The following is a 144,179-nucleotide window of genomic DNA, read 5'->3' as shown; positions in this document are numbered from 1 at the left end:
TCTAAACATTAGAGTACAAAGCACCAAAATCCATTACACATTGGGAAGATACTATTTTGTGAAACTTCTTTGTAGAAGTTTATATATCCATGTGTGTTTGTATTGGACTTTGATGTAAAAATTATTAACGTAGATTCTATCAGAAAACATAAAAGCCGCTTTAGGATTTGAATACAAGACACATTTTGAAGAGAAAACAGATTTTAAGTGATTCTGTTAGTGTTGATAGCTCATCCTTGGCAAACATAGCAAGGGCAAAGATAGAATGAGAAAACATGGAGAATCAAGTGGGTTATGGGAGTTTAATTTAGGGCCACTGAAATAGGGTAAGATGTATGGGGCAGCTTCCAAGGGGATGAAGAAAGTCATAAAATTGAAGAGGCAGGGACTCTTTAACATTTGACAGCTATATTTTGAACCCTGAGAGTATGTTGGGCCCTTGTGTTTATGTAAGCAAATTATTATGAGTTAGGTATTGAATGAGTGTTCCCATGGTTTTACGTTTCTCCTTTGTAAGGTTTATTTAATCCAGATTGGCTTTGTGTGATGCCTTTTTACTCAGCTCTAATACCTGTCTATTTGAATTTGAGATTTCTAAAAATAGGCATTATGGTTCTCTTGAGAGCAATTAGTCCTTATTTAACGTTCTTTTAAAATAGATGAAGCCAGTATCACAACTGTTGAAGGAATACAGACAATTGTAGTTAAATTTCTGTTCCAATGATTTCTTCTTAGTCTTTATGTTTTTAAATATCAGCTGGTATTTTTCTATTTAAGTATTTCTGACGCTTTTCTGAATCAGAACTATAGGGTGTTCAGAGGAGTCGCTGAGCGGATAGGTGAAACAGTTGCCTTAGGAGTTTTCACAATTTAATGATCTTAAGTAATCTCTGCAGGGTTGTTAAAACATTTTGAATAGGAATAAGACTACGTGATCTTCACCCTTGGAAAGATAATTTGCAGGCTTAGTTACTACAGTATTTTTCTTTTTTAAATTTAGCAATTCATGATGGCCAATAAACTGGACACGGCGATGTGGCTTTCTCGCTTGTTCACAGTTTACTGCTCTGCTCTGTTTGTCCTGCCTGTTCTTGGGTATGTATCACACAGATTTTCTGCCTTTGATACTCAGTTGTTTGGTGGGTTTTCCCGGACTGCCTTTTATGTGCCGGGCTTGTTAAATTGCAAGAGGTTCTAGAGTAGATGAAACACAGGTCTCATGCTTTAGGTGCTAATACCTCAGTAATAGCACCAACTGGAGGGATGTCTTAGGTCCCGTGCTTTGTGAAAGCACATATTTTTTTTCATTTTTGATTTTTGCACTTAAAGAAGATGACTGCTTTATAAAATTCAGTTGGGCAGATCTATGAAGGGATGCTTCTAGGAAGTATAATAGATTCAAGTAGTTCTTTTCTATTGACAAGTAAGAGATTTAGGGGTTGTGCAATTATGATGCAATCCACAGAGGAGGAAGAGAGCTGCTAGTTGTTATGTCTCAGGATAACCTCTCCTCTGGTAATTTGCAGGTTGCATGAAGCTGCAAGCTTTTATCAACGTGCTTTACTGGCAAATGCTCTTACCAGTGCTCTGAGGCTGCACCAAAGATTACCACATTTCCAGTTAAGCAGAGCATTCCTCGCCCAGGCTTTACTAGAAGACAGCTGCCACTACCTGCTGTACTCACTCATCTTTGTCAATTCCTACCCTGTTACAAGTATCCTTTTTGTGCCTTTTGACAAGAAGTCACTTACCAAGTGTATAGGAGATTTTTTCTGATTATTTTTGGCAATAGGAGGGGTTCAGCGGTGAGGGCTTCCATGAACCTAGGTTAGTTGGTTTGTTGACAATTTGAATGAAGATACATTTAGTGTAAGAGTTTCTGATTCTGACATGTGAAATCTAAATTTGAAAAGCAGACTGGGAATTTTAAATTTTTTATCTTTGTTCTTGCCTCTTGTAAGCTTCTGTATTAGCAATGGGTATTTCAAACTTCAGATTCAAAGCACAGGACTATGGAGGGCTTATTTTGTATTTACACTTTTTTTTTTTTTTTCCATTTAATTCACATCTTTGGGAAATTGTCCGTATGTCTTGCTTTAAAAAAAGAGAAATCCTCAGCTCTTTCAACTCCTAGTGAACTAGAAACAAATGGAAATTCAAGAAATAAATTATTTAAGCAGAAAACTAGATAATAAATACAATAAAAATTTAGTATTTACTGTGGATAGAGTAGAAAATAAGGACACGTATAATCTTTGGAGCTAATGAGAATGAAATAACTCATTTGAAATGGTATGTTTACACATTTTGAAAGTGTGTTGGGTGAGAATAGCTTTACTCAAAAGGCTGGGGAGGGTTGGGAAGGAGGGGAAGCTCTAAATTAAACAGTTTTAAGTAGATTTCTTTACTACAGGACTTTTGATCTGCTAATGTGCATTGTGAGGCAAAGGGTGACTGGAGTTTCTCAATCATTTTTAATAGTCTGTCCCCAGTATGGTTCCTTTGTCTCTCCAGAAAGTATTTTGTGCTTTAAGTGCTGCTCTTAAGAGTTTTTAAATGGTTGATATATATTCTGATAAATTCATAAGCTATACATGTGTCTACATAACTATACCTAATGGAAAACACAATAAAATCTGTCTCCAGGGCTAAATATTACCTATTTAGATAATACTTTCTATGATTGTGAAGTACCAAATTTTAAATAGATTTTTTAAAAGTCTTAAGGGAAAGAGAGTAGGTAACTGAAATATTTTGAGTACCTGTTTTGTCAGTGCATATGAACTTTGCATACTTAGTCCTTGCAACACTGAAAAAAATCATAGTGAGCATCATATATATATATATTTTTAAGATTTTATATTTTAGAGCACCAGTGGAAGTAGAGAGGGAGGGGGAGAAACAGATTTGATGCTAAGCAGGGAGCCAGATGTGGGGCTCCTTGATCCCAGGACCCTGAGATCATGACCTGAGCAGAAGACAAAGGCTTAACTGACTGAGCAGACCCAGATGTCCTGAGCATCATATTGATAAGGACACTGAGGCTCAAGGGGTTTCAAATAACTTGCCTGACATCACACTGGCAAGTACATAGTAATGCTGACAAGGTCTTTCTGACTTAAAAGATCTACCTAATTTACAGTTAATGTATGTGTAACATTTTTTTTTTTTTTAAGATTTTATTTTTTTGACAGAAGGAGAGATCACAAAGAGGCAGAGAGGCAGGCAGAGAGAGAGGGAAGCAGGCTCCCCGCTGAGCAGAGAGCTGGATGCTGGGCTTAATCCCAGGACCCTGAGACCATGACCTAAGCCGAAGGCAGAGGCTTTAACCCACTGAACCACCCAGGAGTCCCTGCATAACACTTTAATATAATTTTGAAATCTTTCTGTCTGCCTGGACAAAGCCAGTCTACACAGCAGGTGGTCGCCAAGTTTTGTTGAGTGAATCCTGAGTTGATGTCCAGTGGGGCTCATGACCAGTTAAGATAACCTCTCTGTCTTCTCTGCAGTTGGTTATTTACTAGCCCCTCCCTTTGGGAGTGTTGAAGAGTAAGGATTTCGTGTTCCTTTAATTCTTACATTAGAGGTTGGGGAGTGGTGAGCAATAGGAAGAGCCTAAAGTAGTAACTGGCAAGAAATACTAATTTGATTCTTAAAGTATTTGAGTATTAGGTTAGTGAATAAAGGTGAGCCCCAAGTCATATTACAAAGTTGTGTTCTGATCTTTGGTCTTAAAAAGGTGATGCCGTCCTTGCTCTAATGATGATAGGTACTTAGAGTTTAACTTTGTAGATTTTTCACTCTTTACATTTTCTAGATAGTTTAAAAGTGACAATGAAAGCTAAGATTATGAATCTCTCTCTTTTCTAAAAAGATTTTATTTATTTATTTATTTGACAGATCACATGTAGGCAGAGAGAGAGGGGGAAGCAGGCTCCCTGCTGAGCAGAGAGCCTGATGTGGGGCTTGATGCGGGGTTCTATGCAGGGCTCGATCCCGGGACCCTGAGATCATGACCTGAGCTGAAGGCAGAGGTTTAACCCAGTGAGCCACCCAGCTGCCCCAAAATTATGAATCTTTGATCAAGGATTTGTGAACTAGAGAATGTTAGTGATAAAAAACTCATTAGAAATCTGTAGCTTTTTTTGGTAATATTTGTTTGAGAGAGAGCACACTAGCTGGATTGGAGGGGCGGGAGGAGGGAGAGAGAAATCTCCAGCAGACTCCCTGCTGAGCTTGGAGGCCTGCTGTGCACAGAGACAGACCCAGGTCGGGGCTCCGTCCCATGACCCAAACTCATGACTTGAGCTGAAATCAAGACTTGGATGCTTCTCTCACTGAGCTACCCAGGCATTGCCCACCCCGCCCTTTTAAAAAAATTTATTTCTTTGAGAGGGAGAGAAATCTGTAGCTTTGATGAAACTTAGCCTAGGATATGTAGTTAGTGTCAGAGCCATGATTGGAACCCAGATATCTTGACTGTCCTTTCAGGGTTCTGTTTTCATTACCTGCATTGCTTCTACTGAATCAAGGCTTCCAGTTAGGATATGTGTCAAGGTTTAAATTTAACTATTTAAGAAGCAACACAATTTTACAGTAGCCTTGGAGAGGAGAGGCTTGTAGCTTTCATCAGTTTCAGAGGGATCTTGATTGATTAAAAAGTGTGAAACTATATATACATGGTCTCCACATGGTCTTCACTGAGGAAATTGGCATTTTATTTAATTCGTGTTAGTGTCAGGGAAGAATTGGTCAAGATATCAACTTGGAGAACTATATTAGGTAGGATTTTTTTTTTTTTTTAAAGATTTTATTTATTTTTGAGAGAGAGACAGGGAGAGAGAGCATGAGCGAGGAGAAGGTCAGAGAGCGAAGCAGACTCCCCATGGAGCTGGGAGCCCGATGCGGGACTCGATCCTGGTACTCCGGGATCATGACCTGAGCCGAAGAAAGTCGTCCAACCAACTGAGCCACCCAGGCGTCCCTAGGTAGGATTTTTCTAATCCTTGTGTATAATAGGTCACTGTCTTGCTTGCCAGTTGGAATTAGGCATTTTTGGATCCTAATGAGTTATGGTGGTAATGGATTTAGAACTCCTTGTGTTACAATAATCACCATTTCCCATCACACCTAAGCTTTCATTTAGTGTAGAAAAATATAATGGTTCATTTCTTAGAAACTGCATGTACTTTTTTTTTTCCCCAAATGAGGGTAATGTAAACATTTTTTTAAAAATGTAAACATTTTTTGATTTTTTTTTTTTTTTTTTAAATAACTAAACTCTACACCCAACATTAGGCTTGCAGTTATAACCTTGAGATCAGGTCGCATGCTCTGTTCAGTGAGCCATGCAGACACCCAGAAACTCAAAAACTTTTTGTTTAATTAAGATTTTATTTATATATTTGACAGACAGAGATCACAAGTGGGCAGAGAGAGAGAGAGGGAAGGAGGCTCCCCGCTGAGCGGAGAGCCCAATGTGGAGCTCAATCCCAGGACCCTGAGATCACGACCTGAGCCAAAGGCAGAGGCTTTAACACACTGAGCCACCCAGGTGCCCCTGCAAATACTTTTAGGACATGTATTTTTGCCATTCATAATGAACTAATAGTTTGTATCATTTTATGAAAATACTTGACAAGTTTTGTTGTTCTTAGTAGCAGCCTGGCAGAAATTGGGGTAAATAGGGTCTTTTGAGCAATTTTCGTTATTCAAAAAGCTGAATGAGAATTGCATATTTATCCATGACATAAAGCCAAACAGTTGAACTCAAATCGTGTGTGTAATTATTATTATTATTATTATTTTTTTTTAAGATTTTATTTATTTATTTGACAGAAAGAGAGAGAGAGAGAGCGCACAAGCAGGGGGAGAGGCAGAGGGAGAGGAAGAACCAGGCTCCCTGCAAAGCAGGAGAAGCCCGATATGGGACTCGATCCCAGGTCTCCGGGATCATGGCCTGAGCCGAAGGCAGTGGCTTAACCAACTGAGCCACCCAGGCGCCCCTCGTGTCTGTAATTAAACTGATGAGACTCTCCATTAACTGTACTACACAAGCCCAAATATATATATATATATATATATATATATATATATACACACACACACACACACACACGTATATGCTTTTTATTTGTACAGATTGAGAACACATGAATTGTACAAGCAAGGTAGGTACAGTATCTTGAAATAATGGGGATCTTGTAGGAGAGAAATAATGAAAGATCTTTAGTTGAGGAAAATTGGGGAAGTACTATTTACAAGCTTTTTTTTTTTTTTAATTTTTTTTTTTTTTTTTAAAGATTTTATTTATTTATTTGACAGACAGAGATCACAAGTAGGCAGAGAGGCAGGCAGAGAGAGGAGGAAGCAGGCTCCCACCGAGCAGAGAGCCCGATGCGGGGCTCGATCCCAGGACCCTGAGATCATGACCCGAGCCAAAGGCAGCGGCTTAACCCACTGCTAATTTTTTATTTTTTTACATAAACTCAACTTCCAGTGTGGGGCTTGACCTTATCATCTGGAGATCCAGTACCACCCCAAGATGGAGTCCTGTGCTCTACTGACTATGCCAGCCGAGGTACCCCTGAGGAAGTACTTTCTAAACCATTATCCCAGACTCTTTACTGAGCAGTTTCGATGAGGAAAGCAGGACCAAAGACTGCTTTATATATATATACATATGTTTTTAATATTATTATTTTTTTTAGAGATTTTATTTATTTATTTGACAGACAGAGATCACAAGTAGGCAGAGAGGCTGGCAGAGAGAGAGGAGGAAGCAGGCTCCCCGCTGAGCAGAGAGCCCGATGTGGGACTCGATCCCAGGACCCTGAGATCATGACCTGAGCCGAAGGCAGCGGCCCAACCCACTGAGCCACCCAGGCGCCCAAGACTGCTTTATATTTGAAGGCCAAATTATTCAGGCCAGGATGGCCATTTTGGGGTTAAAAGTGGTAATATTTTGAGGTGGCCTGAATTTTGATAGAATTTAGCAAATGTTCATAATATTTTATTATCTAGTAGAAAAGAAAAAAAACCTTTTCACTGTTAATAAAAAAACTGAGCTTTAGAATATGAAATTGTTTACAGGTAGAAAAAGAAAACTTCATTTGGTTCCAAAGTAAAACAATAGAAGCCATCACTGGAGTCCTTTTAGCAGATACTGGTTCAGATCTATATTGGGCATGATACATAGCCTGTTTTGCAAAGTACTTGATAAATGTTAAACATTTTCCTTAATTGTTTTCTCCAGTGAGTATTTTCCCAGTCTTGTTATTCTCTTTGCTTCATGCTGCCACATACACGAAAAAGGTCCTTGATGTAAGTAAAGCTCTGCCATTTTTTTGACTCCTGTGTTGCAGATTGTTGACATGAATTTGAGTTCTAAGACATATTGGTATTTGTCAGGAAAGTTTCCTTCAATCCCTGCAAACTTGTTGTAAATTATTAGTCATTTGAAAGTCTTAAGTTTGAAATTTTTTATTTAAGTTTCACAAAATACACTTTATAGGTAAAGGATTATATTGCAGAATACTCAGTCCCCAGAGAATACTCAGTCCCCAGAGAATTTCTGAAATTTGAAATAGATTTGTTTATTTTAAAAATCATTTAGGTTTGGTAAGTAGTCAGAGATCTCTTGTTCTGTCGTTGCTTAATTTTAACATACCAGGTAAGTAGAGTATACTGAATTTCTTTTACTTTAGTGTTCAGAACTGCTGCTTTCCGAAAATATTTTTTTATTCCTAGGTTCGAACAGGAAGCGTCATTAAGTGTGCCAGGCGGATTGACTGCATATGCACTGATAGTTGAATTAAAATATCCAAATGTTTGACTTGTGTTGGCCTGTTTCTTTATTCATACAGTTCTTTGGTCACAGCAGTAATTGGATACTGTAATTTATTTAGCTAAGGACTCAGAAATATCTTAACTGTATTACTAGGTAGTTCGTTATGGTAAGGTTGAAATAACCACTATTTTTTTGTGAAATAATCTAGTCTTTTTAAAAAAAAAAAAAAGCATGGAAATTACTTACTAAAGTTGTTTTATTTTTCAAATACACAAAATCCAGCAGAGCAGGAAAATAAACACTAACTTTTACATTATTTTGTAAACTTTTATATTACCATTTCCAAAATGCCTTTTAGTTGTATTACCTGTTGGATATGCTGTTTGTCTAAAGAAAGAAGATATTTGAATAATCAAAAGTGCTTCATTATTTCTGATATTGTTTTCTTATGTTTTAGGCGAAGGGTTCAAATAGTTTACCTCTGCTGAGATCTCTCTTGGATAAATTAAGCGCTAATCAACAGAATATTCTGAAATTTATTGCTTGTAATGAAATATTCTTGATGCCTGCTACAGTTTTTATGCTTTTTAGGTAAGAATAAAAATACATTTGTTATGGGAGGCAGATGACTAAGTGAATGTAATAAAGGTATTATTTCATCTTGTTCATTTCATCTTGCTTAAATCTTGTTAGATACTGATATGCAGAGCTAGATTGATCTTAGCAGCCATTTTTCATTGTATCCTAGAGAACCTGAGATGTTATGGTAAACCTAGGAACTTGCTTATTTATCATTCCTTGTGATTTACTATTTACCATTTTGAAAATTTATTTTAGAATTGCTGCCTTTGAAAGAATCTTAGGAAGCCTCATTTAATGTATCTGCCATTATTTAGATGGTTTTTCTTTCAGAAAAATTACGGTCTGATATTGATAGCTGCCTATTATCATCTCCGTGTTTTTTTTTTTTTTTTTTTTAAAGATTTTATTTGAGAGAGAAAGACATAGTGAGAGAGAGAGCACTAGAGGGGAGGGGAGCTCGAGCTGGGAGGAGAGGGAGAAGCAGGCTCCTTGCTCAGCAGGGAGCGTGACCTGGGACTCAATCCCAGAACCCTGGGATCCTGACCGGAGCTGAAGGTAGATGCTTAACCAACTGAGCCACCGAGGCGTCCCTTGATTGTTCTTAATTATAGAAGTAAGGCATGAATAAATTTCTATCCTGTTAGAAATTAAAACATCAGGCTAGTATTGACCCTCCCCATCAAGATTCTTGCATTTAAGTTTTAAAAGCGCATTTCTGGGGAGATGGGTGGGAGAATGGGTAAAAAAGATGATGGGGATTAAGGAGTGTGCTTGTGATAAGCACTGGGTGATTAAAATGAAAACTTACCAGAAAAAAAGAAGAAAATGGAGGAGCATAAGCTTTGGTTACCAAGTCAAAAGTTCTTCTCTGTCTCTGTTAATATGTTTATCTTCTTTGTTGTGGAAAGAAAAAAATTACTAGCTTCAAAGCTAAATTGGAGAAAAATTCAGATCAGCAGGAAAAAAAAACTACATATCTGCCTGGATTATTGCTTTTTTAGTTTTTCCAATAAGAGGACATTATAGATAAAAGCTAAAATACCATTTGACTCTGAGTTGTTGCAATTCTGTCCTCTTCTCTTATGTCTTTGTGCATGTTGTACTTTAAAAATATTTATACAGATACATAGAAAATACATATTATGGGGGTGCCTGGGTGGCTCAGTGGGTTAAAGCCTCTGCCTTTGGCTAAGGTCATGATCCCAGGGTCCTGGGATCGAGTCCCGCATTGGGCTTTCTGCTCAGCGGGGAGCCTGTTCCCACCTCTCTCTGCCTGCCTCTGCCTACTAAAAAAAAGAAAAGAAAATACATATGGGTGCAGGATTTTGGGTTTTTTGTTTTGTTTTGGTTCGTTTTAGTTTTTTATTTTGCATCAGACGTGCCATAATCCATCAGTTCTCTGCATCTTGCTTTTTTCCACTCCTCCAGTATGTTTTCGTGCCCTATTCATGTTGATAGATAACAATTCTTGTTTGTTCCATTTAATGGCCATGTAGTTTTTGGTCATATGCTGCATTTTATTACCTGTTCCATGTTGATGGGGAAACATACGTCTCCAAAGTTTTGTTTTTCTAAATATTGATGGATGAACATCTTTTTATCTTTCTAAAAAATTTTTATTTATCTTAAATAGTCTCTACTCCCAGTGTGGATCTCAAACCCTGAGATCAAGAGTTGTATGCTGCTTCGACTGAGCCCTCTTTTTACTTTTCTGCTTATACTTTTGTGTATGTGTTTTCTCTAACCTAGAACTGATTTTGCTGAGTCTAAGCTAAGTGAATTTTATACTTACTAGACCATGCCAGACTTTAAGATGTCTGTATTTGCCATTTTCCATGATCTCATTAATGTGAAAAACTTATTTTTTATGAATATTTCATTTTAGTGTGCATTGCCTTAATGAGTGAGATTTTTGCATGTCTGACTCTTTAGCAGTCTGTAAGCCAGTAACAGTTTTATAGATTTCCTCATAAATGCATTCGTTCCATTCTTTTAAGTAATGTTTTTCTCTGGAAACTCCAGGATCACCACCTGTTGCTCAGGCTATAGGATCATAAGTTAGGTAATATAATCTAAATAAAGTCTGAAATGGTAGAGTGGAAAGACTTATTGGGCGTTAGAGACCTGGATTCTAGTTGATGTGATCACTAACTTAGCCTTTTGAGCATTGATTTTTTTTTTCACATTTAAAAAACTTAAACCTTGGGGCGCATGGGTGGTTCAGTGGGTTAAGCCTCTGCCTTTGGCTCAGGTCATGATCCCAGGGTCCTTGGATGGAGCCCCACATCAGGCTCTCTGCTCAGCAGGGAGTCTGCTTCCCTTCCCCTCTCTCTGCCTCCTGCTCTGCCTACTGGTGATATGTCAAATAAATAAATAAAATCTTTAAAAAAAAAAAAAAACCTAAACCTTAAACTGATTTTAATTTTCAAGATTATTGTAAAAGAGATGAGAATTTACCAGAGTTATTTAAAGAGAGAAATCACTTTGTTATTTTAAAAGACTTTAAAAAGACTTTTTCCCTCATAGGAAAAGCTCTTGATGATTTAATATCACTCTTGTATAACACAAACTATAAAATTAACAAAGTCATTATTCCTTAGATACTCCCTCCATGATAGAAGGACAGTCCAATATTAGAAGGCTTTATTAGGTTATATTTTTCTGAGTAATGCTTCAAGCTTTGTATTTAAAAATGAAGGTAAAGTCTGTGAGTTTATCTTATGTAGACATGGACATGAGTGTAAAAAAAGATAAGAGGATGAGATCTTGTAGCTTTATTCGTTAGTAGAGAGCTTGTTACATAATAGTAATGCTAAGGTGAACTGGTTGAAGCTAAAAAAAGCACGAGGGAAATTTATGTGTTGTGCTGGGGATAATCCTCAAGATAAAGAAAATTTAGAAATTTGTTAAAGGGCGCCTGGGTGGCTCAGTTGGATGAGCGACTGCCTTTGGCTCAGGTCACGATCTCAGGTTCCGCTTCTCCCTCTCCCTCTGCCTGCTGCTCTGCCTGCCGCTCTGCCTACTTGTGCTTTCTCTCTCTCTCTCAAATAAATAAATAAAATCTTAAAAAAAATTTTTTTTTTATTAAGAACTGTGTAGGGTTGTTCCCTTTTATATTTTGGGATGTGTTTGTGTATTTAAGGGCATATGAATGTTCTTTTCTGCTTCAGTTTCTTCATCTTTGAAATGGGAGTGATAATGCCACTTCCCTCTTGGAATTGTTAAATGGATTCAGTGCATTGTATAGTGAGAACTGTATTAGTGTCAGTCATTATATGCCCTCGTGCGTGTGAATTTCTGGAAGGATTAATATTAGAGACTGAGCTGTAATTCTGAGGAAGGAGCTAACTTGGATGATGGAAAATTTTTCATTGAGTATTCCTTTCTGTATTTTCTTTCTTTTTTTTTTAATTTTTAAATTAAAAAAAAATTCATTATTTATTTGACACAGAGAGAGAGATTACAATTAGGCAGAGAGAGAAGGGGAAGCAGGCTCCCCGCCGAGCAGAGAGCCTGATATGGGGCTTGATCCCAAGACCCTGAGACCATGACCTGAGCCAAAGGCAGAGGCTTAACCCACTGAGTCACCCAGGCATTCCTGTATTTTCTTTAGTATGTGTATTTTTCAATTTGAAGAGTTAAAGATTTGTCACAGGAGTTTTTGGGGAAAGTGGATGTGACATTTAGTTTAGTGATTAGTTTGTAATCACAAATTTTTATTATGAAAGTAATATCACAGTTCAGAATAAAAGGTAAAAATTAAGTTTAAAAACCACGTTAGCATCTTTAATTTATTTCTTCAAAAAGTTTTAATATAGAATTATAATAATATGTATAGTATTATGCTCTGCATTCTTCAAGGTTGCTGTGTGGTTTTCATAATCAAGACTTTACATAGTTGCATATTAACTCTATCAAATAAAGGTAATATACATAGCCTTGCTATTAACTATCCAAATAGTGATGCATTTAATTTGTAATTATTGCCGGTTAATATCTTAATCCAGATGGTCTTTCTAGGAAGAAATTTTTTTTTTTTTTTTTTTTTAAGATTTTATTTGTCAGAGAGAGGGAGAGAGAGCGAGCACAGGCAGAAGAATGGCAGGCAGAGGGGAGGGAGAAGCAGGCTCCCTGCCGAGCAAGGAGCCTGATGTGGGACTCGATCCCAGGACACTGGGATCATGACCTGAGCCGAAGGTAGCTGCTTAACCAACTGAGCCACCCAGGCGTCCCTCTAGGAAGAAATTCTTGACTTAGAATTTCATAAATATGTATATGGCTCTTAGGTATTAAAATTGTGTTTAACCAAGCAAAATAGTAGAATAAGCTATGTGAATTTACTAGGGAACCTGTGTGATTTTATTAGCTTTTTTGTTTATATAAAATGAACTGGGGCGCCTGGGTAGCTCAATGGGTTAAAGCCTCTGCCTTCAGCTCGCGTCATGATCCCCGGGTCCTGAGATCGAGTCCCGCATCAGACTCCCTGCTCTGTGGGGAGCCTGCTTTCCCCTCTCTCTCTCTGCCTGCCTCTCTGCCTACTTGTGATCTCTGTCTGTCAAATAAATAAATAAAATCTTAAAAAAAAAATAAGTAAAATGAACCACTTTACATTTGCTATGTTGTAAAGTTTCAAAATTTGATAATCAGTTATTAGTGGTAATTATGGAAGCATTTATACATTTACTTCTTTTGAAAGATTTTATTTATTTGAGAGAGAGATGGGGGAGGGAGAAGGAGAGGGAGAGGGACAAGCAGACTCCCTGCTGAGCGGGGAGTGCAGTGAGTTGGGACCAGTCCCAGGACTCTGAGATCATGACCTGAGCTGAAGTCAGAGGCTTAACCTTCTGAGCCACCCAGGCACCTTTATACATTTTCTGGTTTATTTAATAGCATTTAAAATTTTTAAAAGTAATATATACATAAATACATGTTTATAAAAATTTAAGCAATAACATTTTACTTGTTACCAATCATATATATTCTTTTATTTCTTTTTCTTTCTTTTTTTTTTTTAAAGTAAGCTCTCTGTCCAACATGGGGCTTGAACTTAAAAACTCCAAGATGAAGGGTTGCATACTCTACTAACTGAGCTAACCAGGTGCCACTCTTTTACTTCTTTTAAGAATAACTTTGATTTAGGGGTGCCTGGCTGGCTTAAGTGTCCAGCTCTTGATTTCTGCTCAGTTTATGATATCAGAGCTGTGAAGTCAAAGCCCCATGTTGGGGTCTGCACTCAATAGGGAGTCTGCTTCTCTCTCTCGTCTCTCTCTGCCCCTTCCCTTGTTCTCTCTCTAAAGTAAATAAATAAATCTTAAAGAAAAAAGAGTAACTTTGATTAAGACTTGATAGGTATTACCATGACCATTTTTTATTTTATTTTATTTTATTTTATTTTACTTAGGGTGTACACACATGTGCACCAAGCGAGCTGAGAGGGGCAGAGAGAGAGGGAGAGAGAGAATCTTAAGCAGGTTCTATGTCCAGCACTGAGCTGGATACAGGGCTCAGTCTCAATGATCCTGAGATCATGACCTGAGCCAAATTCAAGAATTGGACGCTTAATGAACTGAGCATCCAGTCGCCCCCTACCATGACCATTTAATGAATGAAGACACACACAGGCACTGGTTAAATTGCTTTAAGTTTTGAGAGTATACATAAGAATTGATAATGTGTATTTCTTGTCCTTGATTTGTTTATTTCAGTGGCCAAGGAAGTTTGCTCCAGCCTTTTATATACTATAGATTTCTTACTCTTCGATATTCCTCTAGAAGAAATCCATATTGTCGGTAAGCTGGTGATTAGTTTAAATGTCTTGTTTGTTGAGAGTATTGTGAGATACAATATTTATAATTTGTAAGAGTTGTCTAGCTTCTTTTATGTTAGAATTTAGAAGCAAGTGATATTTTTGTAAATTTAAGTTCCAGGCCTTAGTAGGATTGGTGAGGAGGTGGTTGTATTTATTTTTACAAACTGAGACCAGATTTACCTTGATCTCCCCTAAAATAGTACACCGGTAAAGCAGTATTTAAGTTTAAGGAATTTAAAGATGTCTAAGACATTAGTTCCAAACTCAAGGCACTTTCCTAATTGAAGAAACAAAACTGTATGTCAAATAATAAGGAAATAAAAGTTGAGGATGCAGTGTTCACAAACGCATGTATTGTTATGTTTGCTTTATCGTATCAATACTGTAGTCCACAGGAAGGAGAGATCAGGAAATAAAAAGAGTCCATGAAAGTTTCACAAATCAGAGGTTTTAATTTGTTCAAGAAAGATTAAGGCCTTCAAATAAGACAGAATAGGTGAAAAAAGCATTTTAGGAAAATAGTAGGAACACAAGTTCAGAGCCAAGAGGTAACAAGCTGTATTTAAGGGGCACTGAATAGACCTGTTTGACTCTACCAGGGTTTCTGAATGGTAAGTGGTAACACTTAAGACTAAAAATGTATATTGGAGTCATATCATAAAATTTCTTGAATTTCAGGATAAGAAGTTTGGAACTTATCTTTTAGATGTACAAGAATGATGGTTTGGACATGATCATATTCTTCTTCTGCTATCTTGTGCAGAATAGTTTGGAGTGGAAAAATGAGGAAGCAGTAATATTTTAATAAGTTACTCTAATGTTCAGGAATGGAGGCTTCAGTGATAGCTAAGTTATGCATGTGGATCTCAGAAGTTAGAGTAAAACTGAAAAGAATAGCTGTTTTTAATAGATTCTTGGATATGTTACTGAGAATACTAATGTTAACACAGTTTTTGTTTGCAAATTTAAAATAAATTCATTGTATAGTAGAATTCAGTCAGAAATCCAGTGAGTGTTTTAGCATGATCTTTATTTTCATGAGCAAAGTAAAGAGAACTGAAATCGAACGCTGGTCCATGTTTTTTTAGATTAGGCAGGTTTTATAGTTTTTGTTTTAATTTTTTTTAATTTTAATTTTAATTTTTTAATTTTAATTTTAATTTTTTCATTGGTAGAGGAGAAAAATCTGGGGTTGAAATGAAGTAATAACGTGCTTAGATTCTGTTGTGTTTCTAATACATAGTTTATTTTCCTTTTTATGTGATTCTAATTATCCTGGAGGAGCTTTTATGTTCTGTTAGACAATGTCTTTCTTACAGTACTTCCTAAAATAGAGCTATCTTCAGACACAGGTTCTTAAAGAGTCCCTAGTCAGAAATAAACTTTCAGTTTTACTTGATTCCATGAGTTTTTGCCCTTGTTTTGTATCTGGTTCATGTATTCATTTCATACAATATCTTCTGGTCTCCTGCCCTAGTAATCCATTTTTCATCAGCAGCTTTGTTTTTCTCTGCTTCTTTATACCCTTTTTATCTCTAATCCCATTTTTCCCACTTGCCCTTAAGTCAGATTAGCACACAGAAAAATTTAGAAGTGTCCAATGGGATAAAAAAGGAAATAGCAGGATCCAGGTAATACAAGTATGTGCTAATAAGCATTTTCAAAGATCTCCCATAAACACACAAAACACATGAAAACAGTGGAAAGGAAATGGGAAATATTTGAGCTTATAAATATTGATAAACAGCCTATAAAACTACATTTTCTGTGCTACACTTTTTTGTTAGGGATTTTGCCAGCTTCTACCATTTTTACAGTATCCATTCCCATGTTAAAGGTATCAGTCCTTTTTAGATGTCAAGAGTAGATTGTTCAGAACTGCGCTGTCCAGTATGGCAATGGGCAGCCACATTTGATTTTTTTTTTTTTTTAAAGTAGGCTCCATACCCATTGTGGAGCCCAACTTGGGGCTTGAACTCACGACTGAGATCAAGACCTGAGCTGAGATCAAGAGTCAGATGCTTAACTGATTGAGCCACCCATGTGCCCCACATTTGACCATTGAAATAAAAACTAAAATTCATAAACTTTAGGGGCATCTGGGTGGCTAAGATGGTTGAGAATCTGCCTTTGGCTTGGGTCGTGATCCTAGGTCATGGGATCGAGCCCTATGTCGGTCTCCTGCTTGGTGGGGAGTCTGCTTCTCCCTCTTCCTCTGCTTCTCCCCCTACTAGTGCTCTCTCTGTGTCAAATGAATAAATAAAATCTTAAAAAAAAAATAGAATTTGTAAACTTTAAAACCCAGTTCCTGAGTCACATTAACCAGTTTCACGCACTCAGAAGCAATGTGTGGCTGACGGTCACCCTACTTGACAGCATATGGAGACACTTTGATCATCACTGACCGTTTATTGTCCACTGCTCCAGCACTGTGACTTGGTCTAGATCATGCCAAGGACAGCCTTGAATGAAAGAACTGGCCCTGTGATTTTAGGCAAGCCATTGGCCTCTTTAGGCCTCATCTGTAACCTGTGGGGTTTGCTTAGAGTATTTTTACGGTGCCATCTAGTTTTATTCATTAGTCATTTATTCAGAAGACAGTGATTGTGTGTTGGTGAAGTCTGAGTTCTAGCACGTGGGTGCCTAAAAAAGTGCATGTTGCTGGAGTTACGGACGTATATAGGGGAGTTATGAAGATCAGTGCCTCAAAGGGAAGACAGACAAGATCATGAAAGGGTTTGGAATTTATTTCAAGATAGGAAGAGCATTTGGAGTTCATAAGATGGAGGGGTTGAGAATATGATGAGATCTGATTTAGAAGTATTCCAGAAAATGCATTACATCCTCAGCAAGAGGAAGAATGGACCACTTTGGAGACTGCTAGAGTAGTTCAGAGCCTGAACTAATTCTGTGTAAAATAAAAGAGATAAATTTGAAAGATTTAGCAGGTTGGAGCTTAGGTTTTGGGGAAGACTAAGATAAGGAAGCCCAACACAGAATACAGAAGGGTAGAACAGGAATTGTCTGTATGCAGGATGAGTCAGCAGATAAAGTGAAAACTCAAAAGTGAATAATGAAAATTACTTCTGGTGGTCTATCAAAATCTCTTGTAAATTACAGTTCAACCAACATACATGATTTTGTGTCTGTTAGCCTATACAATGTATGTGTGGTGTGTACAGTATGTAATAAAGAGTCCTTTGGAGGCAGCAAGCACAGGAAAAGTTCACAATGTGTTTCGGGCACAAATTTGCAACACAACTGGAATATAGGGGTCGTGGCAGAGAGTGGGAGAGGAGATGAAGCAGAAAATTCGATTAAGACCAGATTCTGGAGGGCATTAGATGTTAAAGAGTTGGACTTTAAGTCTGAAGGTAGACAAGAACTGGTTTGATCAGTGGGATGATCCAACTGGGAAGTGGCCTTTCTTGAGTAACTTCTCTGCTGTCTCACTCAAATTACTCTACAGCTGACTCCATGAAGTACGTATGCCTGTTTTGTAGATGAGGAAAGCTCTAAGAGACATTATGTGTTTTGTTTTGTTTTTTTTAAGATTTTATTTATTTATATGACAGGCAGAGATCACAAGTAGTCAGAGAGGCAGGCAGAGAGAGAGGAGGAAGCAGGTTCCCTACTGAGCAGAGAGCCCGATGAGGGGCTCGATCCCAGGACCCTGAGATCTCGACCTAAGCCGAAGGCAGAGGATTTAACCACTGAGCCACCCAGGCACCCCTAAGAGACATTATGTTTAAGGCAATAGTGTTTTTTTTCTTTTTTTTTTTAAGATTTATTTATTTATTTGCGATGGTGTGAGAGAGCATGAGAAGGGAGAGGTTCAGATGGAGAAGCAGACTCCCTGCTGAGCGGGGAGCCTGACCCAGCCTTTGCTCAACCAGCTGAGCTACCCAGCCTCCCTAAGGCGATAATTTAAGGAAAATAGTAGGTGGGAGTGCCCGTAGTATATAGTTTTCACCCTGTTGCTCTCTTTTTTAGAACTAGTTGAATATACCCAAGTTAAATGTGAAAATGATGTGCCTCTGTAAAGATAAAATCATCCTTTATCTCAGCCCTTGGAGATAACCATTTATTAGATGCTTTTGTTAAATGAAATCCCCCCTACCTCCCCTCAAAAACCACGTAAATGTTGATTTTGAGAATTTTATTTTGTGTGTTTCCTACAGTGCATTGTAGTTATTCCTTTTACTTCAGATTCTTTACTGACTGTGGGAAATCCTTCCTCGGCATTTGTTTTGTATTCTTTTTCCTTTTGTGTCTGAACGAAAACTGTTTTATCTTGCAGGACCTTGTTTAATGAACTGAGGATTGTTGTTGAACACGTAATAATGAAACCTGCTTGCCCACTGTTTGTGAGAAGACTTTGTCTCCAGAGTATTGCTTTTATAAGCAGACTGGCACCAACAGTTGCGTAGTTGAACATCCAGCTAAGTTATATATAGTAGAAATAAGCATTTTAGCAGTTGGTACTTCTGCCAAGGGTTGTTAATTCCAGGTGTAAAACTGACCTCAATCCAATTTACATAAACGCATCTCAATGGAAAGTTCATCATTTTCCTGGCATGTTAAATCAAGCCTTTTAAAAAGTTCCCAAGAAAATTTTATTGTGCTGTTATTAATGGTTAAGGAAGTTTCTGTCCTGTGATCAGTGTATCAGAAATTTTTTTAAATGCTGCTGTGCCTTTATCATGAAGTACGTTTATTTCTCTTGTAAATAGCTTTAAAATTTCTTTCAACCTAATTGGTACCCTAAATTTATATCTGGCATGATTCCATTACAGTAATATTAACATACATGAATTCATCACATTTTGAGACAGTATTCTTTTGCCATTCAGTAATTTTGGTTGATGATTTTAAAAGAAACATTTACCACTATATTTAATTTCAGATTGTTATTAAATTCATGTTCTGCTGCTTTGTTAGGATTTGTTTTGGATATATCATTTTAAGAGGAATTCTGCATGCATTTTGTATCTTATGCTATGATCTTCCAAATTTTTATTTCTATAACTACTGAATGTGGCTTTGAATATTTTTTAAAAGGCTGAACTGTAAGTGTGTTAGCCAACTGGGTCACTATCTGGGGTCACTGCTGTTTCACATCAGAAAGCCTTAGTGGTAATATGGCTTTTCTTTTAGATACCCATCAAGTAACCTTTCTCAAATTGGAAACCCTTTTACAAATGTGGACACATAAATGATTAGCATTATTGTAGTTTATAGAATTAGTTTCTTGACTGCCAATTTTCTTGGTTTCTTAGGCTTGAATTTTCTTAGACAGTTGCAGCAGTTCAGATGTCTTTTGAAAGGAATGTAACTGAAGATTGAGCATATGCCTGTGCTTGGGTCTGTTCTGAAATAATAATGAAGATTATCCTGTAGATTACATACTTGCCCATCAAATATGACTTAAAAGGTTAAAGGAAAGATTGATAGGTAAGATAATTGGTGGGGAATGGGGCTGGAAGATGAATTGTGGGGGATTAGTGTGTATTTTAACTTCTTAATGCATAGGTAAATTTGAGAGTCTTGGGTGTATTATGCAGCTGTGATTTGAGTTGTATAATATGTTAAATCCTGTTTGTTGAGCTGCCCTCAACTTCTTTATAAAATTCATTCTGATCTTTATTACTGTTGCATGGTTGGGAATGTTTAAAACACTGCAGAAGTTTTAGTACACAGTGATGTAATGGTTTTTGTAACCAGTTTTCTTCTGTCTGCATGTAATTGGATTTCTCATACATTTATGAGTAACTTGTCAGTAACATCAGTTTTCTTTTTGTTCAACTTTCCCATCTTTGGAAATGTGATGTCTACTTGATAGCTCAACTGTAGCCAAGTGTTTTTGTATTTTTTTAATATTTATCTACTAAGTTAGAAAAGCAGCCTCATGCAATACAGTTGATTGGGGTGGGTGGGTGGGCGTGCGGCTAGCCTCATTATCACTATATATGTAATATGATGGTTTTAAGAACTAATTTTCTAGAGCAATAAAGTGACTATAATGTTAAGTAAACATATTACTGATTTCTAATGATGTCTTTAAAAATTGTCTTGAATTATATCAGGAAATCTTGGCAGCTGAAGTCATACTTATTTTTAAGTTACGTGTTTTTTTGTTTTCTACAGTTTTTAAAAATCGAGATAATTTTAGATTTATAGAACAGTTGCAAAAATAGAGTTCTTGTATACCTTTTACTCAGCTTCCCCTTATATTAACACTTTACATAACTATATAGCATTTATCAGAACTAAGAAATTAGCCTTGGAACAATACTATTAATTAAAGTACAGAACTTACTCAGATTTCACCATTTTTTCCGTTAATTTTCTTCTTGTGAGCTGTTTTTACTGATTGTCTTTTAATGACCTATGAGTGTGCCTCTGTTCTGAGTTTTTCCTCTTTAGTTTGGGAATTATTGTTGGTCAAAAAGATTTCCCTAGAGGGAATAATTTCATGTTGGTTTTGACGAAAAGAATCTTAATATTAAAACTTAAAAATGTAGAATACCCTGTGCTTTAAAAGTTGAGGCTTTTTATCACATAACAGGATTATATTTCTCATATGCTCCTATTGGACTATTCTTTAATGGAAGGTTTGATTTTTAAATAAAAAACTCCTCAATTCATGAAAAAGTAAATTTTACAATTTGAGTGTTACTGGATGTTAAGTTTGGATGAGCTTGTACCTAGGAATCCCATGATACGTATAAGTACAACCAGCTGATTTTACATCTGGAATTGCAGTTTAATATGTACATCTATCAAATTAAAATTAAGGAAATACAGTAGCAGTATATGGAATGAATGAAGTAGAAGAAATTATAGCATAGCTGAACTTCCATTTTACTTCCAAGTTTAAAAAAGTCAGCATCCAACAAGTGCTGTAATGCTATTCTAGGACTTTTAGATATTAAACCCTCTGGGACAGGTGGAAGCCTAAAATAAAACCTACTTTTATTATAACAAGAATTCTGTATTCCTTTTGTATACCTGATGCCTTGTGAATATAAACTCTATTTAATATCAGTCCCAAACTGAAATTTCTTAAATAGTAATTTTGCTCCTGGAAGTAAGCAAGTAATTTAGGTATTTAGGAATTTCCCTTACAGAAAAATCAAGGCATACTGATATTAAACCAGAAGTTTTTATGAAAGACTTAGGAGGTCTGTTTAATAACTATGAATTGTAAAGCTGTTACAATACCTTTTCTTTCTAAAAATCAAGATCAAAAATTCTGATTAGGTTTGTAAGTTTAGGACATGAATATCATTCGATGTGGAAAGGAACATGAGTGTATATGTAGTAAGATAAGTGGAACTGAGATTGTGTGTGGTTTTTTTTTTTTTTTTTTAAGTTTGAGATCAGAGTGAATGAAATTAATTTTGAGGGATTGTGGTTAAAGACTCTTACCTAATCCTAAGGAGTTTATTTTGATTCATATAGTTATTCTGAAACTCTTACCCCACTCATGCCTGCCCAGATCCCCCTAAGATCTGCTAGCCTCAAAGCTACCACCCAAACTTAAATCAATTTTAATTCTGACTCCAAGGAAACCTCAAGGGAGAAAGTAATCCCAGTCAGTTACGGATATGATCAGTAGATGGCACTCTTTCCTCAGGTCATAGGCCCAGTTGGAAGGTCAAATGCCACCAAAAGTGCTGAGTCAGCCATAAAACTAAGGATCTGATTTCACCCTTTTTAATATGTAATTACTCAAAATTCAATAAATATTTAGTGAACATTTATGGTGAGTACATAGTAATGTATTGAAACTACATTACTATGTATTGAATTATATTGAAATCATAGTAAAATATTGAAATGTTGAAAACCTGGAAGAGCACCCTATTAATGTTTACCCTATTAATGTTTAATTATTAATGTTCTAGTCAAATGGTAATACAGGCCACAGTTTAGGGCAGCATTATTCAGATCATGGACTCTGTGTTGTTGTTTTTTTCTTTAAAAATAGTGCCTAAATCACCTAAAAATACATGAATTACAAAATTGTTCTTTGTCCTTAATTTTCAGGTGTATAGAAAAATGGTACTTAAAATTTTTTCATGGTCCTTTTGTAGGTACACAAGATAAAACCAGTTCAACCTCTTAAAATTTAGACTTCTCATGGTAATAATGTAAAAGCATATTGAGATTTTTGGTTATTTTATCAAGAATAATATCTAGACTTATAAATCCAGCTTGAGTTGCAGTGACAGCTAGTTTCTCTTTCACACCTCATTGGAATTTCTCTACGATCAGGAGAATTCTGCAGAGGCTATATGATCATGTAGTTCAATAGATAGTGTGCCAAAGGTGTGTGTTTATAAATCCAGAAGTCTTTTCCAGGGTTTGTTTTAATGAGCAGCCCTCTTCTAAGATGCAGAATGGAAAAGTATTACTGGATCTGGTATTAAGGGTAAGAAAGGAACTGCTAAAAGTTTGGAAGGATTCCTGGTAGTAATTATTCTAGGACATTTGTACCTTCTAAGGTGGTGTTCAGGTGGGTTCTTAGAAGGAACCTGGTTTTCTCTGTGTGTGGTATGAACTCTCTAGAACACTCTTGTGCAGGGCAAATAGGAAAACTGCTTTGAGTTTGAGTTGATGTGACAGGAGATAAAGTTCAGTATTTTTTAAAATCTAAAGCAGATTCTGTTTCTTAGGAAAGTGATAAGGAAAAAATTGGTAGATATCTTTGCTGGAATCTAAAAATTAACTCCTACTAAAGGAGAAGGAAAGTCTCCAGAGTCATTTCACATTGTCCTTCATAGCGTTCTTAAAACTAACTTTTTGATATGCTCAATCCTCTTAAACTGATTTTTTTTTTTGGTTCATGACAGTTGAATTCCAGATTTTCTTTTGTACCTTTAAAGCAGAACAATTGCTTTTGACATGAATTTTTGCTTATATCATAAATATATATTTGTAAGTTGAGACCAAATGGGCAAAGTCTTGGGCAGGAAACATTTGTGACGTGTCTATATTGGAACAAATGTAAAAGGGTCACAAAGATTGGAAAGAGCCATAAAAAACTGCTTGATTTATAAATGCATTAGTTCTGGTGCTCCATATAATGGGATATATTGAACTAAAAAATTTGTATATATAGTATGTCAGCATTTCTTAGTAACTTCTCTTGAATCCATTTTTAATATCTAATATTGTACAGGTTGGGGAGTTACACTCTTCAGGCCAATACTATCCAGACTGTATAAATTTATAAAATAAATTGAAAAATTCATCATTCTCCTATATTCAAGACCAACACACATAAATGCTAATGCAGGGCTCAGAGGGGAAATATATTTCTCCTGAATATTTGAGAAAATGTGAAGTCCTTTCAAGAAAATCTAATAAACATAATAATCATAGCCTGCTGACACTAAGGAAAAAGGACCTCATTCGCTCTTTCTTTTATGCAGCGATTTACTGGTCCCTACTGATTTCCAAATTGGATCACTGTAGTAAATTATCTATGCTGGTACCTGTGAAAGTAAGCCCTGGGATCCATATTTGTTTTGTGTTCTGCTTAAATCAGCAAGAATGATAAATTTGATGGTGTGAAATTGAAAATGTCAAGGGCTTTCTTTGGTGATTGAACAAAATGATGTCTCCACTTTAATTTATTGTGACCCTTTTTCACTCTGTGTGCTTTGTATATCTAATATTTATTTCAATACAAATTAAATTCTTGTTCCTTCATCTGTATTGTTATATATCTAAGATTTTATTGATGTAAAAATCGAATTGTGTAATAAAAATCTCTCTGGATTTAAGCAGATTTGAAAATGTTATGTTGCAAAAAAACATTTACAGTTAGAATTCAGCTTTCCATTGTGCTTCCATTGCCTTATTGTTAGAATAAGGTGAATATGAACACTTCTATTGTCCTCAGCCCATCACAGATAATAGAAATGGTGTAAATCTGTGGTCTAAGGTGAAACTGGAAAAAAAAAAAGTTATAGTGGATCTCTTAGCTGTTTGAGTGCTTTACTTCTATACCTTTTTTTTTTAAGTGAGATTTATTGCCTAGTGGATAAGTTATTTATAACCCTCAAACTATTTACAATATACAATATGCAGTTGATTTATTTATATAATAACTAAATCAACACAGGATAACATAGAGGAATGTATTTTCCTTAGGTGTTTAGAATTGGCAGATAGTTTCTGTGGCAATTTTAGCAACTTGTACTAAGCAAAATGCTGTATAAGTAAGTAGTTTATGGTTTTTGTTTTGTTTTTTGGTTGAATTCTTTGAATTTGGACCTCTGTAACCATTATGACCAAGAGTTCCATAAGTAACAGGTCATTTCATTTAAATAATCAAAAACCCTCAACACAAAGAATTGAAACTTGCAGTGATCCAGAATAAAATGAATGTATTTTTTCTTTTTGTCATTAACTCCTAAAAGATACAGTTGTTAAAAAATAAATAAAAAAGATACAGTTGTATGTGCAGGTTTCTCTGATCTGAAATAATGGTCCTTGATGCAGTAAACTCTCAGATTCATGTTTACAGTTCATTTTGTTAATATCCAAAGCATGTAGTTCATCTTATAAAGTGTTTAGAAAATAGGCTTTTATTCCTTTATCTAAAAAGCTAAATTCCAGGCGCCTGGGTGGTTCAGTGGGTTAAGCCTCTGCCTTCGGCTCAGGTCATGATCTCAGGGTCCTGGGATTGAGTCCCGCATCGGGCTCTCTGCTCAGCAGAGAGCCTTCTTCCCTCTCTCTCTCTCTGCCTGCCTCTTCACCTACTTGTGATTTCTCTCTGTCAAATAAATAAATAAAATATTAAAAAAAATAATAAAAAGCTAAATTCCCTTTTGGGGCTTATAGTCTTATTTTGAATTAATGTTTTATATATGAACTTCATATTTCTCTTTCCCAAAGACAGTCCTCAATTTAAAAAAAAAAAAAGAAAAAAGCAGAAGTACATTCTTTAAAAATATCGCAAGGGGGCACCTGGCTGGCTCAGTGGGTAGAGCATGTGACTCTTGATCTCAGGGTTGTAAGTTCAAGTCCCACATTGGCTGTAGAGATTACTTTAAAAAAAAAAAAAAAGTCTTAAAAATGGGAACACCTTTTAGAAAACTATTTTAGAATTTTATGTGGGCATATTGCTGGGAATAAAATATATTTGGAAGGGAATAAACATTTACCCTAAATAGAACCTACCAGAGGGTTAGTTTGTTTTTGCCTTTTAATATTATAAAGTCAAAGGATCTGTAAAGCTTATTACTGTTTGGGTTTTTATATTCATTATAGTTTCTCTAAAATGGTTTTGTGGCAGTTATACTTGATATTTATATAGCACTAATAGCTTTCGGTAACATAGGTATTTTTTAACCCTTTGACAGTAAAATGCCCAAATTTGAAGCGGGGTTGTAAAATCATTCTTAGTCTATTGTCTATATACTAGGAGTTACCCGATCCTCAAATTTTAAAATATTAGAACCTTATTTTAATTATAAGCACACTGCCCCCTATTGGCAAATTTTCTGAAAAATTCTAATGGCTTAGTTTGCACGTAATAAAAATCATAGCTTGACTCCTGATTTAATTATTTCCAGTTGGTTTTTACATTAAATGCTAATTTGGGTCATGAAGGGATTTTTATTCATGATTTCAACCTTTTAATGTTATGAAGAGCTTTTAGACCATTATCATTGGTTAATAATAACTATTTCAAGATGCCTGAGTTGAGCTGATGAATTTTTTCATTATATTTATGAGACAAGTAGACTTTTTGTCTCTGTTTTAAGACTGTGAAACCAGAATTCCAGATAAGCACATGGGAATTCCTGACTGATAATTTGTGAAGGAAATCAGAGTACAGCTCAGAGTACATGCTCACTGAATGCACATATTTATAAAATGTCTAAGTGATAGTCTTCGGAAACAGCGGCCCATGGCTGTTCTCTGTGATACCATCATAATTTGGGTATTCGTACAATTCTTTTTCAAAATTTGTAGGATAAATTGTTCAATATTTAGGAGATGCTTTTAAGCATTTGCTCTTTGCCCCACCACAGAAGGTCATCTTAGATACCTCACATGTCTTCAAAGTTTTGAGCAAGGAAGGATAAGAGGAGATAACTTCTCTAGTAAATGAACATTTTTTATTATTAATAATGATTCTCCTATACGTGGACCTCCTAATTACCATGCCAAGAAAAATATTATATAACCATTTACACCAAATACTTAAAAAATTTTTTCCCTTGAGATAATGTTTTCACTCTCAGACATCAGTAGAACTTACCACTGGTTAAATATTTTAGTGTCGTTTTGTATAATCTTATTGGTAAGGCCTGTATTTTCACATTTTGTTACCACCATACATGGAATATACAAAAAGCCCTTTGAAAATACAAAGTTTGGGTTGTAATTAGCTACTAGTAAATCTGGTTGTAAATCATGGTACCTAAGTCACACAGAATCTTTTGAGGGTTTTGTTTTTTTTTTTTTTTCCTGCATGTTGATCAAGGCTCTTAGAAACATATATCCAGGATCCCAAGTTTTCAACTATTTATTATTACCCAAAGAAAATAAACTGAAAGGATAATGCCACATAGGCCAACATCCACAGGAGTTCTAACAATAGAACAATAGAATAGTTGTCAGTGAAGGACTGCTGTGAGCAGTGGGAAGACGGAACTGAGCAGGAGGGTACATGGGATTGAAATACAAATGAAGGGGCGCCTGGATGGCTCAGTGGGTTAAGCCACTGCCTTCGGCTCAGGTCATGATCTCAGGGTCCTGGGATCAAGTCCCGCATTGGGCTCTCTGCTCAGCAGGGAGCCTGCTTCTCTCTCTCTCTCTGCCTGCCTCTCCATCTACTTGTGATTTCTGTCAAATAAGTAAATAAAATCCTTAAAAAAAAAAAAAAAAAAAAGAAATACAAATGAAGACATTTTGACACTCCAGTCTCACCGTGGACCCAATTTAGCAATAGGTTACCAGCTCTGGTGTTCCTGGGCCAGTATACCCTTTAATAGTGAAGAGCTCTGTCCCAGATCTTCTTTGATTTCCTGCTGTGGGAAATTGGGCTGGATTATATTACCCTCAAGAACTCATTCCTTTTGCTGAGGTCCTTCCCCATCTCTGCCCTGTACTCCATCCTTGTTACTGACCCTATCCCTGACCCCCATCCCTTTTGGTGGAGAAAATCCTGAAGTTTGAGCCCTGCAAGGCTTCAATCTTATAACTCCCTTGCCAACAATTTTCAGTTTTGACCAGAGATAGGAGAGAAGGGAAAGGAGAATGGGCATTGCTCAAGTGGGGGAGAATCTCGGGTCCCTGTGGCCTAAGGCTAAGTAACTCCCCACATCTCTGAAGTACAGAAAGATCAACCCAGGAGAAATAACTTCTCCCTGAGGCCTAGAACTGAGCTAAAGTGAGCACTTGGAAGACCTATTGAGGACACATGTTCTGCAAATGCTTAGATTGTTTCCTGTTTTTCCCGAACTAAACCCTGCCTTTATTTTTGCTTTTCTCTACCTCCAGACATCTCCTGAACCTCTTTCTCTTGGCAGTGTCCTCAAGACTTGCCCCATTGTTCTGTTGTATTTGCCCTCCAAAACCTCAATCTCCAATCTAAAATAATACCTCCCGGGGCACCTGGGTGGCTCAGTGGGTTAAGCCACTGCTTTCGGCTCAGGTCATGATCTCGGGGTCCTGGGATCGAGTCCCGCATCAGGCTCTCTGCTCAGCAGGGAGCCTGCTTCCCTCTCACTCTGCCTGCTTGTGATCTCTGTCAAATAAATAAATAAAATCTTATAAAAATAAATAATAAAAATAATACCTCCCTGGGCCTTCTTTCTCATAGCATTATTTTTTCTCTACACTTAATAGTGTTAACTCACATCTGGTATACTCTTCTTTTTATTCCTTATTTGCTGTTTCAGTTAAGTCTCAGGTATGTCAAAGTCTGTCACTGTGATAAAAGATTTGTCAGTTCCTCTTGTAATCTCAGTTAATTTATGTATTATTTTAAGGGTCTATTATTAGATGTATGCAATTTTAGAAGTTTATTTTTTAGTTGAACACTTTCTATAATGACCCTCTAACTCTTGAAAATAATTTTTGCTTTAAATTTTATTGTTGATTTTAATTTAAGTATACCCAGGTTTCTTTTGCTTAGTTTTTTTGCCTGATGTGTCTTATCATTCTTTATGCTTCGGGTATGTCTTTTTTTAGAGAGAGGGAGGGGGTGGGGAGAGGGAGAAAGAGAGACTCTTAAGCAGGCTCCTTGCCTTGTGTGGAGCCCAATGTGGGGCGCCATCTCACAACCCTGACATCGTGACCTGAGCTGAAATTAAGGGATGTTTCCATTGAGCCACCCAGTCACCCCTAGGTGTCTTTTATGAACAGCTGCTCTGGATTATTCTGTGATCAGCTTGGTCAAGCTGGGAATGACATTATCCCAGAATTCCCTTTCCTGGGTTCCAGTGGGCCCGAAGACCAATTTGTGTGAGAAATGACCGGCTGGAAATGAAGGTGTGGCCGTTATTTGGTAGCGGGGGGTGTTGGATAGCTCAGCGGTGCCCCGCAGGGTCAGGTGTGTTGTTGCTCTTTGTACTTCATCCTGCTCTTCCTTTGGAATGCTGCCCGGGTCGGCCCCCTGGTGCTTGGCTGCAGACCCACAGACCAAGGGTAGAAAAAGGCAACTTTCCTAGCTGCCTCTTTAAACTTCTCATGCAGTTGTTTGTAATGCGGATGTGTCTTGTTAGAGTCCCCTTCCTGGGTGGCCTTCTTTATCCCCTGCTTCCTTGTGTGGTACTGGCTTCTCACCTCTTTGTCCAGGTTGGAGAGGTACTAGATGGATTACCTGTGTGTATTCACTTACTCTGAAAATTCTTTGTATTTTGTTATCGTGGGGTTGTTTTTAAGGTGTGTGTTTGTGTGTGTGTGGGGGGGGGTGGATTTATTTTCCCATTTGACCAGATTTAGGGTATTTTAGGGAAAAGATTATTTGGGGTGTTGACCATACGAATAGAAACAAATCAGTCCAAACTTGGGCTTTGAGACTTGAAAACTGGTCAAAAGAAAGGTCTTTTGGTAGGGTTTTATTCTGAAGAATCCAAAGGATCCAAAGCCTACCCCCTCCAAGATAGATGGAACTTAAATGATCCTTTATTGCCTGTCCAAGATAGACATGGGAACTTAATGGGATGCAAGGGGCAGGAAAAGATGGGGAAGGGAAAGTGATGGTGGAGAGGCAAGGAGCCTTAGAAAAGGGACTGCTATCTCACGTAGACTCTGATTCAATCTGATAAGAAACTCCATCAGAAAATTAAATAAATGTTTTTGCCATATTCTCTGAGCTCTTTATTCACGATGTCTCTGTTTTCTTTCTGGTTGATGGATTCAAAGTGACATACCAGCTGTACGTTAAGAATGATCAAGGTGTTGCAAATACATGTAACATCAATCAGGTATAATGTCAGAAAGTCCATAAATGGTGGTTACAATCTTCAGACATTCTCTTAGTTTCCTGGGACCTCAGTTTCCTCATTTGTAGAAAGTGGCCAATAAAGAATTACTTTGAGGATTGTTTGAAGTGTACATATTCATATACTGTAATGGTTTGTTCAAATAGCTATGTTTTTTATACTCTGTTTCTCACTTTATCTTAGGGGATTCTAGGACCCCTGGAATTTAAAGAACAACTTTGGAGATCCTGTTTGATGAGTCAATATTTAGTTAAAACTTGTGTTATCATGTTTAAAGTCAACACCTTTCTGGGCAAAAAAGAAACTGGACCTGTTAAGAGAATTCCTGCCCCCGCCTTAAAATACAAAGCCTTATGTTGGCAGTTGGATTTTTCCAGGGATATGGAAGCTCAGGCAACGGACGGAAAGCAAAAATGCTATTACTTGGTGCAGACATCAGATCAGCTTCTGGAATTGTGAGAGCTCTCTCCAGAAGTACATCTTCAAAATCAGTAAATGATTAAAAGTTCTCTAAAACATGCTCTTTCTAAACTACCCCAAATGAGTGCATAAGGAGGATGCAAAAATAGCCTAAGAAATGCTCAAAACTAAATTTATCTGTAATATGTAGAGAATGAGCCCCAGAATTACAATTCTTGCTTCTTTAGAGAATTTGCCAGAAATTGGGAGTGACTTCATTTCTTTATCCCAAGTGAGACACCTAGAAGTGGAGATGAGACCATTATCATTGGAAGACACTAGAGCATGGCCCAGCTCTAGGGTTCTGAAATCTGACAGGCTTGGTTTCAATTTTTAGCCCTGTGATTGGTTTCTCCTATAAAATGGGGTTGAGAGGACCCCGTACTCTGTGAGATGATAAAATGAGCTTAAGAACAGAGTGTTCAGCACAGTGCTTCACACGTAAGGACATACATGTTGGCTGTCATCATCATCATCATCCGTAATTTAAAACAGTTCCGTGGAGTTTTACTGAATAATTTGAGTAGTTAACATAATTTCCCACTTACCTATATCCCAAAGAGAAAATAACTATAATTATTTTCCAAGTAGTGTTTAGTAATAATTGATGTTTATATCAACGACCACCTCTCATTTTCTCCCTTACCCAGGTTCTATAAAATTTTGAATAGTCAAAGTTTGAATTTTGGCAATTACATGATACTGTGGTATAACAGTAAGAACACAGAATCTGGCTAGAGCCCTGATTTCAGGAGAAATCTACTTCATACAGATCTGTGACCTTGCGTAATGCATTTAATCACTCTTGACAGCTTCTCTCTTGAAAAAATAGGGAGCAATATAGGATCAAAATAATTAACGTTATATACTGATAGCATAAAGTTTTCTTCCCTGCCACTCCCGTCACTTTTCTAGAATGTTATATTCTAAGGGTTACAGTATTAAAGGGTGTTTTTAAAAATAATGTTACCTAAAATGGTGAAGGAGAAAAAGTATCAGTGCAACGAGGAAAGAGCTAATTGTATTCAATATTTTATTGGAAGGGGGTTTAGACTCCCTTCAGGTCTGCCCCCTTCTGCCTCATGCATATTCAATTCTGAAATCTGCCCACAACAGTAGAACTAGTTGGAGCAGAGAAAGACTGGCAACATCCTTTGGAGGCAAGACCCAAGAAGAGCTGGAGCTGAGGTTCTGAGGAAAGTGTAAGTAAATCAAAAGGACTAAGAGACTGTGCGTGTGTGTGTGTGTGTGTGTATGAAGAAGCAACAGAAATACAATGCAAAGCACAAATGCAGGCCACATACATAATTTTAAGTTTTCTAGGAGCACATTAAAAACAGTAAAAAAAAAACAGGTGAAATTAAATTTTTAATGCTTTATTTAACACACTGTATCCAAAATATTCAATTATTATTAATATATTTTATATTTTTTTCATATTAAGTTTCAAAAATCCAGTATATACTTTATTCTTACAGCACAGCTCAATTCATACTAGCTACATATCAAATACTCTCCACATATAACTAGAGGCTAATTAATTGGACAATAGAGATACTGAAGTTATGAAGCAGATTATAAGAGATTCTTTGGTGAACTTGGCCTTAGCACATGTTGCTTCCCCAAAGGCTAGGAGTAAGATTCCATGGCTATGAATGGAGCTTAGGGGCCAGCTAACTGGAGTAAAATGATGATTCTAATCTCCATTGCCTTGTGAATTTTGTGTGGTTTGGATTATGTGGCCTGAAAATGAAGTCAGGATTGAACGTTTCTTTGGGGTTTTGTGTATATGTTAAATTGGCCAAATTAAGACTGTTAAGAGATTAAACCACCTTTCTCTTCCACAATAATGGTGTATTGGTCTACTCAGGCTGCCACAGCAAAATACCATAGACTGAGTGACTTACATAGCAAAATTTATTTTCTCAGAGTTGTGGAGGCTGGGAAGTTCAAGGTCAAGGTGCCTGCAAGGTAAATTTCATTTTGAGGCCTTTTCTCCTGGCCTGTAAATAGCTACCATCTCACTGTACGTTCAGATGCGTGTACATGGAGAAGGAGAAAGATCTCTTTCTCCTCTTCTTACAAGCCTGCCAGTTGTGAGTTTAATAATGGATGTTAAAGTGCTTTTGTGAACTCCAGTGCTATTTAAGTTTTTGGTGATGTTATCAAATTACCATGTCCTGCACACAGTAAACACTGAAGTTGGTTTTTTTGTTTGTTTTTGTTTGTTTTTTCAAAGATCTTTTTAAGTAATCTCTCCATCCAAAGCAGGCCTTGAACTTACAACCCCAAGATCAAGAGTCGCATGCTCTACTAACTGAGCCAGCCAGATGCCCCCACTGAAAATATTTTTTAAATGACGTCAGCAGAGTAAGGATAATTGATGTATGTCATTATATATATCAGGTAGTGTTAATGCTAAAGTCTTTATTAACGTAAGAGGGTATACTACTAATGTCAAGAATAAATATATTTTTGCCTTTTGATTCTTAGAAAACACATTAAATCATATGTGCTAATCCTGTATGTCAGAAGCATGAAGTCATCAGAATGTCCCCAAAGCAACCTCTCAATAAATGGTGTCAGTTACACCTTCAAAATATATTCAGAATCAGCCTATTTCTCTTCACCAACCTCAATTACCACCATGGACCAAACCATCTTCATCTCTCATCTGGTTTGTTTTAGTAATTCTTCACTTTTCTCTTTCTTCTGCTTTTGCCCAGTCCCTTTCCCTATGGTGATCCTGTTAAATCACGTCTCCTCTGCTCAAAGCCCTTCAGTGTTTCCACTCTCAAAGCCCCTGCAGTAACCTACCAGCACCTGCTGGGTCACTCTCCTCTTGGTCCTCATCATCTACTACTTTCCCCCTTGTTCACCACGTTCCAGCCACACTGGTTTCCTTGCTCTTCTTGAATGTGCCAAGTACACTTCTGCTCACACACACAAGTCCTCGTTTCCCTTCTACTTAGAATGCTGACCTAGATACCCTTTCAACTCATTCCTTTATATCCTTCAGATCTTTATTCAAATGCCATCTGGGTCAGACTTTCCTCTTTTTTAAAAATTAATTTTTTAAAAAATTATTTGGGGTAGGGCAGAGGGAGAGGGAGAAGCAGACAAGCAGACTCTCCCCCGAGTGAAGAGTCCTATGTGGGGCTTGATATCACAACCCTGAGATCATGATCTGGACCAAAGTCAAGAGTTGGAAGCTCAACTGACTGAGCCATCTGGGCTCCCTCTCCACTTTTGAAAAATTTAAATTCAATTAATGAGTGCATCATTAGTTTTACAGGTAACGTTCAGTGATTATCAGTCTGTATAATGGCCAGTGCTCATCATATCCCATGGCCTCAATGTCCGTCACCCAGTTACCCCATCCTGCCACCCCACACCCCTCCAGCAACCCTAAGTTTGTTTCCTGTGATTGAGTCTCTTACTGTTTGTCTCCCTCTCTGAATTCATCTTGTTTTATTTTTCCCTCCTTTCCCTTATGATCCTGTTTTGTTTCTTAAATTCCATGTAAGAGTGAGATCATATGGTAATTGTCTCTCACTGACTTATTTCACTTAGCATAATACCCTCTCGTTCCATCCACGTTACTGCAAATGGGAAGATTTCAGTTTCTTTTGATGACTGAGTAGTATTCCTCTGTGTGTGTGTGTGTGTGTGTCTCACATTTTTTTTAATTAAATTTTATTTATTTATTTGACAGAGAGAGATCACAAGTAGGCAGAGAGGCAGGCAGAGAGAGAGAGAGAGGAGGAAGCAGGCTCCCTGCTGAGCAGAGAGCCCGATGCGGGACTCGATCCCAGGACCCTGAGATCGTGACCTGAGCCGAAGGCAGCGGCTTAACCCACTGAGCCACCCAGGCGCCCTTGTGTGTCACATTTTTTAAAAAAATCTTTCGATGGACATCTGGTCTCCTTCTATAGTTTGACTACTGTGGACATGACTGCTATAAACATTGGGGTATAGATGCCTTTTTGGATCATTACAATTGTATCTCTGGGATAAATACCTACTAGTGCAATTGCTGGGTGGTAGGGTAGCTCTATTTTCAACTTTCTGAGGAACCGCCATACTGTTTTCCAGAGTGGAAGCACCAGCTTGCATTCCCACCAACAGTGTAGGAGGGTTCCCCTTTCTCGAATCCTCACCAACATCTGTCATTTCCTGAATTGTTAATTTTAGCCATTCTTGGTCATACCTTTCCTGACCACCCTACTTAAATATGCCACACTCCAAACCTGGCATTTCTTTTCTTCAGATGCTTTGCTTTTCTCTACAATACTTACTGTCTTATAGTGCTTATCACATGGCGTGTACCATTATCATGTATTTATCATCTGTCTCCCCCACCAGAGTGTAAGCTTTATTAGGACAAGAATCTGTTTCTGTTTTTTCATTGCTTAAAGTCAGTTCCTAGAACACAGATTGCATTCAGTAAATATGCACTGAATGTTTGAAACAAAATCCACCACAGTTAAACAGAAAAGGATACTGGATAGCTAACAAATCTGAAGTAGAGAGTCAAGCTTGGAAGCTATAGAATGGAGTGATGCAGCTTCTATTGGAGACAGTCATCACTAATGTGGGGGCACTCACCGGAACTTCTGTCCCTGTTCTCTCTGGAAACTGCACGTATCTTGGCTTCATACCTCTTCCCTTGCCCCACATTTACTGCATGAGATACCTTACTTTTCCCATTAGTTTCTTTCCAATGGAAGTGTCTGTCACATCTGTGAGCCCTAAGCTGCAAGGGGGCCTAGGGAAGCAAGTCCCAGCCTTCTACCTTGGGGAAGTGGCTCCCACAAGGTGGGAGATTCCCCAGATACTGGCGTTACATTAAAATATGCTGGGCAGACAGAAAATAGGATCAATGTCCTTCATTAGCACCAGACTACTCTAGCATTTTTAAAAAAAAGTTCCAGGGGCATCTGGCCAATTCAGTCTGAAGAATATTCAAACATGGGTTTAAGCCCCATGGCAGTATAAACATTACTACAAAAAAACAAAAACAAAAACAAAAAAACAAAACAAAAAAAACCCAAAACACACACACACACACACACACACAAAAACCACACAAAAAAACTTTAAAAAAATTACAAAAGAATTTCATTAAAAAAATTCCACATCAGGAGACCTGAATTTAGATAGAAACTTTGTTTAAGCTAGAATTTGTTGTTTTTCATTTTAGCAACAATTCCTAAAACTGCCCCAACATGGTTAGTCTAACTCTTCTATACAGTCAAATGCATATGCATGAAAGGAGCAGCCCAGCAGAGATGTGCTCTTAGCAGGAAAGGTCAGGACCACTGTCACCAGCCCCTTGGCTGCCCAGGGACCTGTGGGCAGAGCAGGCCAGTAGGTGTGGAAGAAGCAGGGGTAGGCTCACCAATAGCTTTGGGGTGGCCAGAATTTGCTTCTAATACCAACTGTTAGTCTGATGTTAGATTTATTTTTCTTCATTCCTGATTTTGTTTCTAAGCTTTGTCAGTTGCACATTTTCTCATTTCACATCCTGATAAATAATAGCCAAACCCCATGGCCTAGAGTATGGTTTCCATCATGAACTTCTACTTCTTGGTCAGAGGGTGGAGTAAGTAAACTGATGCTTTACTTATGGAAAAGGAATGAGTGTGAACCCATTATCAGGAAAAGCAGCAGGGGTGTGAAATACTGGTTTGCCTCAGAGCTTTTCCTGTCACCCTAAAAACTGTATTCAACAGCTAGGTCAGTGAGTAGCCCGTTGCCCAGCCCAGTTTAAAGATATTAGAGTCTAGGACTAGTCTTCATTCCATTTAACCACTTTTCCCATGAACTTTTTCCTTTTTTAAATTACTATTATGTTTTTGCAAGTATGGAACAGAAACGACTCTGCCATATTATTAGAGATTTAAGTTTAGAATTCATTGTCATTACTGTACAATTTAGTTGCTGACATAATATGTAGCAGAGGCTACACTGCAAGTTAATGAATAATTATTTTTTGTACTCTGGCTTCTGCTTGCAATTCATTTGTCCCAGCTATGTGGGGTTAGTAATTATTTTTTTTGACACGTTCTAAAATGTTTTTATCTTTTTGAAAATATGTTTGCGGCTTATTTTTTATTTCCTCATTTGTTCAATTTTTTTCTGTTTATTAAATTCTTCCATTTGCTCCATTCTTTGAAAAGTCTCCTGGCTCTTTATGGTATGAATAAGAATGTGAAATGCTTCAATTAATTTATTCCTTATTATAAATAAGCCAAAGCCCCAGTCAGGCTTGTTTACCATTATATGGGTACAGTTTAGGCCTCAGCTGTCAAGGGCTTATTTTCAGCTTGTTACAAAGCATGCTTTGGCTTCCCTTCTCCAAAGTCTGCTCCTTCCTAACCAGGAAACAGGGTAGGGACAGGATTCTTTTCTTCCTTTTTCGGTTTCTCTGTAGCTGCTGTGTATAGATATGGCTTAGCTAAAATACAAGAATTGACTCAGTCCAAGCCCCCCTCCCTCCACTTTTATGGCTAAATAGTCTGGATATTTTTTATAAAGAACAAATAATTAGTGCAGAATTTCACAGAAATCTGATACTTCTATATATATAGAGAGAGAGATTGATGCCAGACAAAAGTACTTCCGGCGAGTTATCCAAACACAAGGACTGCTGGAGGTGTTAGGTGGGAACAAAACAGCTGAAATGAAGTATGGCCGTACTACTGAAATATTTGGTGGAAGACGGGTTCAGAAGAGGATAGTAATAAAAAAGACAAGACTGGCCCTGTTTATCTTTTCACCTTCCCCACTTGTATAGATATTTGAGGCAAGAAGGAAAGAATATTGCCTCCCATTCCTCTCCAGATTCCCAACAATGATCCTGAGGTGGGGAAGTAGCTTCAGACATGGACAGAACTGATACATGGTAAGGCCAGAGGGGCAGAGTTACGAGGTTATTTATGGAGAAAGGGGAGGAGATTAAGTGGAATGTTGGAGACAGAGCAGGTAGGATTGTAGAGGCTGAGAGAGCCTCTCAGGAATGTAGCTCAAAGTCGTGTAACATTTTAAGGGGAAAACTTTCTTTCTCCTAGAACTGTTATCTATGTGTCTATTGAGGGGGAAGGAGAGCTGATTAGAAAAAGAGATAAAAGTGGATTGAAAGCTCTCTCTGTAGGGTGAAAGTTGCAGAGATTTTACAGACAAAACCGTCACTCTTTCTCACTCTGATGGAGCCTCTGGACTAAAGGAGAATTAAAACAGTCATGTAGTCCTTATAGTTTGCATGGGTTCATTGACTCACTCACATACATCTTATGTCCCACGAACTACTATACACTAGACACCAAAGCTTGAAAGATGAAGAAGAAACAATCCCTGTCTAAAGATAATGAGGGGAGACAAAAGATGTGTAACCAGTTTGAGAATCTCAAGAGGCATAAGCATGAAATGTTCATATTTTCTATACTTAGTACTTGGTCAGACTTTATTATTCTGGCATAGTAGCCTCCCTGGTTCTTGAAACTTTAATTCCAGGTACTGAGATTTAATTCTATTCATTTAAAACATTAATCTTGGGTGTCTGGTTGGCTTAGTTGGTGAGTGAGCGTCTGACTCTTGGTTTTGGCTCAGGTCGTGATTTTGGGGTCATGTGATTGAGCCCCGTGTAGGGCTTAGCAGGGACTCTGCTTCTCTCCCTCTCCTCCTCTCTCTGCACGCCCCCCGCCATGCTCTCTCTCTCTCTCAATAAGTAAATATTTTCAAAAAAACATTAATCTCATATTTAATTTAAAAAACACTCATATCCCTCCAGGGTGTAGATGGGACCTGTAGTTCCAACTCACTTTACACACGTCTTTCTCTTTCATGTGCTTGCTTTTCTGATGGTGGGGTCAGGAGCTCAACAAGGGAAACAGGTGATCTCTCAAATGCACGAGTGTAGTCAAGTTGCTGTTCCCTTTCTGTAGGTCATTGTGGCTTATCTAGCTACTTGTCAGTGAGGACACATAAGAATTCCCAACAGGCCCCGCTGAGGAGAAATTTAATCCCAAGCAGTTCCCTATGCTTTGATAGTTCTCTGCCAAGATTTGCTGTATCCATCAGTTGACTACTGGCTGGCAGTGGGAAATACATTGACCTGAGACACATGCCTGTTGTCCCAGGTTTGGTTGTTCTGTAACAAGTCTACAGGTCTCACTCTCATTTACTCTCCATGATCCCAGCTTGAGGTCTGTACGATCAGTCAGGATCCACAGTCTCTGCTCTCTATACCATCACCCCCCAGTGCTCAAAATTTTCTCCCAAATTCATAGCGGAATAGATTAGCAAGCCTGTGATTAAGCAAACATATAGATGGGGATGGAGATACCACTCTCCTCTTCTTGAAGATGCTACAGAATTTTACAAGTACCATCGCGTAAGTACAGATTTTCAAAAGAGAACACAAAATATATTAACTATTAGTGAAATAAATTGTTAACTTGGAGAATTTGATAATGTAACACTAAGAACTTCCTTTCCTTAAAAGACACCACTAAAAATGGTAAGAACTCACACAGTGGAAGATATTTGTAATACATATATCCAGCAAGGGAGTTGTTTCCAGAATATACAAATCAATTAAGAATCATACAAACCAATCATACAGATCAAAAGAAAGGTGGGCAATAACAGTCTTGAATAGAATATGAAAGGATCTCCAAATGGACAAATATATATTTAAAAAGGTAACCAGCTTCACTTACCATCAAGGAAATGCAAACTAAAGCTACAATGCCATGTGCCTCCATACCTACCATGAGGCTAAAAAAGAAGATAGTAGCAAATGTTGGTGTGGTCATGAGAAAACACAACTTTCACATACTGTACTTGGGAGTATATATTTTTACAGTTACTTTGGAAAACTGCTAGTAACTGCTAAAGCTGGAAGTGTGCAGTAATTTTAGTCCTAGGAGTATATCCATCAGAAACACATGTGTCCATGATAGTTTGTAATAGCCCCGAACTGAAACTACCCAGATGCTAATCAGCAGGAAAATGGGTAAACTGTGGGATATCCATACCATGGGATCTTACATAGCTGTAAGAATGAAAACCGTTAAGAATCCCATAAACATAATACTGAAGTAAAGAAACTAGACTCTTTCATATGTCCTATGAAAGAATACAGTGTACACAATTCATGCACAGAAAGTCTCCAAACAGGGAAGATCAGTGATGTTGTTAGATGCAGGATTCGTGTTCCCTTGAGGGGCGGGAGAGTAGTGAGTGGAAGAGAATCTTCTGGGAAGCTGGTAATGCTGTGTACTGGCAACATAGTTTTGTTCCTTAGTTAAAATCCTTAGAGGTGTGCCTGTAAGATTTGTGCTTTCATCTGTGTATTATTCTTCAATAAAAATTTAAAATTTTAAAAACCTATGAGAATTTCTTCTGGTGCCCCCACTTGTGGCTTTGCAGAAGAAATGGACTCTCTTCCACAAATGCTGCCCTTCCCCAAAGTACCCATACTACTTGCTCTCAGTCCCCTGTTTATTTTTCTCAAGGATAAGCAGTCTCCTTTGTCCCCAGGAGTATTTGGTAAATTGATTGGCCCAACTGTAATGCCCGTAATCTGCTGATCACTAACCTTTTAGGAAAGGAGTCAGGGGCCCACATGGTGAAAGATGCATATATATAAATTTATATATAAAAATCCTCTCCCAACTTAACAAAATGAATTGCAGAAGGGGCCATTATTGGAGAAGCTAGGATGGGTAAGAGAGCTAGGACCCAGGAATATGGTCATCACTGGAGAAATCACTCTTTCTATTCCTGGATGTAATTGGCAGAGTGAACCTACTGAATGCAAGTGGAGTTACTATCTAGTTATAACATGTAATAATTGTGACCGAGAAAAAAGTTACTTCACAAATAATGTGGGGAGAAAACCCATCAGAACAACCAACCTCTGCCTCTCCCCCTTGTAGCCCATGCTCACACATATAGATTTGGAGTGAGAGGACCTGTGTCTGATTCCGTGTTCTAGCCCATCCTTGCTGAGTGGTCTTGGGAAAATCACTCAACAGCTCTGAAAAATGAAGAGGAGGATTAGCAGCCTGGTCAGACATCATATCAAATTCACATTTCACTTTCTTTACTTATGCAGATATTTGCCTATACATACAGACTATGTGTGTGCAGACCCACACTGCTTCTGACTACGTTTGTACAGCAGGCGCTGTACAAACACACTCGGCTGTGGCCAGGGAGTCTCCCTTTTAGCCACATGTACGCCATTTTCTTTTTGAAGTGTTTAGTAGGTGGGCAAGCTCCCTCCACCCCCAATCCTTCACGAAACAAACATGATGCCCACAGATAGATGGATTCAAAATTAAATTTGTGTTCTTAGCATACCTCATGATAGAACCACTCATTTTATATTGCAATGGACTAAGTCAATTTTCCAAATAAATGGCCAAGTTTGTCTCATGATCAGAATCACCGTTTTCCCAAAGCAATAAACAAGGTGAAACCAAGAAACAGTCAGCTCAATTACGGAAGCAAATTCCTGAAAGATGTAGGAACTTCTTCAGAGTTCATGGAAAACCCTGCAGGTGTTGTGGTGTATGCTAATAATCAAATGACAGTTCACTCCTTTCCTACTTCTACTTCCATCTCTCTGACTTAATAATTATCTACATTTAGGCATCTATTTATATCATAAATCCTCATGAAACTATTTGAAGCTCAGTATCATGTTGATCATACATTAAGAAATGTAGGGACAGGCTCTCTTGACCTACATTTCAGGAGACAAAAGATCATGTTTTCATTCAGATCATTTGAAAGACCTGGTATTTTCACCCAAAGGATAAAACCCACTGATTTGGAAAGTAACCTGCGTGGTTAAAAGCAAGATCTCTGCCTTAGTTTCCTTATCCATAACTTGCTCAAGTGTTATGAATGAGATAATGCATGTGGAGAGTGTGGCAATTAGTAAATGATCAACATTATTACCAATAACATCATTTTTTAAGTAAACCCAACATGGGGTTTACCCCAAACATGGAGCTCAAACTGAACCCCAAGATCAAGAGTCGCATGCTCTACCAACTGAGCCCCCCCCGGCACCCCTAATAATATCACTATTTGAAATCTTGTGTTTATTTTGAAATTTTCTGTTTTGTTTTATAGAAAATAAGCTCCATGATATTGGAATCTAATCCATTTAATACATATAGGCAGCTGCTGAACGTGTCTGAGTGGAGCAGTAAGGCAAAGTCTCTTGGTAAGGATAGGATTTCTCATTTAGGATGAAAGGAAATTCTCCTAAGGAGCTCTAATACATCTGCTTCAATTTTCAGCACTTGGGGAAATTTTGAGGACTGTCCAGCAGGACAAGTATATAATAACGATATAGGTGTAAACACCAAGACAGCTGCAGAAATATTTTAATGCAAGTCCATGGAGACCTTATTTGACAGACCATTTTGAGGCATAAACAAGAAAACTCAGCATAATCTGCTGTGTTCCTCAAATTTATTTGGCAAGTCAAGGCTTCTAGAGTTTTATCAAAATTAATACAGTATCCAAGTTAAGAAACCAGGGGCTACTTTAAGAATCCAAAGCAGGTAAGCATTATAGTGAAGGTCAATGGATATTTACATAAAATAAGAACTAAGCCTTTATGTATTTTATATCCTAGAGTTGAATTTCTGTTAAGATCTATTTACAAGGTAGAGATAAGAACTTTCCAGTAATATGCAGGTATTTGAGTAATCTTGAGGTTATGAATATTTATGGCACAGCATTTTTATATATCCACTTAATATTTTTTTAAGAGAAGAAAGGGAATCAAGTAAGTGGTAAAATTATTATTTTTTAAAGATTTTTGTTTGAGAAAGGGGGGGTGAGAGTACTGCAGGAGAGGAGCAGAGGGCGAGGGCTCCATCCCACCATCCCGAGATCATGACCTGAGCTGAAATCAAGAGTGGCCCGCTGGGACGCCTGGGTGGCTCAGTTGGTTGGACGACTGCCTTCGGCTCAGGGCGTGATCCTGGAGTCCCTGGATCGAGTCCCGCATCAGGCTCCCAGCTCCATGGGGAGTCTGCTTCGCTCTTTGACCTTCTCCTCGCTCGTGCTCTCTCTCACTGTCTCTCTCTCTCAAATAAATAAATAAAATCTTTAAAAAAAAAAAAAAAGAGTGGGCCGCTTAGGGGCACCTGGGTGGCTCAGTAGGTTGGGTGTCTGCCTTGACTCAGGTCATGATCCCAGTGTCCGGTCATTGGGCCTCATCTGGCTCCTCTCTCTTGCGCCCCCCCCCCAAAGCCTCTCTTTGGCTCTCTCACGCCCTGTGTCAAACAAACAAACAAACACAAACACCAAAACTTAAGGAAAAAAAAAAGTGGGGCCTTAATCAACTAAGCCACTGAAGTACCCTGACCATTTAACGTTTTAAACTATGTTTGTCATAGAAGTTAACTTTACCATTCTTGTGATAATTTCATCACTATGACTTCACTAAGCTGGTTATCTCAATTAGCAAAAAAGAGTTGATTCTCTCAAAATTAGGAACATGCTATTTTATTTCCCTTTGAAATAACTACTACGTAGTAACATAGTTGAGCTACTCAGATTGGTTTCAAAACAAACGACCATGCATTCCATTCCATTTACTGGTTGTGCCAGCTACTGTTTTACCCCCTTGGAAAAAACAAATGTACAAAACCTAAAATTCTAGTATCCTGACGCTTATTTTCGATTCTGAGAGACAGAAAATTTAAAAAAAATGATAATTTCGAATACTGATAAGCATTTGAAGAAAATATACAAGGCAACCGGGTAGAAAATAACCAGCCCTACCACATACAGCCAGAGCAGTTAAGGAAAGCCTCTTCCGAGTTTGCGCTGAGACCTGAACTCGCGTGTCAAGGGTAAACACCGCGGTGCTTACCGGGGTGAATATCGTTCCTGTCTCTTTCTCCCTAGACCAGACTGGCTCCTGCTCCGAAGTCTGCACCTCTCCGTTTACTCAGGCAAATCGTGAACACACGAAAGTCTGACTTTACTACATTACACACGAGACTCTGAGGTTCAGAGGTTAGCACGGCCATACCGATCCCAAAGCGAGTACCTGCCTTCATGCACCGTCTACACGAAGGTGTCTTACAAAAGAGAACGAAGTACTGCGGCCAGGTTCGGAGAGTAGCGAGTTCCGCAGGTGAGCTGCCGCTTAGGCTCATCCAGGAAGGCTCCGAACGCGGTAGAGAAAGCCAGCATCCTTCCTTTCCACCTGTCTTCCCATTTCCACCACCATCGCTCGAGTTCCGAGCTCGGAAAACAGGAGCAGGCGGACGCCGGAAAAGTCCCTGTCACTTCTCCCAAAGCTGCCCCGTTTCGATGAAAACAAGTTACGCGATGCTTTCCACCGAAAGTAAAAGACACAGACGCTGCGAAAAAAACAAAACAAAACAAAAAAAAAAAAAACGGCGGACACCAAACCCTGACTGCAGCCACGCCCTGCCCACGCCGCCGGTCCCGCTCTGTGGAGACCCGGGCTCTGGGTTTGCGTTCCTCGTTACGTCACTTCCGCCGCCTGCCCGGCAGGCGCCGATAAACACTGTTACCATTTCCGGGTCAGTGAGGCCGCCTACGGCGGCGCAGGCGTGAGTATTACCTGGTGTCCAGTCTATGGAGTCAGTTGTTCCCCGCGGCGTCGCGGAGGCAGGAGGTGGTGTCCGAGTGGGGGCCTTTGCCCCGCCAGGATGTTACCGGGCTTGGCCGCCGCCACTGCGGCCCACAGGTGTAGCTGGTCCTCCCTCTGCCGGCTCCATCTGCGCTGCAGGGCGGCGGCCCACGGCTCCAGCGAGCGCCAGGGTGAGTGTCCCGCCTCGGCCGCTGACTCCGCGGCAGCCGGCCTGGAGGAGCAGGCCGAGCTCGGCGCCTCGCCTCGGGCATTTCGGCCACTTGACCTTCTCCAACCCCAGAACCTTCCTTTTGGGTCTGTGTCTTTGCAGTTCAGCTCGCCCAGGTGGCAGAGACCTCTGACAGCTCTCCCAGACCCTGGTTTTCCCCAAGGCCCTAGCACAACTCCCATGGAAACTGGCAGGTAGCTCCCGGGCCGGGTCACACACTTGAAGCCAACCATTTATACCAGATAAATTGCTACGTGCGCATCGCGGTGTCCGGTGATGTCAGGCCCTTTCCCCCAGGCAATGAGAAATTATGGAAACCTAAAAGTGCCAGGATCTTTCGAGTTCATCGGCTCCCCTTCATTGAGCGCCTTTCGCTCAACAGATTTTCTTGCCCTGCTCCTTTTCCCGTTCTCCTAACTTTTTCCCTTAAATTTCCTAAAAAGGAAGGAGGGAGTGAGGGATGGGGGTGCTACTCATCATTTACGAATCACTATTAAGTATGAGGATATGACCATGCCACAGATTGAATGAATCCAGTTTTGGATCATAAAGCAAACTAAGTGTTCAGTTTCTTTGAACGATCTTTACGGTGAAAACGTGTGTAATGGAGCGGTAACCCAGAAAAACGTGGCTGACGAGAATTTGTATCCCTCTCCTTAAGCATTCTTTTTTACTCAAATTTAAGTTGTCCAAAGTTGTCCAAATTTAAGTTTCCAAAATAGCATTGAATTTGTAAGTTTTAGTCAGGCTTACCTACGTTTTTGCCGTAGCTTGGATGCCATAATAGCTTGACCCCTCGAGAACAGAGAGAAAAACAGAACCAAATCCGCCCCTTGTCTAATTCCTTAGATTCTTGAGTATAGAGTGTTTACAGATAACATTTTCCAAAAATTCATGTTTGAAAAAGCTTGTAGCATGTTTGTGGCGTGGCAATAGAAGTTAGAACTTGTAGTCCAGTCAACCAAATTTAAAAGTAACAAGTTATAGTGACACCTGTATTGTGAAGATAAATGAGAATATATTAGTATCATTTATTTGCAGTAAATGTAAAAACTTTTAAAATTTCAGAATGGTTAATTTTAACATCATGTTCTGTGACTTTTTGTTGGGGATAGAAAAGTAGAGTTTTTTTTTTTTCTATATTGGCAATACAGCTGGTTCTCTTACGAATAAAATGAATCTTCTGATTATACCATACTCCAGAAATCCCCAAGTAAACTTTCTAGCATAGTTGATTCTATTTACCAAGCAATTTTGGCATTTTACACTTAAGTTAGGTATACTGGGTAACCTGCCTTCTAAGTCGGTAGAAAGGACTTGAAATTGTGTAATTTGTAATTATATAGCAATAATAGCCATCATCATACCAAAAATTATGTACTCTTTGTTTCACCCGTCTGTGAACCACAGATAATAAGTACCTATTTCTTTGGTCAGAATGACTTTGCAAAGTTCTTTGGAATGTTTATCACCAGAAAATTAAAATGTGTTTTCACACTTAACACATAGTAGGTTTTAAAAATAACCTCCTTTGTGAAAATTTAGTTCCAATAATAACTGAAACAGTTTTTAAAAGGACAACCATTATGGTAAAATTTAAAAAGAATTAGGAAAGAGTACTATTTAAGTCAGATGCATGAAAGGAGAAAGTGATATCTGAAAACTTTCAGGGAAAAAATAATCTAAAAACAGACGTTTTTCTTTGTCAAGAAATAAAATTTGTGCTTCTAAAATTCCTGTATGGCAGAGGGGGTAGACTTACAAAGAATAAGGAGAGAAGGAAACCTTAAGAGAAACTCTTGCTTTATCTGCATACTTAAAAATGAGAAATGCCTATACACTGAAAGCTCTGTTTAAAGGTGAAAAGGAAAATAGTATTGTAGAGCCTCGCTGCCCAAAAGAAAGATAACATGAGCCACGTATGTAATCTTGGGTTGTCTGATAACCATATGTGAAACAGTAAAAACAGATAATTAATTTTAATATTTAGTTTAATTTAATAATTTTAATCTTATTTTATCCAGTATATTAAAAATATTTAAGTTATGTGGGCGCCTGGGTGGCTCAGTGGGTTAAGCCGCTGCCTTCGGCTCAGGTCATGATCTCAGGGTCCTGGGATCGAGGCCCACATCGGGCTCTCTGCTCAGCAGGGAGCCTGCTTCCTCCTCTCTCTCTGCCTGCCTCTCTGCCTGCTTGTGATCTCGCTCTGTCAAATAAATAAATAAAATCTTTAAAAAAAAATATTTAAGTATGTAATCGAGATCAGATTTTTGAGATATTTTACATCATCTTTTTGTACTAGATCTTCAAAGTCCAGTGTGTATTTTACATTTAGCACATTTTAGTTCAGAATAGTCACATTTCAAGGGCTCAGTGAACAGTGGCTACTGTACTGGACAGGGCAGTTATAAAATTAGTATCCCTAATTTATGAAGAATTCTTACATACCAGTGTATCTTCCAGTTTAAAAAAAAAATGGGTGAAGGATATGAATGAGTTCATAAGGGAGTTCAGATGGCATATCAAAATGTAAAATGTACCATACTTACCAATATGCATAGAAATAAAAGCTTAAGGATTTGTTACTCATTGCCTGTCTTATATTGGCTACTTTTTCATATTGATACCTCATATTGAGGGTGCAGGAAAGCAGGAACTCTATTTTTTATTGATTGGGACATATAATTCAGTGTTCTGGTGGTCAGTTATTCTTTTATGAAAAGAACTTTAGGGGTGCTTGGGTGGCTTAGTCAGGCGTCTGTCTTTGGTTCAGCTCATGATCCCAGAGTCCTGGGATCGAGGAGCCCCGAATCCTGCTCCTTGCTCATCTGGGAGCCTGTTTCACCCTCTGCCTGCTGCACCACCTACATGTGTGTGCTCTTTCTGTGTCAAATGAGTGAGTAAAATCTTAAAAAAAAAAAAAAAGAACTTTAAAGGTTTATACTTTCTGACCCAGTGATTCTGTATTTTTAAAAGCTTTTATTTATTTGAGAAAGAGCTTGTGGAGGGGGTTGTGGGGGAGGAGCAGAGGGAGAGGGACAAGCACACTCCACATAGAGTCCGAAATGGGGCTCAATCTCAGAACCCTGAAATCATGACCTGAGCCAAAGGCAGAGACTTAACTGACTGAGCCACCCAGGGGCTGCCCCCGCTACCCCCGAGTGATTCTATTTAAAACTATATAAAGAAATAATCAGACAGGTATTATAATGTGTGCACAAGTTCATTATTCATAGTAATAAATTGATAACATTTATAGTTATAGAGAGTTGGAAACTTAAATATATTATGGTAACTTTATTATGGGCTGTTGATACATGCAACATTAAAAAAATCCATTTAGAAGAATAGTGACAGGGGAAAATGCTTTTAAATATATATATTTTATTTATTTGTATGAGAGAGAGAACATGAGGTGGGGGAGGGTCAGAGGGAGAAGCAGACTCTTGCCAAGCAGGGAGCCTGATGTGGGACTCGATCCCCGGACTCCAGGATCATGACCTGAGCCGAAGACAGTGGCTTAACCAACTGAGCCACCCAGGCGCTTGGGGAAAATGTTTTTATACTATTAGGTAAAACTAGAAAAAAGTACAGTTAAGAATATATACTGTGCTATTAACAATAAGTTTCTCTAGAAAAAATTTTTTATTAACTGTTTTTCAAACAATCTATAATAAACATAATCCTCTTACATTATAAAAATGTGACTTGTTTCTGTAGTAAATATTTCCTTTTTGAGTTTCTCTGACTTTTCATAGAACACTTTATTTTTCATATATTTATGCCTTGCCTCATTTGGCAAAAATTTGAGATGAGAGGCTTCTCCTTTAAGTACAGTATACCAAATTAATGGACATATGCTTTTGCTTAAATCTGAGGTTAACAGAAGTGTAGCTGTAAGTGAAAAAGTATAAATTAAATTTTGTATTTTATTCTTCTCTCTAATCTGACAAGAATTTTGTTTTGTTGTGCCCACTGCCCCCTCCCCCTTTGTTGAAGAACTAACAAAAGACCATTCTGGCAGGCTGATACCATGATTCTATGTAGTTCAAGTTAATGATAGGATTTGTAGCTGTAAAATGAGGCTAACTGTACTATGTTCCTCCTAACTTTTAGTGAGTGAGGTTCAGTTCAGCAAAGGTCTGAGGTCTGAGGCACTGTTGCTGGTGCTGAGCTGCTGAAGAAGACAGACATAGTATCCTCCTTTATTGGGCAGACACCAGGAATGAGAAAACATGGCTGAGTGCTAGGAAAGAAGTAAACTGGGTGATGGGCTAGAAAGTAGCTAGCAGAGGCCATTTCTGCTGAGGAAGCAGTGACAGAGTCAAGTCTTGAAAAATGAAAATGAGCAAGCCAGGTGAAGATCTGTGGTGAAGAGCAATCTGGGTGGAGCAAACAGGAACCCTAGAGACCAGACTGCTAGTATTCAGGAGCAGAAAAGAAAACTGCTGTGACTTGGGTAAGGGAGGGGAGGATATGAAATGACGTTTGAGAGGTACTGGAGCCTTTTAGGCCATAGGTTTAAAAGGCTATACACACACACACACACACACACATAAATAAATTATAAATAAATTATATATAATTTATTTATATATTTGACAGAAAGAGAGAGTGAGAGTGAGCACAGGTAGGCAAAGGGAGAGGGAGAAGCAGGTTCTCCACTGAGCAGGGAGCCCGATGCGGGATTTGATCCCAGAACTCTGGAATCACGACCTGAGCTGAAGGCAGTTGCTTTACTGACTGAGCCACCCAGGCGCCCTAAAAGGCAATATTTTAAAAATGCAGTCTACTTTGTGGAAAATGGGTTTGGAAAGGAGAGCGTGAATTAAAGAGATCTTTTGGGAGTTGCTAGGCAGACAAGGCTGTGGCAAGGCCTTGGTAGCTAGCAATGAAGATGGAGGGAAGTAGATAGATGTCTTTGAGGTATGTTTTGGAATATCAATTATACTATGTGGTAATAGAGGTGAAGGATTTTGGACAGTGGCACTTGGTAAGCCCCGAATATATTAGATATTGTTGTTTTTATTTGTCTAAGCAAATATTAATAAGAATTAAGTGCAACAGAAATGTATACCAAGAGGCAGTGCAGGAATTTGCCCCGATCTCATATTCTTAAAAAAATAAAAAAAAACCCAAACCAAAAAACAGAACTTCCCTATTGCTGGATAAAAATCACGTCAGTAATAATCCTCAAGGCTGAGCTACCTGATCTAAGTTACACTTTCGCTTGGTAGATGATAGGCATAAACGATTTTTCTGCATTTTTGGCTAGCCGAAAGAATTAAAATAAAGTAGATACTGTTAATATTAGTAGTAATAATAATAGAAGTAATTTGGAATGACTGCATTCTTATTTTTTAAAAATTTAGGCATTTTTGAAAGTACAGCCAAGTGTTATAGAGTAAAAATTGTGCATAATCTAGATATTTCCCCAGTCACGTTTTTAAAAAGTAGGCTCTGCATCCAGTATGGGGCTCCAATTCACAACCCCAAGATCAGGGGTCACATGCTCTAGTGACTGAGCCAGTCAGGTACCCCCGCTAGCCACATTTTTAATAGTTGAAATCCCACTATGTTGTTTTGTCTCTTCCTTTTTTTTTAAATGCAGCATGATGAATATTTTCCCACATTCTTTTTTTTTTTTTTTTAAGATTTTATTCTTTTATTTGAGAGAGAGAGAGAGTGAGAGAGAACATGAGCGAGGAGAAGGTCAGAGAGAGAAGCAGACTCCCCGTGGAGCTGGGAGCCTGATTCGGGACTCGATCCTGGGACTCCGGGATCATGACCTGAGCCGAAGGCAGTCGTCCAACCAACTGAGCCACCCAGGCGTCCCATTTTCCCACATTCTTAAAAGATTTAAATATATACCCAGTGAAAATGTAGGGACCTCTCATAACTTAATTATTTTTCTATTAGGAAATGTTTAAGTTTTTTCCAGTTTTTGCCATGATAAATATTACCACAAAGAACAATTTTTGCATATTATTGTGTATTTAATGGGTCCAGCATGCCTCCGCTGTGCTACTCTGCATATTATTGTGTATTTTAAGTTCACACTAACCTCTTATAAAATTAAGTATAACATGATCAACGTCAGTGCTTTAGGAATTTGGGGGCAAAAGTACTGAAATAGTCTTTTAAGTAAAGAGATTGATCTTTAGAAGGTGTAGGCTACAATTTTGAGTCTCTAGCCCTTAAATGAGCCAGTAGTGAAACAGTACAAACTGCAAGAAATCTTTTTGTTTATAGTTATGGTTATTGCAGGAGCAGCATATCCAAAAGATAGAATCGTCAGTTTGCATGAGACAGAGTTTCTTTTGTTGTTTGTTGTAGTGTGAAAAAGAGGGCCAAATTTCCTCTTAAAGCCAGAGGAAATGGTAGGTGACAAACCAGATTGGAGAGAGGAGACAAGTGCTTATCAGCAGTGATTGTTAGGAGCTACAGAGGCAATAACAGTAAAAAAAGCAGAGAGGACTGATTGTTGTAATTAGATTGACAAGATAAGAGTCTCTCCGCAGTCTTGATGAAGATACAGCTCTTACATATACACAGTGATGAGAAGTCCTCGTCTAAGCCCACAGAACTGTGAGCGCCAAACTTTCAAAAAGATTAATCTTCTGTGTGTAGCTTATTTTAGATGTTACCTTGAAGAAAGGATATATTAGTGGTGGGTACTATTTTTTTAAACTATTTTTCTGCATCCTAGTATTAACTAATGATTTCAGTAATTGATTTAAAAATGGTTCGTTCTTTCTTTTTTTTTTTTTTTGAAGATTTTATTTATTAGAGAGAGAGAGAGAGCAAGTACAAGCAGAGGGAGAGGGAGAAGTAGTCCCTGCTGAGCAGGGAGCCCTTCATGACCTGAGCCAAAGGCAGACGCTTAACTAAGTCACCCAGGCACCTGCGCGTTTCCTTTTTTTTTTTTAAATGATTGTGTTTCAGTTGCTGTGTTTTAGATATTCTATTTGGCTTATTGAATCAAATGTGGTCCTATATATTTTTTAGAATATAAAATGTTAAAGATGGTAATGTATTCTTCAAGTTTTTGCAGTTTTTGATCTTGCATTAATGCCTGATGTGTACTTTTGAAGTTGCTGATACCTGAAATTCTACTGAAGTTAAAAATTAAGGACTTTTTGGGACATCTAGCAAGGTTATTTCTAGGTTAGTGTCTAAAGAATGCAGGAGTCAATTTGAAGAGACCTTTTTGGCCAAAAATGGGACCATTTGACCATTAATCAGAGCAACTAAAATGGATTAAAATAGATCAAATAATGTTTAAATCTATGAAATAATGATACATACACAAATTACTGTGTCAGTACTTCAGGATAGTATGTAGTGAACTCGTTATTTTGAGAACTGGTAAGTAAGGAGAAAATTTAGTCTGATTTTCTTGTAAACTGTACTGCTGAGTGACCACATATATGTGGGGAATTTTCTTTTTGAAGTATTCTGACAAATGAAGAAGTGGTAAAATTTGAATATCACCATTTTATACCCACCTAATGGGTAAATGGTTCTGGGCACTGAACAATAGCAGACACTACACAAATAAAGACAGACAACCAAATATGTGGTACTTGATGAAAACACTTCCACTGCTTTTTTTTTTTTTTTTTTTTTTTTTTTAAAGTAGGCTCTAGGCCCAACATGGGGCTCAAACTCAAGACCGTGAGATCAGGAGCTGCTAACTATACCAGCTGAGCCAGTCAGGCGTCCCAGAACTCATCACTGCTTAGTAAATAGTGTTTGTTCTAATAAAAAGAATCAGAATTTAGATAAAACCTTCACATCCATCGATTTATATAGAACATACAGAAGAACAGGTTAAACAACACCATGGGAATTAAGTCAGCAAAATTCAGACTAGAAAACTACCAGGGCAAAATTTAGGGCAAATAACTTGATTTCTTCAATTTAAAAATGGCTCTTTAAAAAAAAAAAAAAAAGACATCCTGGGGGCACCTGGGTGGTTCAGTCGGTGACGGAGTGACTCTTGATCTTAGCTCAGGTCTTGATCTCAGGGTTATGGGTTCAGGCCCTGTGCTGAAAAAAAATACATCCTGTGGCTTTCAGGAGACTCAGAAGACATCTCAGTCAACAATAGTAAATGGATCTTATTAGGATCTGTTTATACACAAAAAATTATAACACTTGCAACAGTTGGAAATTGATATTTGATGATATAAAGCATTGCTTATTTTTTATCATGGTCGTTTGGCTGTGTTTTTTTAGTTCTTGTCTTTTAGAATATGTATGGAAAATTTTATGAATTAAATTATTTTATTTCTGAGGGGTGCCTGGGTGGCTCAGTTAGTTAAGCATTTGCCTTTGGCTCAGGTCATGATCCCAGGGTTCTGGGATTAAGCCCCACGTTGGGCTCCCTGCTCAATGGGGAGTCCCCATCCTCCTTTGCCTCTGACCCTTCCCGCAGCTTGTGCTCTCTACCTCAAATAAATAAAATCTTTATAAATAAACATATTAATAAATAATTTTATGTCTGAGATTTGCATCAAATTAACATGGAGGTGAGGAAGTATTGGTGCAGGTAGATATGAGACTAGGTTCACCATGAGTTGATAATTGCTGAAGATGGGCAATGAGTACCTGGCCATTTATTGTACTGTTTTTTCCTACCTCTGCATATGTTTGAAATTTTCTGTAATGTTTGAAGAACTAAGGAGAACCTTGAAAAAAATCTAGAATCAAATCATGGAAATATTTATATTCTTTTTTTTTTTTTTGGACAGAAAGATCACAAGTAGGCAGAGAGGCAGGCGGGGGGGGGAAGTAGGCTTTCCACTGAGCAGAGAGAGATGCGGGGCTCGATCCCAGGACCCCAAGATCATGACCTGGGCTGAAGGCAGAGGCTTAACCCACTGAGCCACCCAGGCGCCCCAGAAATATTTATATTCTGAGGGAGGATTTTTTCAACTGTGGAGTAGGGACAGCTGGGTGGCACAGTCGGTTAAGCATCTGCCTTTGGCTCAGGTTGTGATCCTGGGGTCCTGGTATTGAGTCCTGCATCAGACTCTGCTCAGAGGGGAGCCTGCTTGTCCCTCTCCCTGATGTTCCCTCTGCTTGTGCACTTGCATGCTCTCTCTCTCTCTCTCTGACAAATAAATAATATCTTAAAAAAAAAAGACTGGAGTAGTCTCTCTTTAAACACTTTAGCACAGCTTATAAAAGCATTGTATCAGTGGGTGGAAAAAAAGCATTGGTGGCATATTGGCTTTGTTAGGTAATAATCACAAAAGATACCTTGGATTGGACTGACAACACCAGTGGCCACGGTAAACAGGATGCTTTTCTGGAGGGTGCGTTTCTTAGGAAAATTTGCTTTAATTCTTGCTTCACTGATTTGGCTAATAGGCTACAGATTTTACTTTTTTAAAAATATTTATTTATTTCTTTATTTGCCAGAGAAAGAAAGAGTGAACACAAATAGGGGGAGCAGCAAGCAGAGGAGAGGGAGAACCAGGCTCCCCGCTGAGTGGGGAGCCCAATGTAGGACTCTATCCCAAGACCTTGACTTGGGATCATGACTTGAACCCAAGGCAGAGCTTAACAACTGAGCCACCCAGTCACCCCTAGGCTACCGATTTTAATGTGCAAGAAGGTGCATTATTATATTTGCTTTACTTTAGTGTCAGAGTAAGCTTTAAAAAATAGAGGCAAATGCCCCAAAACATACTGGGCCTTCAACAATTATTTGCCAAATAAGGGAAACAGTAAGTTGACAGAGATCACAAGTAGGGCCGAGAGGCAGGCAGAGAGAGAGAGAGAGAGAGAGAGGAGGAAGCAGGCTCCCTGCTGAGCCGAGAGCATGATGTGGGCCTCGATCCCAGGACCTTGGGAACTTGGACCTGGGATCATGACCTGAGCTGAAGGCAGACGCTTTAACCCACTGACCCACCCAGGCGCCCCTGGAAGATCATTATTAAACAGTTAGAAAAGTTTCACCCTCAGGGTGCACGGCTAGCTCAGTAGGTAAAGCACATGGCCCTCAATCTCAAGGTGGAGTTCAATCCCCAAGTTGGGTGTAGAGATTACTTAGGGGAAAAAAAAAAGGAAAGAAAGAAAAGTTTCAGCCCTTAAATGCTTAACCCTCCACTCAGGAAAAACTTGACTATCTCTAATGATATACCTTCATTATTTCAGCTAACACTTTAAAAAATATGTAAATTATTCACAAGATGTTCAAGGTCTAGTACTCATAATTTAAAAAAAAAAAGAGAAAGAGGATCACATGAAAGTAAAGACAGATTTAGTTTTCTGCCACTTCAGTGCAAGTGTGGAATATATTTTTCTTCAGTATTTCAGCCCTCCAAAGCCCACAGTCAACCAGATGCAGCAGCTGAAGTGCTTTGTAATTAGTCTTCTATTCTTCCTTCAATTAAAATTCCTGTGTACTGAGGGATCTCACCAAATGTTGATCTAATTATCTGATTAAAAAAAATCAGTGACAGTATGAATGACTGATTAATATAATTCACTTATTGATTGTGAAATGAAAGAGGAATAAATCTCTAGCTAGCAGAAGGACACAGGGTAATTTTGAGGAGGAAGCCCTCCTTACCTACTCCCTCTCAGAGTTCTCTACTCTGGAAAGTACATTATGCCAACATTTTTTAACATGTAACCAGCATATAAAAAATAAAAAGTATCATATGTCATAGATGTTTCAGAAGAGGTGAATGATGAGAATGTCTTATCTGATTTTGCATATTTTAAGTTTTCAGGGGCACCTGGGTGGGCTCAGTGGGTTAAACATCTGACTTTGGCTTAGGTCATGGTCTCAGGGTCGTGGGATCGAGCCCTGTGTCAGGTTGCATGAGGAATCTGCTTGTCCCTCTGCCTCTCCCTTTGCTCTTGATCGTGCATGCTCTCTCAAATAAATAAATGAATAAAATCTTTCTAAACACTTTTAAAAATAAAATTTCCCATATAAATAAATTTATAAATTAGAGAATAAGAATATTATTATTTTTTTCTTTACAAAGCATAGTCTCCATACATGTAGGGGTCAATGAAACACCTCTACAGAGAGGGTGGATTGGCATGTGTTTTTGGGTATTTAGCAGAATGAAAGTTTTATTGTTACTCTGTAAAATTATTTTCTTTCTACCATAGTAGGTATGTTTTATTGGGTATAAAATTTTTGTTGTGAGTTTGTTTGACATTAATTTTTTTTTTTTTTGTAGAATGGCAGAATGTAGTGACATTGGGAAGCTTTTCAAACATGGTTCGCTATAGTCACCCATTTATTTGTACACTGAGTCAAGTGAAGTCATACTCTACAAATGTTCAGAAGGAAGGACAGGGATCACAGACTCTCAGAGTGGAAAAAGTACCATCATTTGATGAAACAGGTGTGTATAAATCTTTTAAAATCATTTTTTTTCTATATACTGAAATAGCTTGTGTAAGATTATTTGTCCCTTGGAAAAAAAAAAAAGATTATTTGTCCCTTGAATGTTTGATAGAACTTATGTATAAAACTATCTGGGTTAATGTTTACTTTGTGGAAAGCTATTAAACTGCTAATTTACTTTCTTTTAATTTTTCTGCTTTTGACTCAGTTTTGGTAAGTTTTTTTTTCTGGGAGTTTGTCCACTTAAACTAAATTTTTAATTTACTGGCATCAAGTTCATAATAGTCTCTATATACTCTTAGCAGCATTTATAGTTTTATCTTTTTTTTTTTTTAATTCTTAATGGTGTTTGTCATTTTCTTGATTAATCTTGCCAGAACTCTGTCCATTTTCTTATTTTTCCAAGTAGTATCTTTTTACTTTGAATATTTATATTATATGTTTGTTTCCTGTTTGGTTAATTTTTATTCTTTCCTTAGTTATATCCTCCTGTTTTGTTTGTGCTTATTCTGTCATTCATTTTTAAATGATCAGATAGCTGTATTGTTCATTAATTCTGTACCTTCCTTTTCTTCTAAAGTAGGTGTTTAAGCCACCATAGCTCTGGTGGATTTGACAGTCTTTCCTTCAACAGTTGTCCCTAAACTTTCGCTTTATATATTTTGTAGCTATGTTATTAGATACATAAACATTTAGAGTCATTACATAACACTGATGCATTACACCCTTTCTTTTTATGTAACAACTCTTTTTTTTTTAGTGTCTCTACCAGATGTTATTAGTATTTGCCTGTTTTCCCATCAATTTTAACCTTTTTTTGTCCTGATTTGAATCTTTGTCTTATAATTAGAAATTTAGTCTGTTTATATTTACTGTTATTACTGATATATTTGAGCATATTTCTGCCATTGTCTCATGAGCTTCCTTGTGGGATTTTTAAAAATTTTTTAAATTAAATTTAATTTTTTGAAGATTTTATTTATTTGTCAGAGAGAGAGAGAGAGAGCGAGCACAGGCAGGCAGAAGTAAAGGAAGAAGCAGGCTTCCAGCTGAGCAGGGAGCCTGATGTGGGACTTGATGCCAGGACCCTGGGATCATGACCTGAGCTGAGGCAGATGTTTAACTGACTGAGCCACCCAGGCGTCCCTGGTTTTTGTTGTTTTTTTTTTAAATTTCTTTTTTGCCTTTTTTTTCCCTTTTTTCTCTCTGCATTATCCTTTCTCCCCCATGTGCGCACACATACATGCACTAGCTTGGGAGTTAAATACTCTGTGTACTTCAGAGTCTAAAGGTAATTAAAAAGCTTAACATTCCTGTGACTTTAACAATGACACCTACTCTTCTACCTTAGATGCTGGGACTGGCATTGCTCTCAGTGACCACACTGTCAAGCTCCTTTTCTGGTATGACAGTACATTTGGCTACAGCAACCGGGTGGTGGATGTTATGATCCACATGGCCTTCAGGGAGTAAGAGCCCTCTAAACCACCACCCTCAGTGAGAGCAAAAGGAAGAGAGAGGCCCTCAGCTGCTGAGAAGTATTTGCCATAACTCATCCCCAATACACTGAGAATCTCCCAACCTCCAAAGTTTCCACCCTTGAAGAAAAGGAGAGGCTTGGAGAGCCCTACATTGTTATGAACACCAATAAAGTATGCTCTACCCAGCCAAAATAAATAAATAAAGTCTATTTTGTATGAAAAAAAAAAAAGCTTAACATATTTTTCTGAAAAATATAAAGAACTTAGAATCCTTTAATTCTGGTCACTTTGTCCCAACTCACATGCTATTTATTGGCTAGTATTTTGTGTCTGTTCTGATCTATCCCTTCTATACAATATACATCATTATTTGTTCAAATATCTCTAAAATCCTTGTTAACCACCTTTTCTTATTTCTCTGGTCTGTCTGATGTAGTACATCTTATACAAGTTCCTTTAGGTGAGGATCTTTTTATGGTAAAGGCAATTTAAGATGTTATTCCAGTGTCTTTTGGGTTCTGTTGCTGTTGAGAAGTCCATATCATGCTTTTGTTCTCATGTTTTTTCTATTTTATTGCTTTTTAAATTTGATTAACTTTATTTTGAAAGTCTTTTTCTTTGGTGTAAGCTGCAATTATACTATGTATGTTTTCTGCATACTAGGTCTGTATTTCTGTGTATTTATCCTGCTTGAGATTTGTTGGGCTTCCAGGAACTGAGGATTAGTATTATTCTGTAATTCTCTGTCACTCTCTATTACCTTTTCTTGGTTCTCTCTTTAAAAAATGTATTATTTATTTAAAGATTTATTTATTTGAGAGAGAGACTGAGCAAGCTCATGGGGAGTGTCAGAGGGAGACAGAGAGAGAACCTAAGTAGATGAGGAGTCTGGTGTGCGGGTTGATTTCATCACCCTGAGATCACAACCTGAGCCGAAACCAGGAGTCTCACCCACACTTAACTGACTTGCTACCTAGATGCCCCTTTGCTCATTTATTTTTAAGATTTTTAAGTAATCTGTACACCCAACATGGGGCTTGAACTCTAAACCCTGAGATCAAGAGTCACATGTTTCACTGACTGAGTCAGTTTTCAGTTATCTTGTATCTCTTTTTGGAACTCTAAGAATTATGTTAGATCTTTTTGCTTTATTTTCCATGTCTCTAAATCTCTCTGTTGTATTTTGTATTTCTTTATCTTTCTGGCCTGAATTCTGGATTATTTTCTTAGATCTGTCTAGTTTGCTAATTCCCTTGTTAGTTAGCCTCTGATCTACTGGTTGATATGTATGTTGGGTTTGTGTGTGTGTGTTTTTAAGGTTTTATTTATTAGACAGAGAGAGACACAGCGAGAGAGAGAACACAAGCAGTGGGAGAGGGAGAGGGAGAGGGAGAAGCAGACTTCCCGCTGAGCAGGGAGCCTGAGGCAGGGCTCAGCCTGAGCCAAAGGCAGACACTTAACCGACTGAGCCACCCAGGTACCCCGTATGTTGGGTTGTTAATTTCAATGATTATATTTTTCATTTCTAGAAATTGTTTATTTTTCACCTTGCTTATTTGTTTTCTTGTTCCTTAAGTTTTCAAACTCCTGTTTTATCACTTACCATATTAAATGTGTCTATTTTACATTCTGTAAATGAAAATTGTATCTGAAATTTTTTCATTCTTACTGTATTATCTTTTTACTTTGTGCACTCATTCATGATGCTATGTCTTTGTTTTTTAATTGAGAATTATTCATTTTCCATGGAGTTTAGTATTTTGGAACTATTCAAAGTCTCTCTGGATTGAAGATGCGTTTCTGCATAGTTTGCTTGTGCCTCACTTAGCTGCTGGGAGTACAGCCTGGGACCAAATTAACTTAAATTCTTTGCTCTAGACTATTTAGACCACTTTGGTAGCATGAATTCAGACTGCAGACTTGTGTGAGGGCTGACTTAGCCTTATGTTTTTCATCCCCACTATTTAACACCAAAGGAGAGGTTGGCATGCTTTCTTGCTGTCCCTTCTGTGTGTGTGCTTTTTTTTTTTTTTTTTAAGTTCACAGTTATGCTGTCTGTCTAGCTTTTTTTCTGGGAGTCTCCTGTTAGATGTTCCATCTGGAATAGAATGTAGTCGTCTTCTCCTGTCTCTCATGCCCCTAACAGCAATGGAAGTAGAAGCTCAAAGACTATAAACCTCAACAGAGGGACACCTGGGTGGCTCAGTTGTTAAGCTCTGCCTTGGGCTCAGGTCATGATTCCAGGGTCCTGGGATTGACTCCCACATCGGGTTCCCTGCTCAGTGGGAAGCTGCTTCTCCCTCTCCCACTCTCCCCCAGCCCCGCTTGTGTTCCCTTTCTAACTGTCTCTGTCTCTCTGTCAATTTAAAAAAAAAAAAAAAAAAAAACTTAAAAAAAAAAACCACCTCAACAGAAATCTCAGGGGAAAGGTTGCTTGGCTTTGGTGTTCTCACTTAGTGTGTAGAGGTTCAGCTTTCCTTTTGTTTTTGCCCTCTTTGCATCATTTTTTGTGAGCTTAGCAATGTGTTTGAAAAGATTGCGTCCAGGATATCTAATCTGCTGTGCAGCATTAAAATGAAGTCCTTTATTCATCTATTTATTCAAGAAGTGTTTTACTTTTAAGGGTTTTTATTTATTCGTTTTGGAGATAGAACAGGGGGAGGAGCAGAGGGAGCGGGCTAAGCAGACGCTGCTCTGAGGGCAGAGCCAGACTCCGGGCTCTATCCCACATCCCTGAGAGCATGATGTGAGTCAAAATCAAGAGTTGGACGCTAAACTGACTTGGCCATCCAGGCACCCCAAGATGTAGTTATTGAACGCTTTTTATATGGCAGCAAAATAGAATGACTCTGAGTTTATTAATAAAATGAAAATTAAAACAAAGTTAAGCAAAGAAAAATAATACTGCATGGTAAATACCACGGCGGAGGAAATACTGTGTGCTGCAGAAGTACTTAGAGGGGTATTGAACTGAGTCTTTAATGGTTGAGAAAATTTTCCATGAGGAAACGCTACCTAGTTAGGGACCTAAAAAAAAAGTAGGTACTGGTGTGATGAATGGTAGAGAAAGGCAAAACCGCAAGTGTTTTAGTGTGTGATTAGGTTAGTGAGTATGGAACCTGGTGGTGATGTTGGTAGTTTTGAGAGCACAAGGGATGAATATCAGGTGGTCAGCAAAGTCAGATCAAGGTTTTGTTGAGGAATTTGGACTTTGTTTTCTAGACACTGGGAATCTGTTAGAGTATTTTAAGTAGGGGAAGTACTTGATCAGATTTCAAGTTTTAGAAAGAAAATAGTTGCTTACTAGAAACCCCATTGGAAAGGAAGGAGAGTGAGAGCAGTATTAAAAATGAGGGTCTAGACTAAGATAATGGCGATGCTTTTTTTAAGTGAGTAGATGAACTGGAGATTTAGGAGCTGCATAATTAGGACTTGGTGATTGAATTTAGGAAAAAGAGAAGAAGATCAAGTAAAGCATAGTGCCTGGTTAATGACTGGATTGGATGATTGTATAGATGATTCATTGATTTCTAAAATTGGGAATACCAAAACGAGTGTGTATTTTAATGAGAAGATGGTGATTTAGTTTTGGACATCTGAACTGTAGGTGCCTCTGTGACATCTTAACAGATGACTGGTAGGCAGTTGGGTGTGCTGCTTTTCTGCAGTGAGACATCATCATCTCATCATCTCTTGGCTGGATTACTGCCTACTCCCTGGGCTCCATGCTTCTACTCTCTCATGCTCGTTATTCTTCAGCCAAACCAGCTTCCCTTTGGTTCTTAGTAAATAAAAAACCTCGTTCTCATTATAGGGCTTTTGCTCTAGGTGCTTTCTCTTTCCAAGGTGACCTTCTACACATGGCTGACCCTTTTTGGTCACTTATATCTTAGTTAAAATGTCAACTCTGCACAAAGTCATTCTTTAATCATTTCATCTAAAGTAGCCACCCATTCAGTTGGTTCAGCATGTCTGCCTTTGGCTCAGGTCATGATCTCAGGGTCCTTGGATTTAGCCCTGTGTGGGGCTCCCTGCTCAGCAGGGAGTCTGCTTCTCCCTCTGCCCCTCTGCCTTGCTTGTATGTGTATGCATGTGCTCTCTCTTACTCTGTCTCTCAAATAAATAAATAAAACCTTAAAAAAAAATAAAGTGGCCACCCAGTCAGTCTTTAATATTAGCCTAACTTTAATTCTCTCTGTGAGTAGCAGTTAATACCGATTGATATTTTCAATATTTCTTTTATTTCTCATTCCCTCCTTGTTTCTAAAGCCCCATAAAAGCAGGAGACTCAGTGCCTAGAGCAGTGGTTTGCACGAAGTAGGGGTTTAATAAATATTTGTAAATGAGTAAATGCAGAGTTCTAACGGGGAGAGATTTAGGATTAGCTATTAACTATACCCAGGAGATAACTGAAGTCATGAGTGTGTTTGGGGCAGTTCAGGAAGGGAGTTCAGAGTGAGGAGATAAGATCTTCCAGTACAGAAATCCCCAGTGAGTCAGGGGCAGATGAAAGAGGAGAAACCTGCGGAGAATACTTAAAAAGGAGCAGCCTGGAGAGGTGGGAGGGAAGCCAAGGGGAATATGGTGTCAGAAGAAGAGAGTGTTTGAGGAATAATAAACATTTCAAGACTACCTTTTCTTCAGTTGGATGCCTTTCACAGGGGATTATCTTATAGATTCCTCGAGAAACCTGTGCTTGTGTTTACAGTGCCTGTTTTTCATCCTTTTTCCTAAGCCCCATCCTCCCTCTGGGCTTCCTGTGCAGTTTTAACCAATTCTTTCTCTTTTCCTTGTGGTGATGGAGAATTGCAGGGACGAATATTGATTGAGAGTTTGCTATTAGAAGATGAAGGTATGGAGAGTGTAATGAGTCCCTCAGTTCCAGAAATAAGCATATTTATTGGAACATAGAAATGGGAAAAGAAACAAGTGATAAAATCATACAATTCAGGAAAAAATATGTTATAATACTCTTCTGAGGTGAACATAGATTCAGGCAAAAGCACTTAATGTTGGTTCTACTATACAGAATGTTTGAAATTGAAATCCATGACCAGGTTTCCTTTTTCTCTGCTGACTGAAATAAAAATGGTAGTTTATTTTCTTATATTAGAAATACATTGTTTACTGATGGTTTCATTTTGGGCTCAATTTTTCAGAATTTGCTTAGGTCAAATTAGAACTTGTTAGCCATTAGATAGATAGCAAGTAATTGCTTGATTGAAAGATAATTTGTATATTTAAGGATTTGAGATTGACTTTTGAATAATTCAAATCACATGGTAAAGTCAGGAACAGCTCATTAAGAGGCAGAGACTTGCTAAGGAATCCTTAAATTTTTAAGGAGCATTCAGATGTTTTAAATTTTAGTAAAATTAGTTTTAATTTTGCTAATGACAGCAGATGTGTGGCAAACAGCCAGGGGTTGAGCTTTAAACAAGTGTCTAGAGATATTCATGGATAGACTATCTAGTTATTTATTGAAATCATAAAGATTCTACTCCAGTGATAGAATATAAGTTTATAAAAATGTTGGTGTGCCAAATAAGTATTCATACCTGTTTTTGAACCATTTACTTGCATTTCTTGTTTATGATTCTTAGCACTATATTATTAGAAGCATCTAGACAGTTTGTAGTGAGAAAAATATCCAGAAATAGCAGTCTTAGAGCAGATTGTTTCATGTGATGTGGTTGAATTATTTTGATCATTGTGGAAAAGTGGGTTGTCTCTGAAACTTTTGACGGTAGATTTTAGCTGTTCAGATACTAGGTGAGTGATGAAATGTTTTCCCTTACTTTTGTCTGCGCTATTCTCTCTTCCCACAACAAAATTTTAAGAAATTGATATATAGATTTTTATAAAGATGCTTTAGAATTTGCAAATAAATTAAAAAAGAGAAAAATGAAATCATATTGAACTGTTTGGTGTCAAGTGTTGTAAGCTGTAGTTATTAATTAGTGTGTTTTAAATTTTTTTTAAATTTTTTAAGTAATCCCTGAACCCAGTGTGGGCTTAACTCACAACCCCGACATCAAGAGTTGCATGCTCTACCAACTGAGACAGCCAGGCACCCCTAAATAGGAGTGTTTGATACTATCATGATATACTTAGGATTTGATGTATAGTTAAAGCCTTTTGGATTTTGCATATGTGTTTTAGTTATCAAAACATAATGTACCATGTTAAGTCATTTCTCCAGTTCACTAAAAAAACCCCTAAGGATATACTAAAAATTAGATGTAAGATTTTTGCTTTTATTTTTTTATTTTTGAAGATTTTATTTATTTATTTTTAAGAGAGGGAGAGAGGCACAGAGGGAAAAGCAAACTCTCCACTGAGCAGGGAGCCAGATGTGGGACTCAGTCCCAGGACCCTGAGATTGTGAGCTGAGCTGAAGGCAGATGCATAACTGACTGAGCCACCCAGGTGTCCTTTGCTTTTATTTCAAAGAGCTTTGCCTTTGTTAGTGCCTAGGCTGTTGGCATGTAATTTATCTGTAAAACAATGGCTTAGGCAGAAATTCTTATCAAGATAGCATTTTGAATAGATGCTTTCAGGTGTCTGTTCTACTTTTCCTTGGAGTGATAGGTAAAATATAGAAAGAGAAAACTGAAGAAACAACTGGACTCAGAAAAAGTTGTGCTGTGTCCAAGGAGTGTAACAGAAGGTGCTGGACTGTGGTCTGTAATCAGGCATTGGCCACCAGGGGTTTGGTTTGGTTAGGATAATAGATCTACAGGCGCTACATGCATAGCCAGGTGCTGGAGTCAGACTCATTGTGTGAACTTACCCACACGCTCACATATCGGAGGCTAAACTGGCTTCTTCCATTAGTTATGTGAGGCTTTGTCTTGTAGGAAGTTGTAAGTTAGGGAGGCAAGAGGGAAAAAGAGGAATTGGATCCTGCTATTTGCTGGTTTTAAGACTGGATCGAGGGGGTGGGAATTTCAAACTGGCGGTAGGAAATCTGGTTCAAGACAGACAGAACAGGGGCGCCTGGGTGGCTCAGTGGGTTAAGCCGCTGCCTTCGGCTCAGGTCATGATCTCAGGGTCTTGGGATCGAGTCCCGCATCAGGCTCTCTGCTCAGCAGGGAGCCTGCTTCCCTCTCTCTCTCTGCCTGCCTCTCTGTCTACTTGTGATTTCTCTCTGTCAAATAAATAAATAAAATCTTTAAAAAAAAAAAAGACAAAGATCAGATTGAGTTTTGAGGTAGAGCATGAGGAGAATGAAAGGATATATCTTATTCAGAATAGGATACTAATTAACAATTAGTTAATTAATAGGATTGTAATCTCCCAAACATAAAAATACACAAAGGATCATATTGCAATGTGTACATTTCAACAAATCAACACATTATACACCTTAAACTTATAAAATCTTGTATGTCAATTGTATCAATAAAAAAATAAAAATGCATGAAAAATCCTAGCTGTAAGAAAGCCAACAAAATCAAATGTGTATTATCTCTAGATGATGCTAAAATAACAGCCTGAATTGCTTTAAAATAAGTTTAATATCCTCAGAAAAATAAGTGAAGTACTCATATTTGAAATACATACTGGCAGAGTAAAACCAGAACAAATATATCTGGAAAAGAGCCAACTAGAAATCTTAGAAATGAAAGTGTAGTCACTAAAATAAGAATTTAATAGATTAGGGGCACCTGGGTGGCTCAGTAGGTTAAGTGTCTGACTCTTGGTTTTGGCTCGGGTCATGATCTTAGGGTCCTGGGATCGAGCCCTGTGGTGGGATCAGCTTGAGATTTTATCTCCCTCTTTCCCTACCTACCCCTCTGGCTCCTTCTCACTCTCGAAAAATAAATTAAAAAAATTTTTTTAAAAGATTTTATTTATTTATTTGACAGACAGAGGTCACAAGTAGGCAGAGTGGCAGGCAGAGAGAGAGGAGGAAGCAGGCTCCCTGCTGAGCAGAGAGCCCAATGTGGGGTTTGATCCCAGGACCCTGATATCATGACCTGAGCGGAAGGCAGAGGCTTTAACCCACTGAGCCACCCAGGTGCCCCTAAATAAATCTTTTTTTTTTTTTCAAAGATTTATTTATTAGAGAGAGATCACAAGCAGGCAGAGAGAGAGAGAAGCAGGCTTCCTGCTGAGCAGAGAGCCCGATGTGGGGCTCGATCCCAGAACCCTGAGATCATGACCTGAGCTGAAGGCAGTGGCTTAACCCACTGAGCCACCCAGGTGCCCCCCTAAATAAATCTTTAAAACAAAAGTCTTTTTTTTTTTTTAAGGTTTTATTTATTTATTTGACAGACAGAGATCACAAGTAGGCAGAGAGGCAGGCAGAGAGAGAGGGGGAAGGAGGCTCACTGCTGAGCAGGGAGCCCAATGCGGGGCTCGATCCCAGGACCCTGGGATCATGACCTGAGCTGAAGGCAGTGGCTTAACCCACTGAGCCACCCAGGTGCCCCAAAACAAAAATTTAATAGATCAAATAGTCATCGTCAAGTAGAGGATTAGTAAATTGAATTGACCTTTTGTGTGCATAGGGAAGCAAAAAGATTAAAAAAAAATGAAAAGGCACTTAAAAGGCATAAAGCTCTTGGCTACATTTAATAGGCCATTTCAGAGAGAATAGAGAATTTGTTGGGAAGGCCTGTGGTTTCTTCAACTGCTTTTCTCTTTTAAAACCCATGTGGCAAGCCCTGCAGCAGGAGTAGGAGAGACAGTAAATTCTGTGTTTACCAGAGCATTTTACACTGCTGCACTGAGGGCACATGCATCTTCAGTGGGACTTGGAATTCTGGAGAGTTGTCTTTATGAAAAACTGGTTATAATTTTCTTTAAATCCCATCTCTTAGTTTTCCCTTTTGTTATATTTCGGGGAACATCGAGAAACCATGAACAACTTTAGTAAATCAGAATTTGACTTCCGTTTCTTCATGAAGGCTTTACTGCCAAGGACATTCTGGACCAAAAAATTAATGAAATTTGGTCTTCTGATAATAAGGATGCCTTCTCTATCGCAGACCTGGGAGGCATTCTAAAGAAACATATGAGATGGTTAAAAGTTCTTCTTTGGGGGCACCTGGGTGGCTCAGTGGGTTGGGCCTCTGCCTTCAGCTCAGGTCATGATCTCAGGGTCCTGGGATCGAGCCCCACATTGGGCTCTCCGCTCAGCGGGGAGCCTGCTTCCTCTTCTCTCTTTGCCTGCCTCTCTGCCTACTTAAAAAAAAAAAAAAAGTTCTTCTTTGGGTCATCCCCTTTTATGCATTCAAATGCAATGATAGAACCATAGTGAAGACCAAACTTGGGACAGAGATCACAAGTAGGCAGAGAGGCAGGCAGAGAGAGAGGAAGCAGGCTCACTGCTGAGTAGGGAGCCCGATGCGGGGCTCGATCCCAGGACCCTGGGATCATGACCTGAGCTGAAGGCAGAGGCTTAACTCACTGAGCCACCCACGCGCCCCAGATGATGACTTCTGATAGTGAAGTCAAACTGATGAAAATTGCCAAGTTACATCCAAAGGTAAAGTGGGTTTTGCAGATTGCCACTGATGATTCCAAAATAGTCCGTCTCAATTTTAAATTTGATGCCACACTCAAAACCAGCAGGATTCTTTTGGAATGGGTGAGAGAGCTAAACATTGATTCCATTGGTGTCAGCTCCTACGTGGGAAGTGGCTGTACGGAGCCTGAGAGCTTTGTGCAGGCCATCTCTGATGCCCGCTGTGTCTTTGACATGGGAGCTGAGGTTGGCTTCAGCATGTATCTGCTTGATATCAGTGGTGGCTTTCCTGGATCTGAGGATGGAAAGCTTAAATTTGAAGAACTCAGTATCAAATTTATCAGTTATAAACCCTGCACTGGACAAGTATTTCCCGTCAGAGTCAGACTTGGGATTGAGAATCATAGCTGCGCCTGGCAGATATTACATTGCATTAGCTATTGTGCTCGCAGTTAATATCATTGCCAAAAAAACTCATATTAAAGGATCACACAGGCTCTGATGAGGGTGAGTCGAGTGAACCAGACTTTATGTATTACATGAATGATGGAGTATATGGATCATTTAATTGGATCCTTTATGATCGTGCACATGTGAAGTCCCTTCTGCAAAATAGACGCAAACTGGATGTGAGGTACCATTCAGCTAGCGTATTGGGACTGACGTGTGATGGCCTTAATCACATTGTTGAGAGCTGTGATTTGCCCAAGAGGCATGTGGGCGATTGGATATTCTTTGATAAAATGGGTGTTCACACTGTTGCTGCTGCTTCTGCTTTGGATGGGTACCAGAGGCCAGCTGGGTGCTATAAAATTTAGGGGCTGACATGGCAACTGATGTAGCAAATCCAGAATCAGGACTTCCTGCCCTAAGTAGAGGACTAGGACGTCAGCCCCCTGCCTGCATCCTGTGCCTGGGAGAGGAGGACAATAAGTTCCCCCGCTGCCTGTCCTTCAGCTAGCATTCGCGTGTGGGTGCCATTCCTGTAGCTGTTAACTTCAAGTCTAGCTTGGGTTGTGGGATTTGAAGGGACAATTTAAATTAATTACTGCTAGTTTTGAAATGTCTTTGTAAGAAAGGTTGGCATGGATGCAACAATATGGAAGGCTAGGGAGATGAAGTCATTTGTCTGTGTTCCTGTGGAAACTAATTGAATTTTTGTTTTTAATGGGAGTTTTATTTACCTGTCATACATGCTACTGAAGAGTGCCCCTCAGCTGCTGAGCAAGCATTTGTAGCTTATACTTCGGCAGAATGGGCCAAAAGCTTAGTGTTGTGACCTGTTTTCAAAATAAAGTATCTTGGGGTGCTTGGTTGCCTCAGTCATTTGGGTGGGCGTCCTACTCTTGGTTTTGGTTCAAGTCATGATCTCATGGTCCTAGAGGCAGGCTCTGCGTTGAGCTCTGCGCTCAGCGAGAAGTCTTCTTAGGATTCTTTCCCTCTTCCTGCCCCTCCCTCTCTGCTCCTCTTCCTGATAAATTTCTTTTTGAGGGTCACCTTGGTGGCTCAGTTGGTGGAGCCTGAGTCTCTTGATCTCAGGGTTATAAGTTAAAGCCCTACATTGGGTGAAGAGATTGCTTAAAAATAAAATCTATATTAAAAAATATCTTGAAATTTAAAAGAAAAAAGAAAAAGCTAAGTGACTGTCCTGAATTTTGTTTTGAGCTCCAAAAAGGGAATAGATTTAAACATTTGTGTGTATTGTTTAGCTTTTTTTTTTTTACTTTATTGTGTGGTAACTTATTGTGTGTATGCTTTTGTGTTTTACATTCTTCATTACATTTTGGTAAGATTTATCCTAATGGTATATGTGTCTGGTTCATTCATTTTCATGGGGATAATTAGAGTACATACTTTTGAGGGTTGCGTGAATTAAATGAGTTGATAAATGCAAAGTGCTTAGAATAAATAGGGGTTGTCACATAGTAAAGGGTCAAAGAAAGATGGCCATTATTATATTTATAATATTCACTACTGTAAAATCTATGACTATAACAGGGTATAACTGTCAATGCTTGTAGACATTTGGGTGGTTTCCAATTTGAAGCAACAGACCAGTGCTGCTCTGAAATACCATTTACTTTTCTCCTTGTACTCTTGTGCAAGTTTCTATTAAGGCAAATAAATTGCCCTAGAAGTAGAATTTGCTAGGTCATAGGTTATGCTTGTGTTCAACTGTATCAGATAATGGCAACTTGTTTAGCAAGGTAATTGTGTCTGTTTGTATTTCTACCAGCAGTATATGAATTCTCATTGCTCCAATCCTTGCCAACATTAGATATTGATGTATTTCTTCATTTTCTTCTAATGATGGTTGTAAAATGGCTTCTTTTAGTTTCATTTGGGTTTTGTCCATAATGAGGCAGCCATTTCTTCATATGTTTATTTGTTATTCACATATCCTTCCTTTCTTACTGTCTTCTCTGTTTTTCTAATGATTTTTTTTTCTTGTTGATCTAGAGTAATTCTTAAATATTGGTAGTTATCATTTGTTGATCCTATTTATTAGAAATATCTTTTCCCAATTTGAAGCTTTTCTTTTCTTTTTTTAAAGGATCTTTTGGGCGCCTGGGTGGCTCAGTGGGTTAAAAGCCTCTGCCTTCGACCCAGGTCATGATCCCAGAGTCCTGGGATCAAGCCCCACATTGGGCTCTCTGCTCAGCAGGGAGCCTGCTTCCTCTCTCTCTACTTGTGGTCTCTGTCAAATAAATAAATAAATAAAATCTTTAAAGGCTCTTTTGATGGACAGAAGTTTTGAATTTTGATTTAGCAGAATATACCCATTTTTTCTTGTTTAAGAAATCTGTCTGTACCATAAAAATATTCTCTGTTGTCTGTTAGGTGTGTAAATGCCTTAACATGTAAATCTTTACCTGAAATTGCCTGTTTATGGGGTGAGGTATATTTAATTTTTAATTTTTATTTAATTACTAATTTATTTTGGGGGAGGGAGTTGTACAGTTGTCCCAGTAGCCACTTGATAGTCATCCTTTCCTCATATTGTATCTCTACAATAGTTTTTTTACCCCCAAGATTTTATTTATTTATTTGAGAGAGAGAGCACAAGCAGGGGAAGGAGTAGAGGGAGAGAAAGAGGGACAAACAGCCGCCCACTAAGGAGGAATCCCAGCATGGGTCTTGATCCCAAGCCCCTGAGATCATGACCTGAGCCAAAGTCAGATGCCTAACTGACTGAGCCACTCTAGGTGCCCCTCTAGAGTAGTTTTGAGTAAAAGAATTCATAGTATTTGTCATCATTTTGTTCCTTATTTTAAGATTTTATTTATTTATTTGTTAGAGAGAGAGAGAGAGAGAGAGAGTGAGAGAGAGAGTATGAGAGGGGGAGAAGGTCAGAGGGAGAAGCAGACTCCCTGCGGAGCTGGGAGCCCGATGCGGGACTCGATCCTGGGACTCCGGGATCATGACCCACGCCGAAGGCAGTGGCTCAACCAACTGAGCCACCCAGGCACCCTGTTCCTTATTTTAAAGAAACGCATCTAAATTTTTCACCATTGAGTATGTTTGTTAGAAGTTTGTTTTATTTTTTAAGGAAATCCCTTATGTTAATTTTCAAAAGTTTGAAAGTTGTATGGGTGTTGAATATTAGTGAATGCTTTTTCTTTTGCTCCTGAAATGATTCTATAGCTCTTGTTCTTCAGTCTGTTAATTAGGGGCATTGATAGGTTTACTAATGTTTGACTACTCTTGAATTCCTAGGATAAATACAATTTGGTCTATCATGTATTATCTTTTATATACATTGCCAGATTGTTAGCTAATATTAAGTTTATAGGTTTGTATGAAAACAACTACTTATTGTTACTTTTTTAATAAACTTTATAGCAGAAAATATAGGCGCTGAACTGAAAGCTCCACTTATTAAGCAAGAGCCTCTCCAAGTAAGAGGTAAATATATTTTATTCTGTTTTTCATTATAATAGTGTTTTGAATATACAAAATTAGTTTATATAGAGCTCTGTATAATTGTATTATTCTGAGTATACTGCCTATTTTTATTTTTCTTTAAATATACTGACTGTAAAGATTTATACTCCTGCTTATAAGCTAATTTCTACTGAAGTTCATTTTGCATTTGGGTTATAAATTTGGTGGTAATTATTTTTTCAAAAGCCCAAAGAAGGAAGTAATGGCAAATAAAAGTCACCCATTGCTTTATCATTTTTAGAAAAGTAATGTGATTAAACAGACCAGTACCTTTCAGTTCCAGCATGTTCAAATCCAAATAGAGTTTGGACATTCTTGTCCAACTTTCTTCTTTAGGAATAACTGAGTGACGAAGGCAGTCTTGTTTGCAGCTCTGCTCTTTGTAATGAACTCTGTCTCCTGTCTACAAAGCAGCGTGTTTGACAAGGGCAGTAACTCTGTGACTAGAAGCACCATGGCTTTGACATCAGACAAAAGTGGATTCAGTTTGTGGTTCCAGGATGTATTAACTGTATGACCTTGGGCATTTTCCCTGTGCCACAGTTTTCTCCCCTATAAGACTATGCTAAAAATGGGATTTCTTTTCTAGGATAACCTTGAAGATGATCCGTAGCATATATAGTGACAGTTAAGAATAATTAACATTGATAGCTGTCACCATCGTCAATACCCTGGCCAGGATAGGCCAATAGGGATTTCTGTATACTTTGAAGAAATCTTTAAAAAGTAATTTAAAAAAAACACTCAGTTTTTCAGAAGAAAGAATAATTATTTGCTCCAGAGGAGCTCATCTGGGTATAGAATTTTAGGATTATTAGAGTAAGCCAGTTTAGAGACTTGAAACTCACAGAAAAAGAATCCTGAACTTCCTTAGATGTATTTTTTTCAAATAAAGTTTTGATTTTTATACTGAACTTTATGTTTGGAATGTTCTTCTTATTTTTGCATTCAATTTTAATAGTTAATATGATATCTTAAGAGTCTTTTTTACCTACTGTATTGATGAATCATTTTAGTCTTAATTTGCTCTTTCCACTTCAAAGTACAGTGGAAAACTTGTTAATTAATATCTGGGAATAGAATATGAAGCATCAGGGTGATAGTTGGAAATGGAACACATGACTTTCTGTTGTTTTGCCCCTGCCCTTCAGATATTTGCTTATTTTATTTATCTGTGTCATTCAATCGGAAGTCTCAGTTTCTGATTTATAAATATAGACCTATATTGAGTGTAGTTTTTGATTCACAGGCTATAATTGATGCCAAACTGATACTTGTTATTGATATTTCTGGGGTTTTTTTGTTTGTTTGTTTTTTTAATGAACAACTTGATACTTGGTAGTAGGGAAGCAGTTTAGTAGAAGGTAGTATTTTACCTATAATCTGTAGTAAACATTCTATAATTTTTAACTGATAAAAATATTTCTTATGTTTACTTTAGCTTTCTTATGGACTATGGTGAAACAGTCCAGCAGCTTTAGGCTTTTTTGACTGCAAGTCACATAAGAAATATTAATGACCTCTACTATATATATATATATATATATACACACACACACACATTATTGTATGTAACTGAAACAAAAGCTTTCACAAAATGTACTTATTCATTGTATGTGGTAATGTTTATTCACTTTTTATTTGAATTTTTTATAAAATGCCAGTTTTACCGGTTTAGAAAACATTGTTTAGAAAACATTGAACAAGCATGTGATTTTTTTTTTTACTGAAACCTCCTTTTTATTTAGACCCTAGACAATTTATTATTATTTTTTTTAGACCCTAGACCATTTATATTATATTAGTACAATTTAAACAGACCAGGAATACCTATACAGGGTATCCATTAGACAGAGGGTTGAAATTTGGCATCAGTTACAGATGACTATGGAGATAAAATCTAGACGGCTACAAATGGAATTCTGTCCTAATCTGCACTTGGGAGACTTTCTTCTTCTGGTGCCATTCAGTGCATCAAGAAAAACATCAGTTTTTCTATGAAATTCATTAGTGAGCCCTCTTAAATATCAGCATATGTTCATCTTCTAATGTGATTTCTAATGTCCATATTTATGTTTTTTTATATTTTTGGATTTAGTCAAAGCAGTCCTTAAGAAGAGGGAGTATGGACCAAAGTACACTCAGAATAATTTCATCACTGGAGTCAGAGCAATAAATGAGTTCTGCCTTAAATCCAGGTATAGTAGTTGTTTTTTTATAAAATGTGGTAGTTCTAGCTCATCTACATAACCTTGTATTTCTTACAATGTGTTACTTGCTGCTATCCATGTGGAAATTTTCCCATGACTCCTTCCTCAATTGAAGAACTATTTTGTCCAGTTAAAAAAATGTTTAAATTGTTAGCTTATGAAACTGAATTCTGCTTCAGTGTGGGCAGTCCTGTCTTTCCTGGTATCATAAACCCAAAGAAGCAGGTTCTTCAAGACATCTGTATCACATAAGAACTTTAGGAGTTTTATTATTATGTTAATACGTGGCATATAAGGTATCTTATCAATAAGATATTTGCATATTTGTATGTTTAACTTTTTAAAGTGTTGGGTTTTACATTGAAAAAAATAAAATTAAAAAAAAGTGTTGGGTTTTTTGGCTAGTGGAGTTGAATAATTTAGTTACATATATGTTCATACTCCAACTCTGTTGAGCATAAGTTATTTTTGTTTTCTGATATCTTTTTGTTATGAATTTTCTTGTAATCATAGATTTGTTGAGAAATTTGTCACAAATTAAAAATTTCCCTTCCTTTCCATGTTTACCTAAGCAAGCCATATTACATGGAAAATTTCTTGACAATTTAGTTATCAGATTTAGCCTCCCCCCCCCGCCCCGCCCATCACATCCTCTATGGTATATTATCAAGAAATAAGAATTCTTATAATCAGTTTTATAACTTACATACCTATTAACAACCAGTTGTGCCATTGATTGATGTAAAACAATGTCCTGTTTCACATGGAGTATTTCATTTAGTTCTCACAAAAATTTTGTGAATTAAGTAGATTAGGTATTGCTAGCTCCACATTGTAGGCCAGGAAACATAGTAAAGACATCACTGATGACCCAGCTCATTTACTAAGTCAGCATCATGGGGTTAGAATACATATCTTTGATACCTTGTCCAAATTTTATACTAATATGTGATGGTTGGTTGTTGATTTATTGTATTGTATTTATTTTAAAGATTTTATTTTTAAGTAATGTCCATACCCAGTGTGGGGCTCAAACCCATAATCCTGAGATCTAGTTGCATGCTCCACTGACTGAGCCAACCAGGCACCCTATAATCTCCCAAGTTTAATTTCTTGGAACTTATACCAGCTTTTTATTTATAGGCCTTTTCATAACTCTTCTAAAATTTCCATAGGAAATTTGATCAAATTTAGAATGACTGTTAGGGCGTCTGGATGGCTCAGTGGGTTAAAGCCTCTGCCTTTGGCTCGGGTCATGATCCCAGGGTCCTGGGATTGAACCCTGCATCAGGCTCTCTGCTCAGAAGGGAGCCTGCTTCTCCCCCTCTCTCTGCCTGCCTATCTGCCTACTTGTGATTTCTGTCAAACAAATGAATAAAATCTTTAAAAAAAAAATTTAGAATGACTGTTTAGCAGTGTTGATGAATACATAAACCTTGAGAATGGAAAATAAATAACATAGAATTGACAGACACTCTTTATGACTTGATACCTGTAAATAATATTGCCATTTAGTATCACCACTTAGTATTAATCTGGATATAAACAAGTATGACTATAAATTTTTTTTAAAGAATTTATTTATTTATTGGAGAGAGAGACAGTGAGAGAGAGCATGAGCGAGGAGAAGGTCAGAGGGAGAAGCAGACTCCCCGTGGAGCTGGGAGCCCGATGCGGGACTCGATCCTGGGACTCTGGGTACATGACCTGAGCCGAAGGCAGTTGTCCAACCAACTGAGCCACCCAGGCGTCCCTATAAATTTTTTTTTAAGATTTTATTTATTTATTTGACAGAGATCACAAGTAGGCAAAGAGGTAGGCAGAGAGAGAGGAAGGGAAGCAGGCTCCCTGCTGAGCAGAGAACCCGATGCGGGTCTCGATCCCAGGTCCCTGGGATCATGACCTGGGCCAAAGGCAGAGGCTTTAACCCACTGAGCCACCCAGGTGCCCCTGACTGTAAATTTTTAATTTAAATTCTTAAGTAAAGGATGTTGCTCTAATCCATGTTTTTTTCTACTTTTTTTCATACATCAGACATTGCAGTGGGGTGTCCATAGCAGATAAAATACAAACACTAATGAAGAAATTACATCTCTGCCTATCATGTTATGGTATTTTTAGTGAGCATCAAGAAAAATTTTTATTTTTTCACTGTCTCTAGACCACATTTTGTGTACAAAATGCCATCTTTAAACTGATTTTTCCAGCCTTAAACTGATCTGTATAGCCTTTTTAGATCAGGATCTAGGTAGTGGCTTTTACCTACCCCTAATAATCCTTCTAAGAACAAAAACTATGTGAACCTTTTCAGAATAAATTCAGCACGTTTCTTTCTTCAGTGATCTAGACCAGCTTCGAAAAATCAGACGACGAAGTCCTCATGAAGATACTGAGTCCTTTACTGTATACTTGAGATCAGATGTGGAGGCAAAGTAAGAACATGCTTCTTCTAGAATAAATGTACAAGGCAAATTTTAGATTAATAAAAACCAATATTGGATAGAGGCTTTTAAATCATCTGTTTTAAATGCAGAATATTTTTATCTTTGCAAACTTGTTTGTGAATTACTAATATGTACTAGTTAACTAAAAGTATTTGATAATTTGTAAGAAAATTTGTTGTTGAATTTACTTACTATTTAGAGTTAATTTAGAAACATTTTTTAAGTCCTATGTATTTTTCCTAAAGGACCTTCTGCTTTGTTGTAATCTTTTCATGTAGTTATAGTTCATCTTGATTTAAATATAATTGCAATTAAGGCATTAAAATTGTCCATTGTTGATGGCCATATATGTATGCACAGATCCTTGGAAGTTTGGGGAAGCCCTGAAGCTCTGGCCAGAGAGAAAAAACTGCGTAAAGAAGCAGAAATAGAATACAGAGAAAGTAAGTATATTCAGTTTAAAGTGGAGTTAATTGAAAAGTAAGTTGTAGGTAAAACTTGGGCCTTTAATAATTGCACTCCCTAGTAGTTGCATGCCTCTCTGCTTCGGCTCTTTTGGTTCTTAGCAAATACTAATTGCCACTTTGGGATTCAGTTACTTTTTAAAAACAGTATCAGGATGCCTGGGTGGCTCACTCGGTTAAGCGTCTGCCTTCATCTCAGGTCATGATCCCAGGGTCCTGGAATGAATCCTAGCATCAGGTTCCTGGGTCAGTGGGGAGCCTGCTGATCCTGCCTACTGCTCCCCTGCTTGTGTGTTTGCATGCTTGTTCTCTCTCACAAATAAAATCTTAAAAAAAAAAATAAATAAAATAAAAGCAGTATCTATTTTCTTGTGTTTTTCCTCTATAGTTCTTTTAAGGATGATGAGAGGAAACAAAACTGGTTGGTGGTTTGTTATTATAAGATACATGAATATTATAATTTATGGTGTGATTTGAAGATTACACTTGTTCTAAAAGTGATTGTGCTTTCTTACAGAAAAGTCTGTTAATTCAGTTTCCCCGTTTCTACTTTACTTTTCTAATTTTTCTATTTATTCCAGGGAGAGTCGCATGAATTGGGGGAAGGGCCAAAGGAAGAGGGGAGAGAGAGAGAGACACAGACTTCCACTGAACACAGAGATGCCAGGCTGATCTCATGTCTCATGAGATCATGACCTGAGCTGAAACCAAAGCTGGATGCTTAACTGATTGAGCCACCCAGGCACTGCCTGCCCCACTTGTACTTTAATTCATTCATTCAGCAGATATTTATCAAACATTTACTGTGAACTAGAAGCTGTGGTTGATGCTTGAGATTTAGTTGCAAATAAGACTCTCTGGGCATTTAACACTCCAATAGTTGAGTGACAAAGCCACCTTTATAGAATTAGGATTCATAATTATGTGAGATATAATTTAGCTAATTCTTTGATTTACATATATATATTCATTAATGTCAAAAGTGTTGCACACTTGTGATTTAAAAAAGGATACAAAAATATAAAGAATAAAAGTCTCCTTTCATTTTGTCTGGTCAGCATCTCATTTTGCTTCCTATAGATAACTATTGCTGGAAGTTTGGGATATATCTATCCAGAATATTTCTCTGCTGCCTTTTCAAATTTTATATACATCATTTTTTTCACTTAAACATAAATTGGTGACACTATACCTATTGTTTTGCCTCTAGTTTTTTATACTTAACAGTGTAACCATAAACATCTTCCCATGTCTACATATAGAAATCTACCTGTCTCTCATTCTTTTTAAACTGCTGCATAATATTCCACTGTGTGGATGTAATAAGCTTTATGTTCTCAAACTTTTTTTTACTATTACAAAGAATACAACAGTCAGTATATTTCTTAAATATATAATAACATATTCTCTTATTGCAAATACATAGATAAAATGTTAGTAGTATTTCAAGGTCAAAGGACATGGGCATTTTAAAATTTAATAGAATATTCTCCAAAGGAAAATGGTGCCAGTTTATATTACACTTAAAGTGTATGAGGGTGACTATTTTCTCAAACCCTTGACAATGCTGGATATTACCATTGTTTTAACTTTGCTGTGTATTTGATGGGCAGCAGATGATATCTTTAATTTTGAATCTCTGGTGACTGCTGAGGTTTGTTATCTTTAATATATTTGTTTTTCTTAACTCTTCTTCTGTGATAATTTTTATATCCTTTACTCCATCTCTTACATTGTGTATCTTCTTAAATTGATTTAATGAGTTTTTGATAGATTTTAACTCTTTAATTTTGTATATTCTAAATTTTTTTTTTTTGGAGTTAACTACTTTTTAAAAAAAATTTATTTATTTTTATTTCAAGTTTATTTAAACTCCAGTTAGTTAACATATAGTGTAATATTGGTTTCAGTAGTAGAATTTAGTGACGCATTGTTTACATCTAACACCCAGTGCTCATCACAGCAAGTGCCCTCCTTAATTCCCATCACCCATTTAGCCCATCTTGTGCCCACCTCCCCTCCATCAACCCTCAATTTGTTCTCTATAATTAAGAGTTTGCCTCCCTTTCTTTTTTTTTTTATTCCCTTCGCCTGTGTTCATTTAGTTTCTTAAGTTCCACATATTAGTGCAGTCATACAGTATTTGTTTTTTTCTTACTGACTTATTTTGCTTAGCATAATACAGTAGCTCCATCCACATTGTTGCAAATGACAAGGTTTCATTCTTTTTGATGGCTGAGTAATACTCCATTGTATATTTACACCACATTTTCTTTTATCCATTCATTAGTCAATAGACATTTGGGTTCTTTCCATACCTTGGCTGTTGTTAATAATGGCTGCTGTAAACAACAGGGTACATATACTTTGAATCAGTATGTTTGTACGCCTTGAGTAGTGCACCTAGTAGTGCAATTGCTGGGTGGTAGGGTAGCTCTATTTTTAACTTTTTGAGGAACCTCTGTACTGTTTTTCAGAGTGGCTGCTCCAGTTTGGATTCCCACCAACAGTGTAACAGGATTCCCCTCTCTGCCTTCTCATCATCTGTTGTTTCCTGAGTTGTTAATTTTAGCCACTAGGGTGAGGTGGTATCTCATGGTGGCTTTGATTTGTATTTCCCTGATGATTAGTGATATTGAGCATCTTTCCATGTGTCTGTAGCCATCTGTATGTCTTCTTTGGGAAAATGTCTACTTATGTCTTCTGCCCATTTTTAAACTGGATTATTTGGGGGGTTTTTTGGGTGTTGAGTTTGGTAAGTTCTTTGTAGATTTTGGATACTAACCCTTTATCAGCTATATCATTTGCAAATACCTTCTGCCATTCTGTAGGTTGCCTTTTTGGTTTTGTTCTTTCCTTAGCTGTGCAGAAGTTTTTTACCTTGAGGTGCCTGGGTGGCTCAGTCAGTTAAGCATCTGCCTTCGGCTCAGCTCATGATCCTGGGGTCCTGGAATTGAGCCCTGTATTGGACTTCCTGCTTAGCAGCGAGTCTGCTTCTCCGTCTCTCTCTCTGCGATCTCTCTTGCTTTTGCTCTCACTCAAATAAATAAATAAAATCTTTAAAAGAAAGAAAAAAGAAGAAGAAGCTTTTTATCTAGGTGAAGTCCCAATAGTTCATTTCTGCTTTTGTTTCCCTTGCCTCTGAAGACATGTCTAGCAATAAGTTGCCATGGCTGAGGTCAAAGAGGTTGCTACCTGTGTTCTCCTCTAGGATTTTGATGGTTTTGTGCCTCATGTTCAGGTCTTTAATACATTTTGAATTTATTTTTATATATGGTGTAAGAAAGTGGTCCAGTTTCATTCCACATGTGGCTGTCCAGTTTTCCCAGCACCAGTATGTTGAAGAGACTATCTTGTTTGCATTGATATTTTTTTCCTCCTTTATCAAAGATTATTTGACCATAGTGTTGTGGGCCCATTTCTGGCTTTTCCATTCTGTTCCATTGATCTATGTATTTATTTTTGTGCCAGTACCATACTGTATTGATGACTGCAGCTTTGTAATATAGCTTGAAGTCCAGAATCATGATGCCTCCAGCTTTGCTTTTCTTTCTCAAGATTGCTTTGGCTATTTGGGGTCGTTTGTGGTTCCATATAAATTTTAGGACTCTTTGTTCTAGCCCTGTGGAAAATGCTGGTGGTATTTTGATAGGGATTGCATTAAATATGTAGATGCTTTCGGTAGTGTAGACATTTTAACAATGTTTATTCTTCTAGTCTGTGAGCATGGAATGTTTTTCCATTTCTCTGTGTCCTCTTCAATTTCTTTCATCAGTACTCTATAGTTTTCAAAGTACAGACCTTTTACATCTTTGGTTAGGCTTATTAGGTATCTTACAGTTTTCAGTGTAATTGCAAATGGGATCAATTCCTTGATTTCTCTTTCTGCTGCTTCATTTATGGTGTATAAAAAATGTGACAGATTTCTCTGTTGATTTTGTATCCTGCGACTTTGCTGAGTTTGTGTATCAGTTCTAGCAGTATTTTGGTGGAGTCTTCGGATTTTCTATGTAGAATATCATGTTATCTGTGAATTGTTCCTTGCTGATTTGGATGCCTTTTATTTCCTCCTTTTTTTTATAACTAGTGAGGGAGAGAGTGGGGCAGGGTAGAGGGAGTGAGAGAGAGAGATTGCTAAGCAGACTCCACACCCAGCGTGGATCCTGATGTGGGGCTCAGTATCACAATCCTGAGATCATGACCTGAGCAAGAATCAGGATAGATGCTTAACTGACTGAACCACTCAGATGCCCCAGGATGCCTTTTATTTCTTTTTGTTGTCTGATTGCTAATGCTAGGACTTTTAGTACTATGTTTAACAATGGTGAGAGTAGACATCCCTGTCTTGTTCCTGACCTTAGAGGAAAAGCTCTCCCGTTTTTCCCCATTGAGGATGATATTAGCTGTGGGTCTTGACCTTTATGATGTTGAGATATCTTCTCTCTATTCCTACTTTGCTGCAGGTTTTTGTTCTGAGTATTTTCTCATCTTCCTTCTTCAGTTTTTGTTTCATTCCCCCCATTTGTGGGAGATTTCAAACATAGAAGTACAGAGGAAAGTATAACCACTCTGCAGGAATCCTCACCTAGCTTTACAGTTACCAACACATGGTCAACCTTGTTTTATCTATATCTCCTTTACCCTCACTCTACTAAATTACTTTGAAACCAGTCCATTTCGTCTTTAAATATTTCAGTGTATATTTCTGAAAAAACAGGTATTTGTTTTAGTTAGTTTACATTGTAGTAGTAGTTGAACTGTTCTAGAAAATTCACTAAGCACTGCCTGTAGTAATCTATCATTTGGTCTTAACATCCTCTCAGTTGCACCTTGGCTGAAGATCTAGGATGGTTTTAGATAGTTTATATTCAGGCAAAGAAAATGAATAACCTTTTGCTCATTATTCCTTTTCTTGACAAAATTGAAAACATTTTTTCTCTTTTCAACTAATCTAGTCAGGAGGAATAAGGAATATGTTTGACATTCTCATAGGCTTGCAATATATAATATGAAGTCATCTGCATGTTGAGCAAGTGTAGATTTTTTTGCAGAATCCAAGTCCTTTAAATCATTAGTATAACATTTTGAGAAGTAATAAAAAGAATCAGTAAATCTTAGTATCTGTGGGGTTTGGGCCTCAGAAAAAGCAAACAGTTGCTGATTATATTCACAGATATGCTAAAGAGAGCTACAGTTAAATCCGCAGGGGTGAAACATTGCCTTAAGAGAAATATATATTGGGGTCAGGGAACTTCAGAATTTTGGTATCACTATTCAATTAAAGGCTTCCATTGGTTTCTTTAAGGTAATAGAGATGCTAATACAGGATATGATCAAATGTTGTTCCAATAGGGCAGATTGCATTGGGGAATTAGATGGTTGCACTGCAGTTATAGTTCTGGTTACTTTAGGGAACAGATATAATGTGGCAGGATTAAAATAGAGATAGAGATGCTAGTATCTGAGAAAAAGGTATACATACTTTTCTTTGACAGGCTTTATTTAGGAGAATCTGAATTCTTCAACTGTATTTCTAAATTCTTTATAGGACTAAAGCTTAAAGGTGACAGTATTACCTTCCCTTGATGAGTTGGTGAAATTTCTAGGTGGAAATTGAGAGACAGTTATGGTCAGTAATATAGGAAGAAAAGGGGTAGAGAGAGTTTTTTTTTTTTTTTTTTTTTTTTTTGAGGGAGAGAGGGAGGGGTGGAAGGACAAAGGGAGAAGAAGAAAAAGAATCCTAAGCAGGCTGTGTGTCCAGCGTGGAGCCTGATGCAGGGCTCAGTCTCATGACCACAAGATCACGACCTGAGCGGAAATAAAGAGTTGGACGCCTAACGGACTGAGCCACCACGCTGCCCCAGTGGTACTCATTTTTAATAGGTTAACATATTTTTAAGGTCTTTCCAGTGGACAGTAATAAGAAATACTTCATTTTCCTTAAGAGAGAAGCTATATAGGCTATTCTAGAAAACTTAATGTTTTCTTTGTTGTGTTTTTTAACTTTTCCTTACACTGAAAATCTTATTTCTTAATCCAATAATATAATTATATTTTTGGTTTACTCTTACATGTGTATACATACATACAGAAAGAACATGGTATAGTTTCAAAATAATAATACCAATATTATTGCCATCAGGATGACCTAAGTGTTAACTTTCGTTTTTTTCTTTAGTATATATTCCACTAGGGATGTATAATGTTTCTTTGTTTTAATACACTTGAAATTTCTGTCTGCATAGATAAACCATCAAATAGATGTAAAATGAGGTTCATTTGTTTCATTTTTGCTTCTGATATTTAGAAATAATTTATATGATTCCAAAGTCACATCTACCAGAAAGAACCATCAGAGAAATTTAGTTTCCATCCTTATCTTCTCCACCCTGTTACTCCTTCTCACATTGGTAACCATTAAAAAAAATCAGTTTTGGAATTATTTTTTCCATTAAAAAATATACTATGAAATAGCATGTATATGGTATTAATTCCTTCCCCACCCCCTTTCATAAATAAGTTATACTTTCTGTCTTTGGTTTTTTTATTGACATTATGTCCTGAGGACCAATCTGTAGCAGTAAATAGAGACATTTCTTCATTCCTTTTATAATACTCCATTTTGTGGGGTACAACGTGGTTTATTCAGTCATTCCCCCATAGGTTGTTTTCAGTCTTCTGCTATTAAAATAATGATACTATGAGGCTGTACATCTATGAAAGGAAATATTTAAACATGGTTTGAGAAAATAAAGTAATAGAAATTTGTTTTTCTTGTATTTTTAAACCTTGAGCTAAAAATTGAAGAACTGGTTCTTCTATCAAGATTAAGTAATTCATATTTCTAGATAATATTGAGAAGAGAATCTTATATCAAAGTACCTTTCTGGGGCGCCTGGGTGGCTCAGTTGGGTAAGTGTCCAACTCTTGATTTCAGCTCAGGTCATGATCTCTGGCTTGTGAGATCAAGCCCAGCCTCAGGCTCTGCAGTAGGCACGGAGCCTGCCTAAGATTCTTTTTCTTCCTCTACTTCTGGCCCTTCCTACCCCCACCCCCTAAAATAAATAAATATATATATAAATAAATAATTTTAAAAGTGCACCTTTCTCTCATTGCATTTCTCCCTGTCTTTTTTTGTTGTGTTAAAAAGCACAACAGAATTTGTCACTTTAAAGGAATTATTAGGTATATTCACATTGTTAAGGAACAAATCTTTAGGAATAATACTGAAACTCTGTAAACAAATGGTTCCCCTTTTCTCCTACCTGTAGCTCTTGGTAACCTCTGTTCTACTTTCTGTCTCTATGAATTTGACTCATAAAAATAGAAGTATACAATATTTGTCTTTTTAACAGATTTCACGTAGCTTAATGTCCTCAAGGTTTATCTGTATGGCAGGATTTCCTTCTCTTTAAAATCTGAATAATATTTCATTGTATGCATATACCGCCTTTTGTTTATCCATGGACATTTTGGTTGCTTTCACTTCTTGGCTATTCTGAATAGTGGCGCTCTGAATAGGAGTATGTAAATATTTCTTTGAGACCTTGCTTGCTATTTTCTTTTTCTTTTTTTTTTGGATGTATACCTCCAAGTGGGATTGCTAGATCATATGGTAGTTTTTAATGTTTTGAGGAACCCTCCATGTTGCTTTCCATGGCGGTTGCACCATTTTACAGTCCCACCAGCATACAAAAGGTTTTCACTTTCTTCACATCCTTGCCAACACTTGTTATTTTCTGAGCTTGGTTTTGTTTTGTTTTTGGATAATGGCTATTCTGGTGGGTGTGAGGTGATACCTTATTGTAGTTTTAATTTGCATTTTTCCATAAGAAGTTTGATATGAGCATCCTTTAATGTGCTTGTTAGCCATTTGTATATCATCTTTGGAGAAAGATCTGTTCTAGTCCTTTGTCCATTTTTTATCCAGGTTGCAGATCCAGATTTTTATAATAATCTGATACTTTTACTGATAGCCAATAGAAAATATTTAACATACTCTTAAAGAAAATAATTGTGTTAGTGTAGAACATGACTGATAGAATGTGTATGAGCTAAATGTATTTTGTAATTCTTTTCTTATAAAGGGCTGTTTAGAAACCAAAAGATACTAAGAGAATATAGAGACTTCCTGGGAAACACCAAGGTAAGATTATCTTTCTGATAATGTTACATGTGTATATTTTTGCACAGTGAAATTTTAGTATCAGTCCATTGTGAAATTTTAGCATGTCTGATTATAATTCAAGATTTCTTGAGCACAGTGTAATTTACTGAATTATATAATCTTTCTCTGTTTGGTTTTCTTGAAATTAAAAAAAAACTGGGACATAATTTCTCTTTAAATTCATAACATGTTATAAACCATAAGTATATAGATACAGGTAAGGGAGAAGACTTTATTTTCTTAGGTTTTTAGTAAAATTTAACTCTTTTGTATACACGTTTAAGTTCCTTTGTCCTCTCTCCTACTTCTAACCCTGATTAAATATTCAAACTGCCACTTCTCTGCTTGTACTCAAAAAGTTTAGTCCTTGGACAAGAAAATTACACAGCCATTCTGATTGTTCTTACTTATTATATGAGTATATATAAAAATCAGTGGGCACAATATTATTTGACAGTCTTACTGAACTTCCATAATGCGTTCAGTCTCTCACTCCGTGAAACAGCTGTTGCGTACTTTTCTTGTCTTCCCAAACTTCCTACAGCCTTCCTCTTCAGCTGATGACCTTGCTTCATCTTTCACTGAAAAAAATAGATGTAATCAGATAAAAGTACCTCACTTTTCATCACCAGATTTACTAACTTATCTACTTGTGTGCCAGAATACTCCCTATTAGAAGGAAATTAATATTGAGACCAGTATAGAAAGTTTACCTTTATCATCCTACCTCTTATTCTCTTCTGAATCCTCTTTATTAGCCAACGTTGCATTTAAACTTAGTTGGGAGGGACGCCTGGGTGGCTCAGTTGGTTAAGCAGCTGCCTTCAGCTCAGGTCATCATCCCAGGGTCTTGGGATCGAGTCCCACATCGGGCTCCTTGCTCGGCAGGAAGCCTGCTTCTCCCTCTGCCTCTGTCTGCCTCTCTGTCTGCCTGTGCTCGCTCACTCTCTCTCCCTCTGTCTGTGACAAATAAATAAAAATCTTTTAAAAAAATAAATAAATAAACTTAGTTGGGAGATATCTCCTGTCGAGAAGTGAAGGTCCTATTTGGAGAAAAGACTAGCTGTGCAGATTGTCTCCTTTCTTCTGAGTTACATTTCAGACATTGCTCCCTTTTGGCAAAGTTTTGGTTGGCAGTGATGACAACTTTAGTCATATTTTATTTGTTCTTTTCTTTTCTATTCATTGTATTCAGAACTCCTTAATTTCCATTTCCTCTCTTGAGTTTTGTGTTTCTGGCATCCCATTGGTGGAATCTTTGCCCCTGGAGCCAGCCTCTTCACTGCTGCTGTGGAATAACATAGGTTCGCGAGACCTGCCTCCTGGGAGAATCTGTTCCTAGGTGTTCTGTCTGTTTCCCATGGAGGTTCATGGTCTCTAGATTTTTGAGAGTAGCTACTGACTTCTGAAATCAGTGTCACTAGAGGCCTTTTGAGGATTCATACTTGTCAACCTTGAAAAGTTCCAGGATTTGAATGGAATTTTTTTAAAAGATTTTTTCTATTTATTAGAGAGAGAGAGAGAGCACGATTAAGGGCAAAGGGAGAGGGAGACGCAGATCCCCTTGCTGAGCAGGGAGCCAGATGTGGGACTTGATCCCAGGACTCTGAGATCATGACTTGAGCCAAAGACAGACGCTTAACCGACTGAGCCACCCAGGTGCCCCCTAGAATTTGTTTCTATTACACTCTTTTTTTTTTTTTTGTAGTAATAGGATAACACTTTAATTTCCCTCTACTGTTCCCATATTTCTGGAAAAAACCTTCATTCTCCTACTGAAGATGGTTGCTTTCATTCTCCAGAAATATATGGGGCTATTCCTGTTAAATACTTAATATTTTTAAATTAAATATGAAATTCTTCTACTGTCCCCACCTTTTGATCCACTTGCTTTTCTGTGGTATTTTTCTTTGTATTAGAGGAACTCTAGTAGTGATATATATGAACTCACTAGTTCTGGGTCTGCCAAAAGCATTCTCTTATGAGAGCAGTATCTAACTGTCTGATATCTAATTTCTCAATGTCCTTTTAATACATTTCTCCTTTAATACACTTCTCCTTTCTTGTGCCTTTTCTTAGAATTCTAATTCTGTGAAATTATTTGTGATAGTCCTTTAGAGCATTAGAAGTACCTTTATCTCCACTTGCAGTTATAATTTTGAAGTGTCAGTAGTGCTTTGAGTATTTTATGCTGAATTGCTGGTAGTCGTTTTTGAAATATTGCCACATTTTCTGTTTTTGTTCCAATATTTTAAAAAATTATTATCAAAAATTTCAAATATATACAAAAGTAGAAAAAATATTTGATGAACCCATCTTCCAGTTTCAGTAATTTCCAGCATGTTGGCCATTCTGCTCTCTAAGGGTCAGTTCTCCAATTGCTTTTATTATGGAATTTATGGGTGGCTTTAATAGGATGCTTCCCAAGGGTGTTGTGAATCCTGGCTCCTTGTAAATCTCTTGCTTTTCCTTGGACTTTGTCACTATTTCTAATCTAACAATCACCATGTTTTCACCTATTCTGTAGAAATTTTTTTATCAGCTATTTGAGCTCCATAAATCTTTTTTTCCTTAAAACATTTTATTCTACTTTTAAGATCTCATTTTCCTTCCTTATCTGTCTTATTTATCCCAAAAGTTCTTGCACCTTTCTTCTAAAGACATATTTCTCATCTTCCACTTTAAACAGCATCTTTTCATTTATCTCTCTACATTTTTTTTTTTTTTTTACTGTTCCTAAAATAATTTTTTGGAGTTTTGTTTTTCTTTATTCAGCCAAGGACACAGCACATTCTCATTATAATAAAACAAACATACTCTAGTTTTTATTTATTAATAAACAATAGAACTCAAAAATCTAGAGCCATGGTCAGTGTTTATAGTTTGCAAACCTAAGTTCAAGTAAAATCATATGGATAAGGTTTCTTCCTGCCTAATTCCTGGTCTTAGCTCTGGAGGCAGTTCAGAACAGAATTTGGGGGCATCTAATTGCACATTGTCAAGAGCTGGCCTTAACACTTAAAATCTAGAAGCTCTCTCTTGTGTTCTGTTGTCCACAGGGAATGTAGGAGGTGTTTTTTAAAATCCTGGTCTGCAGACCTGACTGTAAAACACTATAAAAGTGAGAAGAAATTTAAATAGGCATTTTTCTTTCCTAATTCCTGATATGAAATCTCGCCTCAGCTTTCTTGGCAATAACCAACCAATTCTATAGAAATTCTATAGAATCCAAGTGTACGCTGCAGCAGCCTGACTTAGAGGACCTGCAGTTTCAGTGCGGGCTATTTGTCCCTCTTCAGGGCCATTGTGGTCTGTGTGCAAGGGAACAAAACTGCCATAAGCTGTGGTGACTTACCAAGAAGTAAGTAACTCTTACATGGCATGACCCCAGTAACAGCCTGAAATCTGACTCCTTATTTGTTTTCCTCATCTGTTTTTCAGAGTTCCAATCCATTACATTAGATCTTAAAGACTCTTCTGATCTATTTATTTATTTTTAAAGATTTATTTATTTATTTATTTATTTGATAGGCAGAGATCACAAGTAGCCAGAGAGGCAGGCAGAGAGAGAGAAGGATAAGCAGGCTCCCTGCTGAGCAGAGAGCCCAATGCGGGGCTCCATCCCAGGACCCTGCAATCATGACCTGAGCTGAAGGCAGAGGCTTAATCCACTGAGCTACCCAAGCACCTCAAGACTCTTCTGATTTAGACTTAACCAGTAAATTGTAGACTCCTCTACCTGTCTTGTCCAAATACAGAGCTGTGAAAGAACAGAAGAGAATGTCTACCAACTCCCAAAATAAAGGAGGGAGCTCATAAATATGCCCAGCACTCTCTTCTAAATTTACCTTACTAAACTTACTTAGTCAACCCCCAGACAACCACTGGGGAGGAGGGGATGCCACCAGTATCGGGAGGGGGGACGTCTCTTCTCATGGAAATCCAAGGGGGAAGGAATAGTCAAGTGCCCGTCACCAGCAGAAGTATTCTTTTTCCTTGGAACACCTTGTTCTCTAGGAGCCTAAGACAGTCTTTCTCCTGGTTCTCCTTGGACTTCATTAATACCTTCACTTCCTTCATCTCTTCTGCAAAAAAACTCCTCTGCTTATTTACTCAGTCTCCAAATATTAGAGATTCATTATAGACCCTTTTATGTTTAAATCCCATTAGCAGATCCAACTGGCATTTTCTCCAAGATAAATACCTATGTAACTGCTGCTCACCATGCCTCTTATTGAAACCTTAGTCTCAGTCATCACCGTCCTTCACCTGGACTACCCTCCTAATTGTTTTCTCCATCTCTGCTTTGTCCCCATAATTTGCTCCTTCTGAGCAAGGAGCCTGATGTGGGACTCGATCCCAGGACCCTGGGATCATGACCTGAGCCAAAAGCAGATGCTTAACTGACTGAACTGCCCAGGCGTCCCTCTTCTCTGCATTTTAAGCTATGTCTTTGTAAAATCCAAATTAGACTATACCAAATATCTGCTTAAAATCATGGTGCCTTCTTTTTGCCAGTAGAACAAGAGTTATACTCCTTACCATAGTTTCCAAAATCCTGTGGAATATGGTCCCTGCCCCCTTCTCTGTCCTCAACCCCTACCATTTTCCTTGCTTTCTATGCTCTTAGTCACATCAAGCTTATTTTATCCTTTCCACACACCAAGCTTATTTCTTTCCACATCTTTAAATGTCCTGTGTGTATACTCCGCCTGAAACCATTCTTCAGATTTTTTCATGGTTGCTGCCTTCTCATCTTTGAACCTCTTTCATACTCTAGCTAAAATAACCCTTTCCACATACACCCTCCCTCCATACATGATCTTCTCCGTTCTGTTTTATTTTCTTCATTATGTTTATTATCATCTGATGTTATGTATTTGTTTATGGATTTATTCTCTATCTTCCTGGACTCAATTGTGAGATCAGTGAAGGCAGGACTCTTGTTTACTGTCAGGTCCCAGCATCTAGAATTGTGCCAGGCATGTAGTAGGTGCACAATAAATATTCTTGAATAAATGACATAAGGCAGACTATATGAAGTGCTTTAATAGAAATGTAAAGTTCAATAATAAATGTGCAGCAGAGTGAGTATTCTCTGTGACAGACCAAGAATGGCTTTAAATAGAAAAGTGCCAGTTGGCCTAACATGGAATGGGATGAGCAAAAGCTAGACAAATTGTGGTAGAAGATGATGCTAGCATTCCAGGGAGAGGACAGAGCAGGAGAAAAAACAAAGTATACATCTAAGGAACAGCGAAACTACATTTAACTCAAGATAAATAGCTTTCTTTACTTGGTTTGTTTCTTTTGTTTTGGTCTGTTTTGGAATTCAACATTATCACTTGAGGTCTTTGGTATTTAGAGAGTAATAAGGAGTTAAATTGGAGAAGCAAACTTGGCTTTGACTGTTCCTTAAAAGTTAAATTGCTCAAGAAGTAGAAAAATTTTAGAGTGTATCGATTTTAGTTCAATACATTTTTATCATTTTATCCCTAGTTTCTGTGAAACCACCGCAGATCTTTCCTGGCAATAGGCAGGAAATTACTTACAAAGAGACAAACAGTTAAGTTTTTGGAAAGAGATTCACATATGCTCTCAATTTCTATCTTCTCACTTTTTAACATGCAGATTCTAGAGAAAAGGAAGCAAATAACTAAATCTAGATGTTTAGAGGGTTTGATAGAGGACATATTTTCTGGTGTGTCAGATCACTTATAAGCATCAAAGTGTTCTCTGGAAATTTTAGAGATTTTTTGTGTGTTTTTGTCTATCTGTTTTTTATAGCCACGGTCCAGAACGACATCAGTTTTTTTTAAAGGGCCGGGAAAAGTGGTGATGGTTGCCATTTGCATGTAAGTACCACTTAAAATAAAAATATATTATTTTTAATGTGTGTATCTGTGAATGTAAAAATTTATTACTTGGCGTTTAGGTGAAGAGTTAGATGTTTATGTTATTATAGAAGGAAGTTGAATGAACCTTTAAAAATTATTGTCAGTAAAGTGTTGAAGGAAGAGTCCACATAGATATCCATGCTTGTGCTGGGTCTGTTTTTGGAGTGGTTAGGATCTAAGAATAGTTGCTCTCTGAAAATTCTTTTATTTTCATTGGAGTTGATAGAAGTCTTTTTTAGAAAGGTGAATTGGCTGAGATCAGTTTTTGAGTAAACAAGCCTGGGTCATATCCACTGAACAATATTTACATTTTTGTTTTGCCCCACTTATCTTGGAAGAACATAACTGCTATTTGTGCCTCTTCTTTTTCCTTCTGTCTTCTTGATTCCTATTGTTCTCTTTTTTCTCTTTTGCTGATTAATCTATTTTAGGATATTTAAAAGTATTAATTCCATAATTCATTAGTTTATTTCTAAAATATATACATATGACATGTCACAAATTGTGGTAGGGTCTTGAAATACAAAGATAGAATTCATAATTCTCATCTTTAAGGATTAGAGGGACACTAGACTTGAGGACATCATGTACAGTAATGCAGAGAAGAGACAATGATGCACTAAACTGAGATAATGAAGGTAGGGATGGAAAGGCATGTTTAGGTCCAAGAAATATTTAGGAGGCATGGTCAAGGATGGTGCCCAGGCTTCAGGTTTGGACAGTTGGATAGCTACGGCATCATCACTGAGAGAAGGAGCACTTGAAGGAGGGGCAGGGTGGCAGAAAAGGAAATGATGAGCTTAGTTTTGAGTTTAATGATCTACCTGTAGGGCACCCAAGTGGAGTTGGTCAACAGCATTAGTTCTTCCCATCAGAAACGTGAGGTTAGCAATTAAAACTTTCTTCATTGGAAGAATGTATGTAATATATGTAAACTGCTTAGTGTAATACCCAGTACATAATAGGTACTTAATAATTTTTGATATATGTTGGTCTGAAGCTCACAAAGGAAAGCTGGATTAGGGACTTAGAGTTGAGAGTTACTGATACAGAGATGATAATTAAAGCCATAGGAGTACTTAAAGATCACCTGGAGAATGTGTATGAAGTGTGTGGAAGAAAAATCCCTTAGGAGGAAATCTTGAAGAATGTGAACATCTGTGAAATGGGTAGAGGAAAGAGCCTGCAGAGGAGACTGAAGAAGAGGAACGAGCAAGCAAGAAAGGAAAGCAAATCTGGAATGAAAGAAGATCAGGGATATCATGGATGCCAAGGAAGACAGTCTTCGAAGAAAATAGTGGCATATGCTTCTGGGGGATTAAGGAAAATACTAAAGTATTTTCAGGAATTTAGTGGCAAGAAACAATTGTGGTATTGATAATAATCGAGGTATCTGAAACATAAGCCATTGTTAAATGGACAGAAGACTTAATGCAAAATGTGGAAAATGAAGACAGCAAGAGGAGATACAATCCTTTCAAGAAATTATTTGAAGTAGAAAAGAGGAGAAAGGGTAGCTGGAAGGGGATGTATAGTTTCCTTATTTATACAATGAGGATATTCATATTTATATAATAATAGTGTTACAGTAAAACTTGGTAAGTGGCTAAGTGTAGTGCCCAAGATGAACGGTGCCAGTCATTACTGTTGGAATCTGAACAGCTAGCTGTTTATTTTTAGCATCTGTTATCTTCTAGTGTGTGACTCTGAGACTGCTTGGTCTCGATTTGTTTTCACCTCTGGCATATGGCACCTTCCCATCTGGCCTGTTTAAGTAACTAGACTTTCACCAAAGTCTTGGTTTTGTCATTAGTATGCTGGACAATATCAAGTATAGATCTCTTTCACCTACATAAGACACTTAATTTCCTTCCTAACTTTACTTCATCCAAATATAAAACATTCTCTTCTCATCAGTTCTCAAAATACACTTAAGTAATTTGTTTACATATATCATGTTTCTTCATTGGAATATTTAATGATATCATAATCTGTATTTTTCAAATTTATTCCCTTGTTACCTAAAGTATAATAAATTCTTAAAGATTAGAGATTCTTTTTAATTTACTTGGAGCAGAATCTAGTATAGAGGTTTACGTACTCAAATAAGCTTTTGGTAGAAATTTTTATCAAAACCTATGCTAAATTGTTTTATCTTTCTCTCCTAGCAATGGATTAAACTGCTTCTTTAAATTTCTTGCCTGGATTTATACGGGTTCAGCAAGTATGTTCTCTGAAGCTATACACTCTTTATCTGATACTTGTAATCAGGTAAGGTGTAAAAGTTTTTTTCTTGTTAATTTTAAAGTAAATTTTTTTTTAAGGCTTTAGTCTGAAAGTTGACCTTTCAGAATGAAAGGTCAGAATGATTCCTATAGTTGGCTTGAGGAATAAAGTGAAAGTTGTTTTTACTTTTGATGGTGAAGTACATAGAAATTGATCATAGTATTTTATTATTTTTTTTTAAATCAAGGATCTTCGTTATTACTTTTTTTTTTTTAAGATTTTTATTTATTTATTTTGAGAGAGAGAGAGACAAAGTGAGAGAGAGCATGAGAGGGGAGGTCAGAGGGTGAAGCAGACTCCCCATGGAGCTGGGAGCCCAATGTGGGACTCGATCCCAGGACCCAGGGACCACGACCTGAGCCGAAGGCAGTTGCTTAACCAACTGAGCCACCCAGGTGCCCCTATTACTTTTGTTTTTAAGAGAGAAAATGAGGTGAGTGGGTAAGGAGTGGGGCAGAGGGAGAGAGAGAAACTCAAGAAGGCTCCGCACCCAGTATGGAGCCCAATGCAGGGCTAGATCTCATAACCCTGAGATCATTACCTGAGCGGAAATCAGGAGTCAGATGCTTAACTGACTAAACCACTGATCGGATTTTAAAGCAGGTTGTTATGCTTTAAGAAGTTACGACAATGGAATATGAAGTATAAGATTATTAGTACTAAGTGTTGGGCAAAGGTTTTTGTAGAAGAGATTCTTATCATTAGGTAGAAATATGGTCTCTGAATATGACTTCATATGACTATAAGGACCAATTAAGTTTTTTGAATAAAGCTATAAAATAATTGGGGCACCTGGGTGGCTCAGTGGGTTAAGTATCTGACTCTTGATTTTGGCTAAGGTTGTGATCTCAGGGTCTTGGGATCGAGCCCCACACTGGGCTCCATGCTCAGTGTGGGGTCTGCTTGTCCCTCTCTCTTTGCTCCTCCTCTGCACTCATGTTCTCATGTGCACGCATGCTCTCTCTCTCTCAAAAAAGAAAGTCTTGAAAAAAATAAAGCTATAAAATAATCACAAGTGATTAGTGAATTAAAGTGATTTCACATTAGACTCTTTTTTTCTTTAGATTTTATTTATTAGAGACAGAGAGAGAATGAGCAGCAGGAGGGCCAGAGGGAGGAGGGGCAGAACCTCAAACAGACCCTCTGCTGAGCGTGGAGCCTGATGCTCACAATCCTGAGCATCTCACAATCTTGAGCATCTCACAACCTTGATCACAGTCTCCATCTCACTAGGCTTGATCTCACAATCTTGAGGTCATGACCTGAACTGAAATTAAGAGTTGGATGCTTAACTGACTGAGCCACCCAGGGGCCCATAAACTGGGATTTTTAATTCCTTTCCTTGAATGTGCAAATGAGGAAAGATTTTTTTTTTTTTTTAAAGATTTTATTTATTTATTTGAGAGAGAGAGACAGTGAGAGAGAGCATGAGCGAGGAGAAGGTCAGAGAGCGAAGCAGACTCCCCATGGAGCTGGGAGCCTGATGTGGGACTCGATCCCGGGACTCCAGGATCACGCCCTGAGCCGAAGGCAGTCGTCCAACCAACTGCGCCACCCAGGCGTCCCTGAGGAAAGATTTTTATAAAATTAAGAATAAAAAACAAAACCCAAAGTCAGCAGAAGGAAGGGAATAATAAAGATGAGAGCAGAAATAAATGGTATAGAAACTAGAAAAACAATAGTTCAGTGAAACCAGGAGTTGGTCCTTTTTTTTTTTTTTTTTAAATGAGAGCATGGTTGCCATGCATAAGCAGTGGGGGAGAGAGAATTTTAAGCAGACTCCACTGTTACCATGGAGCTCCACATGGGACTTGATCTTACAACCCTGATATCATGACCTGAGTCAAAAATCAAGAGTCAGATCTTCACCAACTGATGCTTCACCAACCCAGCTACCCTGAGGAACTGATTCTTTGAAAAAAAAAAAAATCAGCAAAATTGATAAGCCTCTAGCTAGATTGATCAAGAACAAAAGGACTCACAAATCACAAATGAGAGAGAAATAACCAGTATCACAGAAATTCAAAAGACTGTCAGAATATTATGAAAAATTTTATGCCAACAAATTGGATAGCCTAGAAGAAATGGATAAATTAACCTACCAAAACTAAAGCAGGAAGAAATGGAAAATTTGAACAACTGATGTTGAATCAGTAATCAAAAACTCCAGGGTTGCTTGGGTGTTTCAGATGATTAAGCGTCTGCCTTTGGCTCAGGTCATGATCTCCAAGTCCTGGGATTAAGCCCCTCATCTGGCTCCCTGCTTGTGGGGGGTGGGGGGGGTGTCTGCTTCTCCCTCTTTCTCTCTGCCCTGCTCGTGCGCGCTCTCTCTCTCTCTCTCTCTCAAACGAATAAATAAGATCTTGGGGGGAAAAACAACCTCCCAACAAACAAAAGTGCAGGGCCAGATGGCTTCACAGGTGAATTCAGGTAAATATTTAAAGAAGGTAAATATTTAAAGAAGAGTTAATAGCTATTCTTCTGACACTATCCCAAAAAATAGAGGAAGGAAAACTTACAAATCTATTCTCTGAGGCCAGCATTACCCTGATACCAAGATCAAATAAAGATACCACCAAAAAAGAGAACTACAGTCCAAACCTCTAATGACATAGATGCAAAAATCCTCAACAAAATACTAGCAAACCAAATCCAGCCATACGTTAAAATAATCATTCACCACAGTCAAGTGGAATTTATTCCTGGATTTCCAGGGTGGTTCAGTATTCCCAAATCAATCAGTGTGATACATCACACCAATAAGAGAAAGGATAAGAACCATATGATCCTTTCAATAGATGGGGGAAAAGCACATAGTAAAGTAAAACATCCATTCATAATAAAAACCCTGAATAAAGTAGGTTTAGAGGGAACATACATCAACAAATAAAGTACTTACATGAAAAACTCACAGGGAACATCATAATCAATGGGGAAATACTGAGCTTTTCCCCTAGGTTAGACACAAGACAAGGATGTCCACTCTCACCACTTTTATTCAACATAGTACTGGAAGTCCTAGCCACAACAATCAAACAACAGAAAGAAATAAAGGGCATCCAAATAGATAAGGAAGAAGCAAAACTTTCACTGTTTGCAGATGACATGATATATATAGAAAATCCTAAAGACTCCACCAAGAAACTAGAACTGATAAGTGAATTAAATCAAATCTCAGGATACAAAATCACCATACAGAAATCTGTTGCAGTCCTATATACTAATAACAAGGCAGCAGAAAGAGAAATTAAGAAAACAATCACATGTACAATTGTACCAAAAATAATAAAGTCTGTAGGAATAAACTTAGCCAAAGAGGTGAAAGACCCGTACTCTGAAAACTGTAAAATACCGATGAAAGAAATTTAAGATGTAAAGAAATGGAAAGATATTCCATGCTCATGATCGGAAGAGCAAGTATTGTTAAAATGTCTGTATTACCCAAAGCAATCTACAGATTTAAATGCAGTCCCTATCAAAATACCAACATTTTTCGTCAAATTAGAACAAAACCTAAAATTTTTGTGGAACCACAGAACACCCCGAATAGCCAAAACAATCTTGAAAAAGAAAACCTAAGCTGGTCGTATCACAGTTTTAGGCTTTAAGTTATATTACAAAGCCATATTAATCAAAACAGTATGGAGCTGGCACAAAAATAGACACATAGATCAGTGGAACAGATTAGAAAACCCAGAAATAAACCCACAATTATACAGTCAATTAATCTTCAACAAAGCAGGAAAGAATATCTAGTGGGAAAAAGTATCTTCCATAAATGGTGTGGGCAAAACTGGACAGCTACATGCAAAAGAATGAAACTAGACAACTTTCTTACACTGTACACAAAAATAAATGCAAAATGCATTAAAGACCTAAATATGATACTTGAAACCATAAAAATCCAGAAGAGAAGAGAGGCAGTAATTTCTCTGACAAAGAATTGAGACTACATCAAAATAAAAAGCTTTTGCACAGTGAAGGAAGCAGTCTACAAGACTGAAAGGCAGTCTGTTGAGTGGGAGAAGATATTTGCAAATGACATTTCTGGTAAAGGGTTAGTCTCCAAAATATATAAAGAACTGATACAACTCCACACTCCCCAAAACAAAGAATCCAGTTAAAAAATGGGCAGGAGACATAAGCAGATATTTCTCCAAAGAAGATATGTAGATGGCCAGCAGACACATGAGAAGATGCTAAGCGTCACTCCTTATCAGGGGAATGCAGATCAAAACTGCAGTGAGATACTACCTCACACATGACAGAATGGTTAACATCAAAAACACAAACACCATTGTGGACAAGGATGTGAAGAAAAAGGAATGCTTGTGTACTGGAGTGCAAACTGGTGTAGTCACTATGGAAGACAGCATGGCGTTTCCTCAAAAAGTTAAAAATGGAATTACCTTATAATCCGGTAGTCGCATTGCTGTGTATTATCCAAAAAATACAAGAACACAGGGGCATCTGGGTGGCTCATTCCATTCGGTGTCTGCCTTCGTCTTGGGTCATGATCTCAGGACGCTGGGATCAAGCCTTGCATTGGGCTGCCTACTTGGCAGGGAGCCGCCTTCTTCCTCTCCTGATCCCTCTTCTTGTGCTCTCTCTCTCTGTGTCGAATAAAAAAATAAAATCTTCAAAAAAAAAAATACGAGAACACGAATTCAAAGGGAAACATGCACCCCTCTGTTTATAGCGGCATTATTTACAATAGCCAAGATATGGGAGCAGCCCAAGTGTCCATCAGTAGATGGATGATTAAGAAGTTGTGGGGGATATAAACATATATATTTGGGATATTATTTGCCATAAAAAGATTGCAGTCTTGCCATTTCCAACAACATGATTGTAGCTAGAGAGTATAAAATTAGAGAGAGACAAATACCATATGATTTCATTCATGTGTAGATTTTAAAAAACAAATGAGCAAAGGGGGAAAAGAGACACAAACTAAGAAACAGACTCTTAACTAATAGTTGAATAGTTGGATATGTAGTTGGCTGTATATGTAGTTGGATATATACCAGAAGGGAGGCGGATGGGGAATGGGTGTAATAGGTGATGGGGATTAAGGAAGGCACGTACGGTGAACACTGGGTCATGTATGGAAGTGTTGACTCACTATATTGTATCCCGGAAATTAATGTAACCCTGTCTAATAACTCTACTAGAAGTAAAATAAAAACAATTTTAAAAATTCAGCAAATGGTTGTCTCTGATGTTAGGAGAGACTGACTGAAAAGAGGTACAGGAGAATTTTCCAAAGTGATTGAAACGTTCTGTGTCTTGATGGGAAAATATGTTACAAGGGTATTGATTTGCCAAACCTTTAAGAGCTGTATATTCAGGATTCTTGGATTTCATTGTGTGTGAATTTTACCACAAATTTAGAATTTCCATATGTGGAAATGTGATTACTGAGTGTATATTTTAAAATGTTAAGGAATTAGTATTAATATTTAAAAGTATGATAATAGTCTTGTGTCTGAATTTCCTAAAATGCCTTCGAGTTTTAGTCATTCAGGTAAAATATTTAAAGATGAAATGGCATGAAGCTTCCAATTTACTTAAATATTCATGGGGGGTGTGGGTATGGATCAGAGAAAACAGATATGTTACATATTTACAATTATTAAAGCTAAGCAATGGATGAGTTGAATTTATTGAAATGTTCTGTTGGGTTTTTAAAAAATGTTTTACCCCCCCAAAAAAAAAAATGTTTTACCCATCTCTCTGTATGTTGACAGTTTCCATAATACAAAGTGCAAAAAGACGTGATGTAGATTGTGATAATCTTTTTTAAAGCACACACACACCCCTCCCTGAAATCTGGCACAAATATATTCACAAAAGCAACATTAAAAAACTATTTACAAGGATGTATGAAGATAGTCTGAAATATCCATCAGACTCTTAAATGATTTCCTCTCCTGTTCTATTTGATTTGTTTACAATGAGAATGCTAGTGTTCTAACTAGAAAAACAAATTAATTTCTGTAATAGATCGAGCAGCAACAGAGGTAAATAGTGCTAAAGTCATGTGGTGTTGGTGCTTTGAGAATCCTTGGTAAAGAGTTTGTCTTGATTAAAGTGGTCAGAATGGCTTTGATGAAAAAGATTTCAACAGGGCCTTACTGAGTAGATGGAAATTGTATTTCTTATGGTCTTTTGAAAACTATCTTAGGGGCCTTTGGATGGATCAGTTGGTTAAGCATCTGACTCTTGATTTTGTCATAGGTCATGGTCTCAGGGTTGTGAGATCGAGCCCCACATTGGGTTCTGCACTGGGCTTGGAGCCTATTAACAAAACAAAATAAAACTATTTTAGACGTATAGTAATATTTTTAAAAATTAATTCTAAAGAACTCCTACAACCCCATAGTAAAAGTCCTATCTGATTCAAAAATGGGCAGAAGTTCTGAATAGATATTTTTCCAGCTAAGACATAGAAGTGGCCAAAAAAGTACATGAAAAAGTGCTCAGCATCACTAATCATCAAGGAAATGCAAATCAGAACCACAATGAGCTATCACCTCACACCAGTTAGAAGGACTTCCAAAAAGATAAGAAATAACAAGGGTTGGCAAGCATGTAGAGAGAAGGAAACGCTTGTATGCTATTGATGGGAATGTAAATTGGTACAGATGCTATGAAAAATAGTATGGCGGTTCATAAAAAAAAAATATTGAACTACCAAATGATCCAGCAGTTCCACTTCTGGAATTCTTATCTAAAAGGAAACAAAACACTATGAAAAGATATCTGTACCCTCATGCTCAATGCAGCATTATTTACAACAGCCAAGACTTGGAAACAACCTAAATGTCAATTTTGATAGATGAATGGATTAAAAAAATGTATGTATGTGTACACACACATGCACGGATATTATTCAGCCATAAGAATAAAAAAAAGTCCATCCTGCCATCGATCGACTGTGAGGGCATTATGCTAAGTGAAATAAAGTCAGACAGAGATAGATACTGAATGATCTCATTTATATGTGGAATAAAATAAAAATACCCCCAACTTACAGAAAACAGGTTGGTAGTTGCCAGAGACAGGGAGTAAGTAGGGGTGGGTGAGATGGGTGAAGGTGGTCAAAAGGTACAAACTTTCAGTTACTAAAAAATTAATTTGTTTGAATATTTTTATAACTATAGTGGTTTTTTTTTCTTTACCTCTGAGAGACTAAACGACCTCAAGTTTTAGATTTAGGCTGTTCCTCTAGTGTTACCTAGGTTGGCAACTTCTGTGGCAGCTCATTTTTTAAAACTTTATTGCTAAATAACATATAATACATCACTAATATTAATTGATAGGAACTTATTGAACACCTGAGTTTATAATGTAATATTTAGGAGAAATTAGACTTTGCTCTGTCTTCTGTAAGGAGGTCAAAACAACTAGAAAGATAGTCCAAGGTAACATTTAAGCAGTTGCATGATAGTATGATACTTAAGGAAAAATCAAAAAAGGAAAGGATAATCATGGAGGGGGAAGCATTTATAATGCTTCTTAGCCAGTAGATATTAATACTCATTATGCTGCAAACCCAACAGATGTAGGTTATATTTATGTAACTCATATGTATATATCTCTCTATATATATTAGTGTGTATATTTGTTTATGTATACACACACACATTGTAATTGTGCAGAAAAAGGTCTGAAATCTATCTCCTGCTGCTTCTACCCCTGTGGGGAGTGAGGCGGACAGGATTAGGGATGTTCTGCGACATCTTATTTTTATAGGAAAAACTAACAAGTTTGGCCCACATTTCAGTTAATGAACAACTTGTTATCCTACACTTCATTGCATGGCCAACCTGAATATGAAGGACTTTAGAAATAATGAATACCCATTTGCTATTTTGTAAGCTTTATAAACACATGCATATATATACACAGTGTGAATTAATGAATATTTCAATTTAATTTACAAGTTTTAAAGAATTTTGTGTTAATTTGCTCTCATTTCTTGGTTTGATTCACTGAAAAGCCATCATCTTTTAGGTAGTTTTAACCCTCTTTTTCTTTGGAATCCAGTAGAAAAAAACTTGTAATACTCTGTAATTAGGGTAGGATTTCCGGTATCAAAACTTAAAAGTCCAGTCATGTATTTATTTTAGCCATTTCAAGGTGGTGTAATCTCTATTTTTACTAGAGAGAATGTTTCTGTTAAGGTGTTTGTTTGTTTTTCCCAAGATTTTTATTTATTTGACAGATCATGAGGGCAGGAACACAAGCAGGGGGAGTGGGAGAGGGAAAGCAGGCTTCCTGCAGAGCAGAGAGCCCGATGTGGGGCTCCGTCCCAGGACCCTGGGATCATGACCTAAGCGGAAGGACAGAAGCTTAACGACTGAGCTACCCAGGTGCCTCTCTATCAAGTTTTTTGTAACCTACAGGGAAACCTCATCTATGAAGAATTTGGTTATCTTGAAGCTTTACCTGTCTGATTATTTGATACCGTGCTGACAAAATGGAAAAGCCCCAGATTAGGCAAATAATATCATGTAGGATATTCACTCAGAGGTCTTCTGTTTTAAATAAATAATTCTAATAAGATAATCTTTTTATCTAAATTCACATCAAATTAGAATAGAAAGGAGTGGGCGCCTGGATGGCTCAGTGGGTTAAAAGCCTCTGCCTTCCGTCTAGGTCATGGTCCCAGGGTCCTAGGATCGAGGCCTGCATCTGGCTGTCTGCTCAGCCGGAAGCCTGCTTCCCTTCCTCTCTCTGCCTGCCTCTCCGCCTACTTGTGATATCTTTCTGTCAAATAAATAAATAAAAATCTTAAAAAAAAAAAAAAAAAAGAATAGAAAGGACTTACTAGGAACAAGCATACTAATATCAGGAGTTTCCAGTGGATAACTCTTTTTTAACAAAAGATGCAATTGAAAAACCAAATAAAGAAAGGAAGAAAAGATCGAGTCCAGGGAGGATGGAAGGAAGGAGAGAGAGGTGGTAACTAGGATTAAAGACATGTTGGTATTTTTGCCATATTTACTTTGCTTTTCTTTTTTTAAATAAATAAAATCTTAGTTGTAATCAACCCTACATCTTTATTCCCTCTTTCTATGCCCCAATAATCACTGCTCTGTATATACTGATATGTGTACTTCCTTTGCATGGCTTTGAAGTTTTAGTAGAAATGTGTGTATCTGTATACAATGTATGGTATTTAAAATTTTTACTATCTTTTGTTTATTTAGCAATATGTTATTTTTCCTATAAAAATACCAGCTATCTCACCTACTATCCTAATCCTGCTTCTCTCCTCAGAGCTATAAACAGTTGAATGTGTATTCTTTTAGAACTTTTCCTATACCTTACATTATATGTTGTCTACAAAAACGACGTAAGTTTTTTTGTACTTTACACACTGTTCCTAAACTTGATTTTTTTTTTCTTCCACTTTAATGGTATGTGTAGGAGCTTTGACCATGTCAGTAAGAAAGCTGTGTCTCCACTTCATTCTTTTAAACTGTTGGAGAAGTAACTGTGGTTTGGCAACACCATAATTTATTTTGCCATTCCGTATTGATGGATTTTTAGGATTGCTTTCACATTTTTCTTCCTTATAAGCAATGGTGTTTTGAACCCCTCAGGGTTAATCTTTATTTCTCTAAGGTAAAGACTGAAAACCGGAATTGCTGGGCTGTTGTGTATTTGCGTGTGAAGTAGTTCTTTGCTATTGTCAGATTGCACACTCCAGATTGGTTCTATTATACTCTCCATCTTGCTAATAATTATTTATCCTTTCTTCTTCTCCATAGGGTTTACTAGCAGTGGGCATCAGTAAGTCTGTTCAAACACCAGATCCTACTCATCCGTAAGGACATTGCCTTTATTTTATTTTATTTTATTTTTGGCAGCAAGTCATTGAAATACAAGCAGTTGAATTTTAGAAATCTCCTGCAGTTTGTATATCTGCATTTTTGTATTAAAGATTTGGTCATTTCTTTCACGATAGTATCTAAGATACAGGATTCAACCACAATGTCAAAATAAACTCAAGATATAATTTGAAACTTGTTTTTAAATTATATTTTTGCTTTGTAACAGCATAGCGATCTTGTCCTCTTCATATTTGATAATTAAAAGCAAAACACATATATTGATCTTAGAGTTTTATTCTACATTTAGACTAAGAGGCACTGAATCTAAAATTTTAATGATAACCAGATGCCTGGGTTGCTCAGTCTGTTAAGCGGCTGCCTTCAGCTCAGGTTATGATCCCAGGGTCCTGGGATCAAATCCCACATTGGGCACGCTGCTCAGTGGAGAGCCTGCCTCTCCCTCTCCCTCTGCCTGCCGCTCTGCCTACTTTTGCTGTCTGTCAAATAAATAAAATCTTTAAAAAAATAAAAATAAAATTTTAGTGTAAACTTTTATGAAATTCATGTTTAATGTATTTTAATTCTGTTGGGACTTAGTATTCTGCTAACATTTCAAAATTGTTTATTTGTAAAATGAGTATTCTTTTATATTGAGTCACACCAGTTATTTGAGATACATATATATATATATATATATATATATTTTTTTTTTTTAACTAACATAACCCCTAATCCTTTTTTTTTTTTTTAAAGATTTTATTTAGTTATTTGACAGAAAGAGATACAGCAAGAGAGGGAAGACAAGCAGGGGGAATAGGAGAGGGAGAAGCAGACTTCTCGCTGAGCAGGGAGCCTGATTTGGGGCTCTGTCCCAGGACCCTGGATCATGACCTGAGCCAAGGGCAGATGCCTAATGACTGAGCCACCCAGGTGCTCCCATAATACTTTAGAACTCCTCATGTATCATTTATTTAACAAGTTTTAGTAATAAAATTTGATCCACCTTAAGTCAAAATAATGTACTTTTATTTCTGTAAAGGAGTCTACTTCTGTGTTTTATATAAATGCCATTTTTTTTGTTTTTTGTTTTTTGGGTTTTTTTTTTTAAATTTTATTTATTTATTTGACAGACAGAGATTACAAGCAGGCAGAGAGGCAGGCAGAGAGGGGAGAGGCAGGCAGAGAGAGAGAGAGAGGAGGAAGAAGGCTCTCCACAGAGCAGAGAGCCCGATGTGGGGCTCGATCCCCAGACTCTGGGATCATGACCTGAGCCAAAGGCAGAGGCTTTAACCCACTGAGCCACCCACGCGCCCCTAAATGCCATTTTTTACTCAAAAACAAGACACTACTTTTTTTTTTTTTTTTTAAGAATTTATTTATTTGTCAGAGAGAGAGCAGAAGCACGGAGAGCTGCAGGCAGAACAGGCAGAGGAGGCAGAGGAAGAAGCAGGCTCCCTGCTGAGCAAGGAGCCCAATGTGGGACTCCATCCCACATTCTGGGGTCATGACCTGAGCCAAAGGCAGATGCTTAACCAACTGAGCCACCCAGGCATCTCAAGACTCTACTGTTTTTTTATAAACAGTAGTGTATTTTGAATATCTTCGAACTATCAGTAAGCAATTACAGAGAACAACTAGTTTTCTTATCTACTTATTAGCATCATTATAGTATTTTACTGTGTCAAGAAAAGAATTTTTTTCTGATTAGTTTTATACACCAAAATTTTAAAAACAGGATAAAATTTTACAGTTTTAGGTTGTGAAGATTTCTTTTTAAGGTATTTTCAACAATCTGTTTAGTGCTGCTCAATAGAATTTTCTGTAGTGATAGAAGTATTTTATATCTCTCCAGTATGATAGTCAGTAGCTACATGTAGCTGTTGAGCATTTGAAATGTGGCTAGTGTAAAGAACTACATTTCAATTTTTATTGTTTAACTTTAATTTAAATAGCATTATGTGACTGATGACTAATATGGGATGATGAAGATCTACATAGTTAAAATTTTCAGTAAGAACCTACAATTTTTTGAAAACATAGAGAAAAAAGTAATAGGACTTAATTTAGATCTTAATTTACTTTAACTGAAATATATATAAAAATATATATATCCTATTTTACTTTGAGGGAACATTTAGAGAAAGTAAGTTTTTCTAAATCAAGCAGTAGAACATTTTCACATCTATAAACTGAGAATTCCCTATGGCAAGATTACTACGTATTTGCAAAAATAATTTTAAAAAGCAGTTTTAATTAAGACCTGTTGTTTAAATTTGCATCTGCCAGAAGGGCGCCACAGAGCTTGGCTTTGGGAGTAAATTTCCCAGGAAATATTTTTATTAATGAGTGATTGCTTTCCTCATAAAGTATGTCATGTTTTTGAGCTTCTTAAAACTCAGTATTTTATTGATACATACAATAATAGAAGATAATACACATATTAACCAAAGATTCTTAAAAAATAAATGAGACTTTTAAAAAAAAAAAACTTGCCATAAAAACACCCAGAAAACTGAAGCTCATAGTCCTAATAATAATAGTTAGAAGTTAATAGTGTGTTGGGCGCCTGGGTGGCTCAGTGGGTTAGGCCGCTGCCTTTGGCTCAGGTCATGGTCTCAGGGTCCTGGGATCGAGTCCCACATCGGGCTCTCTGCTGAGCAGGGAGCCTGCTTCCCTCTCTCTCTCTGCCTGCCTCTCCATCTATTTGTGATTTCTCTCTGTCAAATAAATACATAAAATCTTTTAAAAAAAAAAAAAAAAAGAAGTTAATAGTGTGTTAAACTATTCAGAAACAGCCCCAGGTATCCAACATCTAATTATAGGCAAGAAGACCAAATGTTCAGTTAGAAACTGTATTACAGGGTAATTTAAATGTCATCCTCTCCATTAAGCACCTGAATGCATTTTTAAAAAGATTAATTTTATCAGTATTTGTACATAATAGTAAATTGACTGTATTTAATCAAAACATACTATTGGAAAAGGGATTAGCAAATACCTGAATTCAGTCATATTCACTCTGTTTTTCTATATTTTCAAAGATCTTGCAGGTTTTTTTGCCTTTATATGTTATTTTCTGATTGAAGTTACATTTTAACTTTGATACACTTATATTTTAATATTAAATAATATAACTGATACACTTATTTTAATATAAAACCATAAACATCTTTATAAGAAATTTTTGATTTTCTTTTTCATTGACTTATTTAACATATATTGTAAAATGATTTGTATTTCTTGTAAAGTATACAATTTTTTTCTATTTTTCAGGTATGGATTTTCAAATATGCGCTATATTGCTTCGCTAATTAGTGGTGTTGGTATTTTCATGATGGGTGCAGGATTATCTTGGTACCACGGAATCATGGGATTGCTTAATCCTCAACCAATGGAATCCCTTCTATGGGTAATCTTTTTTCCCTGTCAGTTTTCAAGTAATATAAGTATGGGAGAATGCCTTTGTCATATTGATGTTAAAGAAAGGGACTAACATATGCCTTTTTGACTGTAATTAAGGGTTATGTGTCTGTAGTTGTGTTTTTTAGAACATGAGTACACATGACCTCTAAATTCATACGGTTCAATGATGTTGAACAAGAGTATCTCTATAGGTACAGGGGCACCTGACAGGCTTAGTTGGTGGAGTGTGCGACTATTGATCTCAGGGTTGTGGGTTCAAGCTCCACGTTGGGTATAGAGATTATGTAAAAATAAAATCTTAAAAAAAAAAAAAAAGAGTAACTCTTTATGTACAATCATTAAATACTGACTCCTGGCTTAAAATCTTGGGCAGTTTCATTAATTTCTTGTTATATTGAAGAACAAGAAGATCTCTGTTCATTTTTAGTCCCAAGAATAATCTGTCAGGATTTAAAACATCCAGTGCCACAAGATAGTCATAAGTTGGAATTGTTGTATTTAAAGATGTTTTTTCCACTCATGTAGGTAGGAAGCTTGTACTAGGGGGAGGATGGGAGCATGGTCACCTAGATTTTCCTAGCTAGGGCTTCTGCCCTTCTCTCTTACTCCTGAGCTTGCCTCTGGCAGCATCAAAGGTAGGGACAGAAGACAGAAAAGTACTACTTTACCGGCACCAGCATCATTTTGCATTGGTTTCCTCTGGCCTTTGTGGATGCTTAAAGCTGCCTTTTTCTCTCATGGAGGCTTCCTGATAATTACCCTGTGTGGCCTTCTGACTCTAGCTCCTTTGACAAGCACAGATTGGTCGTGTGACACCCCCTCTTAGCCTCTGCATCTTACGATGTAGTTCCAGACTCTTTCTGCTGAGGTTGCCTTGCATTTTCCAGAAGGCTCTTTGGGCAGTTGATCTCTTTTTTTTTTTTTAATTTTTATTTTATTTATTTATTTTTTAAAGATTTTATTTATTTATTTGACAGAGAGAGATCACAAGTAGGCAGAGAGGCAGGCAGAGAAAGAGGAAGGGAAGCAGACCCCCTGCTGAGCAGAGAGCCCGATGCGGGACTTGATCCCAGGACCCTGAGATCATGTCCTGAGCCGAAGGCAGTGGCTTAACCCACTGAGCCACCCAGGCACCCAGTTGATCTCTTTTTAAGAGACACTTGCTCAGAGTTCTCCTTGGGCCCTGTGTGGTAAAACAGGCATTTTTATCACCCTCTCAGTGAGAGTGCAGTTTGTTTGTTTGTTTTTCAGATGTAATCATCTACCCTGTTGACACAATCTGTATTAGTAGACTTGTCAATAAATTTATTTTTGTATGTGCATTAGGCATAGTTCACTATATTCTCTTCTAAACACTAGAGACACACATCCAGCTTTCTTAACAATCTTAATGGCTTAATAGCTTTCTTTAAAGTATTCTTCACATTTAGCCTTAACCTTAGCTCTTCCTCATGGGTTAGTGGTATGGAGCTAGGAGTTGTAAAATCGGGCTGGGCATTCTCTACGCAAAGCCTGAAGAGATGGTGTAGCACCTCATTTTGGAATGTGGGAGTACTTACACCCTCATATGTTCTCAATTGGAACGAATCTCATTGAACATCTTTTCCTCCACTCTGAAAATGTTCAGCCGCTTTATAGATACCTCATTCTAATAGTATTCATCTGTATTACTTCACAGAGACTAAGTGGTTAATGAAAATTAGTTAAATTTTCAATTGCATGTAAGTTTTAAACTTACTAGATGCTCAGGGTGCCTGGGTAGCTCAGCCACATAAGCATCTGACTCTTGATCTCAGCTCAGGTCTTGATCTCAGGGTCCTGAGTTCAAGCTTTGCACTGGGCTCCATGGTAGATGTGGAGCCTATTAAGAAAAAAAAAAAAAAACTCTTAGAGGCTCTTCTGTCTTTTTGCAGCTAAATGAAGTTACATAAGACTATGACTTTTAGTTAATAAATAATAAATTCAATGTACCATAGACCAGTTTATGTTTATTAGGTATTGGAATCTTTTGCTGGGATATGCTGTTTCCCTTTATTGGGTGATAAATGTGTCTTAAATCCTTTCAGGAAGGAGATAGAAGGATTAAAAAAATTATTGGGCAGTTAAGCTGTTCAAATTCTATTGTAGGTTGGCAGTAACATTCAGTAGAGATAGCCTAGAATTGAGACTGGAAAACCCATATTCTAGTTCTTACCCTGGTATCATTTCTATGTACTCAAGTGAATCACATAGCCCTAGGACATCTCAGTTTCCTTAACAGAATTATAAGAGTATTAGATGAGGCTCAGAATTTTCCAAACTTCTATTTCAGGGAAACCCAGGATTCCAAAAAGATAATGCTGAAAATTCTACATATGTTTCGTTTGAATTTCATTGAAACTTTAAAAAATTCAAGTTGCTAGGTTGTCTCTTGGTTTAAAGTTTTTTTGCGAATCTTTATTTAATTCAACTGTTTCCTATTACTGCGAGGAAGATGATGTAATCCCAAACTGATCACTATTTATAACTGCTTATCTTTCTGAATCTGGATTGGTACTGGGCATCCAGACAAACTCCAGAACAGAAGTTACATAGTTAGGTGTATGGATCTTTCTTTTTGAGTTTCAGAGAGGGAAGGATTATTTATTTATTTATATTTTATTAACATATACTGTATTATTTGCTTCAGGGGTACAGGTCTATGAATCATCAGCCTTACACACTTCACAGCACTCCCCATAGCACATCCCCTCTCCGATGTCCATAACCCAGCCACCCTATCCCACTCCCCTATCTCCCCAGCAACCCTCAGTTTGTTTCCTGAGATTAAGGGTCTCTTATGATTTGTGGGGATGGATCTTACTATATCCTGGTATCCATACCCCAGATTTCAGATGTTTGTGTTCATTTTGAACTTCAGAAAAATTTTCATACTAATTTTTTCATCTCTTATGTTATGATTTTAACTTAGGTCATGGTATAACATTCTGTAGAGTGGACAGATTACTCTTCTAAACCTTAAAAAATGAGATGACCATCAGATTTTGACTTTTATTTTTTTCCTTTTATGAAGATGTACCATCTATTTCCTTGCCTTCACTTGAGCTGTCTCCCATCACGATTCTTATCTGGCTAGGATTTAAATTTATGTTGCATTTTAAACATTATAAACTGTATGCATGAATCATTGTGATTCTCTAATGAAATATTAACTTACACCTTATTTTAATACTTATTTTCTAGGCATATTGTATTTTAGCGGGATCATTAGCATCTGAAGGAGGTATGTACTATTACAGTATCTCTTTATTCTTAATTTAGTAATATATATTCAGCAGTCCATTTTTATAAATTGCTAAATTCCACTGATTAAAGAAAAACTATGGAAATAGGAATGTACTTCGAGGGAGTAAGTTCTTTGTATATATAATGTACTATGTTATTCCTCTAATGGATATGGGCAAGGGAAAAGCTGTTATTTTGCTCTTGAGTATCTTAATCATAACCCTCAGAACATTTGGAATGGAGCCTAAAAACATACCTATATATTGAATTTTTAAAAATCATGTTTTAATGGGGCACCTGGGTAGCTCAGTCAGTTAAGCAGTTGCTTCCAGCTCAGGTCATGATCTCGGGGTCCTGGGATTGAGCCCTGCATTGGGCTCCCTGCTCCATGGGAAGTCTGCTGCTCTCTCCCTCTGCCTGTCCCCTGGCTTGTATTCTATTTTTCTTTCTCGCTCACTCTCACTCTCTCACAAATAAATAAATAAAAATTTTAAAAAAATAAAACCTTGGGAAGGTTAACACTACTAAACCCTTAGTAGTGTTAATCATGGAAAGCTGACTCTTTGCAATAAAATATTTCCAGGTTTCTGCAGGTTTCAGCTGTAGCAAGTTTTATGACAGAGAAGTACTATATCATTTGGAAACTGCCTGATTCATAGTGTGCTTACTTCCCATACGTTGTCATTACCAATGCTGTGTTCCCTTAATCTTCGACAGTCTGTAAAATGGTGATAGCACCACTGTCTCAAAAGGTCGGAAGGATCAAAACTGTGTTTAGTGTGGTGCCTGCAGCTAGTGCTGTCCAGTAAATTAAGGTCATTAAGGTGGTGGTAAAGATATTTAAATTATTACGGTTTAGAAATACGGGATTCCTTTCATTTTGACGATAATTGGAGTCTTCATAATGACTAGTTAATATAGAACTTTCCTTTATTGACAGCCCTGGCATTAAAAGTGTTGTACCTATTTGTTTTGAGATGCTGTCTTTAAAATTTGGAGGCATGCCATTTTTTTCTTGCTGATATGAATGCTTTTCTTTCAGCAACACTTCTTGTTGCTGTAAATGAACTTCGTAGGAGTGCTCGGGCCAAAGGAATGTCATTTTATAAATATGGTATGTATGTCAGAAGCCAGGTGCCTTACTTCATCTCCTTTATTTTCTAAAATTGCCCAGTACTATTGCTTTTTCCTTATAGGGGTGTACAAAATATATCTTGATGTCTTCTCTGTGTGGCTCTTACATTATATATCATCTCTTTTTTAAAAAGAGAAATGTAATGTGATACGAACATGAATACTTTATATTTGGATTTTAACTGAAGTGACCTACAGTTTTTCTATACATCTTTTTATAACCAGAGAAAGTAATTTGACTTTAAATTTCAGTTACTGTCAACATTTAAACCAATAAATTATGTTTACATTGAACAGGGTTTTTAAAACCAGGATCTCATACATTTTTTAATCTTAATTTTTATCTTAATTTTAGATAGATACTTCTTAAAATGTTACATGATAGTATCAAATTGGGATTTCAGAAAGTTTCTTTTCTTGTCTCTACCCCAATGATTAAGTAATGGAAAGTCGTGATCCTAGTACAAATGTTATATTACTGGAGGATACTGCAGCGGTCTTGGGAGTGACCATAGCAGCTACGTGTATGGGCCTTACTTCTTTAACAGGTAAATATTTAAGTTACAGGTGATTTATTTGTACTACTTAAATAATTCTCTAATATGTGTGTATTTTCTTTTATATCATTGAATAATTTTAAACCAATAGATGGTTAAATGCTAATTCCACGCTGACCCTATATTTGTATAAGACAGATAAGATGATAAAAGCCTTCAGAGTTCTCTCTCAGAAATGCTCTTAGTTTGAAATAAAGAAGGCTGTTGTTAGAGCATTTCTCTAATGTGCTAAACCTTTGCCTTAATAAATTATGCAGCTACTCTGAGCCTAATAAGTATTGATAATATTTGGCCTAGTGACCTTGAAGGTTTATTAATATATGGGAGAGAACTTTATAAACCCTAAAATTGTAAATAAATATATATTGTAGCTCTTCTTCACTTGTCTTCCATTGTTAGTGCCAATAATAACTGCTCTTGCTTTCCTGTTTCCCAGACTCTCTAGTTGATTTTATCCTCATTTTGGTAGCTAGTTAATTTGCAGAACAGTTCAGTACAGGCCAGTGAGAAGACAGAGAAATCATTTTTATTTTCTAAAACAAAAGAACCATGTAGTATGAAAAGATTCCATTTCTGAGGATGGAACTCTCTTGGAATGGAACTTCTTCCATGCTTATCCGTTTGTCTTTGCACGTTTGAAGTAATTGTAGGTGATGAGCTTCCACAGTTCTGCATGTTTCTTAAAATATCTGAGATATGAATGAGTCTTACTCATTTTGAATGTACATCTCAAGACTAAACCAGCGTTTTCTGATATTCACTGTGATCCAGAATATTTCTAAAAGTTCTGAGTTTTTTTCTGGTTGACCTTACCATTTTAGACATTTCTTAGACAGATTATCACCTAGCAAAATTTTAGGCTTAAGGAAAGTGTCACTTGATGAATAAGTCAATTAATTAATCTAATTAATAGATTATTTTCCTTTGGAGAATAATAAAAGTAGTCAAATCAAACTTACATAAATTTTTGTTTTGAGAGTTTTACATTGTTTTAATTAAATTAATTCATTTAAATTAAATAACATGCCAAGAAATAAATATTTTCCCACTAATATTTCTGTTTTCTGTAGGATTATTTATACATGTATATTTTTAAATAATAATTAGGGAAATTTGGATTTTTAAAGAATAGTATTTGATTTTGAACTCTGTAATTACAAGCCTCCTAGTGGATTATATTTTACAAATGGATCATTTTTTTCTTCTTTTTTTAAAATTTTAAATTTTTTATTAACATATAATGTATTTTTAGCCCCAGGAGTGCAGATCTGTGAATCGCCAGGTTTACACACTTCACAGCACTCACCATAGCGCATACCCTCCCCAATGCCCATCACCCAACCACCCTCTCCCTTCCTTCCTCCCTTGGCAACCCTCAGTTTGTTTGGTGAGATTAAGAGTCTCTTGTGGTTTGTCTCCCTCCGGATCACATCTTGTTTCCTTTTTTCCCTCCCTACACACCAAACCCCCAATGTTGCCTCTCAAATTCCTCAAATCTGGGAGATCATATGATAATTGTCTTTCTCTGATTGACTTATTTCACTCAGCATAACACCCTCTAGTCAACTGGATCATTTTTAATACCTTAGCACAGATTAGTCATTTTACTTTTTCAGTGTTACAGTCTGACTAAGTGTTAGTAAAACTAGTATGTAAATTGACTTCTTTTTTTAGTAAAATGTATGTTTTATCAGGCATTAAGAGAGTTAAATTTAGTACTGACATTTGATCTTTGGGATAAAAAGACTTAATTATAAAAGCCTTGTATGTAAAATTCATTATAAAAATTTAAAATATATTTATGGATGTCTGTTTTGTAAATACAGACCTACACATTCATAGATAATAAATCAACTCTTCTCACTGGTTCTGGGAGAGAATTAAGACCTAACAACGTAAGGCAAAGTTTAGAATCATCTGGAGGGCTTGGGAAGACAAAGAATGTTGGTCCCAACTCTGGACTTTCTGATTCAGAAAGTCTTAGGTGGGGCCTAAGAACTTCATTTTTAGCAAGTTCTCAAGCGATGCTGTTGCAGCTGCTGGTAAATAGCTGTACTTTGAGGACCACTGCTCTAAGTTATCTGTAGCATGCAATAAATTAACTTCTCCCCTTTGTATCTGGAATGCTACTAGCTATGTATCATCCTTGGTTAAATGAAAAGAGAGTTCCAGATCATTTTTTGTATGGCTTCATTCTCTCACAGACTCTTGAGAAGAATAAGAGACAAAAAGTGGTCACTTTTTTCAGCTGTTGATCTCACAGTGTTGCCAGCGTGGGACAGGAAAAGTGCTACTGATAGATTAAAAGAAATGGATTTTGTTATATTAGTAGTATGTATATGATGTCTCTAAAATGCTCTGAACCCTCACTCATGTTATGACCATATGCAAGAATTAGATCTTGAATAATTAAACCACACAATACGCCTGTGTATTGTGAAGCGTATGTAGCATCCCCATTTTGTAGTGTAGTAAACTTATTAAGAGAAAGTCATTAAAGGAATTAGGAATGTATCTCAGGTCCTTTGTTTTACTAATTCTGGTTCTTTACTGACTAAAGCTTATTGAAACAATAGAAAATGTGAATTTACTGACTTCTCCTGTCCTTTATTTAGGTAATCCTCTGTATGACAGCCTAGGTTCTTTGGGTGTGGGCACGTTATTAGGCATGGTCTCAGCCTTCCTCATCTACACCAACACGGAAGCGCTGTTAGGGCGATCCATCCAGCCAGAACAAGTACAGCGGCTTACTGAACTCCTGGAGAACGACCCATCAGTAAGGTCAGCTTATTCCATTGATGCTGCTAAGGTTTCCAGAACATACTAAGAAATAGAAATGCTTGGTTTTTAAAGACTTCCAGAAGGGTTTGTGTCTCCCTAGCTTTTAGAAAGAACTTTTTAATCTATGACTTTTCACTTATAACCTTAAAAGAAAATAAGTGAAAACATTTAGGAAGCTCCCTGTTTTCTTTTAAATTCTGTATATCTTTAACTTTTAAAATAAGGAACAGGTAGATAATGTAGTGGGAACAGAAGCTTACAAGCGATTGTCTCCTTAATGTAGAACCACTGATGTGGAACCTTTGTATTTACTCTTGCCTTGTATTTGTATTATAATTACAAATTGCTATATTAAATTTAAGAAGATTTTTACGCAATGGGGATGTGATTACCAAATTGAATGTAAGTTATACTCCTTTTGAAAATAGACGTTTTGTTTTAGATCCTTTTACAAGTTTTTCCTTACAATCTTTATCTTTTAAATGATGTAAAAATGAAGAACTGAAGGAGCATCTGGCTGGCTTAGTCAGTAGAGCATTCCTCTCTCGATCGCAGAGTCGTAAGTTCCAGCCCCACCTTGGAGGTAAAAAAAAAAAAAATGAAGAACTGAAGACTTAGGAGATAACAGAATCAGAGTTCTAATTAGTACTTTATAGGAAATTCAAGTTTCAGAGTGACATGGAGGGAATAAACCTTTAAAAATCCCAATTTTCTACTAGCTACATATGTGTTAAACTTTATAAGAATGTATTTTTCTTCTGTGTTATAACCAGATTTTTTTTTTTAAGATTGTTTATCTGAGAGAGAGAAAACACAAATTGGGGAGGGAATCTCAGGCAGACTCCCCTCTGAGCATATAGCCCAGACACTGGGCTTGCTCCCACAACCATGAGATCATGACTTGAACACCTAACAGACTTGAGCCACCCAGGCACCCCTTAAAACCAGAATCTTTAAGTCTTTGAAGAATGACTTGTATATCCAAATCAGTAAAACAAATGAGTAAAATAATACTAGATTTATATTCTAAGCCCTATATTTTTAATCTGGAAAAGTAGTTACCATGCTAGATTAGACTAGAAGTTGGGTATTCTTAGAATTAATATTAGGCTTAGTACTTGATTAATCCATGTTAATATCCTTTTCCTTATAATATCTTTGATTTTGGTATCAAGGTAATACTGACATTAGAGAATGAGTTGGCTTTTTGTTTGTTTTTTTAAGATTTTATTTATTTATTTGACAGACAAATCCCAAGTAGGCAGAGAGGCAGGCAAAGAGAGAGAGAGAGAGGAGGAAGCAGGTTCCCCACTAAGCAGAGAGCCCGATGTGGGGCTCAATCCCAGGACCCTGGGATCATGACCTGAGCCGAAGGCAGAGGCTTAACCCACTGAGCCACCCAGGCACCCCTAGAGAATGAGTTGGGAAGTGTTCTCTCCTCTAATATTTTTTTTTTTTTAGAAAAGTTTATGCAGAGTTGGTATTATTTCTTCTTTTAAAGTTTGGTACTAGTCACCAGTGATACCATCTGGGCATGGGCTCTTCTATATGGGTAGTTTTTTGATTACTTATTCTACCTGTTTACTTGTTACAGGTCCAAGCAGATTGTCTGTTTTCTTCTCAAGTCAGTTTCAGTAGTTAGTGTCTTTCTAGGAATTTGTGCATGAGTTCTAAATTATCTGATTTTTGGCATACAACCATTCATAATTTTCCTTTGTAAGCTTTTTATTTCTTAGGGTTGGTAGTAATGTCTCCTCTTTCATTTTTTTTATTTTAAAGATTGTATTTATTTATTTATTTGACAGAGATCACAAGTAGGCAGAGAGAGAAGGGGGAAGCAGGCTCCCCACTGAGCAGAGAGCCTGACACGGGGCTCAATCCCAGGTCCCCGAGATCATAACCTGAGTCGAAGGCAGAGGCTTAACCCACTGAGCCACCCAGGCGCCCCTTCTCTCTCATTTTTGACTCTAATAGTAATTCGGGTCTTCTTTTTTTTCTTGGCCAGTCTAGCTAAAGGCTTGTCAATTTTGTTGACCTTTCCAGAGAACCAGCTTTTAATTTTATTTTCTGTTGTTTTCTCCATTTCATTCATTTCTGCTGCTCTAATCTACATTATTTCCTTTCTTCTGCTTGCTTTAGTTTTGTTTGCTCTGTTTTCCAGTGTCTTAAGATGATAGTTTTAAGTTTGTCACTTGATATCTATCTTTTAAATATAGGCTTTTAGGGGTACCTGGGTGGTTCAGTGGGTTAAGTCTCTGCCTTCAGCTCAGGTCATAGTCTGAGTGTCCTGGGATCAAGCCCTGCATCAGGCTCTCTGCTCAGCAGGGAGCCTGCCTCCCCCTCTCTCTCTCTGCCTGCCTCTCTGCCTACTTGTGATCGCTTTCTGTCAAATAAATAAATAAAGTCTTTTAAAAAATAGGCTTTTACAGTTATGAATTTCCCTCTGAACATTATTTTATATTGTATTAGTCCAATAATGAAATTTGTAATATTTTGTTAGGATTGGGTAGATAAGCTTTTTAAAAATGAAAAAATTATATAGCTTCTTGCCTATCTGGACAAGTTTTGATTTATTGGGTATATATAGCTTTATAAGTATTAAATCATTCATACTTTAATCATTGATAAAGATGATTTTTTATTTCTGTCTAAAGAATTTTAGACTCACTATATACTGATTTGCTCAGGATCACTCAGAAATTAGGGTCAAATGTTTTGAGTATTTGGAGCTCATTTAGGCATGTTTTCCTATAGCTTTCTATATCCCCAGCATTCAGAGTGTTTTGTTATTTTATATATACCATAAAGAAAAGATGTTAATAGTGGTTATAGAAAGAAAAGAATTTCTCAACAGTTTTCTAAGGAAGATTCATTACTGAGGGCTAGGGAAGAGGGGGTGAAAAGTAGTTACAACACTAGTACTTTTCTGGGAGGCATAGTGTAATGGAGCATCGGGTTTGGGTGTCTGAAGATCTGGAGGTGAGTCCTGCCTCTGCTGTTAACTAGCTAAATTACCTTAGGCAAGTCACTTAGGCCCCTCTAGGACCGTTTTATAATCTGTAAGGTAAATTTATCTACTTCCCTGAATTCCATTCATTAAATGCCTGCCATGTAGTTGCTCTCATATTAAACATTGTGTGTATGTGTTGGCTCATTATTCCCCATATCAGATCCAATTAGGTAGTCATCACTAACCTCATTCTAATAGAGTGCTTCACTATTGTATGAAGACTTCTAAAGAAGCTTTGAAGAAAAGGAATTATGAGACAAAATTACAACATTGTAGAAAAGCAATTTAGAGTTCATTTTTTTAATCCACAAACTATGTAATTCATGTAAATACAGGCCATAGAATAATATTTTTTAAGCTTGCGTCTTTGTATGGCATTACACACAAATAGCTAAATGGATATTTGGGAATTTATATATGGCACTTAATGGTGAATACTCTGAAAGCCATCTTGGTCCATCATGATGGAAAAAAATAAGAATTCTGTACTTTGTGCCATTAAAATATATATGTGTGCATATATGAATTTGTGTGCATTTTATTCATGCAGGGCAATTCATGACGTTAAAGCCACAGATCTGGGATTAGGGAAAGTAAGATTTAAGGCAGAAGTAGATTTTGATGGACGAGTTGTTACAAGATCGTATTTGGAAAAACAAGATTTTGACCAAATGCTACAGGTAAGTTTATGTATTTATTGTTTTCTTGTCAAAGTTAGAAAAATTACTTTTTAAATAAATAAAATAAAACTTTTACAGGTCTTAAAGTTACTTCCGCTTTCAACTTCTTAGGGTTCCAAAATCTGACAGCCATTTTATTTGCTCTAGAGAGGGTCTGAGGAGACAGCAGCGGAGCAAAGTACTGTTCAAGTGCTTGTCATGGGCTAGGCGTTTTACATGTGTTTTCTAGTATACTCTCAACAACTCCGTGAGGTAAAGAAACAATACTCAGTTTTACATGTAGGCAAATTAAGACACAGAAGGATTAAGTAACTTGTCTAAAATTGCAGAGCCATAATATGGAGTCAGATGTGAATGTAGAGCTCTGTGATTCTACATCCCATGCTTTTATATTAAGAATTAAATTTAAAAGAGAATTGAGAGGATAATATAATGAACAGTGCAAAGTTCATTATATATTACCACTTGCCTTTATCAAATCTTAACATTTTATTCTACTGTGTTTGCTTAGGATCTTCAAAAAAGAAATGAATTGTTACAAAAACAGGTGAAGACCTTGTTTTCTCCTTCTAGATCTATTCTTCTTCCTCCATCCCTAGAACTAAAAATTGTCTTGAATTTAGTAGTCATTTCCATTCAATTTTTATACTTTTCAACAGATTTTTCTTAGCACTCTAAGTATATAGTAACATTTTGAATATTTCAAAATTGATATAAATGATACCATACCATCTGATTTCCTCTATAGTTTGCTTAACAGCGTGGTTTTGAGGGGCACCTGGGTGGCTCAGTCTTTAAGCCTCTGCCTTTGGCTCAGGTTATGATCCCCAGCGTCCTGGGATCGAGCCCTGCGTCTGGCTCCCTGCTGGTCAGGAAGCCTCCTTCTCCCTCCCACTCCCCTGCTTGTGTTCCCTCGCTCATTGTATCTCTCTGTGTCAAATAACTAAATCTTAAAAAAAAAAAAAAAAAAACACAACTCAGCATGGTTTTGAAATTCCTTCATATTATTATATATGTATACACACACACACACACACACACACACACACACGTCTAGTTCATTTATTTTAATTGCTATGTGATATTCTATGAATATAGTGCAGTTTATTTATCCAGTCTTCATTTGATGCATATTTATGTCCACAATGGCATTCTCTTATGTTTTTCTTGTTCAGACATGTAAGAATTTCTTTAGGATACTGTACAGCTAGATTTGAAATAGTTGGGCTAGACTTGGTGCATCTGGGTGGCTCAGTTGGTTAAATGTCAACTCTTGATTTTGGCTCAGGTCTTCATCTCATGTTGGGCTCCATGCTGGCTATGCTTACTTAAAAACAAAACAAAACAAACTTACTTTCATCTTCCCTAGGTGGCAGATTGTGCTCCAAATTGTGTCAATTTAATTTCCACCATCAGTACATCAAAGTTTCTGTTGCTTCACATTCTTACTAGATGGTATATTGACAGTTTTAAATTTTTGTCATTATGATAAATATGAAACTGATGATTTATATGTAATTATAATTTCTGTCCCCCCCCAGTAGTAACAGTGAGGTTATTAAACATTTAAATTTATTGACCATTGGGATTTCCTATACTGCTTGTTTTTTTAGTTAATTTCTTATTCTGAAAAATTAATAAACATTTTATTTTTAATATGCTGGACACTGATCCTTCCTCGGTTGTGAAATGCAAATATCTTTTTTTTTTTTTAAAGATTTTATTTATTTATTTGACAGAGTGAGAGATCACAAGTAGGCAGAGAGGCAGGCAGAGAGAGAGGAGGAAGCAGGCTCCCTGCTGAGCAGAAAGCCCAATGCGGGGCTCGATCCTGGGACCCTGAGATCATGACCTGAGCCGAAGGCAGAGGCTTTAACCCACTGAGCCACCTAGGCGTCCTGTGAAATGCAAATATCTTTTACTGTGTGATTAACCATTTCACTTTGTTATTGGACAGAAGATTTAGTGTGTTTTTTAAATTTATAATCTTTTTCTTTAGACTTTCAATTATCTTGCTTGAGAAATACTTCCTTATTCCAGTATCATAAAAATATTCTTTTTTCTTCTAAATGTTTTTTGGTTTGTTTTCTACCCATAGTTTTCTAATTCGCTTAGAATTATTTTTTTGTTGAATGATCTGAGATAGAGGTTTAATCTTTTTTTCCTATAGAAAAAGAATTGCCCTTGCACTGTTTATTGAAGAATAGTCTGTTCTTTTCCCACTTATTTTGTAATGCTATCTTTGTGAAGTATTATACTTAATTTTTTGTTGATTTAAATTTTTTTGGAACTAGGTGGTTTATCACCTTCAGCGTGAAAGTTTTTTGCTAAATTTAATGGTGTTTGTTAAAATTTTTTAAAGAACTCATCGGTATACTAATACGATTTTTTAAAAAGTTATTTTGTTTTCCTGTTGTTTTCTTTATAGGAAATTCAAGAAGTGAAAACTCCTGAAGAACTAGAGACCTTTATGCTTAAACATGGAGAAAACATTATTGATACTTTAGGAGCTGAAGTAGATAGACTTGAGAAAGAACTAAAAGTAAGATGTAATCATAATAATCATAATGCTGACTCTTAAGTACTTACTCTGTGTCAGAACACTGTGCTGATTGTATCATATGTGTACTTCTCTCAGTAACCTCATGGCTTGTGACTGGTGGTTGTGAACAAGAAAAATCACTGGGTTCAAGGAAGTTGGGTAATTTACTCAAGGAAGTAGGGAATTGGGCATTTATTGGTCAGTTCCAGATTCTGTACTTCCAACCACTATTCAGTAGTGCCTGCTTAGTTTCTAAAGTAGCTAAAGGTTTTGTGTTTGTTCTGAAATAAAAAGCATTTTGAAAGTTTCTAGAGAAATAGAAACTAGATTCTCTTCAAAAGTTTGAAAAAACAGAATGTGACCTTGAATATCCACAATCTTCCTTTTACTCCATCTGTCATTATTTTATATTTTCTTTTTGCTTCTGTTCAGTTGGAGATCATTACAACCTATTGGTTTTTTACTGAAATATTACCTGATAAGACTATCTTTAAAACTCTCAGTATTCTCAAATTGTCATTTATTGACTCTTGAGTTCAAGTTATTGGAAAAAATAAAACTTATAAATGATCTTGAACATACATAGCTCATTGAAGGCAGTGCATTTTCTTCAGCCGCTGTTGACCATTCTTCAGTTTTGTTAAACACTGAAGGCAAATAACAAAAATTGAAGGGCAGCATTTCTGTCACCACTTACTATTTTTTCTTTTAGAGTCTAGTTACCAGAGTAATAGAAGCACTTCAAATAATATGATTGTGTTTATGTTAATATTATAGTTTACAACATGATCTTCAAGTTTGTAGATGAGCAGGTCTCAAATATTTTCCTCTTTAAGATTCTTTATATTCTTAAAAATTATTTAGGATCCAAAGAGCTTTTATTGATTTGAATTAATATTTATTGATATTTATTAAACCATAAATTAAAATTGAGAGCTCTAAAAATATTCATTTTAAAAACCATAATAAACTGGGGCGCCTTGGTGGCTCAGTGGGTTAAAGCCTCTGCCTTTAGCTCAGGTCATGATCCCAGGGTCCTGGGATCCAGCCCCACATCCGGCTCTCTGCTCAGCGGGGAGCCTGCTTTCTCCTCTCTCTGCCTACTTGTGATCTCTGTCAAATAAATAAATAAAATCTTTAAAAAAAAAACTATAATAAACTATTACATGCTAATATAAATAACATTTTAATGAAAAGTAACTATATTTTCCAAAATGAAAAAAATAGTGAGAAGAGTGGTATTGTTTCACATTTAAAAAAAAAAAAAAACACTAAGATAGCTAGATTCCCCGTATCTGCTTCTGTATTCATTCTGTTGCTGTATATTGTTTTGGTTGAAGAATAAGAAGAAAAGGGAAAAGGGAAGAATCTTTAAAAGTATTCTTAATGTGTTTTCAGATAATTGTGATTTTTTTTTTGTATATGATACCAATACCTGACAACTCTTAGCCTCTTGAAGCTTAGTTGCAATGTGGAATCCTCAACTGTATCAGAGAAGTTTCACGTACTGTTTGTGAAGTTAGGGGGCACAGTCCACAAGATTACCCTAATTTCTGACACCAGTTGCAAATTTCAAGGGGTTCCTCATGTCACCCTCAGGTTTGATAATTCATGAAAAGGACATAAAACTTACTGAATGCTTTTTTTTTTTTTTTAAAGATTATTTATTTGAGAGAAGGAGAGAGAACATGGTCAGGAGAGGGAGAGAGAATCCCAAGCAGACTCTACACTGAGTGGGGAGCCCAACTCAAGGCTTGATCTCAGCACCCTCAGGTCATGACCTGAACTGAACTAAGAATCGAGTGCTTAACTGACTGCACTGCCCAGACACCCCCACTGAATGCCTTTAGACTCATGGTTATGATTTATAACCATGAAAGGACACAGATTAAAACTAGCCAAGGGAAGAGATACATAAGACAGCGTTCTAAACACAGAGTTTCAGTTGTCCTCTCCCCATGGAGTCATGGACAGTGTTATTTTCTGACAATGATGTGTGACAGTTTGCACAGAGTATTGGCAACCAGGAAGCTTAACAGAGCCTTGGTGTCCAGAGATTTTTTTTTTTTTTTAAAGATTTTATTTATTTATTTGAGAGAGAGAGACAGTGAGAGAGAGCACGAGCGAGGAGAAGGTCAGAGAGCGAAGCAGACTCCCCATGGAGCTGGGAGCCTGATGCGGGACTCGATCCCGGGACTCCAGGATCACGCCCTGAGCCGAAGGCAGTCATCCAACCAACTGAGCCACCCAGGCGTCCCGGTGTCCAGAGATTTTACTGGGGCTCCTTTGTTGACTGCTTGGCTGGTCAACCTTTCATCTCTAGCCACTCCAAGGAAAAGCCCGCACTTTTTGTCTCCAGTCCCTTGTGGATACAGAACATATACTGTGTGGCCAAAGATAAAGACAAAATTAATCAGGACATTCCAAGGGCCTAGAGAACACCTCCCATAGTCAAGGGTCAAAGCCACACGTCTCTCTAGGTATGATTAATTATCTGCTATACACTATTACTTTAAAATCCATTAGTCTGTCTTTGTACTTTGAATCTTTTAACCCATGCGTGATTCTGGAATGTTATGAATTGGCCAGTTAGAAATACTGATTCACTGAATTTGTACATATCTTTCAAATGGTGATACATTTCTAAGTATTGGGAAGCTGTCGGGGTCGTAGTGGTAAGATAGAGTTTTTCAGTATTCTGATTTTCATTAGAAACCTTGCATTTTACCATTAGCAACAAATATTATTGTTTTCCTTGAAGTAACAAATTTATTTTGTTCACTTTTAAAGAAGATCTCTGCCAAATACCCAAATTTAAATAGTTTGTCAGTTTTTCTTTCAAGTAAAACTGGGTTTTAGATAAGCTCACCTTTTTTTTTTTTTTTTTTTTTTAAAGTAGGCTCCATGTTCAGTGTGGGGCTTGAACTCTGAAACCCTGAAATCAGAAGTTACATACTCCACCAACTGAATCACCCAGGAGCCCCTAAATGGTGTTTAGATTAAAAAGCATCTCCCTCAACCCATAATTCAAGTAATCACAGAGGCGCTTTTCCTTGTGAGACTTCAGAAGCAGAGGGGCTTTGGAAACACTTTCCATTTTGTCACGGAATATCTTATTTATTTTTTAAAGATTGTATTTATTTGTTTGAGAACAAGAGTGCATGAGCAAGTGCAAGTGTGGGGAGGAGCAGAAGGGGAGGGAGAGGGAAAGAATCTCAAGCCGACTGTGCTGAATGCAGGGCGCACCAAAGGCGGATCCCCCAGCCCCAGAGTCACCCCCTGAGCCTCACCACCCAAGCTGAAACCAAGTCGGTGGCTCAACCAACTGGGCCATCCAGGCGATGCTTCACAGACCATTTTAAAAAGTATACTCAAGGGTTGAGGTTTAATAAACCAATGTTTTCACTACTTCATGAAGGGTATTTTATTTACGTTTTCATGAAGGACATTTTATTTTTTATTTTTTTTTAAAGATTTTATTTATTTATTTGTCAGAAAGAGAGAGAGAGAGAAAGCACACAAGCAGGCAGAGAGGCAGGCAGAGGCGGAGAGAGAGGCAGGCTCCCCACTGAGCAAGAAGCCCGATGTGGGACTCGATCCCAGGACCCTGGAATCATGACCCGAGCCGAAGGCAGCGGCTTAACCCACTGAGCCACCCAGGCATCCCACATTTTGTTTTTAAGATATTACTTATTTTAGAGAGAAAGAGAATGTGAGTGAGGGGAGGGGCAGAGGGAGAGAGGGAGAAGGAATCCCAAGTAGACTCTGTGCTGAGTGCAGAGTCCGACTAGGAGCTCAGTCCCAGGACCCTGAGATCATGACCTGAGCCAAAATCAAGAGTCAGATGCTTAACCAACTGAGCCACCCAGGCACCCTGATCATGAAGGGCATTCTATTTTTTTTTTTTTTAATTACGTGTCTGACAATAAAGAAGCCCAGTGACTATCTGTCTGGTTTGGTGCCAGTTGCCTTAAATTGTGCAAAGATTTATCTGCCATTGCTTTGATATGTCATCAGAGGAAATACCAGCATAGTTTATTATTTATTTGAAGGAGAATGAGTGAGAGAGAGCATGAGAGAGGAGAAGGTCAGAGGGAGAAGCAGGCTCCGCAGGGAGCTGGGAGCCCGATGTGGGACTCGATCCTGGAAGTCCGGGATCATGACCTGAGCCGAAGACAGTTGCTCAACCAACTGAGCCACCCAGGCGCCCGGTACCAGCATAGTAAAGGCAAATAACATCAGTGGTTATTATGAAAATAGTTTTGACCTTGGAAGCCCCCTTGACAAAGTTTCAGGGGCTCCTCGGTGGCTCAGTTGGTTAAGCGACCAACTCTTGATTTCTGCTCAGGGTGATAAGATTGAGCTCCGTGTCCCAGTCAGCATCCAGGCTCTGCACTCAGCGTGGAGTCTGCCTGAGATTCCTTCTCCTTCTCCCTCTCCCTCTGCCCTTCCCCCTGCTCGTGCACATTCTCAAGTGTGTGCACATGCTCTCAATAAAACAAACAAACAGATATCTTTAAAAGAAAGAAAAGGTTTCAGGATCTTTGGGCCACACTTTGAAAAATCACTTTTCTAAACATAATGCCAGGTGATTATTTTTGTGCAGGGTGACATGAGAATAAATAATCTTTGCTTTTCCCATTCTGTTTGTTTTTATTTCCCTGACATGGATAAAATAATGGACTTTTAGACTAAATCTTTATTTTAATAGGAGCAATAAGTCAGAAACCAGGTTTGAGTTAACAAATTGGTCATTCTTATATTTACTTTTATCACAATCAGGTAAATTTATTATTTTTGTCTAGCTAACTGTGTGCTTTAATTAGAAGCTATTAAATCTTTAAGAGACTAAACTAATCCATATGTGTTTTTGAAATATAAGTCTCTCAAACCAGGAAACAAAGTTAACTTAAACCTTTAAGTTGAAAACCTCTCTGACTAAGGTAATAAGGTGTAATTTATCTTTTTTTAAAAAAGATATTGGGACGCCTGGGTGGCGCAGTTGGTTGGACGACTGCCTCCGGCTCAGGGTGTGATCCTGGAGTCCTGGGATCGAGTCCCACATCAGGCTCCCAGCTCCATGGGGAGTCTGCTTCGCTCTCTGACCTTCTCCTCGCTCATGCTCTCTCTCACTGTCTCTCTCTCTCTCAAATAAATAAATAAAATCTTTAAAAAAAAAAAAAGATATTATTTGGGGCGCCTGCGTGGCTCAGTGGGTTAAAGCTTCTGCTGTCAGCTCAAGTCATGATCCCAGGGTCCTGGGATTGAGCCCCGCATTGGGCTCTCTGCTCGGCAGGGAGCCTGTTTCCCTCTCTGTCTACTTGTGATCTCTGTCTGTCGAAAAAATAAATAAATAGGGACGCCTGGGTGGCTCAGTTGGTTGGACGACTGCCTTCGGCTCAGGGCGTGATCCTGGAGTCCCGGGATCGAGTCCCACATCAGGCTCCCAGCTCCATGGGGAGTCTGCTTCGCTCTCTGACCTTCTCCTCGCTCATGCTCTCTCTCACTGTCTCTCTCTCTCAAATAAATAAATAAAATCTTTAAAAAAAAAAAAAAGAAAAAATAAATAAATAAAAATAAAAAGATATTATTTATTTATTTGACAGAGAGTGAGAGAGAGGGTAAGAGAGAGAGAGCATGAGCAGAGGGGAGAGGGATAGAGGGAAAAGCAGGCTCTCCACTGAGCAGGGAGCCTGATGTGGGGCTCGATCCCAGGACCTTGGGATCATGACCTGAGCTGAAGGCACATGCTTAACCAACTAAGCCACCCAGGTCTCCCTAATTTATCTTAAAGGAAAGTTCTTCATAGTTGAGGCACCAAACCAACAGAGTGCATGAATTTAATTCTTGTTTCTTGTTAGGAAAAATAGCTGATTTTCTTTTGAAAACTAAAACTTTGGCATATTTCTTTCTTTTTCGTATCTAAGCTTGGTTGCCTTCTAGGTTTAAATTTAATAACTATTCAATTATTTTGGAAGATCACCCTCAGTGATAAAATTTAGCAGTATGGCCATCTCTTTTGAGTAATGCCATCGATCTCATTATTAGAATGGATGGTATTTTTGGCATAAAATCTATAGCTTGGGTAGTTCTATATAAAAACATGAAAAATAATAGAAGCTAATTTATAAAGTCCCATATCATAAATATGAAATATATTTTGTTTTTATTTTGAAGTTCTTTGAACTGCTAATTTAAATTTTTTTTGTTCTACCTCTATGTCAGTCTGTGGCTAGACTCTTCTCCTATCCCTCCAAGAAGTTTTTTGTGTGTTTGGGAGGCAACAATTCTGTTGGGAATTAATTTAGTGGGAAGATGCCATAATATTTGCAAATTCCTAATAAGTAGTATTCCAGTTAAATGTTCTGCTCTTTAGTCCATCTTTTGCTTCTTGAATTGCATGCTCCTATAGCATTTTCTTGAGTCTGCAGCATTGCAAAATAAGTTATACAATGTGGTTTTCATCTCTCCATAGCGAGTTTTGAAATAAATTTGTGGTATGTGAAATGTTCAAGTTGGATACTGGCTAGGACATAATAAATCAATAAATATTTGTTGAGGGATGCCTGGGTAGCACAGTCTGTTGGGCATCTGACTTTTGGTGGCTCAGATCATGATCTCGGGGTCGTGGGATCAAGCCTCACATCAGGCTTTGATGTGAGAGGGAGAGATTCTCTCTCCTTTCCCTCTGCCCCTCCTGCTCGTGCTCTCTCTCTCAAATAAATAAATAAATCTTTTAAAAAAGTTAAGTACTGAAAAAATGAATGAAAATTGTAAGTTGAACACCACTTATTGATTTTCATTTCTATTTAACAAAATTTTTTTTTTAACAAACTTTTTTTTTTAAAGATTTTATTTATTTATTTATTAGAGAAGGGGAGGGGGAGAGAGCAAGCACAGGCAGACAGAATGGCAGGCAAAGGGAGAGGGAGAAGCAGGCTCCCTGCCAAGCAAGGAGCCCGATGTGGGACTCGATCCCAGGACGCTGGGATCATGACCCGAGCCAAAGGCAGCTGCTTAACCAACTGAGCCACCCAGGCGTCCCTCTATTTAACAAAATTTATTCAGTTTCTGCTATGCACATGATCTCTTATTAGTCACTAAATATTAAAATTTAAGAATATTCTATTTTTTTTCATTCATTCATTCAGCAAATATATTGAGTGTTTCTTCTTTGTATTTGGCACATTAAATTTTAGGAATTTGATAGTTTTCTCTCTAAAAACTTGATTTTAAAACAGACTACATCAGCTTTTTACTTTTTCTTGAGATTAAATTTTTATTGGTACACATTTGTTACATAGTGTTTTTTTAGATAGAATAGTTTCAAAATTTTCATTAATAGCTAAACTTTTTCAAGTCATATTGGGATGGTTAGGGAGGACTGGGAAGGGAAAATAAAATTGAGTTTCATTTCTGTTTGAGGAAATCTTTTTCGTTCTTTAATGAGTTTAGGGAATTCTAAATAGACAAATAGTTTAAGGTAAAGAGAGCATTGAGAACAAAAGGGTACACCTGTGTCTGGGGGGGCCCTGGCCATTCTTGCATTAAGATCCAAGAGGAAAGAACCCTCAGGTATAGTTGAACAAAACTAGTTATAAGAAAAATCTCAGTGCACCCTCTGTAGAATGCTCTAACTGGAGCTCAATTCCAGTATTACATCAGATTTTTGTCTTTATACTCAAATTATTTTTTTTAAGTTAGGAATTATTAATCCTGATTGACTATCAGAATCCCTTAGAAGAGTTTTTCCTCCCATGTTGATTTATCTATCCATTTATTTAATATTTATTTATTTATTTATTTAAGTAATCTCTCCATCTAACGTGGGGCTCGAATTCATGACCCCCAGATCAAGAGTCACACGCTCTCCCAACTGAGCCAGACACCCCTATTTTTATAATTTTTATCAAATAACATGCAAAGTTTATAAAGTCAAACATCTGAAAAGCTTATAAACAGAAGTAAGTATCACCTGTCTCACCATCCTCAATCCTTTGGCTCAGAGATAACCATGTCTAATATTTTTTATATTTTGTACCATATTTCTATATGAAAGTCTTAAGCTCCTCATGATTTAAACATTATTTATTTCCTCTTTGATAGATGTAAGTTATATAATTAGTTTTATACATTCTCTCTGCTCTCCCTTTTCACAATGTCATTCTGTTCCATCTTACTACATTTTTAAATTACCCCACAGATTGAGTTAGGTGTCCTTCCTTTTTGTACTCGTAAAATCCCAAGACCTTTACCTTGCTCTTCATTTTTTCTGCCTTGCTCTTCAAGTAGCAGTCTGTTAAAATTGCCTGCTTACCTACCAGCATTTCCTCACCAGACAAGAGTTCATCGAAGACAAGTACCGTTTATTTCCTCTTCATTGTTACATACTTCAGTGCCTGGCACAGAGTAGGCCCGTAATAAAGATATTTTCTGTTGTTAGTGAAACGAAGTCCTTAAGCTAGCATTTAAGATTTTTCACAAGTTGGTTTCTGCGTGCCTTTCCTGCCTCCTTACTGATCCTACCCACTCTGCAACTTCTTTTTTTTTTTTTTTGAAGATTTTATTTATTTATTTGACAGAGATCACAAGTAGGCAGAGAAGCAGGCAGAGAGAGGAGGGGAAGCAGGCTCCCTGCTGAGCAGAGAGCCCAACGAAGGGCTCGATCCCAGGACCCTGGGATCATGACCTGAGCCAAAGGCAGAGGCTTTAACCCACTGAGCCACCCAGACACCCCTCGCTGCAACTTCTGTGGCTAACTGTACCATGCTTCTTGGGCTCCCTGACTTTGCTGTCTGGTCCTCTTCATCATCTCTCTGGAAAAGTCACTACTTTCAAGTCTTGTTTAGATATTACATCCTTAGTGAAGTCTTGCTGGACCTCACGAGTTAAAGTAATAGACCTGACATTTTTGTTCCCAGAGTTAGCATTATAGTACATTGTAATGCTTAGGAGCTTGGAGTCTGGAATCTCTCCTGGCTTTGTCACTCACTTCCAGCTCCTTAAGTTTGGGCAGGCTATTAATTTCTTCAGACTTCTGTTTTCCCCCATGGAAAATGGAAACGATTGAGTTAGTAGAGGGCTTTAAAACACACACATGCATGTGAAGCCCCTTCCTTAGCACAGTACTTGGCCAAACAAAAGTAACTGCCCCTCAGTGTTAACTGTCATTATTGTTAATGTTTTTTTTTTTTTAAAGATTTTATTTATTTATTCGACAGAGAGAGATCACAAGTACGCAGAGAGGCAGGCAGAGAGAGAGAGAGGAAGAAGCAGGCTCCCAACCAAGGAGAGAGCCCGATGCAGGGCTCGATCCCAGGAGCCCGGGATCATGACTTGAGCTGAGGGAAGAGGCTTTAACCCTCTGAGCCGCCCAAGCGCCCCACATTATTGTTAATGTTAATGCGCTGGCTCGTAGATGGTTATTGATATAACCATCTTGGCTCCCTGACTAAACTGAGTCTCTCAAGGTCAGGAACAGGCTTATTTAATGATCATAGCTCCACTTTCTAGCACAGTGTGTGGCCCTGAACTATATGACTCATTGCTAACATATATAGAATAAGTGGTATTTTATTTTCTTTCAGATGATTTCTTCTGATTATTATTATTATTGTCTTCCAGTGATTTTTCTTTTTACCCCAAATGAGTATATTATGGAAGTTTTGCAATGTTTGGCACATATGAGATTTTTAATCCATTCTTGTATTAATGAACATATGAACAAACTCAGGGAGGTAGGGCTCTTTACCATATTGTTCATAGTGTGTAATATTCCTCTATTGATTTTTATCTTGCTAACATACTACCATGAAATTGTTTGACCATATATGGTTTCAGTGGCTTTAGTGATCTAAAGGAATAAAAGGAAGCAAAATTCTCTTATGTTATGAATAATGTGGTGGTGATTTTTCCTTCCAGAAACGAAATCCTGAAGTGCGACATGTGGATTTGGAGATATTATAGATTTGATGGAATGAATCACCTTGGAAGGAAGCCTTGGAAACAAGTTTGGCGAGCCTGCTCTCCCAATCAAAGGAGTCCATGCTACTCAGAAGCTGTTTTATTAAGATGGAGGAAATACTTAATGTGAAGGGCAGTTCAGCAGTCTACAGAACTAATACTACTTCATATTTCTGAGAGACATATTACAAGTTGAATCAATTTGGAAATCTTGTTTTTATGTTTCAGTAGAGAACATTTTAGTTGTCTCAGTTGTTCATAATTTTTCATTTTACCCCATCAGGGTGTATTGTACCTTGCAATCATGTTTCCTTTCTTCACATTGCTAAGAATAAACAACATCCATAGGATTATAATTTTTAATTTTATGACCACTGAAGATTTCACTCCATCAAAACCCATCAGTCTTAAACAGTCACTCTGTTTTTTTTTTTTTTTTCTTATAGAATGTGGGAATTATTTCTACATAATTTTGCCCGGAGCACTAAGAGGAACACTTTCCTAACCGAGTTATCCACAAATGTTCATTCCAGAAATGGCTTAGTTACTGAATTGAAGGAAGACATGTCAGTCCACTCTTTTAGGCTATAGTAGTTGCCATTTTGTAAAATTTCTATCCCTCCATAACTTTTTTTCTTTCTTTAGTTTAATTTTTCCAGTGTAGGAGATCCAAAATAACCCTAGATGTTTCCATAGGCCAGTTTGATGGCTGTTTTTGTTTGTTTGTTTTCATGTTTTTCACTGGCTTTGGTGCCATAATGTGTATTTACTAGGAGGTAATGCATTTATAAGCATTTTAACATTCTGTAAAATGGACTAGAAATATTTATAATTTTGCAGACAGGACAGCATTTTATTTTTAATTTATTTAAAAAGGCACTACTCATGTAAATCTGAACCGTGGAGTATTTCTTGCTTTAAGAGAAAGAGAAGTAAATCTCTTCTTATGCAGAAACTTGTGGCCATGATTTTGTATAATGTCATAGTCAATAATGTGTCTGTAATATGAGTTTTTTGCAGTTATAAATGGGCATTTAACATAATATGTGGCTAAAACATTATGTAATTAAGTAGCTTTCTAGTGATCATCAGGTATCATGGTGAAAAAGCATACAATTCAGTAATGGAAATTTAGTGCAAAACTATAGCTGTGTCTCCATTCATCAAAATTACTTGGGGCACCTGGGTGGCTCAGTGGGTTAAGCCTCTGCCTTCGGCTCAGGTCATGATCCAGGGTCCTGGGATCAAGCTCCACATCGGGCTCTCTGCTCAGCAGGGAGCCTGCTCCCCCCCACACACCCCCGCTTCTCTGCCTACTTGTGATCCCTCTCTCTGTCAAATAAACAAATAAAATCTTTAAAAAAAAAAAAAAAGCAAAACAACAACAAAAAAACCCAACTCATATGCACTTTAAATTGTTCAGGTAGCAGAGAGAATTGTCCAGGCAAGACTGATGGCTGGGTGATTTCTTTGCTGGATAAGTGAGTGTTTGACCTAAGGACCTAACTGTATGAGGTCAGTGTCTAAAAACCTACTCAGATTGAGGTTTATGAATCACAGCAAGTTGTAATCCTGGAAACAAAAAATAAACATTTGGTTAAAGGGGTTGTAATGGTAGTTTTTTGATCCAGGAATGTCATTTATTGGAAAATTATGAAAATTTACATCAGTGTACTTTTTTTTTTTTTACCATTACAGAGCATTTTGCATGTTGTACATTTTAAGTGAAATAACATTCCAGTTTTATTTTTGAAGATACAAAATAATTATATACATGCATATACACATGTAACACACACAGTTTGATTCTCTTACGGCTTCAAATTCTTTACCCTTTCTTTTTTTTTTTTTAAACTGTTTTTGACCCATTATACTTCACTCCGTACTTCTAATGTCTAGTTCCCACTTGTCAATTGTCCCATGTCACTGTCATATGGGAAGGTACCAAATTACATGCGATTTCCTCCCAGTAAAATTACTCTGAAAAACTTCACATAGCTACATGAGAGTAATTAACTCGTTTAGGAAAAAATGTTACAGTTGATGTGCACAAGTTATTCTAAATGGTAGATTTTTTAAGGATTCCCTAAAAGAAACCAATTCCTGATATTTCATTGAGTTTTCTAATCTGATTTTTATTGAAGTCATGCCAGTTCTTAAATAATAGAAGGCTTATGTTTGTCTTTTCTTTCCATTTTTGTTCTGTACTAATATTGTAAAGTTTAACACAATTTGACATAAAGACGTATGGCATTATCTAAGAATTTGAGTATTTCTGTGAAAATGTATGTTATCACTGCTCTGTTGTGTTTTTTTTTCTCCTTTTAAATTAGAGTCCAGTTTGAATTTTAAAACCAGAGAATTTGGGCCTCTTTTTTTTTTTTTTTTTTTTCAAAATAAGAGAATATCTGTTCAGGTTTCTTGGTTTTGTGTTTTTCTAAATTAATGATTCTACTTTAAGTCTTGACCTGATGATGCATACATAGCATTTGAACATGTAAGCATATGAATCTTGATCTTTTCAAAGGAAAATAGCTTCCGTGATAAAGTAATTGTGAAAGTCAGAGCCCTTGACTCCTACTTGCTGACCTCAGGAGCTCAAAGGTGAACACATATGCTGTTTTTAGTCCCAGCTGAGAATGGACCTCCAATCAGCTGTAAGTAGTAGGCCCCAAACTGTGTAAGGGGGCACATTTTTAAGACTATGGCAGTTGGGAGAATGAGGGATGGAGACCTATTTTTAAGTTGACCATCTTGGTGGCCAATAATACCCAATTTCAATGAGCGAGATTCCTGAACGTGTACTAAAGAAACTGAGATAGGATTAGACTGGAAATTTTTCAGATTTTCTTCAAAAACAAAGTTAATCTCTGCATACATACATCCTACCCACACACCAAATAACCCAGAATAACAAAATGGCATAAGACTTGAATTTTGGGCATATGATCTTAGTGTTACCTTAATTGTCCCATAATTTGGAGAATGCTTTTTGCTAAAATTACACCATCTAAAGGAAATGACTTAAGTTTTAAATCTGATAACTTTTTGAGGTAGAATGTTAGAAACTACAGAAAATTGCACAGGCATTTAGAATTTATACTATCTTAGATTGCATTTGTCAAGCTTTGGCATTTCTTTTAAATGTGATGACCCCCAATTTGCCAAACTGTCAGAAGTCAGTGAAGCAAAGAACTGAAGGTAAAATGTTGATTCAAAGATTGTCTCCCCTAAATCCCTCATCCCTGTGCTTGAAATGGAAATTTGGAAGGCATTTATGTAGAAGATTGGTCTGGCAGCCTTTATATTTGCATTAAGTTTAGTAGCATCTCTAGACTTTGGTTTTATGGAAGAGAAAATTTTTATTTTTATTATACTGTATTTCATCTCTCTGATTTTGCTGGCAGATTAAGACGGCCCTAGCCCCTCAGGATGCTTTTTCCTTAATAAATGTCAGATGTAAGTAAGAGCAGTTCACTTGTTAGTTTGGGTTTGTTTTTTTTTCCTTCCTGATAAATGTCTTATCAACTTAAACCCTCCTTTACCTCATGTACTAATAAGAACTAAACTGTAAACTAAATTGATACATTTTACCTTTAAAATGCCTGTAATTTTGAACAGAATTTATTATTCATTGAGTATGCTTGTTTGTAAGTTTCCTGGTTTTACAATACCAAAATATAACAACTTAGTCATTTTATAACCAGTTTCAGGATAAAGAGAACCGTTAACAACATACCATTAGGAAGAGAACTGTTACTAACATACCATTAGGAGATCGTATGTTTGGTAAAAGCACAAACCCCAGATGTTATATCCCTTATTGGTATATATTATTGCATTTTGACGAAACTAGATTATTTAAACATGTTAATTAGGTTATTTCTTCTGAGATGTGTCTATGTAGCATATTTAGAGGAAAAAAGAAAAAAAACCAACACAACACTAAAAGCTGCAACCTAGAGCCAAGCTGCTCTGGGGCCCATGATGAATTCTCTACTAACCCTAATATAGGAATTCGAACTGTACTTTCCTTTTTATAAGAAGCTAAACCAAAGTAATTACTGAAAGTAATTTGGTATTTTGAGAGCGCATAGTTCCCTCCCCTAAATCAAAATTTATTGAAAATAGAAGCACAGGGGTGCCTGGGTGGTTCAGTTGGTTAAGCGTTTGTCTTCAGCTCCGGGCACAATTTCAGGGTCCTGGGATTGAGCCTAGCATCATGCTTCCGGCTCAGTGGGGAGTCTGCTTCTCCCTTTTCCTGTGGTGCTCCTCTTACTCACTCTCTGTGACAAATAAATAAATAAAATCTTAAAAAAAAAATTAGAACAGAAGCACAGTTGTTTAAAATGTGCATAGCAAAATACAGAATTCTATCGGTATCTTTATGGGCTTGTAGAGGCTTTAAAACAGACTTAAAACATAGCTATTGGTATTACGATAGCTATCAACAGGATAATTTGAGTTTTTTATGTCAGGTACCCTTTTACATATATTAACCCCTTTAATCCTTACAAAGAGCCAGTGGAATAGAGATGATTTACTTTTTTACCTTTTTAGAGATGATTGAATGCGGATGAGGGAACTGAGATGCAGGAGATCTAGGAAGCCTGAGGATATGCGGCTGATAAAGGGCTGAGTCCAAATTTGAATGCAAATAAATTGGGCTCTTCCAAGTCACTCTGCTGAGCACGAGAGCCCAAGAAGAGTAGCACTCAATAGAAAGTGGAAGCAAAATAATCATTTTATTGTGAAATAAGCCAGTGAGTTAATATTCAGTGGTCAGAACACCAAGCCATGTCTAATTTAGACTTCTTGAAACGGGGCTGGTGAGGTGGGCTTGGGTGGGACATTGACGCTTTATAGAAGCTGAGGAATTGGCTGTCACTTCGAAGTTTTTATTTTCAAGTATTACTTACAGACCACCTTAGAGACATATGCAGAAGGCACTACTTAGTTCAACTGTCAGTCATTGATTTGAACCATGCAGCAAAAATATTTAGGGGAAGGTGGGGAGGTTTGCATTAGTCAAAAAATTATAGAATGCCCTAAAGTTATATTTGAATAGATGAAACTTTATGTGATCTAAAATTAAACATTTATGTGTTCAAACAGATACATCAGGAACATTCTCTCTTCTGTGACCCTAGTTACCCATCTTCTTCCAGAGAAAACTTTTCCCAGAGAAAGCTTATGATGTATCCTTACACATAATTCAGTGTATGTATGCACACCCACATGCAAGTTTATAGTATATATATTTCCTCTATTCTACACAGATGGGAAAATACTTATACAATAAAGAATCTTATAATTTAAGAAGTACATATCTGATTCCAGAGTTTTGTGTTCACTGAAAATTTTTACATCAAGAGGATGGAATAGTAGAGTGCTGTCCTTTACTGTGTGGTATCCACTTGTGACATGGGACTATTTCGTAAATAAGTAAAATTGAAAAATCAGTTCCCCGGTTGCAATTAGCCACATTTTCATGTGTTCAGTAGCTAACATGTGGCCGGTGGCTACCATGTTATACAATGTAGATACAGAACATTTCCATTTCAGTTTTTTTTGGACAGTGCCAATATGATAAAGTCATTCTATCTAATCTGTTTAGTATTTGAGAGTATCTTTATAGTGTATAACAAAATACAGATCTTCCTTAACCTACAGTGGTATGTCACTATAAACCCATTGTAAGTTGAAATAATCGTAAGTTGAAAATACATTTAATACATCTACCCTACCAAATGTCACAGTTTAACCTACCTTGAACGTGCTCAGGACACTTATATTAGCCTACATTTGGGGAAAATCATCTAACTCAAAGACTGTAATTAGTGGGGGCGCCTGGGTGGCTCAGTGGGTTAAAGCCTCTGCCTTCAGCTCAGGTCATGATCCCAGGGTCCTGGAATCGAGCTCCGCATCGGGCTCTTTGCTCAGCAGGGAGCCTGATTCCTCCTCTCTCTCGGCCTGCCTGCCTCTCTGCCTACTTGTGATCTCTGTCAAATAAATAAATAAAATCGTTAAAAAAAAAGATTTTAATAAGTTTTGAATGTCTCGTGTACTTCATTGACTTCTGAAAGAAAACAAAGTTTGTATGGGTACAGAAATATCACTTCACTTTTGTGTTTGCATGAGTAAGTAGGATTTGCTGCTCATTGCCTCTGCCCAGCATCACAAGAGAGTGTCCTACCACATATTGCTAGCTTGGAGAAAATATCAAAATTCAAATTTTGAAGTATGGCTTCTACTGAATGTTTATTCTTTTGCACCATTGTGAAGTCAAAACACTGTTAAGTTGAACCATCACAAGTCAGGGACCCTCTATAGCATCTATTATTTGTGGTTGGAGGAAGGTGAAAGAAATTCTAGCTTAGTTCTTAAAAAATGTATTGATGTATAATTCAGTCTTGGGTATGACTTAAGGCTACAACTCGCTAGTGTTACCTTGGATATGTAAATTTCTTTTAAAAATAGTTGGAACTGGACTTCAGCTCTCATTCAAACGCATGATCAACATTCTGAGCGTTACGGAACAAGTCAACCCTTTAAAAAAGTGTTGAACCATCAGAAATTCTTACCCAGATTGATATAGTCTGTGATTCTGAGAGTCAATGTTAGTTTAACGTGGTGGCCCAGCAAACAGCTAAGTTGGTATGACACTATTCATCATCTGAAGGCCTTAGAAGATGAAAACTTGGGATCAAAACTCCCAATTTCTTCACCTTGCCTTCAAAAAAAAATCTCTTACAATCTTTTCCTTCTCAGCAAATGGCATCTTCATTTTTTCAGTTGGCCCAAATCTTGACAAAGCCTGGCTCCTCCGCATTTCTTCTACAATGGACAATTCAACACCTTAGCAAGATCCACTGCCTCTACTTTCAAAATACATGGAGAATCCATTTCTCATCATCTCAATTATTACTTTAATGTCAGCCATGATCACACCAGTTGAATTTCCAAAGTAGCTTCTTAACTACTTAACACATTCTATTTTGACATAGCAGCTTGTGATTTTTTTGAAAATCCAATTGTGTCATTTCTCAAAGCCTTCCTAGTGGCTACTGATCCCCTACAGGACAGCAAAGTCCTGATCAGGCCTACAGTCCTCCATGGGGGGTTTCCTCCACTGTCTCTCTGACCCCATTGTCTCCTAGTCTCTCAGTGTTCCAGCCAGACTGGTGTTTCTGCTTTTCATACATCCTACGTAGGCTTTCTGGGTCTTTGCACTGCCTGGACTACTCTTTCCGCCACATACCCACACAGCACACTGCTGCTTCGAGTATCTATCTGCTCAGATGCCATGTCATCAGCGAGGCCTTCTCTCACTGCTCTGTGTAAAATAGGGAAAACCCTCTCCATCCTCCCCTCCACTCCCCTAATTTTTCCCTGATTTGTTTTTGACCACAGAATTTATTATCTGGCATACTATAATTTTACCTTTGTTTATTTTTTGTTTATCTCAACTAGAATGTAATACCCATTAGAGCTGTGTCTCCAGAAACTGGAATGACATCTGACACCTGGCAGACATTCAATAAGTATTTATTGAATAAGTGAATGTTTTGTGTATGATGCTAGTCTGTTGAAGTATAAAGATAAAAAGGACATAGACTTGGTCTTCTGGCTCACAGTCTAGTTAAATTTGACAAGCAGCAGCTCATACAAATGATTTCAATTCAGCATAATAATGTGTTTATCAAATATTTAACTGGATTGATATTAATCTTCATCAAAACCAGGTTTGTAAGATTGGCATGCTGGTACGCTGCTGAGGGGAGTGTGAATTGCAGCCACTTATCTGTAGGTACCAAGAGTCAAAAATGTTCTTACATTTTGACCTTGTCTTTCCACTTCTAGAAATACAATCTAGGGAAATAGAGCTGCTTCAGTATGACAATTTTTTTTTAATTTAGGAAAATAGTTACAGTATGGCTTATTTATTTATATTGACATATAATGTATTACTTGCCCCATGGGTACAGGTCTGTGAATCTTCAGGCTTACACATTTCACAGCACTCACCATAGCATATACTGTCCCCAATGTCCATAATCCAGTCACCTTATCCCTACCTTCCCTACCCGCCAGCAACCCTCAGTTTGTTTCCTGAGATTAAGAATCTCTTATGGGGGCGCCTGGTTGGCTCAGTGGGTTAAGCCGCTGCCTTCAGCTCAGGTCATGATCTCAGAGTCCTGGGATCGAGCCCCGCTTCGGGTTCTCTGCTCGGCGGGGAGGCTGCTTCCTCCCCTCTCTCTGCCTGCTTGTAATCTCTGTCTGTCACATAAATAAATAAAATCTTAAAAAAAAAAAAAAAAAGAATCTCTTATGGTTTGTCTCCCTCCTGATCCCATCTTGTTTCATTATTTCCCTCCCTAGCTTTTACAACTCCCCACCCTGCTTCTCAAATTCCTCATATCAGAGAGATTATATGATAATTGTCTTTCTCTGACTTATTTTGCCTAACATAATACCCCCTAGTTCCATCCACGTTGTTGCAAATGGCAATATTTGAGGGGGTTTTGATGGTTGCATAGTATTCCATTGTGTATATATACAACATCTTCTTTATCCATTCATCTGTTGATGGACATCCAGGTCCTTTCCATAGTTTGGCTATTGTGGACATTGCTGCTATAAACATTCAGGTGCACATGCCCCTTTGGATCACTACATCTGTACCATTAGGGTAAATACCCAGTAGTGCGATTGCTAGGTCGTAGGGTAGCTCTATTTTCAACTTTTTGAGGAAACTCCATACTGTTTTCCAGAGTGGCTGCACCAGCTTGCATTCCTACCAACCGTGTAGGGGGGGTTCTTCTTTCTCCGAAGCTTCGTAAATTATGGTATATTTATAAGGTAGAATACAATGCAATCTTTGGAAGCATTTTTTTGCAGAACACTTAATGATACGAAAATGCTTAGATAAGAAAAATGTAAGAATACACACCTGGACTTCCAAGTGTCATAGCTAAGGTTTGGGGCTGGGGTAGGAGATGTTACTTGCTTTTTATTGTACACACTGGAAATATTTTTATGAGCAAATATTTTGTAAATTTTAGAAAGTGCTTAGATTCATATTTTTAGCGAAAAAATAAAAATAGGATGCATGACTATTCAGAATAATTCCAATTTTGTGTACATAGAGCACTGAAAGGAGATACACTAATAGTAACTGCTCACACATGGGTAATTTTTATTTTCTTTTTTATTTCTTTTTTGTCATTTCTAGATTTTCTACTATGAGCCTGTCTTTTAGGAAAAAAATGATAATTAAAGAGAACAAACAAGTCTTCTGAGATAATTGATAATATTAGAGTGTCTCATATGTATAATAGAATATTAGTTAAAAAAAAAACAACAACCCAGAATATTGCCATTTGCAACAACATGGATGGAGCTAGAAAGTATGATGCTAAGTGAAATAAATCAGAGAAAGACAAATACCATATGATTTCACTCATGGAATTTAAGAAACAGAAAAAATGAACAAACAAGACAAAAAAACAGACTGGTAAATACAGGGGACAAACTGGTAGTTGCCAGAGGGGAGGTGGGTAGGGGGATGGGGGAAACAAAAGGGGATTGAGAGTACACTACTTAGCTTGATGAGCACTGAAAAAATGTATGGAACTGCTGAATCATTATATTACACACCTGAAGCTAATATAACACTGTGTGTTAATTATACTTGAGTAATAATAAGACAACCCTAAAGTGTGAGGGATGCCTGGGTGGTGCAGTTGGTTAAGCACTTGCCTCTTGGTTTTGGCATGGGTTGTGAGATCGAGTCCTGTGTCAGGCTCCACACTCAGCATGGAGTCGGCAGTCTGCCTGAGCTTCTCTCTCTCTCCCCCCCATACCCTTCCCCCTACTTGTGCTTGCTCTCTCTCTCTCTAAAATAAATAAATCTTGAAAAAAAAAAAAAAAACCTAAGGTGTGAGAACCCTTGAATTAGAATTTTGAACACTTCCTTTCAAAAGGAGGTGAGAACCAACAATTTTAAAGGAAAAGACTTGAGCTCATTTCTTTCGATTATTTTTTAACTTGGATTTAATACCGTTCAACTTCAGAAGTTTCCCATAGGGATTTCCACCCCTAGTAATAGGGGCATATATTGTTGGAAGTCAATATGGTGGTGTGCTTGACTCTTTTGTTTATATGACCTGAAATACTCTGAAATCTCACTGTGGGTCATGGTAAAAACAGTATGTTTGTCAGAGAAGACTAAGGCAATTGTTCCATTGGAAAACTGAAAAAGAAATGTTAAACAGCCTTCAGGGGCAGTTGGGTGGCTCAGTTGGTTAAGTGTCTGCTTTGGCTCAGATCACGATGCCAGGATTGTGAGATCGAGCCCTGTGTCCGGGTCTCTGCTCTGCAGGAAATTTGCTTCTATCTCTCCCTCTCCGTGCGGCTCCCGCTGCTTGTGGGCTCTTGCTCTCCCTCCATTAAATAAATAAAAATCTTAAAAAAAAAAAAAACCCGAGCCTTTGATTACTATATATGCTCACTAAATACTCTTCTCTTTTGGGGTATAACTGACATATAACATTACAGTTGACCCTTGAACAACACGGGGAGTAGAGTCCCTGATCCCTTATACAGTCGAAAACTCACATATAACTTTTGATTCCCCACAACGTAACTCAAATAGCCTACTGCTGACCAGAAACCTTACTGATAACACTTTATTGATACTATTTTATATCTTATATGTATTATATACTATATGCTGCAGTCCTACAATGGAGTAAGCTAGAGAAAAGAAAATATTAACATCATAAGGAAAATACATTTATGGTATTGTACTGTAAAAAAATCTGTTATAAGTGGACCAGCATGGTTCAAATCCGTGTTGTTGGGGGTCAACAGTATAGTCGTTTCGAGTGTACAGCATAACAATTCGATTTGTATACATTGCAAAATAATCACAATAAGTTTACTTAACATCCGTCACAGTACGTAGTTACAAAAGAAAACTTTTGTGATAACTTTTAAGATCTCTCCGCTACTTTCAAAAATGCAATGTAGTATTATTAACTGTAGTCTGCCGGCTTTACATTACTTTGCCATAACTTACCAATTTTATAACTGAAAATTTGTACCTTTTGATCCCCTTCACTCATTTCTCCCACCCCTCATCCCCTTATTCTGGCAACTACCAATCTGTGTATTTATCATTTTTTAAGGTTGATTTATTTTAGAGAGAGAGCGAGCGTTGTGTACAAGTCAGGGGAAGGGCAGGAGAGAATTTTCAAGCAGACTCCCTACTGGGCATGGAGCCCCACGCAAGGTTCCATCCCACAACCACGAGATCATGACCTGAGCCCAAACAGAGTGGGACGCTCAACTGACTGAGCCACCCGGGCTCCCCATCTTCTCTATATTTATGAACTTGGCTTATTTCTTTTCGTTTTTTGACAGCTATTTTTTGAGTGCCGTGTGTCACTAGGCACTGTACCACCTCTTAACTACCCAGGATATGGGGACAGAAATGCCCCCTTGAGGAAGTGCTCTGTAAGGCCAGGCACCAAGAGCAGGATGAAGAGTGTCCTAGGCAAGATGGATAGAATGTGCACAAAAATATGGCTATTGTCTTCAGTTGATAACTCTGTCTAATCAGGCTAATGCATCTTATTCAAACAGGAAAATCAGAGTGCATTTTTATTCGTGAAAACCCTTCCCCTGACGCTAGAGCAGATTGTCTTCAGCCTTCAATATTGAGTGAATTCCACTTTGCGACATTTCTGCCGGATCTAGAGAATCATAATCGATAAGAGACTCGTGCCTATTTTGAAATGGTATGTATGGTGTCTCTGGTGGTTCCGAATATTTAACTTGCTTCCTCAGAAGTGTAGCTCAAGGTATTGTTTCTTGCTGGAGTTCTGAATTGTGATTTATCCATTCTCAGTAGAAATATTAAATAAATCTTGAGAAAACTCTAAAACCCATTTTTATTGTAATTTTTCTTATTGAATTCTAGATGTAATCTTAAGATGATTTAGGAAGACATGAAAGGAGAGGTGGCTGTTAAACTCAGATTGAAGCAATTTAAAATTTTTATAGAAAGTTCTATTTGATATAGAATTTCTCAGTTTATTCCAAATGGGAAAAAGTTTGGACCTCCTGAAGGAAAGAAATAGATGTCACAGCTGTTTCCACCTTATTTGTTCCGGTGGGACTCCTGTTCTGCCTGAGCCTTGCAAGTTTCCTCCCAGGCTCTCTGAGTTACCTTCACTTCTTTGAGGCCCGGGGCCTTTCTGTGTCCTGAGCACAGGCCTAGTTTTGCAATAGGACTACCCCTCAAAGTCTGGCAGTGTTTTCAGACGAAAGGGATTCAATTTTCTCATAAATCGTTTACTTAGTTTTTTACTTTATTGAGGTATAATTGACATATTAGTTTCAGATGTATAGAATAATAATTTGATATTTGGTACATTGCAAAATGATTACCACAACAAATCTACTTAACATCCATCACCTCACATAGTTTTTCTTATGATGAGAACTTCGGAGATCTGATCTCTCAGCAACTTTCAAATATGCAGAACAGTATTATTAACTGTAGGCACTATGCTATATATTACTTCCCCATGACTTACTTATTTTATAACTGAAAGACTGTACCTTTAGACCTCCTTCCCTCACTTCTCCCACCCTTACCCCTGCCTCTGACAATCATCAATCTGTTTGCTGTGTTCACTGTGTCTGTGAGCTGTTTCGTGTTGTTTTTTAAGATTCCACATAAGTGTGATTATAGCAGTATTCGTCTTTCTCTCTCTTATTTCACATCACATAATGCCTTCAAAGGCCATGCATGTCATTGCAAATGGCAAGATTTCTTTTTTTTTTTAAAGATTTTTTTAATTTATTTGAGAGCGAGAGAGAGAGAGACAACAAGAGAGGGAACACAAGCAGTGTGAATGGGAGAGGGAGAAGCAGGCTGCCCACTGAGCAGCGAGCCCAATGTGGGACTCAATCCCAGGACTCTGGAATCATGGCCTGAGCCAAAGGCAGATGCTTAATGACTGAGCCACCCAGGCGTCCCAAGATTTCATTCTTTTTATGGCTGAACAATATTCAAGTGTGTGTGTGTCTGTTGTGCATAACATCTTTATCCATTCATCATCATTCGATGGATGCTGGGCTGTTTCCATAATTTGACTATTATAGATAATGCTGCTATAAACATTGGATGGCATGTATCTCTTTGAATTAGTATTTTTGTATTCTTTGCGTAAATACCTAGTAGGGCAATTGCTGGGTCATAGGGTAGCTCTATTTTTAACTTTTTGAGGAACCTCCATGCTGTCTTCCACAGTGGCTGCAGCAGTTTGCATTCCCACCAACAATGCACGAGTCCCCTTTCTCCCCATCCTCTCCATCACATGTTGTTTCTTGTGTTGTTGATTTTAGCCATTCTGACAGGTCTGAGGTGGTATCTCATTGAGTTTTGATTTGCATTTCCCTGATGATGAGCGATGTTGAGCATCTTTTCATGTGTCAGTTGGCCATCTGTCTGTCTTCTTTGGAGAACTATCTCTTCATGTCTTCTGCCCATTTTTAATTGGATTATGATAATAGCCTTCTAACAGGTATGAACTGTTATCTTGTGAATTTTTTTATTTGTATTTCCCTAATGATAAGTGATATGGAGCACATTTTTATGTGTTCGTTGGCCATTTATTTATGTAAAGATTTTATTTACTTATTTGACAGAGAGCGCACAAGTAGGCAGAGCGGCAGGCCGAGGGAGAGGGAGAAGCAGGCTTGCTGCTGAGCAGGGAACCCGAAGCAGGGCTTCATCCCAGGACCCTGGGATCATGACCCCAGCCGAAGGCAGCCACTTAGCCAACTGAGGCACCCAGGTGTTCCCATTTATTTATTTTTTAAAAAGATTTATTATTTATTAGAGCATGTGCAAGCAGAGGGATGGGCAGAAGGAGAGAATCTCCAACGGTATCCACCCCTCTCCACCCAGCACAATGAGCTCCGGTGCTGAGCTGGGCTTGAGTTTGGCTGAGGTGGGCTTAATCTCAAGATCGTGACCTAAGCAGAAATTAAGTGTCCCACACTCAATTGCTCATCTGACCAGCCACCCGGGGATCCCCTTTTGGTGATTTAGATGTCTTTGGAAAAATTTCTGTTTGGATCCCTTGCCCACTTTTAAATGGAATTGCTAAGATTTTTTTTTGCTATTGTGTTTTATGAGTTCTTCAGATAATTTGGATAGTAACCCCTTATCTGATACGTGATTTGCAATATTTTCTTCCATTCGGTAGGTTGCCTTTTCATTTCATTAATGGTTTCTGTTGATGTACAAAAGCTTTTTAGTTTGTACCCTCACTTGTTTATTTTTGGTTTGTTGCCTTTGCTTTTAGAGTTTGATCCAAAAAGTTATCACCAAGATTGATGTCAAAGAGCTTACCACCTATCTTTTCTTCTAGAAGTTTTATAGTCTAGTTATTTAATTTTTTGATACTCATCTCTGGTCTAACTAAATTTGGCTAAAGTTCTCTTAAAGATTTACATTTCTAAAATTTCACTGTAGAATTAACTTTCTCCCTAATAAAGATAGTCATCACTAACTTCTATCCTTTCCTTATCTTCATTAGTTGTTTCATTGGCATTATAACTTATCTTGTCTCTTCATAGAATCAGCTGGAGCCGTTTCTTAAATTTTAACTGCATACTAATCACCTGGAAATCTTGTTAATGCAGATTTCCTGATTCAGGAGATTTGCAAGTGGGGCAAGTTCCTAATAGGCTTACAGGTAATTAATTCTGAAGGTGCTGGCTCATGGACTACACTTTGACTATCAAGGACTAAGATTATTATGGGATGTTTGGATATGCAGCCTACTGGCACAGGAATATCCAATTTTTTATAATAGATGTATCTCCAAAAAAATATTCGTAGTTATTGTGGTTGTAAAACTGACACACTTTTAGAAAGAAAGATCACCATGAATTCTCATATAAAGGAATGCTCTTCCTACCTAGTTGATTTCTTGGAGTAAATCTGGAATGGGCGGGAGGCTGGGCTAACGGGGTGATGGGTATTAAGGAGACACCTGCGATGAGCACTGGGTGTCACATGTAAGTGACGAATCACTCAGTTCTACTCCTGAAACTATTACATTATATGTTAACTAATTAGAATTTAAATAAAAACTTGAAACATTAAAAAAAATATGGCCATAAAATAATGTCAATATTTTAAATAAATGTCAGTATTTTAA

At 37.4% G+C, this 144,179-nt stretch overlaps 2 protein-coding genes and 1 pseudogene across 4 annotated transcripts in view; all 3 read left to right on the top strand.

Moving 5' to 3' along the window:
• Positions 1 to 19,826, top strand: part of TMEM33 (transmembrane protein 33) — a 23,607-nt gene extending 3,781 nt beyond the window's left edge. For 2 of the 3 annotated variants that reach the window (XM_044224138.1, XM_044224139.1), the window contains exons 3-8: positions 1,001 to 1,095; positions 1,527 to 1,714; positions 7,256 to 7,323; positions 8,247 to 8,380; positions 14,077 to 14,160; positions 18,481 to 19,826. In XM_044224138.1, the coding sequence (XP_044080073.1) occupies positions 1,001 to 1,095; positions 1,527 to 1,714; positions 7,256 to 7,323; positions 8,247 to 8,380; positions 14,077 to 14,160; positions 18,481 to 18,610 (699 nt within the window). In that variant the 3' untranslated portion in view covers positions 18,611 to 19,826. The remainder of the gene's footprint in view (positions 1 to 1,000; positions 1,096 to 1,526; positions 1,715 to 7,255; positions 7,324 to 8,246; positions 8,381 to 14,076; positions 14,161 to 18,480) is intronic. The other variant, XM_044224140.1, reaches the window with a different exon arrangement.
• Positions 19,827 to 43,741: 23,915 nt separating this feature from the next.
• Positions 43,742 to 129,977, top strand: SLC30A9 (solute carrier family 30 member 9). The gene is made up of 18 exons (XM_044224131.1): positions 43,742 to 43,948; positions 55,197 to 55,364; positions 70,166 to 70,228; positions 72,366 to 72,465; positions 74,817 to 74,909; positions 75,282 to 75,364; positions 83,473 to 83,531; positions 89,340 to 89,407; positions 91,618 to 91,720; positions 101,518 to 101,573; positions 104,854 to 104,989; positions 108,226 to 108,265; positions 109,310 to 109,381; positions 109,842 to 109,949; positions 112,574 to 112,739; positions 116,300 to 116,429; positions 118,858 to 118,971; positions 128,893 to 129,977. Exons 1-18 carry the CDS (start codon positions 43,837 to 43,839, stop codon positions 128,935 to 128,937), a joined length of 1,716 nt encoding a protein of 571 aa, XP_044080066.1. The 5' UTR covers positions 43,742 to 43,836; the 3' UTR covers positions 128,938 to 129,977.
• LOC122889639 lies at positions 66,287 to 67,311 on the top strand (annotated as a pseudogene).
• Positions 129,978 to 144,179: the final 14,202 nt, after the last annotated feature.

The sequence above is a fragment of the Neovison vison genome, chromosome 11 (assembly GCF_020171115.1).
Source record: "Neovison vison isolate M4711 chromosome 11, ASM_NN_V1, whole genome shotgun sequence".
NCBI classification, from domain to species: domain Eukaryota; kingdom Metazoa; phylum Chordata; class Mammalia; order Carnivora; family Mustelidae; genus Neogale; species Neogale vison.
The sequence above is the reverse complement of the archived record's forward strand: the minus strand, read 5'-3'. Positions and strand labels throughout refer to the sequence as shown.

Excerpts from the sequence above, each read along its gene's own strand:
- SLC30A9 (XM_044224131.1), top strand. The coding sequence starts at position 43,837 with ATGTTACCGGGCTTGGCCGCCGCCACTGCGGCCCACAGGTGTAGCTGG. Across the intron at positions 108,266-109,309 it reads ATCATTAGCATCTGAAGGAG|CAACACTTCTTGTTGCTGTA; the intron begins GTATGTACTATT and ends CTTTTCTTTCAG. Across the intron at positions 118,972-128,892 it reads GACTTGAGAAAGAACTAAAA|AAACGAAATCCTGAAGTGCG; the intron begins GTAAGATGTAAT and ends TTTTCCTTCCAG.